The 121,741-nt window shown below is 35.7% G+C and overlaps 1 protein-coding gene across 1 annotated transcript; it reads right to left on the reverse strand.

Moving 5' to 3' along the window:
• Positions 1-281: 281 nt before the first annotated feature.
• On the reverse strand, positions 282-86,356 carry LOC6562634 (probable serine/threonine-protein kinase DDB_G0280133). Its single transcript, XM_032736577.2, has 5 exons — positions 85,076-86,356; positions 10,077-10,203; positions 9,808-10,019; positions 1,523-1,806; positions 282-1,077 (listed from the first exon to the last, which is right to left on the reverse strand). The coding sequence occupies exons 1-5, from the start codon at positions 86,297-86,299 to the stop codon at positions 945-947; spliced, it is 1,980 nt and encodes a 659-aa protein (XP_032592468.1). The 5' UTR covers positions 86,300-86,356; the 3' UTR covers positions 282-944.
• Positions 86,357-121,741: the final 35,385 nt, after the last annotated feature.

Genomic DNA, 121,741 nt, shown 5'->3' on the forward strand with positions numbered 1-121,741 from the left:
TAACTTTCTGCTTTCTGTCAGTATTTATTTGGCATTTCGTTAATACAAAATGCTTCTTTTCTGTTGAGTTCTGAGCAGTTTTGAGTTTTGGGTTTTTGAGTGATAATTTTTCCGTTTTTTTTTTATGTGTATATAGTATGTTTAAAATTGCTAATAATATAATGTTTGTTTTCTTTTGTGTTTTGTTTTTTTATAATTAAATAACATAACATTAGTAAGTTTAAACTAAAACGCAGTCAATTTATATTTTGGAATATTTTTGCTTACATACAATTTTATAGACTTATTGAGTTTGTTTGTTTGTTTTTTCTTTAGTATTATAATAATATGCATTCGTTTGGATACCCTTACAGTGGGTATTACAACTGTGTAACGCCTGGATGGAAATATATTCGATGCCATTAAGTATATATGTGTGTATATATATATATATCTGATCTATGAAACATTTCTGTTCGTTAAGCAATCTCTCAGCTGGATAAATATATATGTATGCGACTGGATCGGACTACTTTATATTCGATGAATAATACATTTAGTAAGGGTATTACATCTTCGGCTTGCCAAAGTGGAACTCTTTATTTGAACTGCAATGAACAATACTAATTTAAAAGTCGTTTTATTTATTTTTGTTGTGTATTTTTTACAGCTATTTAAGATGATCTGTTAAGGGCAAAAAATGTGTGTTAGCTAATTGATTAACTAATTTCGATCAGCGGATATATGTTTCTCGTATTCGGATAGGATATGCAACTAAATTCACCTCTCTCTTCCCCTTCCCCTTTCTCTATCTCTTTCTTTTTCTTTACTCAATCGCCAGGCAGCTGAAACGAATTCGAGCTTCGAACTCGTTTCTCTTGTCTGATTCCACTTCTTGTCAAACAGCTCTTAGACTAATACTTAAGTTCCGCTTCCCGTTCGGTTCTATCCGGCGTATACTTCATTTACGACAAAGTATTGTAGCTCAACTGCTGGTGTTGGGGCAGCTGCTCCTGCTGATTGGGGCAACGTCCATGCTTCTTCATATACTCCCCATACTGACAGGTGGGCGGCTTGCAGTGACCATGTTGTATGCATCTGTATTAGAAATTACAAATCAGATAATTAAGAATTAGTTTTTGAGTATATCTTTTGTGATATTGTTATGTCAATGATGATAATGTGGAAACAAGCCGATCTCAGAGACTATTAGAATTTGTAGACTTCGATTTTGGAATATAATCCAAATCGAATAACGTCAGCAATAAAAGACAACATTCTCGAGATAGACTTCCAATTGATATATAATTTTGCCTGCTATTGATCAACTATAAAAATATAAATTTAAAATGAATACGATTATTAAACGTTTTCTGATTTTTTATTTTGGAAAAGAACACTTTCTCAAATTCAGAAAGAAGTAATAAAATTAGTAAGATATTTCAAGTAAATTATATTTATGATAGCCAAATCTTAAAACATCAATCTTTAATTTGCCAGGCAATATTACAACTTATTGCCAATAGTTAAGTTCTGGACTTACTTGCGATTTTTCATGGAGAAGTGTTCGCGTCCGCTCTTGAGGAATTCGCAGCCATCGTTGCCCGAGGAGCAGTCGCAGCGACACTGGTCATTATCCTGGAGGATCTTCTCGAAGGGCGCCGGGCAATTGCAGTTCAAAATTGTGGCACGTTGCAGCAGGCCCGGATTATTGGATTGCAACACTCCCTCGGCATAGTAGTTGCTTCGCTCGATGCAGTGGCATTCAGTGTGATTGACAAGGATCAATGTCTCCACTGTGGAATGTCTGTCCTTGGGTCCCTTCACCTGTGGCGGGGAAACAGCGAGAAGAGGGGAAGTCAAGTGTTAAAGTCGATGTGGATTGGGCAGGTTTTGTGTTTGCTCAGCTTCCCCATTTAATTGGCTCTTAATATGCAAGTGCTTTGTAAAAGACTCACATAGATTCACACGCACATACACAAACACACACACACACACACACACAAACACACACACACACACAAACACACACACACACACACACAAACAAACACACACACGCTGTCTCGATGACAAGCTGACCGAGTTAATTATGCCAGCGCAATTTGCATATGGAAATTGTTATGCCAAAGTTCCATTGGGTTCAACATTGTGTGTGTGGTGTGTGTGTGGCGTGTGTGTTGACTGTGTGCTGACTTCTCCTTAAGCTGACTGCTCATCAAAGTTGTCGTCATTGTTATTCTGATTGCCATAGCTCTTGTAATGCTAAATGAGTTGTCAGCTGTCAGTTTTGCTATTTGTAACTGAAACGGGCGTTGTCAGCACAGACTTCAAGGGGATTTGCTTTGACTGGGGTTGGTTTAGCTGGGGCTTAGTCTATATAAAATCAAGGACTTGAACTTGGATAGATTTTGTTTGTATTTGCTTCAATGAAGGCAATTGGTTTTAAATCAAAAAGATAAACTGGAAAGTGAATCAGAATTTACCAATTGAAATTCAGAGCCGGAAACGTATTCAACATATTATTAAAAGCCAGTTATAGGAAACGATATTATATATATAATATTGTAGTATATAGTATTATATAGTGCCATTACGGAACCGAGTAGCAAATAAATATGACACTACCCTTGTATCAATCAATCGTGATGTGAAAAAAGATTATAAGAGATATGTTCAACTTAAGCTGACGATTATCGGGCTTGGGCAGAGTAAGATACAAAATAGAACACAGAAAGATTCTACATGCAATAGAAATCCAATATCAATCACAGATTTCAACCCCGCTTCAAATAATGAAATGAACTACGTTTTTAATATCTCTCTGAACAACGTTTTCTAGAACGTTTTCCCTTGAGCTAAGTATTCATAACTTATTTAAAAGAGTAAACTTAAATGAAATAAAAATCGAATATCAATTATAATTTTCGTATCCTCGTCAATTGGTTTTCACTAAGCCACTGGCATTAACCATTAGCGGACAACTTCAACTGCTTCTGTTTCGCTTATTGCGAAATGTTGTAGTCTAAGTTGAGTTTGAGTTGAGGCGAGTTTGTGTTGCATGACAAGTGCAAAATGATGAAATGCTATATGAATTGCATAAATTAAGCGGGATTCGTTTAATTAAAATTACAAGCCCGTCTATTAATCAAGCTAAGTAAATAGCTGTAACTGTAGCTGTAGCTGTAGCTGTAGCTGTAACTGTAGATGTTGCTTTAGCTGTTTCAGCTGGTCTCAAATCAAGCAGCCAAATTATATAAGGCAAAATGGGGGAAGATGTGTTCTCTGCTGAAGCATCGCATTTTGATTGGACGCAAAAACGCAGAAAACTGTCAAGCGATAAAAAAGGAAAACAATTGTTAAACTTTTAAGACATATGAAAACTGAAAATTCAGCTTAAGCATTATTTTCCTTTTCTTTTTTTGAGGTGTTGGCACGGGAAATGTTTATGCAAATTTTTCAAAATGCAACGAATTGAAAAAGTTGTTCAAGCTCAAACATGTCGCTCAACGCCCACTTTTGCGTGTGTACGTGTGTGTGTAAAAGTGTGTGTTACACATAAAATTCAAGAAAATTGCGCTGTGGCAAAAGGAAAGAAATGCTTGCTGAGCTTGCTGAGCTTGCTTGAAGACCTGCACTATAATTGCCGGAAACGGAAGTGCAAAGTGCTGCTTTCAACATTCTAGCTGTAGTTGTTGTTGCTTTCTAGTTGTTTGTTGTTGGAAAGTTTTTGTTGCTGTTGTTGCAACCGCATCGAAAATTGCCGTAAAATGCTCGAGCGTCATATTCTGAACATGATATATATGCCAAGCCATAAATACATCTAAATAGTTTGCTGTGTGTGTGCTGGCGTGTGTGTGGGGTGGGATGGGGTGGGGGTTGGTTTAGTTTAGTTTAGTTTTTCAAGATGGCGTTACTTTAGACCCTGCCCCTAATTGAGCATAGCTTGCTGCATTTATGCAAAAGTGTGTTGTGTTTGCGTGTGTGTGTTGCGTGTGTTTGTTGTGTGTGTGTGTTGTGTGTGCTTGTTGTGTGTGCAAGAAGTGTGCACTTAAGACTCAAGCAATTAGTCAGTTATTGCTTCTGCAGAGGGAGACGAACTGTATGGCACTCGAGAGACTACACAAGGACCCAAGGCAAGGACTCAAGCCAAGCATATAAAATGTTGTACAATTATATATAGAGTATTGTGAGCGAGGCATTTATGTCATTTATACCACTTGACAGTGCCAGATTCTGTGCTACAAAATAATAGAGATGTTGTCCTGAAGGGGCCAAAGGGCAAGCGGGGCATCAAGGAAAAATACCAGAGAAAAATGCTTTAGGAATTGCACAAGAATCCTTAGCTTATTTTTGTATAAATCACACATAGTTCATATGAAGGTGTTAAAAATGCAAACAGAATAAAAGGAAATTGTGGGTACACTCAGAAAAAATCCACTGATGACTTTTTTATATATTGCTTTCTCTTAATAAAAACACAAATACTTAAAATAGAAATAAAAATTTGTATTTAAAAGGGGAATGAGTATTAAAATTAGCACACTTTTTTCTTTTAAATTATATCATAAAATAACAATGCACAAATTCATTGCGGAATTTATACATATTTTTTCTAAATTTTTAGAAAATTCTACATTAGAATTATGAAAATTAAATCGTTGGGCTTTCAAAATAATTAGGTCAGTTGACCGATTTTCATCAGAGTGTAATAAATATATAAAATTAGAATTTTACTCAAATGTGGACAAAAAGGAGGAAAGGAATGATTAAATAAAGAGCTCAGATTGAAGCAAACAAAATATTATGCACATTTAAATAAACTTTGTATTTGCTTTGCAAATGAAAATCAGTTTTCATATTATTAGAATTTGTACAATTTTCATTTCTCACTCAAATGCATTTTTATAGAACTTCAACTGATGTGCTTTCATAACACAATTCCATTTTCAAAGAGATTTGCTTTGCTTATAATTACGAGTGCTTGCCACACTTTAATGGAGCCACAGATAAGCAGGCACAATTCCTTTGCCCGCCTTTCCATTCCTTCACCTACAAAAGTGCTTTCAATTTAAATATATTTATGGTGCGCTTTGCTGACAGCAAATAAAGTTTTTAACACACTCGCAGCAGAGTTGCTGATGGGCAACAAAAAAGGGAATAACCCACAAGAAACGGCACGCCCACTAAACGCCCACTCACACACTTGGCAGAGCAGCCCTTAATTATCCAATTAAAGTTAGGCAAAAACCACAGAAATTATGCCAAGGCGAAGGCTTCCACGAAAGTCTAGCGAATATTTTAACAATTTTAAGGCGGCAACTTGGCAGCAAAAAAGTTTCCAGTTTTGCCAAGTCGAATTTTGTATGCTGTAAATGGGATGAGAAATGGAAATTGAATTTTTCTAAACTTATGTAACAGTGAGAGGAAAGCATCTCATACGTATCCTTGATCTTTTCATTACGATTTTTGTTAATCACAATCATTTTATAAATGTTTGATGTACAAATTGCTTTAATTTTGCACATAATTATCATTTTTGCTAAGCAAAATATATTTTCGTATTAAACAAACTCCCTGTATTTAAGAGCTGCATGCAGGGTATCCCCTAGTTGAGCTATCCAGACTAAAGACTTCTAATTTATTAATATTAAATACAATTTTTTTTAGAGAATCATGAATCATATCATCTGGATATGTTTAATAGTCGAGCTTAGAATTGCGGCAGTTCAAATTTTAAAGAATTACAAAAACTACTAGAAACGTCCCAAGAAAATATAAAATTAATAATAGGATAACTCGCTGTCAGAAATTATATTCTATGTTGGGACCCAAAAAACGTTGAAAGTGTGCGAAAATGTTTGTTGTCAGTTTAAATAAACCAAAAAAATGTAGGAAAAAGAGAATAAAACACGAACTCCCTTATGCTGGATGTCTTCATAAAGCACTAAAAATATGTGTGGCCAGAAGCAGGTGTTGCAAGTAGGCGTGGGGCAAGGAGTTGTGTCTGCCAAAGTTTAAACATACAAGCCACAACACAACGCAGCACAGCGCAGCTCAGCGGCTGTCATTGGGAGAGGTGTCAAGTGCCAGAACAAACAGAGAGCTTGAGAACCCTTGCAGCCAGGAGCAAGCAGGAGTCAGAGAGCGAGTGGGGAGAGGGGAAGTGGACAAGAGCCTGACAGAGTTGCAACCCGGCAGCAGCAAGAACGAAAAAAAATTACATTCTTACAAAACATAATTTATGTTGCGCAAATTTTTCGTAGGTAGATGTGCGAGACTTACAAGGGGAACAGGCGGGGAAAGGGGCGGCATAGTGGGGGAGTGGGGGAGGAAGCGAGGGAGGTGAAGGGGTTATATGTATATATGCACTCTGCATTGTTAGCCGGTGCAGAAAGAGAGCTCAATGACCTCGGCGCTCTGGAGACTACACAAAACTGGCAGGCCGCAGCCGAAGCCGAAGCCGAGACCCAGGCACATGTTATAAGCGGAGCGAGATTTATGACGCCATTGCCTGAGTTCTGGGTTCAATGCACCCACAACACAGCGACAGACAGGGAGACACGGAGAGAGGTAGAGAGGGGGAGAGGAGGAGCAGGAGAAAGAGAGAGCGAGAGAGAGAGAGGGGGGTGTATAGTTGTGATTACTTTCACCCGAAGAAGTCGCGACTAGAAAAGCTGAACGTGAAAGCCAAACGCCAACACAAAAAAGAGCAGCTTCAATTGGGGTCCAGACAGAAAAAGAGAGAGAGAGAGAGAGAGAGAGAGGGGGGGGGGGGGGGGAAGAGAGATGGAAGACAGTTTCTCGCCCACCTGAACAAAACATGCAAAGTAAAAGTCAATTGGCTGACAGGCACAAGACTCGCCCGTTATCCGTTGTCCGTCCACTGTCCGTTGTTGTTGTCCTTTTCGTCGAACGTTTAATTAATTTGCCACAAAATGTGGCACGATTCACTGCACTGCTGGCAGGCATCGTCATGCATAATCAGCTTGCAGACCAGCAAGCATTAATATTGCTTATTAAACTATATGCGTGTATCTCTCTCTGTGTGTGTGTCTCTGTGTGTCTCTGTGTGTGTGTGTGGGTGTGTGTAAGGGGTGCTGGTATGGCAGCTGTTGCCAGTTCGTGACACATCCGCTCCGTAATGCAATTTCGCCAGTCGAAATTCCCAAGCAGCCAGCAAATTCCAAATTGCCGACACGTAAACAGGTAGCAGCAAATGGAGTGCCAGAAGTTACACTCGCAGAAAAATATGAGACTAGGATCTTAGATAACATCCGAATCTGAAGAAAAATGCTAGTAAATTTAGGAAAATATTTCTAATTTCTTACTTTTAGTATTTTTTATAAATAAATAAAGTATAAATAAAATTGTTTTTTTGGAATCAGACAATAAACTTCAGCTAATTTTTGGAAAAATCACAAATAATCAATATTAGCAATGTAAAAATAATAAAACGAATGCGTGCCATACGCTCAGAAGAAAATAGAATATGAATAAAGAAAATATAAATAGGAATATAAATAGGCAAGAATTGATATGAACTCAAAATGAAGAGATCGACTGAGTTGTTTGTACTGATCCAGAATATGTATACAGATTTTACAGATTGGAGAACTTTTCTCTTTCTCCAATTAAATTAGAGTATATTTTTCTCTCAGTGTATACAAGTAAATTTACAGTAGGGGTAGCTCTCCAAAGCCCAGTTGTTAACTTTGGCTTGCGTGTTATGAGCAATGGGAATGTTGCAGCGGATGCAACTGACACAGAACTTTCAGCGTCAACTTTCAGATGCCGACAACAACAAAAAAATAAAGAAGCGATGCCAGTTGCAGATTTTCAAAAATTGTTCAACACTCATTTGGGGCACATTCGACAGTTGTCATAGGATGGTGGGGTGCTGGGGAGGGAGGGGGTTGCAGAGGCAGAGGCAGTTAAGTGCACAGAACCTGGCCCAGTGCTCGACTAATTTGTTATATGAAACACTTGGGGGTTAACTTGGCTTACATGTAGTTCTGGCCAACTTGTGTCAAACTCAATTATTCAGTTTGTTGCAAACACTTTTTGCTAGATCTCTCATGTGAGTCGTGTACAAGGTGTTAATTGATGCACTTTGCCCCAAAGGAAATGAACTCAACTGGACTAAAGTTTTATTAGTATTTCAGTTGATAGAATCTTCAAACTATTAACAAACAGTTATTCTATAATTGAAAAACATTTTAATTGTGACAAAGTTATGGAGGGAACACATTTTTAAATTTATTCACATGAGCAAACTGAAATGCTGCATTATTTTAGAGATCAAGCAGTGACAATAGAGCTATTCTTTAATAGAAAATAGGGAAATAAGATTGTAAATTTAAATTCAAATCTTGACTATGAAAAGGAAAATTTAATCTGCGACTAAATAAAGCAAACTTTTAACTTGCACATCGAACGAAGAGTGAGACTAATTTTGACCTGTTCATTTAAATGCTCAGTCAATCAAGAAATCAAACCTTGACGTTAGAGGTTTTCCTAATGAAAAACTTTACCTTTTCAACAAAATGATTGCAAGCAAAAAAAAAACATTTTCTAATCTAATCTCTCTAATTCTCTTCTCTAATTAAATCGGTCGAGGAAACAGATCATGTTGACAATGTTATTCCAGTCGCCCAGCCAAAAAGTCTCGACTAGATTGCTTTTCATTAAAGTTTTAGTTGTGTGGCTAACCAATGTGATGAAAAGTTGGACAATGTGAATATCGAGGTGTGGGTGTGAATAGATGAGTGAATGGCAACTACCACTATTATAATTATTCAATACTCATTGCACACGTTGCCCTTTTCATTATTACTTGATTTTTAATTTCCTATCGTTGCGCTCGGCCAACAACAACAATACCAAAATTGAGGAACTCCTCCATGAGCACAAACATGTATATTTATTTATAGGCATGCATGCTCGTAATATATAATACTTGAAAAGTTGTTACCATTTGTCAAGAGTCGGTGCCACACGCTTGTCGCGTCGACTCTTTGTGGCAGCCACCCACGTTTTGTTGTTGCTGTTGCTGTAATTGCTCTGATTGTTGTCGTTTGGCAGGGGAAGGGGGTCACAGGTCATGCTTGAGGGCGCCATATTGCAACATAATTATATCGTTTCACCTTTTTCTCTTGTACAAACACATTTTTCTGTTTATTTTTTTGCGCTTGTGCGCTCCCCAAAATGAGTTTTTAATGACGCAATGATAATTCAATTTGTTGCTGATTTATGCCACATGATATTGTTGCCAGTTGTTGTCGTTGCTGCCTTTGTCTTTTGTGTAACGAGCATTCAATATGTTGAAATCGAGAATGTAATTATGCATTGTGTGTGTGTAACTTATCTATTACAATTTTCAAGGTGTGTAGCCCAAAACATTTTCATACCTCGCTCAATTTTCTTTTAATTAGCAATTTAACAAAAATTTTCGTGTAGGCAGTGACAGAAATGAGCGGATATGCATTGAATATTGCATGTGGAAGTTGTGTGTAATTATAAAGTGAACCCATTGAAACTGGGCAAAGGGGCATAATATATTTATATAAATAAATTATAAGCGAACACATAAGATATAAATACTTTTGATTAGCATCAACAGTCAAGACGATTTAGCCATTTTGGCCAGTCTAAGACTTCAGGACTTATGACTTAAAATTCTGAGTAAGTGTTCTCGTATACCTCAGGCAGTTTAAGCTTATTTCATTTTATCGATAACTACAAACCTATGTCTGCAAGGCAATTTTCTAAAGTTCAAGGCTAACTCGACTCTAGCAACTTTAAAACGTATTCAACTTTTGAACTCACATGAACGCGTCTCTCGAATTTGTGGCTTCGTTTTGGGGCACAGATCTCCGTGCGTCTGGCGCAGCAGCCTGAGTCCTCCGCGCAACGGTAAACACTGGTGCAGTGGGGGGTGTAGATCTTGGAGGGATCGCTGGCTACAGACACATAACGTTTCTGTGGCAGGAGGCATGATTTATCGCAACTGATTTCCTCCATATGCTTGTTGGCCAGCGCTGCAAGAGAACAGAATTACTTAAAGTCACACATTTTTCGCTGAGTGTATGCCATACCCCTGTCCTTCTCGAGCTGGCGACGCGCATCGATCACAGCTTCCGGTCTGCCCAACAATTTCTCCTTGCGTTCCGTCAACGTGCCAGTAATGTGATTATTCCTTGCGTAATTATTGTTGTCGATATCCTGTGTGAGCCAAAGAAAAAACAAAACAGAAGTTTGGTTAATGTCAAGTTTGGTTTGTTGTTAAATAATTGCATTAAAGTAAGGTAAGGCTGTAAAGTCGTGTGGCCAACTCTGGCATTGTTCAAAGGCAAACATATTCACATATTACGCATACGCCATGTGCAACACATAAAAGTCATCACAAAATAAAAGACCCATTTGCTTCGCCGTGTGATGGCTATTTGTCACAATATTTATTGTAGTCAACAGACCAGCACAGACCAGACCAGCACAGACCAGCACAGACCAGACCAGCACAGACGAGGCCAGACAAACGTAGGCAGCACATAAATGCCCAGATTCAGGTAACGTTTGCCAGACAAACAACATCAACTCTGTCTGTCTGTCTGTCTGTATCACAGCTGGATGGGTTGACTGTGGGGAGGTTGGCATATTCAGCAAAATGGGTAGCGGGTCAATTGCAGCAGAACTTCATAAACTAAGAATTCATGTGTTTTCACAGTCGGCACAACAATTGGAACAACCGCCAGCAGTTAGCAATAGCTTCGAGCAAAACAACGAATTTTCTATGCACTGTCTATAAATGAAGAACTTGTACAGAGAGTTGAGTGCTTATTTTAACTGGTATTTCACTTATTCTCAAATCCATTATAGTTGAGAGTATTGAGTCTTATTTAAATGGTATATTTTACAGCAGAAGCTAGTAGAAAAATCAGTTCGTTATAATCAGTTTACAGATGGAAGTTAAGATTCATTTAAGACATTTTAAATTTGACTAACATATATGCGAAGGATTAGACTTTCAAATCACACGAAACAAAATTCCACATTTAATTTAAAGTTCCTTTGGTCAGTGTTATATAAAAAGTGGTCAGTGTTGTATAAAAAATTAAATATAATAAAAGTCAATTCGCAAAAACAATGAGAAAATCATGAGGCCAACACCAAAATGTGTCTTTCTCTTGCGCCAGTGTTATTTATAACAATGGCAGCATACAAAACAAATTGGCAGGCCTGGCAATAAATACGGGCAACGGAACCATAGAGAACAATGCTGCACACAACTCAAACGTAGACCAACAAATCGACAAAAGCAACAAATACAAAAACAAAAGCAACATAAAAAAGAACAACACAAAAAATGTTGACCAATGCGCACAATTGGCAATTTGTGAAGTTAAGCGAAATTAATGAGCTGGCAGCCAGGCAGACAGACAGAAAGACAGACAGCCAGACGCAGAGGCAATGGCAGACCACAGTGCAGTGGAGCAGTGTTGGTAAGTGCTAAAAGAAATGAGCAAAAATAACAGTTCATTTAATAGAAGCGTTGGCGATAGGCGATGTGGGCGGGAATATGGCTAAATAAAAGCCGAAAGCGGGCGAGAAAATGTCCAAAAATGAGCAAAGAAACCGCAGCGGAGACTTGAAGGCGTACACTGAGAGAAGTGTCAGGTGCTACTAAATAAACTCACTAGGAAAATAGTTTGAATAGTATTGCCAACAGGCAAAAAATATAGATCATTTTGGATTTGTAAAAATTGTGAGAAATATGTAAATAAATATAATTATAAATACAAATAATAAATAATAATTTTCGAAAAAATAAACAAAAAAAAATCAGCTGTTCAGCTCCTTTATATTTTTTTGAGTGTACTTGAAGGCGAATTCCTACGACTTAAGACTGCGTCAGTTCATTAGTCAAACAGGAGTTGCAAGTGCTTCGGTGTGGCAGGAGAGGCGTTGTGAATGTGATGGTGGAGGGGATGTCGAAGGTGCGCCAAGGTGCCCAAGAGCAATTGGCATAAATCTTAACGTCTTGGCCTTTTTCCTTGTTGTTGTTGCTGTACTCTATTCATTTGACTTTACTTCATTTCATTTTGGCTTAGCATGCCTTGCAGTGTGTGTGTGATTGAGTGTGTGTGTGTGTGGTGTGTGTTGGCTTACAGCCAAAAAACAATGGCTCTTTTGATGTTGCTCAATGATTTTTAGCTGTTTAACCTTGGCGCCTTATGAATGGATCCATTGTTTGTGCGCCCCTGCCCCGCCCCCTGTTACACACCCCCAACCCCCGTACGCCTACTCCTCTCTCTTGAAGCCACAATGTGACGTTAATGCGCAAATACATGAAATGGTTGTATTTGGAGTGGCACACTTTGCTTTATGGCCAGTCGCATTGGCCACAGGCATTAAGACCAATTCAATTTGATTAAAACACTCCGTCCCCCAACCCCCAACCCACCGTCTTGCCCCCTACTTTGGACAAGTTGATGTTGCAGTAGCCATTGAGCTGACATAAATCGTTTCTTGGCCATCGATTCTGATTTGCGGATGACCATGAAAAAACGAAGGTAACTTTTGGAATTGGCAAAGAACTGTGTTAAGCGGGCGAAGGAGTTGTAAAAATATACATAAATATTTATGGTATATATACAATATATATAATATATATGTAGTAAATAAATATACATGCAGAAATATGCTGTTCAGTTTAGTTGAATATGACCAAAGCGAATATGAATTATGTCTTTAGCTAAAATATTTATGTAGAGAAATCAATTGCGTAAATTGACGCAATGAATGAGAAAACAAGTTAGAGTATTCTAGTCGAGAGAGCTTAACTAGAATATACCCTGTACACAGCTGTTGCTAAAAGTATAATGTACAATATGACAATTCCTTTTGATTAACAAAATCTGTTTTTCTTATTCGATCTTATTGAAAAGTCCACCATTGATCAAATATATACAATATAATTATAATTATAGTCTTTGAGATATGTTTGTTTTATACTGACAGACTGATGGGCATGGCTAAATCGACTATCCTCTTCATCTAGATCAAGAATATATATACTCTATGTGCTCGCAGATGATGTCTTCTGTCCGTTACATATTTGTGCAAAACAAAACAATTTCCTTCCTCCCATTTTTAGTGGATATAAGAGCCATTAAATCTGTCCATTAGCTAAATTCAATTAAATGTAATTGTCTATTATAATATAATTGAAATTATAATCCCATTTGAATGAATTCCCAATTCAATTACAAAGCGTACAAATGTTAAGCGTTGTGCAATTGAATTAAGTTTCACAACATTCATTGTAAATACTTAACACATTTTCTGGCAAGGATTCCAGTTAGTAACAATAAGTGACTCTGGCAACTTTTCCATTTTTTATATATAGTTCTGTATGCAAATATATAAATAGGTCACAATTTGGCGGTTATTTCAAATGTAATAAGTTAAAAGACTTTTCTTTGTTAATAATTATTTAGTTATTTTTCAGTCTTAACTTTTCTTCAGTATTTATATTTGTAACTATATTTGAACTATTTGTTTGTAGCATTTTGCCAAATTGTTATTATTTATTCACCGCATTTGTGTCTATGTATTTATTGATTGTCTGCAGTCAATTGATAGTTCGAAACAGATACCCTTATATTGCTAACATAAGTACTCTTGAGTACTCTCTGCATTGAGTTACAACCACATAAACCCCAAATAAACACTCCTCCCCACTCCTCCCTCTCTGTGGCTTTCTCTGCACAAAAGCTGATTAAATTGAGCGGCTCGTTAGTCGGATCGTCGAAGGGAACTTGGCAGGGAGAGCTGGCAATGACGGTGCTCCTGAATTAAGGCGAGAGATACACTCACAAGGGGCTTAACGGGGCTGAGCATTAGGAGGGGAACATTTCGGTGTACACTCGGAAAGAAACATAGTAGAGATTGTTTCTTAATTTTAAAAAGTAGTCTTTCCAAGAATAAAAGTTGAATATTAGAAGATATTTCTAAAATATGAAAAGCAATATATCTTTTCTAATTTTTTTCTTTTATTCCGAAATTATTTCGAAAAGCAAGCAAAACTTTATAGTTTCCCGAGCGATTTTCTGAAATGCAAGTCGGTTTTTTTTTTGAGTATATGAACTTAACAATGAACTGCAGGCAACGCTCTGTTTGACTAAAGCTTTGTAACTGACAGACAGGTGGGGAAAGCAGTGAGGCAAGTAGTCTTGCCTCAACAGCTGCTCTTGCAGACAGCTTCAACCGAGAAGGGTTAAGAGGGGGCAGGGGCTTAGGTTGGGGTTACCATTACAATTTTACAGTTGGCGACCTGCCGGCCTGGTCATCAGTGCTGCGAGCTAAGCTCGATTTGAATTACAGACGCATGTAAATGCATCCCTTGTGTGACGTCAGCAGCTAAAAAAAGAGGACTAACAGGATAACTGGAGGCTAAAGACGCAGACAGTAAGTACTCTCTCACATACACACATCAAATATGCATGTACTCGATGTTAAAGTTTAAAGGGCAGCAATTCTTTAAAGTCGAACAGACTCAAGAGTTGGCAATCAGGCACTTGGGAAATTTGCGCAAAAGCTCATAAATAATTGTAACAGCAGCAGCTACCTGTTCTGAGGGAATATACACATATATATATAAATATGATATATATACCTGGGCATACGTGTCGTATGCGCTATAATTAGATTTGTTATGCCAAAAGGCAAAAGTGATGCGTGGGTTTGGTGCAGATGGTGCTAAAGTTTCCCACTGGGCAACAGCAATATTACTTTAATATTAATACAACACCAACTAAATAAGCAGCTCGAAGAGTTTTGAGTTGAATTAAGCCTTAGACAAAATGCTGCAAAGTAAAACATTGCATTTAAAGATTGCAATTCTATGAAATATGCTCACTTATTTATTAATTCTTATGCTCTGTTGGGAAAGGTGGCAGGGCGTATTAGTCTGTAAAAACGAAATTAGAGACTTGAAACTTCGAATAAATATTCGTCTATGTCTGCGTCGGACATACTGTTAAAATTGCGGGGCTGAACAATCGATAACATCGATAAATGCAAATCGATAAAAGCTGATATCTCTCACTGCTTCAAAGATAGAGTCAACTGATTTGAAAACCTTCTCAATTTACACATGTACTTAAAATTATTACTCCATAAAGTTGCATTTCTAATTTTTTGCATAGTTGAGGAACCCAGGCAAATTTCACCACTTTCAGCTCAAAGGGAAAAATATTGCTAAATATTTTCTTTTAATGCCCCTAGCTAAAAATGATATATAAATGCAGTCGTTATTTTTTCTAAGAATTTCAATATGCATAACAAACTGTACAATCTGCAGACATTTTTATATAAATTTCTTTAAGCATTCTGTAGAGGGTATATGAGCAATAAAAACTGCTTTTAATAAACAGGGTGAATATGAGCAATAAAAGCTTCAATGAAAATATTCAGCTGTCAATAGATGCCAGAGGGCTAAGGAGGAAAAACCCAATCAAATGCGCCACAAAGCGCTTTCAAAGACAGCTTTAAAGTGCAATTGGGGAATTGAGCCGTTGGGAAATTGAAGGGGAGTTGAGACCACCCATATTGAATGCACAGCAACCATATGATGAAACCACAGAGGTGGTCTCCAGCTGGGTTAGTAGCGTTGTCCTCCTAACAAGCGGCAATAAATAACACAAATTTATGCGTTACCTCAAAGGAAAAACTTTTGCAGCGAACAATCAACTTTTGCACAACAAAACTTTTTTATATATGTATTTCTTTCGCGCTATCTCTCTCTCTCTCTCTAACCCCACTCTCTCTCTCTCTCTCCCTCTCTATCTGGCACATAAAAGAGAGTTTAGTGGTAACATCAACTTCATTGCCATTATAAAGTTGAACAAACGAAATTTATATGCATTGCAAAACGCATCAGGCAAACATGGTCAACAAGGGTTAAAGTTCAAGCGCGGTCTGTGTGTGTATGTGTGTGTGTGTGTGTGTGTGTGTGTGTGTGTGTGAGTGTGGTCGGTGTGTGTTTTGTTTCTGTTTTGCGTCTGTGTGTAAACAACAATTAAGGAAGCATTTTCTGACTTGCATTTGCTTCGGCATTTTCTGTGTGCAATTCTATTCTGTGCACTCTGTGAACTCTTTAGAAAAGCAGCTTATTTTCGTAACAAATTTCAAAGAGTGTTGCACACAAGCAAATACTTTCTATAAATTGCAACAACTGTTTTGGTAAATGGTCTGGAAAACCTTTACTGATTTTAGGACCTTAAGTATTAAATAGAAGACACACAAAAAGAGAGAGAGAGAGAGAGAGAGAGAGAGAGAGACCAGCAACCAGAATTTATCAAGGCATCAACAAATCTTGGACAAGTTCTGAAAGTTTGAGCTTATTTAATTCTTTATTTCGAATTAGATTATCAACGTAACGTTAGAAATGTTCAACATATTATTAATAATATTTATTAGAAATCAATATCTTAATTCAAATAATACCATAATGAAATCGATAATAGAATATATTCATAATTTATAATCTTTAACGGAAACGGAAGAGAAATTCCTTTCGATTTGAAGCCTTGCTTAAAATAGAAAAGTAAATTTTAAATATTTATGCATTCAGAAATATAATTCTCACTTGCATTTTCTAAATATTATTTTTTATTTTTTTAATACATCTTGTATATTAAGCAGGAACTGCTCAATATTTCTAATTAATTATTAATTATTTTTTATATATTTATATTTACTGCTTCTTTTAGAGCATTGACTCGTTGTTATTGGAACCACACTAGTCTCTCTCATTTCTATTTCCATTTATTTGCTTGCAAAAGTTTTGCAGCTAAACCACAAAATACAATACATTTTCAACAATTCTTTTGTGTCTTTTTTGCTTTCTTTTTTTTGTGTGGCAAGTTTGGTTCCAGTTCCTGATTAAGTTCCAGTTGAGCTTTGACATCGGTTTATTTTATTTTTTTCGACTTGCTTTTGCGATTATCTCGCACAAAGTTTCTAGCAGTTTTAGCTATATGTCAAAGTTGTGCGATGCAAATAAATATTAAAAATGAAAATGCAATTGTCATGCAGGGCGTATGCGCAATTTGCATTCAATTCAAAGCGAAGCAAAGCAAAAACCCACTAAAAAACCAGGCGCCACAAAACAAGCAAAAGCGAAAAGCGAACAATTTGCTAAACGTGTTGCAGACCACAGCTGAATGTGAAAGAGAATGCGAATATAAAGAAGAATGCGAAGGAGAATGTGAAGAAGATGCAAGCAAACCAGAAACTATTTTCATATTTTTTGCGATGAATATTTAAGACTGAAGAAAAGTGGAGAAAGAACAAATTGAAATGCTCCAGTCGAGAGTGCTCGCCTGGGTGATGCTCTAAAGTCGTTTACTTCTTAAATCCTGAAAATAATATCAACTCAAAAAAATGTAATATAATTTGTAACTATAGTGATATTGTTTCTTAATGAAAATTATAAGACTCTGGCTATTTATATACAGAAAATGTTATTCTGTTATTTATTAAATATAATAATACGATTTTATGCACTGTTTCTCAACCGATCTTCAAAAATTATAAAACTGCAAAAATAGTCCACAAAATAAGATAATAATATATATTACATAATATATTTCATATTTCAAATATGATGTTTCGAGCTCAGTCTTTTATTGTCTTAGACAGACGGATTTTGGTGCTGATCAAAAATATGTATATTTTTTAGGTTTGCTGATGCCTCCGTCTGAGTGTTGCCTACTTTTGCTTAAATATATAACATTTATCCCTCCGTTATTCATTTTAAATGAGTTTAGGGTATTAAAATGGCAAGTGCAAGTTTTTTGTTGTAAATTTCTTAGTAGTTGTTGCTGTTGCTGACTCATTTTCAGCCAATAAATAAAAGCGTTTTGCGACGATGAGCTATCAACTTGCAAGCGCCGTTTGCCACTTGACGCCGCGAAAATATGACAAACAGCCAGGCAGACGTGGAGCTGGAGGAGAAGGAGGAGCCAGAGGAGGAGTCGGAAGAGGAATGTCCCGTTTTGGCCATATTTTATCACTCAAGAGAAGCAACTCTTGGTATTTTTAATAAGCAAACGCCTGGCGCTTAACTTTGTTGACAGACAGACAGACAAGTAAATGGACAGAAAGAGACAGACAGGCAGGCAGACAGATTTAGCTACCGTTTCCAACCCACTCTGCCTCCTTGCTAGCTTTGTGTCGAGTGCAGCAATTGAAAGTGCTGCTAAGCGCTGAAGGTAATAAATATGCCACTCGTTGCAGTCGAGCGGAAGCTGAAGCGGAAACGGAAGTGTCATCAACAGTTGTGCAGACAGTAATTAGATTTAAATCATTCCTCAGCTAATGCTGCTCCTGCTGATGATGATGTGCAGCATCAGTTTGCCATTTATGATTTGACTAATGCTGAAAGCAGAAGTCCATGAATTGTTGCAATGCAATCCACACAAGTTTTAATATCTAATTGTGAAGCTGCCTGTCACAGGACTAAATAGTGAAATAAAACCTGAAAAGGCGATGGTAGGGAGGTGGATTTCTCAGTTTTTCTCAATGATATTTTCATAATTGCATAATAAATGAGCACAAAATAATTGTTGTGATCTGAGTCGGTTCAGAAAGTTAATTGTTATGGAGAGTAGTGCAATTGAAATGGAAAGATTTTAAATATATGTTCAATTTAGTATATACTAAAACTATTCCTTTGGAGCTTAGCCATAAAAATATATATAATATCTTAAAACTTTGGAAAAAGATTCTTGAATTCAAGCAAGAATTCGGAAAGTATTAAGAAGAACTATTAACTCAGAAGGGGCATAAGAAATCTAATAGGTTGCAGGGCATAAAACACCCGAATAATAATAATTCCTTTTGAAGAATTTATCTGCTATTAGAAGAAATTAATTTGGTATGTGCAGAATGATTAAATTTTGTATTTTAAATTTAAATATATATTTAGCTAGCTGCTTTTAATGAGTCTTTATCAATAAAAAAAAAGATTTTATATATTTTATGTTATTAATTTTATTCTCCAAACTGAAAACAATTTTATATTTGTATAATTTAAATGTGTAGCTGCATTTCAAGTGCCTAATAATTGTATTGTATATTTGAATTGATTTTAAAATTTAATTTTATGCAGAATATTTGTTTGCAAACGGACTTTTGTTGTACTCACCGTGTTGAAGCTACATACTTTAATAATATGCAGAAGCAATGATTTATTAAAGTCTTCAAAACTTTCACAGCAAAATAACTCATGTTTCGAAGTTGGCTGGCAGTCTGCAAATTAATTAGGTAATTTTCCAAAAGTGAAGTGAGCAACATTTCAAGTGCAAAAAAGAGCAGCTGTTAACTGAGACTAAGACTAATTTATAAACTCGCCGCAATTAATACTCTGCTGCAACAAGCAGCTCCTCAAGGAGTCTTCGTCTAAGTTTTTGCTTTCCATGACCAGCCATTTCTTGGCGCATAGTTCGCTCAACTGGTTTGCAAAAGTTCACTTTGCATAGATAAAACCGCAGAAATACTTGGCAACTTGTGCTGCCTGGCTGTCTGTATGTGTGTGTAGCATGTGGCATGTGGCATGTGGCATGTGGCAGCGCCATGTGGTGCAAAAGTGCAGCAGCTGGCAGCCAACTGGTCATGAAGCCAAAAAGTGTCAAATTTACGAAACGCCTCAAATTTAAAATTGCAACTTGCCACAATGACGGTCAAGGGGCAAGCAAGCATTGCGGCACAGACCCGCAGACTGAGCTTGATTCTCCACTCTGCTTGCTGCTTTCTGCTTTCTGCTTGATGCCCTCTGTTTTCTGCAGGTTATGCAAAGTTGAAAGCCTGCTTTCAGGCGAAAAACACAAACCGCAAAAACTTTTCGCTCAGCAAAGCACCCGAAAAAAAGAAAATGGAAACACAATAAAAACAAAACGAAACCAAACCCAGAAACCCAAAATGAATTTTCAGTGTTGCCAACTTTTTGCGGGCTTGTTGCTGCGGGCACAACCAACACACTCACACACACCACACACACACAGACAGTACGTGCAATAGTTACGCATATTTTGTAGTACAGGACTTACAGCCACGCCCCCCACAGTCCCGTGCCGACCACAACTCTTTTGCCTGCGCTAAGCGGTTGCCATAAATTCATTTAGTATGGCAACGCTGCTCATAAATTTGCTGCTATCGATTTGACCGGAAATCCGACAAAACACTAAAAGAAATACAGCAGAAAAAAAGAAATGAAGAATTCAAAGCTAAAAGCCAACGGCGATAAATAGTTGTTGCTCTGCGATACTCTAGCAGATAGAGAGTTAGAGAAACAGTGATAGATAACAAGAGAGCGAGAGCGAGAGAGAGGGAGGGAGAGAGAGAAATAAGAGTCTCAGAACTTTATCTTGAAACAAGTACTTCAGGTAGTTATTGAAAATATTTCCAGTCGAAAAACAGATATGTGAAGAAAACTCTAGGAATTTATTCCATTCTTTGATAATAACATTCTTGCCATGCTTTAAATTATATCCTAATCTGAATAATTCAGTAGTTGATGTTTATTTTTTACAAACAATAATAAGTGTCAAAATTTAAAGAACAATAAAAAGTTATACAAAATACAAATTAATTTTCATACAATTTCAAAGTGCAGAACTTTATTTTAAACATTAAAATAAGTAAAAAAAATATTTGAATGTCGAAAAAATGAATAACATATTTATTTTAATCGAAAATAATAATTTTATATATCAATTTCATATTCGAACTTAAGAGGGCATTACTAAATCGGTACTTGCAAAGTAGAATTGTATATTTTGTACTTTTTGCTAGCTGTCAGTCGCTGTAATTCCATATAATAACTCACAGCTCGCATTGCATGGACGAGGAGAGAGGTCAAAGTGTTGGGTTTCCAAAAAGCAGAAAATAAATGTAAAAAAAATGAGAAAACATTGCAACAATTTAGCACAAATGGAAACGCAGCGGAAACGGAAATCAAAATGCAATTCGAGCAGGAATCGAGTTGGTTTCAGTTTAATATTGAATGCTGGAGCTGAGGTTCGGCTTCATGTTTACAACATTTTATTTTTTTATGAATGTAATGAATGTTGCAACAATTAAAGCGAGTAAAAAAGGAGACTCGCTGCGATTCATCATTATGTGCAAGTCTGATGTCCTTTTTTGGAGCTTTCCTTTTTTTGTGCACTTAATATTAATGAGTTGCTGCGAAATTAATTTCTTGACTTTCACTTGCTCTCTCTCTCTCTTGTAGTTGGAGGCCATAGTAGTGGGAGCTGTCGCTCCCTCCTGCTTACCACTTGCTACTTGCTACTTGCCACTTGCCACTTGTCACTTGCCAAGTGGGCCAGCGTTGATTTTCGCCGTCGTTTGGCTGAGTTGACGGACACAGCTCATAAATATTCCAGAGGCACGCGCTTTGTGGCGCTCCCAATGCCAAACTGGGAGAATAACCAAGGCGACAAAGTTGTTGCAGAAGGCAAAGGTAAAGGGGCTGGAGGGGTGTGTGACAGACATTGATTGAAAATAAATTCGTGTGAGCTGCATTGAGATCAAGTTGCTGCCGCTGGCATTGCACAAGGGTTACACATGTGATTTACTCTTGAGTGAAATCATTAAGCAAAAAACTTATTTTTGCTTTGAAAATACATTTCAATATCTTTTAAAAATGAATCGTAAACTCAGCATAAATCTGAGTTGTTTACCCCAAGTTAATTTATGTGCCAGCAACAAAAAGTTAGCAATAAATATAAACATTCGCAGCTACAGCTGGATTTTTATAATAATTAATCTCATTTTATAACCTGAACTCACTAAATCATAATTTGAAATATAATTTATGTTTATTTATTACATGCGTAAGTTTCAAGAACTTGTAAATACTTTTTTTTGCAGTGAAAGACTCTTAAAAAAGGGGATAAAAGTGTATTTAGTATTTAGGAAATTGTATTTTAGTTAGTATACAATATAAAAAAATCAAAATTTGGAAAAATAGCAAAGTAATAGTTTGAGATGGTATCTTTTTCCCCAGCTGTACATATTATCTATCATGTTTAGGAATTTCATTTAGATCGTCTAAGACATGAGAGAAAATTGCTTAAGATAAAGTTTTGGGGTATCTCCAAGTCGAACACTCCCCACTTATTAACAGCTACGCCGTCTGCAAGAATGTTTAAGCGCACGAAAATATTTTTGAGGTGGAGCATAATTTATGCAATTTTTTGTATTTCATCGAATTTCACATTGGCTTTATTTCTTGTGTTGCATTTTGCCCGTTCGCTTATCTGCCAGATGCACCAAGCAGGTATATATATGCATATTAAATACATATATATACATATTGATGTGCATACTTAATGATGGTATATTTTGGGATTTTACAGCTTGCAGCAGATCGGGCTGTGGGCAACTTGAATCGCATCGCTTTGCTTCGAGACATTTGCAATTTATTGATTTCGAGTTTTTAAAGATGGCAAAGATGCTCTTAAATAAATGATGAGCTTGAAAAGCACATTTCTTGAGTTTCTGAGTGAATTTCTCAAGAACTTCCTTCTCCTGTCATCAAGGTTGAGCAGAGGCCATCAATTGTAGGTTCATTGGCTTCATTCGAGTTGAAATTTTCGCTTTAATTAAGCGCATCTGGCTTCGGTTTGCTGCCTATCTCAGTCTGCATAGTTGTGAAAACAACAAGTGGCCAAAAAGTTGTAGCTTGATTGTGGCTACTGCTTTGATTGCCATTTAATTAAAAAACTTTTGAAATCCATGTATTTTAGACTTGAGCTGCTCAGAATGGAGTTGAATAGAGTTGAGAGGAAGCTCAACTGGGAGATACCCTGAAATCAGTTGTTGAATTTATTAATTTACTTTAACAAAATTTGTATTTCTTAGCTGACTCAATTAGTTTCTTAAAACAAAGTATTAAGTAGCCTTAAATCTACATCTAATAAATTATCAGTTGTGTTTGGAACAATTATTTTCCACACAACTAAAATATCATATATAATATTTATGACAATAGTTACCTATATCAATAATTATATGTAATTAAATAATTTGAAGTATGTAGTTCTTAGATCAGTTTATTAATATTAATGCTGATCAAGAATATTTATAATTGATGTGTTCAAAATTGCATTCTTCTGCCAGTTACATATCTTGGCACACCATTATTATACCCCATTTCAATGGGCTAAGCTTAGAATTATCTAATATAAGTGGATAGGGAGTGAGAGGGAGAAGGGGAAGCTTGGCTTCTGTGGTCCCATGTCAACTGTTGAACTATTGTGGCAGCCGCAAAAGCAAGGAACAAGAAAAAGCCACACGCTTCATTAGCTCTGCTTCTTGAGTTGCTTTTGTGTATTTTCGGGCCTTATCGTATATTGCTATTTCAAGTGTGCTTCTTCTTTGTAATACCCGATTTGGCTTATCGTGCATTAAACCTACAAAAAAAAAGCCGACTTGCCTCCTTTGCCCCTCCTTCCCCATTTTCCACAACTGCACTTTGAACTTTGTGTTTGCACTATCCCAAAAAATGTATCTCGTTGTGGCTTCCCTTTTGCTACCCTTTCGTTCATTGTTTGCCCAATTCAACAGTTCAACAATTGCCCGTATCTGTGAGGTCTACTCCCCCTGCCCCTCTCCACTTCCCCAAAAACTTTCCCCACCTCCCCTTTCCAGCAGCTCCCCTTTGCATTTGTAGCTGCAGTAATTTCCATTGTTGTTGCCGCCTCTAATGGGCTCTAATGAAGCGAGAACACAAACCGAGACTCCGACGCCGACTGCAAAGATAGCCAAAACAGTCAGCAGGTAGATTGTGTGTGCAGCTCATTAAATTCTTGGATTTGAGTTTTGTTTTGGTTTTGGTTTTGGTATTTGGGTGCGTAGATCCTTTTGCGGCTGTCAAAGGAGTCGAGCAACTCTTCATGTGGCGTTAATTCATTAACCGCCTTGTGTGGATCAATTACAAGCTCAAGTGTTCTGAGCTCATCAGTTATCAGATCAATTTCATTCCAAGAATTTTGTTGTTGTGGCTATACAATTGTTAGCTAATAATTACATGCTCAGCATGCGTGCATTTAATTTTGTCTTTTTGTCTGTCTTTGAGGGAAAATTTGAAGTTTTCTACAGCTAGCGATCGGTTTAAAAAATATAGAAATTGTTAAAGAAATTGTAAATTATGATTATAAGTGTTGATATAATTAAAATCATAGTTAAATATCTGTTTATGGAGTAATTCTATATTGAGTTACGTAGACTAGAGCAAATATACTCTACTTACTTAAACTATATTAATAAAATGAAATAAATAAATAATAAGAACTATACGCTAAATTATTAAAAATATAATGAAGTTATGCAGAAGAATGTAACGGTGAAGAAGGAAACAAAAAGTTAATTTTAGTTCATCTTTTAGTTGAAATTGTGTTTCTATATGCATAAATTATATTTAATATTTATAACTTGCTTGGCATATTCAAAAATGAATTTAAATTCATTTGAGCTGCACTTCACGGTTGAGTTTAGTTGGGTTCAATCGGTTAATAGATGAAATGTGATGGTAATTTAATGCTTTCAATGCTCTATGAAATAATCATAGACATCGTTTTATGATTGTGACAAAAATCAGTAATTAAAACTCACCAGAGAGATTCAGTTAGCAGTTTCAAAATAAATATGTGCAAAACAAATTTATTAATTTATGCTGGCAAGCAAATATTTGTGTGCCATGTAAAATGAAAATTTCAGCTGAGCAGAGCTTCATTTAATATATCAATATTTGCCTCGTTTCGGTTTCAGCCAAGCTATGACGTGTTATGACCAAAAAGTGTTGGCCATTCAAACGGATAATGCCACTCGGGCAATCCAGGCAAAAAGCCTTTTGCAATCAAAACAATTCCGAGTTATAACGTGGCTACAAAATTGAAAATCTGTCCATTTCAGTTTAGTTGCTTCCCTTTCCCCCAATCACTTACGTCAGTTGTGCATATTTCATGTTTTTTGGCATGCTTCGCAAATATTGGCTTAAATATTTTCGCTGATGTTTAACATGTTTACAAACGGTTTTAATTTTGTTGTCTTGTTGTCATTGTTGCCGCTGCTGTCACTCTTGTCGACCTTTTGTTCAGCAGTGTTGTGTGTGTGGGTGTGTGTGTGTGTGTGAGGGTGTGTGTGCATTTTATGGTCATTTTAATGGGCACGCCTCCCTGCTGCTGTGAACATTGCGCTCGTTGACATATCGCATTGGTTTGCTGTCATTTGACTGCATTTGACAGTAGTCCAAATTGGTTACGCTCAAATAAATTTACGCTGCCAAATGCAAAATGACATTTTACGTAAAAATATACTTATTTTTTTAATACCATTTAAGCACAGACATTGTGACAGTTTTGTTGATTAAATATGTGTGCAACATAAAAACTTATTAGCCTAGACAGCGAGCGATATTTATTTGAGTGTGAAAAATGTATTATTATCCGCTTTTATTTTCAAATATGCTATTCATGCGAATCTGAATAAATACGCCACATAAATATTATTATAGTTAAATTAGTGGGGTATTTTAGTTTAAACTAATTTAATTAAATGCTATTTTAACTCCAAATAAAAGATATTATTATAATTATTGCTATTATGTTATTATTGCTAATAGGGCCAATTAGGTAATTAAAAGTTCATTAAAAAGTCAGTTAAATGCACAAACTTAAAAGTAAGTCTAAAAAATACAAATATTATTAATATATTAACTTTATGAGTACGATACTAAGTATAAAAAATACTATTACTATCTTTTATTGATCGTTAATTTTAGACATGACTACTCCAAAAAAAAACTACTTCGGTTAAATTTATGGAGTATAAAATATAAAAAACACTTGAATTGGAGTCAGCGAAAATATTGTAAAATAAATATGTTTTTCTCTAGCAAATCTAAATGTTACTAAATAAGAAACTTAAAACATTTAATACATGACTTGGGAAATGGGAGACTGAGAATTATTGGCATTCATTCTGATTTTATTGAAACTTATTTCAGGTATTTTCCCTTCTAACTCGAACTAAAGCTAATTTTAGTAGCTGAGATATAAATGTTTTATCTCCTATTTCTGTTGCCATCAATTCGAAATATTTTGCAATGTTTGTTAAGCAATTTGGGTAAGAGCACATTATTTAAGTGTAAAAGCATTGTAAAAGCATATCTAAACTTTGGTATGCCACAGATAATAAATTGTGTGTTTCAGGTTTTTGTTATTGTTATCGTTGCTGTTGTTGTTGTTGTTGTTGTTATTGTTGCCGGTTGGTTTTGGCGTATGTTGGCCAAAAGGGCAACCACAGAGCAACGTAAACATTGTGCCACATTGTTTCGTGGCAAGTCCACATACAGCTTTGTTAGCCATAAACTTGAAAGGACGCTTTTAGACATTGGCCCTAAGGGCCAGCTACTTTGTAAGTGGGTCAAAAGGGGTTTCGCTTTAGTTTCAGTTTCAGTTGTTGTTAGCAGTTTCCGTTCCTCTTTCTGTTTTAGTAATTTTATGTGCATAACTCGTCGTTAAATCAGCGCCCAAGATTTGCAGTTAACAATTCAATTAAGCCAACTACAACAACAATCGACGAACTAATTTGCAAATCAAATTTGTCTATAAACTATGAGCAATTTATTGCAATTTCTAGCTATACTAAAAAAGCACTCAGACATTGGATTCATAAATGAAATGGGTATTCGAAGCACGCGAGTTGATTGACAAGTCCGCAAAAGGCAGTGGCGTCATGGGGTTCTGGTCTGGAGAGGGGCTGGGAAGGGGTCAACAACGAACTGAGACCAAACCAAACACATACAGACGATCGTATTATGTAAATATTTGCTCATGTCGCTGTTGATTTGACCAACAAATTGGTCACGATCGTTAAACAGACGCCGCCGCCTTGTTGTTCTCTAAATACCCTGTATTTTAGATTGATCAAATGGCTAGTTTGATTTTGGTTTAATCCCTTCTTTAATACAACACACAAATTTAGAAGCACTTTTATCAGGCACAATTAAATTCGAGATTCTTTTTTAGTACAGGGCAACTACAAGTCGAGTTTGTTTGTGACTGAAAACTTGCTTATTGATTGCAGTTGTGGCTGCAGTTGTTGTTGCTGCTGCTGCTGCTGCTGCTGTTTAGAGTGGGATCATTGTGGGTTCAACTACCTCTCTCGATCGACAGACACAGACCAGAGTGTAGAAGTGTGTGTGTTTGTGTGTGTGTGTGTGTGTGTGTGTGTGTGTGTAGTCTGTTTTGTTGGGGGCGTTGAGACAAGTTCAATGCTTTGCACAATTGCCATTTGCCATTTACAATTTTTTTCCTGCCATTTGGCGGCGGAAGTGACGACAGTTGTCAGGAGTGGCTCACATAATGCCAATAGCAGACCACACAGATAGCACCCGTGGGGGGGACAGGGGCAACTGTTGCATGCAACACATGTAGGTGGTGTCTTCTAGCAGCACTCATGATTTACTGTTACTCACATGCCCATCATCGCTGTTGGTGTCTTCTGCACTTACCTGCAACAGAGTAAGTTGAAAAAATAAGCATTAGAATAATTATAGTTGTAGTTGCTGTGGGCTCAAACAAAGTTGCAACTGAAGACAGTTAGGAGAGTAGAGAGAGGGGGGGGGGGGGAAGCTTTTTAGCTGGAATTTAGAAGTCAGCCTATGGTCAACGAACCAATTTCAAGGGACAGCAAGTTTTTATGCCTCGAGACCCAACAATTATTTCAAGTTCCACGTAAAGCGCTTTATCTGCGAGCCACCCAGGCTGCAAAAATATGTGGCAAGTGCTCCACTTATTCGACTGTTGCACATGCAAACAGCATAATATATTATAGCCCTCAACATTCGACTTGAGAAAATTCAATGATGTTTTAATAAACACCTTTGCCTGTTGCGCATGATATGTTTATAGTTGGTTTGCCAGCTGGGATTGGCATAGAATTTGTGTGTCTTTAGATGAAAGACGGATTTTTTCTTAGTCTGAATAAAGAAAGTTGAGATAGATTCGAGTCGTAGACCTAGTTTAGTACTCGTCAATGAGACATTATGCTTTGTACTTGTTGCTATGCAAACAAATAATGTACACAATTCCGAGAAACAGACAAAGCTGCTGGGTTGCATTCAAAGTCAACTGGAGAGAAACTATGCAAGATTTCTTATTTATCTCTAACAATATGGGAATTTAACGAGGCTGATTAGAAGACAGTTGCTGGGTGAGAGAAAAAGATAGATTAGATTGAACTACAGATGCATAAATGAACACAAGAGATCTCCACTGAAATTAAATGAAATGAGTCTTAAGAACAGATGAAGACTGAGGGAGAACAAGAGAAATTTAAGATGTACCTAAAAATATGTATATGCAAAGACTACAGATACATTATTTTATGAGTGATCCTAAAAGACAGCGAGGTTGCTTCTAGGTATAGATAAATGACTTCAATTGAAATGGAGAGTGCAATTTATTTTAATGTCAAGGATAAACTATTGAAGATCTTTATTAATACTGAAATAGTTAAACCAAGAATTGAAAGCTAATATGGAACTGTAAATATATGTAAATGCTAATCGCAAAACCAAATATAGATAGAAGGATATATAAACATGATCCCATGATAGCAAAAATAATGATATTATGAATATATCCAGGAGATGATTTCAGATAGAAATATAGATGTATAGATTAGGAAATAATCTTTCTGTCCTTTTAGATAATCCATTTATATATAGTTCAATCTATATTTGCTATGCGTATTAAATATCTGCTTAAATTGACAGATTTAATTATATTATGCATATTGTGTCAAGTAGAAACTGTGCTAGATCATTAATAACATTCGTAACATTCAACATATTCATCACCTTCATCACATTCACATTCAGTAAAGTATTAAAGTGGGAATTTATTATACTTGACATGAATTGAGTATTGAGTAAAGTAAAATAGACTCGCAGATAAGCTCGCAAGCTGAAATGATTTGCATACAAATCATACTTAATCGACAGACTAACAACTATCTTTATGTTGCACAATATTAACTGATATGTGGCAACAACAACACTTATCATTTACCTGCCAATTGGCACTCAAAAATACATTTTGTTTAAGTCTTAAAACAGCACAAATAAAATGTGTGTGTGTGTGCTGTGTGGCTGTGTGTGTGCGGGTGTGTGTTGCAACTTGTTGAGTCATGCGGCAGTTATTTAGTATTCACAATGGCTGTTGCTGTTGCTGTTGCTTCTTCATGTGGCAAATGGGCCATCAATCAAGTGGCAAAAACGGATCCAATACACACCAAACTGATGCCTCGCTGTCCGCACTTGGGCGTTGTTGTCAAATGCAATATTGTTGCAACGTTGTTGCTGTTGTTGTTGTTGTTGTTGTTGCAAGTTGTTGGCAACATGTTGCACAGCTGCGCATGCTGCTGTCGTTTGTCAAATGTTTGTTTGGCAAGTGAAATGCGTGGCACGTTTACAACGTTTAATTGCGACTTAATGTAATGTATAACATTAAACTCAAGTTCAAGCTGTCTTCATCATCTATCTCTCTCTCTCTCTCTCTCTTTATCTCTATTTCTGTCTCTTTCTTTTTCTGTCTGTTGGTTTTTGTTTCCCAGGTTCCTATCAAAAATGTATTGGCAACTTTCACGCAAACAATGCCGCAAAACTTTTACAGGCTGCAGACAGGCAACAATTTGTTGCATTTATTTTGAGCCGCAACAGCAAAAATCACTTTTTAATATTTAGCTTTTGTTTGCAACGATTTTCTTTTATTTTTTTTCTATGTTTTTTTTTTTTGGCTTTTCTCGTTTGCCGCGTGGGCGTCAATCGACGGGGCTTTAATTTAATTATTGCTAAAGCGCAAAAAACGGCTAAATAACAAAATAAAATAAAGAGAGAACAGCACGCAGAAGATTAAATACCCTTTCAGATCGTAGTTTACCTTAAAAAATCAATGGGTTATTGTAATAAGAAATATATAATAAAGTAGTAGAAGCAGAATAATTGGGTTTGTATAACTTGCCAAAAAGTTGTTTTAACAAGCTTTGGATCATTGTACATCTATTCTGGTCACGAGTATATTCATAGGTAGATTTATTATCTCTTTCAAGTCACATACTTAACGCAAAAAAAACCAACGCCAACTTCGGCAAGCGTATAATAAATAAATCTCGCATAAAAATGCAGCAATTGCAATTGATTTTTAATCCAGACAAAAAGGCAATTAAAGTGCGCGATTAAATTATGCATGCCACATGTGTGCCTCGACCTGTTGTTGCTAGTTTATATAAATTTATCTTTTTTTTTGTGTTTTTCTTGCTTTCAACTATTTTTTTAATTGCCCCAACAAATGACAGCGGCAACTGCATCTGCAACTGCAGCAAAAACAAAAGCAACAACATTAAATATTGCAAACTGCCAAAAAACTGACAACGGAGCTAATTGCGCCGCTGATTTGTTATTTTTGTGTTTTTGATATCCTTTCGGGGAAAAACTGGATTTTCAATTATCTGTAAAAACATGAATATTGTTTATTCAATTATCCGCAGCAATATTTTTTATAAATTTGCTGATGCTAAAGGCGACAATGAAAATAATAAAAGCAGAAAGTTTCACACTAAATTAGGAAAATTCAGTTTCCATTTTTCAATGGGAAAAATTGGATAAAACATTCAGTGTATATAGCTATAATAGGGCAGAATAATTGCCTGTTTTAATAGACATATCTTTTCCGCTCTGATTTTCATTATTTCTCTGTTTTCTATGTATTTATGCGTTCATTTTTGATTGTTTTCTAACTTTTGGGTGCTTTAGTTAATAATCCATTTAACCCATTTACCAAGTCCAATCTTCAACTGCAACAAATGGGCCAAATTGAATTGGAAAGTGTGAAACGCCTTCGCCGTTGACAATTTAGCTTTTCTGTCTGGGCCAAGCCCAAAACTGGCAACAAATTTTCCGTTTCAGCTAACGGTAAACGCACAAAATAATATGCAAAATGTCGATGCCACAAAAGTGACAGGGAGTCGAATTTAGAGAGAGAGGGGGGTGTTGCAAGAACAAGCGGGGGCAAAAATGCCACACAATTCAGGCATCGAAACCGAGAAGCCTGTCAAAAGTGGGCACGCGACAATTAGCACATCATTGACACATGTGCAACATGCCCAGCAACACACACACACATACAGACAACACACACACTCGCACACATTTCGAGTGGGGAGAAAATTGGTCTGTGGTCTTTTTTTTGTTGTATTTTGTCGCCTTGCTCCGCCGAGAAATGGAGCATTTTATGCTCCAATAAAAATAATTAAGTGGCGTAATTGATAATGTCTCTTTTGTTGTTGTTGTTGCTCTTTTTGTTGTGTTTCCCTTTTTAAATTTCTTCTTATTTTTTTTGTTTGTTTTGTATTCTGTTTGTGCGCTTGGCTTATGTCATAATTTCGTCTATTTTCTGTGACTTTATTTACAGGGAGTTGATCTCTCTCTCTTTTTTTTTTGTTTTGGTTTTCTGTGTGAGAAGCGTGACAAATTTATGGAAAGCGATAAGCAAAACGCATCAACTTTCAATTGACAAGTTTCAACATTCAAGCAGCGAGTTGTTCATAGATTTTTGATAATTATACATTTTATTATTATTGTTCAGATTATTGGAGCAATTTAGAAAATATGCTGGAAATAAGTTGTGGCAAAGAGATCTGTAGTTGCATCTGTTGCATAGTTTTACTCTTGCCTGATAAAAACATTAAATACTAGCACATAAATATATATAGGGGCATAGCATATTAGTATATTCCTATGTCTAACACAAATCTTAAACACCCAATTAGATGGTCTTTAAATACTTTTACTTGAGCTTGTCTACATGATTAACACAGCTTTTGATTTATTTTGATAAATCGAACGGATCTAAGAGCTTATTTATTCTGTACTTTGCTGTTTTGATTAAGCATTCGAATACATCTAGAATAATATATGGGCTAATATATTGACTGACTAGCAACTGGCTCGATGCCAAACAAATTGCTGGCCCATCAAACTAATGATTATAATAACAACTGAGAACGACTAACTTAGCCAAGCCGAATATTATTTACTCTTGTAGACTACATTTTAGTGAGTAGCTTCAAAAATGTTTAGATGTGACTCATTTTAAGTCGTGTTCTGAACTTAAGAAAGCTTTGGAAAGAGTTCGCATAGAAACAGAGAGAGAAACAGATAAAAATCAAATTTAAAAATTTCATTTGTAAATATTAAGTAAAAGTAATAAGAATGGAAATTTGATTTTGTTATTTTCTCTAAAATATATTTCTTAATAATATAATCTATATCTAGAAGGTAGAAATGCAAACGCTGACTCTTAGAAAAAAACCATTCTGAAAGTGTTAAAAGTTTCTGTCTCGTCTGCTAAGAAATAGTTTATCTGCTAATATATATATATACGATTCGTATATATTATGGATTCTTCGCAACAAAATTTTAATACCCTGTACAAGGCAATAAAACCAAATCTGTTTCTATATATTTATATACACTGTCTGTGCAGTCAATTGACGGTCACATTTCGCTACTTTTACAAATATTGACTTATCAAGCAACTGATTGCGTTTTAGTTGCCTTTTGCTAAACTTTTGCTATGTTTTTGGCATTTTTTTCTGTTCTGCATTGCTCCATTCACAAATACGTCAAGCTTCTTTTTGCCCTCGAAGCGTTTGGATTGAACTCCAAACTGACGCTAAAGTCGAGTCTTGTTTGTTTGTGTAGGGCTTGTGTTTTTGGGGCATTTGACATGCTGTTGCCCAGCACTTAGCACAGCGTCTATGAAAGCTACACAAAAAACGAAGAAGCAAAAAAAAAATAAATAAAAAGTTTGATATGCTCTGGAATTGACAAGATAATGCAATGTGGCTGCTGCCCATGCGAAACACGACACAGCCGAAAAGCACAGCAAAAACTCAAATGCAACAAAATCAACTACAACAAAAAGCAATTTCAAGTGCAGAGTCGAAGCAATGAACTTTAGTTACGCACAGCATCCACCTACCCAATGAACAATCCACAATCGACATTCGACAGTTGTCGATTCCATTATGTGGCTGTTTATCTCTATCTGTGCACAGTCAGAGAAGAATCTCATTCAATTTTAGACATTGGCTATACTTTGGCGCCAAGGGTAAGTCAACTCAGTATTCAAAAAGTATATTTTAAATTTCCTGAATTTCGGGGTATTTATAATTTTCTAAAATGTAGAAAAAATATTTGTTCATGTTAATAAAGGAACTCTATTTCACATACACAACAACATTTGAGAAATGCATTTTTAAATAATAGAATATATTTCTAAAATTAAAAAAAAAACATATTTTTTTGAATTGTTGACTTAGTGCAATTATTTCTAATTTGCAGAAATTCGATGTTTTCTGAAAACAAGAAACATTTTCTAGTTTTCAAAGCGATTTTCTCAAATTCAGATCGATCTTTTTTCTGAGTGTATCTGTATGTGACTAGATACAGATACTCAGATATCTAATTGTCAGTCTAGTTGTCAGACTGCGACAAATTCAGTAGACCAAAAAGACTAATCCCAATGAAATATAGAACAACAACATATTTATGTTATATATACTTACAATCAACTGCATACAAAAGTATCTGGCCTGATACACAAGTATGTCTAGTTGCTAGACTGCCATAAATTCATCAGAGTAAAAAACTAAACAAACATCCAATTTTAAACTTTACTTATAATATGTATAGATGGTGTAAAATGTGTAGAATTGTAAGTATATTTTCATAATGAAAAACACTATCAGCCAAACCTTCTACATATTTAAAAGCTGGCTTCAGAGTATCTGCAGACAAGTCTGGTTAGTGCTGCTAGTCAAGCTCTGTCTTGACTAGTATATTTTAACTTGATTGACTTAATTTAAATTGAGCTTATTATTTGAATTGTTATTTGCCTCAATATTGAAATTAGAGTCATTTGTGTAGTTATTTGAAGCTCAAACTTTCACAGACAGACAAGACAGACACAGTTCAAATAAATGATGCCCAGTGCATATTCACAGCGGAGAACGATGGAAAACTGAGTCAACAATTTGGAAAACGATTTACGCGCTGTAAACAACAAATATTCTGGGCATTTTCATGGGGGCTGCAAGCAAATTGACTCAATTTAAATATCGATTAACAACTGCTGCTGCTGCCGTCAAAATAACTTCAGCTTCCGCAGAGTGCAGAGTTTCTTTTGTGGCATGACAAATGTTTGGCTATTGGATGACAAAAGGCCGGACAACAATGGGTTAACATGCGTTAAGTGTAGAAACTGCATTCGATTAGGTGTCAATAAATCTTCAACCAACAAAAGGTCGAACAACAGTTGACTAATTATGCTGCCACGCCCACCTCCTATTTTTTTTATTGTGTGTGAAACTTTCGGTTTTTGCTTTAGTATTCAATATAAATATTTGCTTAATATTTCAAGCACTTTTTCGACTTACATATTTTTTTATTGCTCTTTTTGAATTTTCGGATTATTTACGAGTGTGTTTACATTGAGCTTTGGGTGCGAGATACGTAAAAAAGCATTGAATGGTCGACTTAAAGTCATAAAACTCTTAAAGGCGTAACGTATGCAAATATTGATGAAGCCAACTGAACAACTGACTGAATGATAAATTGAACAATTGACTCCATCTTGAATAATGGCGCCTTGTTGTCGGTTGATTTTGGACAGTTTGTTGGCCATAAAACCATAAACAGAAATCAACTACTGTGGGTCACAAGAGTGAAAATTGTTTTTTATCATCGATAGTAAAAATCATATATATATACACCGCACCCCCCACTCCCCCCCTAGATATATAAAAACACATAAAAACTCTTTGGGCTTTCATTGTGTCAAATGTCGCATCAAATGAGCTGCATCAATTTTTATGGCTCAAGATTAGAGGTTGAGTTCTCTTTTTTTTTTGGATGGATGCGTGTGGCATGTGAAACGACAAATCAAATTGCTTAATTGGGTTTGTTGGGTAGCCATCATATACCAAACTCGCCCCCCCTTCCCGGGCTACTTTTTTTGAAGAATTGGTTGCGTGCCGCAAACATCAAATTGCTGACAGTTTTGAAGAGTGTGTCACATTTGGGCTTCTTTCCTTCAGACCCAATTTATGTGAAACTCTTCTTCTGCTCTGCGTGTGTTTAATGAATGGGCGTTACCAAACGGGGCATGCCATGATTGGTTGCATGTGGCTTGATTATGCTTTGGCATCCATTTGGACCACTGACCATGACAAGTGCCCGGCCAAGCCAAGGCCTGCTGATCTTCATCGTTTTGATCTTGGGTCAGAGTTCGTGGCCAGCCCTGATGCGCCTCCATTGTGTGGAGGCAGCTGCACAAGCTGTCAGTTGAGTTGACGTTGATGTTGCAAGCGCCGTGTCTAATTCCAAATGGCTTTTCAGTCTGTGTGCTTTGGTATGCGAAGTGAATGAGAAGTGTATGCGAAGTGTTTGCTCTTCACATTTAAGCACCTCTTCTTTATACTCAGAGGGTATTTTGAGTTTCTTGTGGAGTATGTAATTCATTGAAGCAGATATCTTTGAGCCCATAAGCTATATATAATCCTGATCAGCATTACTTGCCGAATTAATTAAGCCATGTTACTCTGAGTGTCAGTCTGTCTGTGAACTAGAACTCTCAAGTTTGGAGCTATCTGAATGAAACTTGGAATTTATGTAACGAAAAAAGTTGACTTATATTTGTTGTTATTTTTTCAAGTAACAATATATAACCATAATAATAAATATAATAAAAATAGAAAATAATATGGCTAAAGACAAAAGTTCTTTCCTGTTTTACTTTTAACTAGAAATATCTATTTTATTACGTCTTAAAGTATACAGCGATCAATCTTAATTGGGCCTAATACACAGGTATGAATAACACGTCTGTTGAATATAATTTGATTCAAAGAATCCACAGAAGCTTGTGGAACATAATGCAATCGAGTTGGCCAAGGCTGCGGCTCATTGTTAATAACCACAGTGACCACATATGAGAAGCCGATGGGGGAAAATTTCAAGATTTCTTAAAGGAAGTTGGAGTACAAAATATTGTTTTATTCTAATCCGCAAGAATTGCATGAGAATATGAATGGCAGATGAATTACTGATTTATTTATTTAATGAAAGAAATAAAAAAGATAAAAAATAGTTTAAAATGAATTAAAAAATAGAGTAAATTATAATTTGTGCAACTTAAACAAATAGAGATTGTTATCTTTGATTACAGTTTTATTCATCACCAGAACTTGGGGCACATTAATAAACTGAGCCCTTTTTTCAAGTTAATTGAAAATAACCAAGAAAAAGTGTTGCCATTTCAGACTTATTTTAATCTGGGCTAGTATTCAGTCACTGCCAAAGCGTGTAAAAATAATTGAAAACAATTATTTTACTTGAGCCTTTTTCATCATTCTTTGGTCACACTCGCCATTTGACAAAGAACAAAGATAGACAAGAAGGAAAATCTATTTTTCATCACTTTTCTTTTTTGCAATTAAGCTTTTTCTCGGTATTTTGTTTGCTTTTTTATCATCTTTCTATTTATGGCTCAAAGTAAACACTACAAAGTTTATTATTTCATGTCAATTGTCGGCTGCTTTTTCTCAGAGTAGGCAAAGTCTGGCCACACTGTTTACCATTTACATATATGGTTATTTATTGTTGGCTTTTTGGTTTTGGCTTCGAACTTTTGCTGTCTGCACGATTCGAGTTCTAATTTATGGCTGACTTTACTTAGCTCGAATCGAAGCAGCTGCCATAAATTTCAGGCCAAATTATGACCCAGAAATCTTACACAGCATTGCATGGGGGGGCTGAGATTTTTTTCTGTCAATGATTTAATTATGTTGCAAATTAAAAGCAAGACGGCAAAGCTGCAAATGCATTTAAGGCAAAACAAAAAGAAAAACAAAAGCAGCTGACGAATGACCAAGAAACGAGAAGAGAGTAGAAGCTAAACTTGCCACACAACATGTGTCGAGCCCCGGGATAGAAGAAGCAACAAAAACACAGAAAAAAGTTCATGCAACGTCAGTGGAGTCATCAACAAGAACATCATGATGATGATGATGGGGCAAGCTCCCAGTGGCATGTAAAGCGGACACAAAAACTGACATAAATTCAGTTAGCTGTGTTGCATACAAAGAGAAATAGAGATAGAGATAGATATAGAGAGGGAAAAAAATCATGTATCTAATAGATATCATCTTGATGCTCGTTGCCAGTTGTCAGTTGCCAGGCAACATTGTATAATTGACTGACTGACTGACTGGCTGAGAGACTGACTGAAAGACACTTACTGAATGATTCAATGCGTGCTGCACTTGGCAACTTGAGCTACGGCTACTGTATGCGGCATGCAACCAATAGATACTCAGATACATAGATACACAGATACTCAGATATACAGATAGCAGTTGCAGTTGGGGTCTGTTCGCCCGCATATTCAATCAGTTTGCATCATGGCGAGATTTTGACAGGGGTTTCATCGTTTTAGTGTGGCCCTTTTGCTTGTCAATTAAAATACACAGCATTTGAGTGCCACACCAATCGCTGTGTGGGTGGTTGCAACATACATATACACATATATATATATATATATATATATATATATATATGTTTGTTCAGGATGTTCAATAACAGAGTTTGATGATGAAATATTGCATTTGTTCCCTGTAGAAACTAATTAACATTAGCAATAAATTACTGGTTAAATATATAATATATAAATATACGGGCAGTCTAAATAAATTAAATCATGCCTTGATATTGATTTAAGAATAGTTGTTTTGCTGAAAAAGAGGGGTTTTCAGATTTTGGTTGTAATTTAATTTCAGCTTGTTAATATTTTGGGAGAAATTGAATTTATAACTGCGGGAAAAGTTATATTCTGATACCCTTAACCCATTCAAAATGTGCAATAAACTTGTGCGAAAGTATGTTAAGGGCAATGTGAACATGCAGTTGCATGATTGCTTTACTTTTAAGATAGTTGCCAATTTAATAAAACGAATTAATCGAACCGAACTTATTTGGTTACATTTCGACTTTAAGAACTTGGACAAATTCTAAAAAAATTGCAGGGAATAAGATCTACATATACTTTATTTATTCGACCAACAAAATAACTTCCATTAAAATCTAATTATAAACAAGTTATGGATACTTTATGAATGCAAGCAAAAATCCAATTTTCTTGTTATAAATATAACGATCAGCTTTTAATGTGCTTACTATTCACACTTAAATTACTGAAATGATGTTGAATTTAACATTCAACAACCAACATTTTTACTGTCTCATTATTTTCGACCCATTAAAAACACCTCGGTGAACTCCACTTGTATTTTAATGATGTCGACACGTTGTTAGTTTGTAACCTTTCTTTCTTTTTTTTTTTGACTGTGAACTCTGGTGAATTTGTCGCTTTTTGCATTTGCTGAATAAATATTCTGTGATGAAATTTTCATGAAATTTTGTCGATTGGCTTCATTTGCTGCTCGACATGCGCTTTGGGCTTCATTAACTTTTGTATTTTTCTGCTTTCTTTTTATACTTCCACTTTGACATTTGCTTAGATGGCAGTCCAACAGGGCGAGCATATTTAATGGATTGCCAAAAAGTTTGAACCTAGCCTAAAGTGGGCAGTCACTCCTTTCCTCCACGATTTTTTTCTCCTGAGTGTACCCAAAAAAGTGTGTCATCAGTTCCGGCAAGAAAAGCAGAACACAAATGTATAGTGAAAATCTTTAGACTTTCCCTGTGTGCTGTTCTCAACCCACTGTTCTCTCTCACTCTCTCTCACTCTCACTCTCACTCTCATTCTTATTCTCTCTCTCACGCTCTCTGCTATTCTCCCTCTCCCTCTGCCAGGTATTACTAAGTGCAGGCCTTTTGTTTATGCCAGGGGCAAGCTGCTTTGTTTATACTTTTGTGTACCTAGTTGATGTTATTGTTACATGTTTATTACAAGTAAAAAGTGCCACTTGCACTCACTGCAACAGCTGCCTCAAGGGAACGAAAGCAGAGGAAGATGGTAAGGGAGGGGGGGACGGCGCAACTGTGGCATTGGCCGGGCCATTGAACCTCAATCGGCTGTCGATGCAACTTTTCCGATTACAGAATATGCAATGAACAACTACTTTGAAGTAATACAGCTAAAGTTTATTGGCTGTGTGTGTGTGTGAACAAACTTTTTATCTTTTCAAGGTGTCATTAGATTTATGGATGCCTTTTAAGCTAATTGCAGTAGAACATTCAATCTCATAAAGTGCAAGTCATGTGTGGCATTTAGAAAGCAAAGTAATTGATTAGGAATGAATTTGACGATTAATTTAGAAAACCGCTGCAAGTTTTTACAAATAGAAACTCATCATCATTTATTGAATGTCAACTAATATTAGTAGACACAGCTAAATACAATAAGTAAAACAAATATTACATTTAATGTGTTTGACTTTTGTCTTTATCATTTTTCTATTTTATTGTAGAATTAAATTATTGTACATTTAAAAAAGCACAGCAAATGAAATAAGTTTTGGCGTTAATAAGCAAAAGGAGGCAAATGCGAGTCTTTTGTGATTTTGATAATTACTCAATATAAATAATAAATAAATTTGAATACAAAAGAGTGCTTTGATTACTCCACTCCACTAATTACTCCACGGCACATTATGAATATACATTTATCATTCATACCCAAATATCCTAATAACAAACTGTCGACCTAGAAATAATAATGCCTAAGTCTGACCTGACCTGTGATTTGAGTGAGGATTTGCCTTAATCACTCAATCAGTTGGACAACTCAACTGCGCTAAGAATATTCACAAGCAAAACACAATTAGTCGAGAGAACTCGACTTGGAGATGACCTGTTAAAAATATAGTCAACTTTCTTATAGTATTATGAGATTTGTACAGTTGATCAATAATATATCAGGGTATATTTGATATGAATTTTAAGACATTATCTTGACAGCTGTGTCTCTTATAGCTGATGATTTTTACTGCTGCCTGTCACATACTTTTGCAAAATTACATCATGCCCTCAATTCCCATTTTTAATGGGTTCAGGCATAAAAAGATTTTCTCTTTTTTTTGTTGCTGTAGCCAAAAGTGTATAAATAATTAATGAGAGGATATTATGAGGATGAAAATGAAAGCAATCTGAGTTGCTATATTAAATATTATTGCTTTTAATGGGTCTTATAGGCCTTTATGCAGTTATGCCTTTATCTGCCTTATTTTTTATGGTGCTTACATGCATTAAATGAAGTGTACATCAAAAAATGCCATTAAATGCAACCGATAGCACAATTATAATTTCGTCTTTATATTGATTTTGTTCGCATTTCGACACATTTTTACTTACTCCAAAAAGTAATATTATATAACGATAATCTGCATATGATGAAATTGTACGCAACTTTAACGAATGAAAACTCAATGGATTAAAAAACACTTACAACAATTGCTCAACACTCGAAGAAGTAAACAACTCAAACATGTCCACTTCGCATTTGGGCCATGTTTCGAGCGTGGCTTTTTTATTTGGCCCAAAATCGGATTTGAAGTAATTACAAATAAAAAAAACACTCACGAGCCAATTGAAATCGACGGACCAGCTAATTTGTATTGGCCAAGAGACCACACAAACAAAAATCAGAAAAAAACAGACAAAAATAGTGAAAAAATTGGAATCTGATTAATGAGCAAGAAAAGCCGTTTGCGGCGGAAAATTGAAAAGCCAAACGCATTTCGATTGTTTTTCTTGGTTTCTATTGATATTGGCCGAGTTTGTGTTTGTGTTGTGTGTGTGTTTTTTTTTTGGTAAGAACAAATGATGACGACCAATTGGACAGGCGGCAATCAAAATGAAGTTACGTCCACGTGGCCATTAATCAAGTCTTGGCCAAGGCTTCAATCCGTTAACAAACACATGAAGAAGAAGCAAAGGGAGAAGACGTAGAAGAAACAATTTAAAAACAAATTAATAGTGTGGCATCAACAACAAAACTGAGAACAACAATTGGGCACCTGGGCAAAGAGTAGAAAGAGGATAAGTTGGGTGTTTCCTCATTCAATGTTTAATTAGTTTGCAGAACAAAAGAAATGTTCTCATTGTTGTTGTCGTTATTGTTGTTTTTGTTTTATTTGTTGTTGTTGTGGCAACCGCGGGCGCATTGAAAGAGTGTCTGGCTTCGACTACAATTAAAGCCGCAAGCTGAGCAGGCAACCAACAAAATAAAAATAAAACTGAATCAAAAACGAAACTTGCACTTTGAACTTTGTCCAAAAAAAACAGTTTGGCCTTCAGCGGGTTAGAGAAAGAGAAAGAGAGAGAGAGAGAGAAGCAGAGAGGGAGATGGGGACAGACTGCCTGGAGTGCAGCCCCAAGCAGCAGATCCTTTTGTCAAAGGACCCCAGGCCCACAAGCAATGAGTAGCCTGAAAGTCCGCCCCGAAAGCCTTCCATTTGCAAATAATTAAAATTGTGTGGCCAGAAGAAAACTGCTGTGAAAATGCGCCGGGAAATTATGTGCACAAAAAAAAAATGGACAAAAAAAACCCATAAACAAAATTAAGCCACAAACATGAAAACGCCAAAATAAAATAGTAAAAATTGCTGTTAATGTAAATAAAATGCATAAATAATGTAAAAATGTACAAGAGAGAAAAACCAGTTGGAAAAAAAAACAGATTAGAATGCCCTTAAACCAATGCAAATTACATGGATCAGAGAGAATTTAAAGAATATTTAAGAGTTTGTGCTGGATACGATAAAGTGATCCGATTTGATAGATAGTTAAAGGCAAAAGTAATGCAAGGGAAAGCAAGGGAAAGAAATTAGAAGTAAGAGAATAAAATATATATAAAATATTAAATATTAAATATTATTCTATCAAAAAGCAACTTAAATTAAGAACTCATATTCTTGGCTTACGATTTTTTCCTTTTAGAAACCAAATTCCCAACAACTCTTGATTATCTATTAATCAATTTCTAATTCTTAACAATTTTCTATTCAATTTCAATTTCCTGGCTTGTTAAACCGTATCGTATTTCGTTTCCCGTTCCCGTTCCGGTTTGACGAAGTGATATTGATACGATATGTTTTTGATAGAAAATATTTTTTCTAACTCTGTGTAACAGAACCCTTTTCATTAAAATAATTAAAAAAGTTCCTTAACACATTTTAGGACAAAATTAGAAAAACCCTCACTAAAAAAGGGTAAAATTTCGTAAAGAAAAAGGCGAAGAAAAGCGACCCCCTTGGGAGAGGGGCAGAAGGGCCAGCGGGGGCAGCAACGGTTTTGTCGCACATTCACCAAATTTTTAGTTAATTAAAACTAAAAGTGAAAATGAGCAAATTGCGGTTAGGAAAAAGAACTTTGGGCTCAAAGGCCCCCCAAAGGCGCCAAAATGGCGATAAACGACAAGAACACAAACGGAATTTATAAAAAAAAGCAGCCAAAATGCTAAATGCTAAAGGAAAAGAGCAAAAATTGAAATTCGACACGGCTAAATCTAATGAAATAAATACCCAAATACGCAAGAAGAAGAAATGCCATTTAATATGCAAACAAGAAACTGAACAAAAATAAATATAAATAATATTTGCGAGTATTGTCGAAATATAAATGAGAATTCAAACGTGGCTGCATAAATGGAAAAGCGTAAAGAGAGAAATTTAAAATTGTCGTTAGCTGGCTGCAAAAATGGGCTGGGCGGGGTTTAGGTGGGATTTAGGGGCGTGTCAAAGCAGCAGATCCAATTGTGCTGGACAAAGCAAAAAAAAAAAAAAATAGAAAATTAAAAGAGCTTTTCGCTAAAAAAAAACTGCTGCTGCCTGGTCAAAGAACTTTATCCCATTTATGGTGACAAAGAATTAGCAGCGCTTGGAATGCCACGAATCTGGACTAGACTGAACAAGTCGGAATAAAAGTGGACAGGTCTGGGCATACTCCTCATGCCAAATGCACGAAAAACCCAGATAAGCCAGAAAGAACAATAGAGTCACATAGTTATAAAGGAATTCCAAAATCATAACCACCGAATCTCAAAGATCAGCTAGTTATTTAATTGTAGTAAGAGAAGAGAAATATGTAAGACAATAATAAAGTATATTTATATTATCATATTATATAGCTATATAGATTCAGTTCTTGATGCTGATCAATAATATGCATATGCCTTAGGGGTTTGGAGAGTTCTTTCTCAATGCATTAAACATTTCCCAATAAAATAAGAATACGCTTTTCACGAACTTTACAAAATAACTTAGTCACCTAAATTATTTTTCTTTTTTTTCTGATGCACTTAAGTGTTTTTCAAAGCTTGGTTGTAGAAATATATATAAATCATTATATATTTATATAAATTTGTTTCTTGAATGACATTATAATTTATTAGCATTCATTTAAAGTGTAAACATAAATCGCTTGTGTGGCGTGCTTCTTATGAGGCAGGGGCATATGCAGGTGGCAGCTACCTCCACCCCGAGCATTCCACTTTATATAGACCCACACTGGATTAGATTAAAATTTATGGAAAAATTATAATTCGGCGCCACCTTTACACAATTCGCCCAACCCTCTGTATGAAAAGATATATACACTTTTGATTGGAGCTGATTTCAAGTGAAATACTTTGAGTTATTGAAATTGCTGCTGCTTAAAGGAAAGGATTGGTTAGTGTTCGCTTTGTTAGACTTAAGGAGCTTATTTTAATTAATTTAATAAATATATGCTTATAATTTACTTTATAAATACTCTGGTGAAAATGCTGTGGGTAGATAAAGATCTTTTGTGAGAAGGGTGCGGTTATCTCAGAGAGGTAGTGAAGGAAGTTGGACTGAGTTGAAGTCTTCTTCTAGCAGGTGAATTGATATCAGTAATGTTTATATACGAATGCTTTATATTCGAATCAAGAGAATCAGTGATTAAACAAGTAAAAGTTTGGTTCAACTTTTATCTGTTCATCTGTGTGAGTATATTTGTACTTAGGGGAAGAACCAGAGATTTAACAAGTAGAAGTTTGGATGAGAGTTCTAATGAGGTTCTGTGTTTAATAGGCCAGTGTTATTTCCGTTTCCATATATATAAAGAATCAGGCACATAGTTTGCAAGTTGTTTGCATGTTTGCACAAAATTTTAGCTTTCTGCTTTTTGCATGTTTTTTATTTTATTCGTGGCTTAAAATAAAATTTAAGTACTGCAGCCGGAAACTATGCAAATTTCATTCTTGTTGACCAGGAAAGCAGCGACAAAAATGTGAACACATTCGCCAGCAAATAGCAAATAGCAGATAGCAAAAAGAGGCTACAAAAAATGCAGATTAAGTCAACAGCATTGCCACACATACAGTTAGCGAGAGACAGAGAAAGGGAGAGAGAGTGGGAGGGATGGGAGGAGAGAGAGAGAGAGCAGAAGATGTGGAGCAAATGATAAAATATGTGGCAGCCAGCTGGTGACGGACCCAACCTCTAGATATAGCCAGAACAGCACACGCAAATGCATATAAATATATATATATACAGATATATACAGATATATATATTATATACAGTAAACAAGTTAGAATGCTACAGTAGAGAGTGCTCGACTTTCCGATACTCTGTTAAATGTTTAGCATGCTTCATTGTGGCAGTTATCGATAAATGAAATCAGCTTGATCTGCTTTTTGTAGATGAAAACTTTTGTTCCAAATTGAATGTTTCTGGTTTGCAACAGCTTTTGAGATCTGACTTCCATATATATGTAGCCATATCCTTCTGTCCTTCAGTCCACCCGATTGTCTGTCTGTCTGTCTGTGTTTTACTTCTTGTTACTTTTGTCACTTAGCGCCCAAAAAGTTTTTCTCGTGTAGCACAAAATATGTTGAGATGATGGATATAGCTAGAGATATATGAAGATAGCAGAAACAGCTACTTGTATATATGTATATATCTGTGTATAAGGCTATATATTGTTACCCGATCTACTCCGCTCTTCCCCCGCAGGCCTTGCATGACAATTAGGTGCAAATGAGTTGAAATGTTTGAAATTCTGAATGTTGGCCATGGTTCCAGCTTCAACTACTCCGCCTCCTCCTTGGGCCATAGCACCCTTGAAAAAATATGACGAAGGCGTCACATGCCTCTGGGCCTGCTGCACAGCACCCACCCTCCTCCTCACCCCTATCCTTCTGAGAGCCCCCCCTAAAAATAGCAGACCAAACAACATTCGTTTTCCATGTTTATTTCAATTGCATTTGTCGGCGCAACGACGCCTTTAAGCAATAAGGCAGAGAGCTAAAAGGGGGATAAAGTGGTGTGGGATAATGGGTGGAGAATTCTCATAAATTGCGTAAAAAAAAACCAGAGAAATTAAGAAAAATGGAAATTATGAAAAATGCCAAGTGAAGTGGGATTTCAGCCGCAAAGGCGTTACTCAAAAAGAAAAACAAAAAAAAAAAAAATACAAAAAATCATCATTAAAAATTAGCTGCACTAATTTGTGTGAAAATTGGGTCACAATAGAAGTACTTAAAAGGGTTGGGGGAGGAGTGGGGGTGGGGTGTGGAGTGTGCCAAGTCAATAAAGGCACACAGCCGCTTAATTGTTATAATGCCTTGCATTAATTGAACAGCAGCAAAAGGCCCCCCTCGATGCCAGTCCCTCCACCCCCTCTAAAACTGAAAATGCAGCTGCGGATTTTGTGCGTTGTTTACTTGCGCCAAAATGTTTGAAGTGGAAATGGAGTCGCCACCGAGGCAGAAGCGAGGCAATAGACTGTATCCAAAAGTTGCAACAAACTATCACGAAGTGGCAGTGGCAGCGACAGGGGCAGGAGTAGAAATGTGTCGGGTTCGATTAAGGCAGCAAATAAAATTGAGTGTCGACATGGGAATCGAGTGTAGAAAGTGATAGGAAAATAATCCATAAGGCAACTAAATACAAACGTTGTGTTAATAATGCAAACAGTTTAGCCAGATGAAAGTGGAATATAAGCAATTATATATGCATATATATATATATATATATACATATATATATGCAGCTATGCAGCTATTCATTTGTTTCCACACAATTTTCAAGTGGTTTCTTAATGACTTCAAATGCAAAAAAAAGTAAATAAACAAACGTTAAGATAACTTAATTTTAATTGGGTTATTATACTTCCAATTGCAATTAAGCAGCAAGATGCGTTTCATTTGCTTTCGATGTGGAAAAAATGTTGATGAAATATTTAAAGAATTTATATTGCTAAATGATGTTTAGCCTACTTCTTATCGGACAAAGACTGAAACTATTTTGAGAACTAGGAATATTGACAAGACTAACATATTTTTACTATATTTGAGCTTAACTTGGAAATATTTAAATGAGATTTAAGTTAAGTCAATCTTTCATTCATATAAATGAGATTTATTGTACTTATATTATAATTGTTTCTGGTTTTGTGACTTCTTTTAATAATTAATATCCAGCACAAAACATGTTTTAGCTTTGCACTATTTAAATTATATTTCAAGTTTGTCTAACTTTGTATTATTTGTGTGAGATTTGAAGAATCTCATATGCACCCTTTTGGCTTCTATATTCTCAGTCTCCTGGATTATTTATATCAATTTACAATCTTATCAAAATTATTTTTTACGTTTTGCATTTCAGTGTACTTTTATTTTAACTTGGTAAGTAAAACTAAAACCATTATTAATATTATACTTTACTGTACTTTATTTTTTCATCTGAAGACTATAACATGTTCCCAGCAATAGTAATAAAATACTATAGATAGCTTATTTTCTTCCAACAGCTTATTTATGAAGACATTAAATCTCAGTTATGAGAATCGATTATTTATTCCATCTATTTGATTTCCCATTAAATATGACACTCAAATAGTGATTGCCTTATTTTATATAGCTTGTATGAGTCATATATTGTATAGTAAAAAGTATCTACTGAGAGCAGTTCATTGACTTTAAGCTCTATTATCAAGTTAGTATTTATTTCACAATGAATGAATGACGTCATTACAATGAATGAATGACGTCATTACAGGTGCTCTGATTGCGGCTCTGATTAATATGTATTGCAAGTGAGTTGGGTTTTTCTTTACAGATTTGCCTGAATTTCGAAAGATTCGAAATTAATTCAATTATAAATGGAACAAAACAAGTGATAAGCAAATTGTCTCGCCTTCGACGATGCTCGGGAGTTTTCACAGTCTCAGTTTCAGTTTCAGTTTCAATTTCAGTTTTAAGTCTGCCACTTGGCATACAAATGAATTATTCAAAGTTTATTCAGAGTTTTACTATTGGGATTGCAGTGCACGTTCCATTCAATTTCGTGGAGATCTTTAGCCATAGATTAGTTGGCTGTTGACTGTTGAATGTTGCATGTTGATTGTTTGTGTGGCACGCTTTTGTTATGAACTGCTGCCCGGCATAATTGTTCAGATTCAATTGAAATTTATGTGGCGCTTTTTCCAATTAAAAGTCCATTTGTGTTTTTGTGCTTTATAATTGCAATATTTCAATTTTCACACTTTGTTATCTGAATCACAATCGCCGCAATTATTGCATTTCTAAATAAAAGATACTTTTTTTTGCTGTTGAAAAAATGACAAATGCATTGCTTAGGATTTTTTTTTATTGTTGGGCATGGGAATGTATTTGGAATGGAAGATAAGTCAGAGAATGACATTTTTATGTTAAAAATAAATACATTTAATAAAGATTTGAGGTATGAATTATTTAATTACGTCTTCAAATGTGCTTTACTTTGAAGTCTTTTAATAAAAATGTTGGCTTCAATATTCTCTGTGATAAGTCTTTGAATATTATAAATAACCCGTTAGCAAATATCGATATAAATTGATGTGCAGGGTATCTCGAAGTCTAACTCATTCACCTAAAAAGCAATTTTTTGATTCGATTGAGTCATTTCTGATTTCTTCTAATTAAATATTATTTCCCTGAGCCAAGTTTTATCACACATATTCAAATAATTAGGAGAGCTTGATTGCAACATAAAATTGGCATATAAGATGTGGCAGCAATGTTATGCAACAGTCGGAGGCAAATCAAACACTTGCAGCGCTGATTTCGAGTTACTCACATCGTTAATCCCAAATGCGACGCTGCCATTCAATCTTGAGTTCCTTGGCCACTGCCACTTGATGATTCTCTCATGTTGCAACCTCTGGGATGCCTGCCACGCCTCCGCCTCCGTCTTCGTCTCCTTCTCCTGTTGGCCCATTTCATTGTTTGTGCCTGTTGAGCTTTGCTGTTCTGCTTGTGGCAGCTGCGATTTATGCTGATGATGATTTCTGTTGCGCTGTTGCAGCAACTGTTTTTGTGGATCCCACGCCAGCTGATATTTGTCCAAATGCCGCAAATGATGCTGATGATGATACTGATGATGATGCTGATGTTGATGTTGATGCCTCTCGCTGGTCATTGCCAGCAGCATTCTTAACTTAACATCCACATCGTCGCTTTTATCTTCATCTTGTTGCTGTTGTTGTTGTTGTTGGGGCAACACCTCCTCCATGGGTCGGTTGTCTTCTGGGTCATTAGCGTTGGCCAGCGGACAAAGACTCAAAGTCAAAGTCAAACTCAGAGTCAGAGTCAGAGTCAGAATCAGGCTCCAGCTTCGAGTCTGCAACAACTTTTCTCCTTGCTGCATTTCCTCTTTTTTTTTTCTCTATTCTGTTTTGACTTTCTAATTAAATACTGGCAATTTGCTTGTTTCAGTTTTTTTTTTTTTTTTTTGGTTTTTGCACAGGTTTTCCTTAATTAATTGCTGGTATTTTTCAATTACTGCACAGTCGACACTAAAATAGTTTTATGCATTTTTTCAGTTTTTCCTTATTTTTAATTGGCAAATTCTTGAAATTCTTTGAGCACACGTCGCATTCCTAATTAAGTCCAAATATATGCTGTTTTTTCATTAATGATAATGAATGAGTGAGAGAATGAATTTTAAGCATAGTTGCATTGGCAAAACAATCGGAAAAACTATTGCCAAATATTAAAATGTTGATTAGACTAGAGACTGACTCTATTGAATATTTTCAACACGTGTTGGATTATTTAGCAGTCAAAATTTATTCACTTTTTTTGTTCATCTAAAATGAAATAATTGTGAACAAATACTAAGGTAAAACTAAGAAGAAAAAAATTAAAAAACTAAAAAATATTTTCAACACGCATCGCATTTTTCAAGTTTAAATTTATGCAGTATTTTTTTCAATTAATGAATGGCAATTGAATGCACTTGTGAATTAATTTTAAACACGTTTTGCCAAAATTTATATAGAAAAAATTGACAACTATAAAAAAACAAACTATCCAATTATCTCTGTCAATTGAAATATTTTGAATATGCTTTGCATTATTCATCAAGTCAAAATTTATTCACTTGTTTTTTAATGCCAGATGCACTTGTGGATGAATTTCAAATGAATAAATTTTCGTTTTGGGAAAATTGAGAAATTTACATTGAAAAACTATTGCTAAATGCCTAAATTCGCTCTCTCTTTCTCTCTCCCTAAGCAACTTCCACTTTGTCTTCTTCTTTCAGCAAAGTTCCACTTTGTATACAAGTTGCAGAAATATTTTGTCGATTATTGCACAATGCAGCTAAAGCAAATATCAACATTAGCTGAGATACACGCACACCGACACTAACACCAACACACATGTGTATACGCACAGGCAAGCAAGATGTGCACGCGTTCGCTTTCGACTGACGTTTGAAGCGCTTATTCGCCCGCTGGGCGAACATACGGCGAAAGTTTGCAGTCGACTCAATTGCTTGGTTGCATCGAACCAAAAACTGGACAACCTACAAAACAGCTGATTTCGCAGCGAACATAAACAGTGAGTTGGAAGCGAGCGAGAGAGAGAGAGAGCAAATGCGAGAGAATGTGGTGCTTGTGAAGTTTAGGAAAGTGGAGTAAAGGGGAGGGAAGTGGAGTGCGTGAGAGTAGCCAACACAAAAGTTGCTAGACTCTAAGTGCGTAACGGCTGCTGCACAACATGCTGCGTGTGTGTAGCTGTCTGGGCAACATGTTGCTAAGTGCAGTTCTTTCTTTCTTGTAGAGTAGTTGTATATAATCCATTCAGAACCAGGGCATTTTGATGTTGACTTCGCCACTAGATAAATGCTGTATTTACATTTTATATCTTGACTGCTCAACTTTTAGGATCATCATTCAAAATTATATAAATTACAATGTTTCTCAGCATATCCATTTGTTGAGAGTATTTCTCAGCATAATAATTTTTTCTACAAATATGTATTTTTTATTCATTTTTCCTTTCCAAGACACATTTCGATATTTAGAAATAAAATTCTTTTTATCTGCTTTTATTAAGACGCTCTTTATCTAGAAATGTATTTCTAAACAATTGGCATTATTAAAACCAGCTAACTTTCCCCACAAATAAACTTCTCTGTATGTGTAATTAAAATTAGCCTCGCTTCATTTAAACTCGTTGGCAACATTTGCACAGCAACATGTTGCTATGTGCAATTGGATTAAGTTGTTATTGTTTCTCGCTGCGGTTGTCAACAAGTCACGCAGCAGTTTTTATGATTGATCGATTGACTGACTGACCGCAGAGCAACGTGCAGCGTGCTGCGTGCAGCGTGCAAAATGCTGTGAGAGTCGTCTTCAGGTGGCACCTGTTCCAACTTTGCCCCCCCGTTGTTGCTGCTGCTTCTGCTGCTGATGATGATGAGGTGTTGCCCACTTGCAGTTAATTGCGTGTTTGGGGCAAGGCAAATCAACGCCCCAAAACGCAGCCGGCACAGTTGAAGAGGAGGGGGAAAGTGGAGTGGGAAGGGAGGAAGTGGGAAAGGGGGAAGGGGGAGACGACCTGCCGCGTGTCGCTGCCCGTGGTCTATGTGGAAAATTTATGTGGTCAGTTTTGGCCGTTGCACGTTTGCCCGTTTGCCAGTTTGGTTGACTCTTGAGCTCGACTCGCTTGGGGCATCTTTGGGGCGTTGCAAGTAGCCAGCATTGCTGTTGTTGCTGTGCTGTTGCTCCCGCTGTTGCTGCATAATTGATAAATGTTTACAAATTATTATGTTGCACACATAGCAGCAGAAGCAGCGGCAGCTGCAGCTGGCCACCCAGGCGCCGATTGTGGCAACGAATACAATGTGGCAAGGGGAATCTGTGGCAGACAGAGCCAGTGTGTCGGAGTTTTTTCTGCAGAGATGTGCGCTTTTCCCGTCAACAAATATGGATATTTTCAATATCTGAATAGGCTAAAGGAAATCTGATTCAATCATTACTTCTTCACTTTTTATTTATTCTTTTTATTCTAGGAAAATAAATTATCTGACTTGGCGCTAATCAGCATTTTTGCTTATTTTTCGCTGTGATAGATAATATTTTTCTTAAAAAAGAATAATTTCCTTAGCAGAAGCAACAGCTAGATATATAATTACTTATTTGAATTAAAGCTTTATAGTAATTGAAATTAATATTTTTAATTTAATTATATTGCACCGATTGAGAAATTATTTTGTACCCTTTTGACAAAAAGTAAAATAAATGAAATTCATTTGACTTCATAAATTTTTTAAAGAAATGTTAAAAAATATTTAAGTTTTTGTTTATTATGCTTTAATAACCAACAACACTTTATTCCACTTCATAAAAGTTTTTTGAGAAAAGTGAAATAAAATATTTAAGATTCCATTTACAATACTTTAATAACCATCAAAATTTTACCATACTATTTAATGAGTGACTAAAATGGATAAACAAGTAATTTCAGACTTATATTTAAAAGACTTATAATTAAATGTAGCTTTTTTCTTTATAGTTTTTGGCTTTGTTTTTGTAGAGGCGGGCAACACTGTCTGCTGGTGACCAGTAAAAGATATAGAAGTTGTTTATAATTTTTTTACGCCTTCGACCTTTGACAGCGCTGCACGTTTGGGGCGGTGGGCGGAACGGATATATTTTTGCGATGTTGCCGGTTTTCAACGATGGCGCATTTTTCACTGCTAATTAAAATGAATTTCCCAATGATTTTTTTTTGTTTTTTTTTTTTTTAACTTGTGCAACTTGTGCAGCCCAACTAAATGGTTGATGAATATTTATGTAGAAATATATACACAAGGTCAGCAGCAGTCTCAGGCCTCAATTAGATCGGTGAAACAGTTGAGGAAGTTTTTCTCAATTGAAAATTGAAATGGAAATCAAATTTGCTGCTGCTTCTGATGAGGCTGATGAAAGATTGTATTGGGTTGGGAGTTGTATCATCATCAGCTGCTGCTGCTGCTGCTGTTGCTGGTGTTTCCCCAGTTGCTGCTCCCCTGAGTTTTTTCCCATTAGCCTTGCTTTGTTGGCATTGTTCTCGCATTTGCTACGCTTTCAATTTGCCTAAGTTGCCATTTGCAATGCCACAGAAAAAGATACGGCCAAAAGGGGGGCAGCTATAGGAAGCGGCAGCAGCAGCTGCCGCAAAGACCACAAAGACAAACCGCAGACAAATACATATACATATACATACATATATATATTTATATATATTACAGAAACCAATACGAATACGAAATACGAATTCAATACAAAATGCAAATGAAGCAGAACAAAAAATGCGCCGCAAAAAAAGTGGAAAAAAAAAATAAAAATCATAAAAATCAAATTGAAAGCGGCTCCAGAGGGATAGAAGGGGGTGGGAAGGGGGAGGGGGTAACTGGTATAGCCTGCTAAATAATTGAAATCCGAACCAAAGTCAATGCCTAGGAAAAGGTGCAATGAATGAATACAGACAAGCAGCAAAGAGGAAAACAAATCGAGAAAGAGTCTAATGAAATCACAGCCGAGCAGAGAAGAGGAGCAGAGATAATGGCAACAACCCCTAAGTATCTGCATGGAACACCCCTATATATATCTGCAGAGCAACCCTAGCACTGAGCATTCATTTCCGCTGTCAAAGGTTGCCCAGCTAATTGTTTAAGGGATTCACATTTAACAGCGGGCCAACTTGGCCATAAATATGTCAACGCTGAGTTCAGAGAAAGACAAAGATCCCTTGATCTATGACTCCTCTTTATTATATACCCTGGGAATGATCAAAATGGGTTAATGGGTTAATGGGTATCATGAGGTTGTGGAAAAGTATGTGACAGGCAGAAGGGTGCTTCAGCGACTTCAAATTATATAACTTTAAATTTATAATAAAAGTTCATTTATACCCCGCTCAGAGGGATAGCCGTTTTGCGCATATCGATATCGATAGATGTAGCTTTGTAATTGATATATTACATGCTCCGATATTTTATTGATAAACTTTAATATCTGCATTAAAGTCGGAAAAGAAATATAGATTTAAATTAATACAAAACGTGTATTCATTTTTAATATACTTAAGATGTCTTTGACGGGGTATCTGTTAATCGAGAGCTGTGGACTAGAGCATTTGAACTTGTTTAATTTGTGAATTAATGCTAAAAATGGAGACATCAGTCTAATAATACAACATAAAAATAGTACAGAAAAGTATTATAACACCAAGTGCAGAAAATGAATAAATCATTTGTTTTATTCTTGTCTTTTCTCTCTTTCTCTCTGTCTCCCTCTCTATTCATAAGTTCTCTCTGTTGCCTCTGCATATATAATATCTGATATACCCAATATACTAAATTGTTCCCTTGCAAACAGTGTATAAAAACCGTTTTAGATTTGGTTACTCCACAACAAAGTAACTGATGAAGTTGGTGATAAAAATAATAATAATAATGATGATGATGATGATGATGATCTTCCCCTTCAAGATGTTGATGAGGGGCAACAAATTGACTTAAGATAAAGTAAGTGAAGAAGAAGACGAAGAAGAGCTGACAGACTGCTCAACTGTTCGACTGTTTGTCTGACTGACTCTTTGACTAGCTTTGACTTAACTCAAATAACATGGCCCAAGGCCAACGGAAAAAAGGGTGAACAACGCAATTTCCGGCTTGAGTGTGTTGTCTGTGTGTGTGAGTGTGTGCGTTGTGTGTGTGTGTGTGTGGGATGAGTGGCCAAAGGGGGAGTTAAATATTAGCCATTTGCTTGTTTGTTTGTGTGTCTTCATGGGAGAAGTTGACATTGAAAGGGCAAGCGGAAGGCAGTCAAAGGTCAGCCAAATAAACGAGGGCATTTCTGATATGCAAATCAAGCATCAGATGAAGATCAGATTAAAACACTTCTTTGTCTGTGCGTGTGTTTAGCTGTTATAACAAATGAAAATGATAAATATTAATTTAGACTGAATGAAATGTGAACTTCAATGTGAGATGTGTATTCATATAATTAATAAATTGTGATATGAATAAGTTTGACATATTTATATATACTAAGTTTATTTTTATTTAATTACTACAATTACCGGTAGTAGAACAATAATTAACAACACAAAATAAAATGAAAAGAATGAAATATGAAAATGATAAACAAATTTCACTTGACTGAATGAATTTTACCTTTTTAAATTTTGTATACTAACTTTATTATATGTTTAATTACTTTAATTACTGATAGATAATTATTAATAAAAGAAAAATAATTAGTTACACAAAGTCACAAAGTTATCTAAATCTATATTCATAAATGAGCAAAAGTTTCACATTTTAAGATTTCCCATTCCAATTCTATTATGTATTTAATTACTTCAATTACCCGTAGTTAATAGTTGATAATTAAATGACTATATTTTGTATAAAAATAGAACTACACAAAATGAAGTGGAAAGAATGCCACAAGAAAACTCAGACACAGCAAAGCAGAAATCAGTTGCCACTGACTGGAAGAGGAGGATGAGGAGCAGGAGGGAGAGGAGCAGGAGGAGAAGGAGAAGGAGCCGGGGAATCATTTCAGATTTTTACGATGCATTTCAGAGAAGCAGCATCAGGCGCAAAGCAGTTCGACTGCATTTCAGCTAAAAAATGTAAATAGACGAGCAGTAAAAACAAATGCAGCCTTTGCAGTCAGATGCCGCTGATGCGGCAAATAGTCGACGCGAGACGTGTGGCAAGTTGGGCAGATGATGCCACTCAGATACCCAGAATCCACAACCCAATGACACAGTTTTCAACTGCAACAATAGCAGAACAACAATAACAAACGGCAACTGCCACTGCAACTGTTGGTGGCCAATTGGGAGTTGGAGTCTTTGCCACACCTGGAGACTAATTAAAGGAGCCCATAAAACCACATTTGCCAGTGTTGAAAAGCAATTAGTCAAAGCCGACGGGGTCTGAGCTGTTATTTGTGTGTGTGTCGATTAAAATGGAAATGCTTTTTGTGAGAAATTTAGAAGGGGGCATATTTTTTAGCTGCACTCACTGCCACATTCAATAATAAAAAAAAAGAGGATAATACCTCAGACTATGAAAATTAAACATGTTATTTTTATGGGAAAATATTCGAAGGTGTTGCAAAACAGTCGAAACTCGATTTGGAATGCGTTAAATTATATTTTGTGTATGTGAGAAACATTAAATTTCACTTGCATAGTTTGATGGCAGACATGAGGTTAGATAAGAGACAGTTTCAAATTTTATTCATCATTGTTGAAGTATTATTTATCCATCAACAATTGAAAATTGTTAAAGAGTAGGCATTAAATAAATATTGTACTTAAGAGGAATATTCAATTTCAGAAATAAGATTAGATGAGAGACAGCTTCAAATTTGCAACAATAATTTTATATGTTGAAGTATTTTTTTAGCCATCAACAATTGAAAATGGTTAAAGAGCAGGCAGTTAATAAACATTGAAAAATACACTTTACATTTATGAGGAATGTATAATTTCAGTTGCATAATTTGATTTGAAAGATGAGGTTAGATAAGAGACAGCTCAACAATTTAAACAATCATTTAAATGTTTAACTAAATGCTATCTGTTACTGCTTTTAGTTAGTAGTAAAAATGTTCATTTAGTAAATATTTTTAAGACCGTAGTATAAATTGGCAGACAGGAAACGCAATTTAGCTTGTCTTGTGTTATTCAATTATTTGAATATTGGATTATGTTGGCCATTAGCTTTAACAACGTCATTTGGCATTATCTAGAATGACTTCAACTTAACCCGTTATTGGCCCAGCTCAATGACTCAATTTGGCCGCAACATGGCTAAAAACATAAAGATATCTTCCCCTGCCACCCGTTGGCCGCACAACTGTAAACCAAATAATGTTCTATTGCTGTTGTCGTCTGCATGTGTTGGCCACATTGTAAGCCACATAAACAATTTGGCCAATTTCAGTTAACAGCCACGTAGAACGTAGAACAATAACCATAACCGATGCCATGAAAAGTGGCTGCCAAGTCGAGCCACAAACTGCGAGTTAGTTAAAGCCCAGGTAATACTTGAATGCACTCAGAAAACAAAATCATGCGAAAAGAATTTAAGTATAAAGAATTTATATTGCTGTTGATCGGGAATACATTTATTCGACAGCTAAACTATAATATAAACGTCGAGCCTGTAAATTTCAATATTTTTTTAGGAAAGCCCGTCTAATTTTAAGAAAAATATTGTCTTATGTTTGGAAATTATTTCTAAGTACAAGAAAAAGTCTAGTTTTTAGAACGATTTGCTAAAATTCAAAGCTATTTTTCTGACTGTATTTTTATTTATTGACAATTTTAAATGCCACTATATTTTTTTTACGTGTATATATCTATGCATAGATAGAAGCCATAATTATAAGCTGATACGTGCGTGGCTTGTGGGCCAAATTGAAATGGCTTTATTGCTGGTGTCGCCAACACCGCCAAATGCACTGGATGCCCTGATGGATGATGACCCAGCTGAGGATTACTACGTGCTCTCTAATTGTGTGTAGTAAATGGCAAACAATAGAGGGGATTTTAAAAGAGGGTCCGCCAAAACACAAACGGCTGCCAAACAATAGCCAGACAATAAGCCGCAAAAGAAGGCCAACAAAACTCAAAGTAAAGAAACTGACTGATCCGATGCGATCCGATTCGATTCGATGCGATGCGATGCGATTTGAAGCACGAGGCAACAACCCACTCAACTTGTTAGAGGCGTGGCACAAACAAAATATATATATATATACATACATATATGGACAGATATAGGAATGCAACTGGCCAAGCATTGTTTAACTAATTGGATTAGTTTGATGCCTAACCAAAAAAAAGAAATCCCTGACCAGGCTCAGTTTGAGCCCGCGTTCTGTCTGTCCGCTATCTGTCAGTCTGTCTGCCTGTCTGCTCAGGTAGGCGAACTGAACATTTTTGCTGACTGTCCGTTTTAGTTGTAAAAATAAACAGGATATTCTTGTTCAACTCAGCAGCTCTTTGTGTGTTTTTCTGTTGTTGTTTTCTTCTATCTGCCCAGCAATCAATGTAAACAAGCAGCCCACAACAACAACAACAACAACAACAACAATACTGACAACGATTCAAGCAAGTCATCCCATTTGTTGCACCTTTCCACTTCCATTTTCCATTTTCATTTTAGTTTTGGTCTTTGGTTTTATTACACGCGTCGATTTCGTTGGCGATAACAAAACGAAACAATTTGAGTGCATTTTAAGTGAAATTAAATGAAAATTACTTTGCTTACAAATCGATTCGAGAATAAAACAACCCAGACGTACCATTCAAGCAAATACAAACAAATTGGCGTGCTGTCGTAGGAGAGAATTCGACTAGCAGATACCCTGCACACAGCTAGCTGATAATACTTTCTTCAAATACGACTTGTCTTTCTTATGCGATATTTCTAATTTAACTTTTATTATAATATATAAGTAAAAATACTTAGTTCTATCTCTGGCTATATGAAGGTTAATATGTTAATAATTGTCTCTTTTATTGCTATGGATAATAGATTGTTCAATCAATATACCCCTATATATATAAAAATAGAGAAAAATACATAGATTTATCTGCAAAACATCATTAAAATTGTTGAGATTCGTATTTGTTGTGATTTACTTGTGTTAGTTTAAAGTCTAAGAGATCAATATTTAATAAAATTTTGAATGAATATTCAATGAATGTTGAATCAATGTTGAATGAATGCAGTAGGAAACCAGAAACCAAAAAGCAGCTAGCTTTTTGGATTACATTTACATAGATTTACCTAGAAAAGTTTTCTTAAAGTCAACTGCAGTGCTTTTCTTAAGACCATCTCTCTCTTTCTGTCTCTCTCTCTCTCTCTCTTCCTGTCTCTCTTTCTCTCTCTGCTCTATTTAAATTATTCTTGACTATATTGCCACATAAAAATCTTATAAAAGACATTCCAGCGCTAGCTGAGATTTAACTGCGCTCAACTTTGACTTCAAAAATTAAATAAAAGTTTATGTAAAAATATTTGCCAAAGAAATTAAATTTCCGTGTTTTTTTTTTTGGTTAACAAAGTTGGCGGCTAACAGGAGCCGTCAACAGCCGACGTCGCCGCAGCAGCCAAAACGACAGCCATGTCCTGAAGGAGAGGAAGAAGATGGTTGAGGCCACAATTTAAAGGCCGTGGCCCTCCCCTGCCACTGCTCCTGCTCCTGCTCCTCCCTCTATGGTAGCAACTTAATTGTGCGAAAAAGTTTTTTTTTAGCGCTAGAAAAATGCCGCAAAGTGTTGAAATTATTTGACAGGCCGTTAGAAGCAGCCAGCGAAAATTATAAAATACGTTTTCCGCCAGCAAAAAGCTCGCAAAGCACACAAATAAAGAAGCGCAAAAGAGATGAGGAAAAAAATATCAGAAAGTTAAACATGTTCCTAAAATATAAGTTTGTAAATATTTGCCAACCACAAATAGTAAAATGAAATGCTGCACTTTCAAAGTGTGTGTAAAAAAGTTGAGAACGAGGAAACGAGTTTCACATGTAGTAATATGCCGAATATGTTGGAAAATGCAAGGAAAATAAGCCAAAAGCAAATCAAATCAAGGCAAAATTTCATGAAATATTTTCCAGTGAAATTTTGCAAAAGCAGCGACATTTATAACGAGGATGATGATCATGACGATGATGATGATGATTATGATGGAGTGGGAAGACCTGCATTGCATTACATTGCAGTCACATTCAGAAGATACCAGCACTCAACTCAGCAAACCAAAATGCACTCAAACAATGTCAAACACACACACACACCTGCACACACACACACACACACTCGCACACACACAGATTTTAATACACACACACACACACAAATGCCTTGTGCCCATGTAAAAGAATTGTTCCTGCACAAAACTCAATGATGCAAGCCACGAACAACAATTCAAAAGAGTGTAGGAGTGTAAGAGTGTTGGAGAGGGGGGCATGGCAAAACTCTGAGATACCCTATGAACTGTAGACTCTAATCTGTAAATGCTAAATATAACTAGAATAATGCATACACCATTTTTTTGTAATTTCTATTTACAATTTGTCGGAGCACAATCAATAAAGTTTATAATCATAATTTATTTGCTACAAACTATCGGAGCACAATCAGCAAAGTTTATAAATAAATTAATCACTTTTTTATTCTCTTTAGAATAGAATTGATGTAGAAAGTGATGAATGAAAGTGATGAATAATTAATAATAATAATTATTATTTTTTGAAAGAGTGTAATTTATAATAGTTATGCCAAGTCGCATGTGCCAGCTGTTGCAGCAATTATAGGGTAGCTGCAAGTGTGCACAGAAGTCAGCAAAAATTGTGAGCTGCGTTTCAGACAAGTGCAATCGGGTGTTTGTTGTGGGTGTGTGTGCTGAGTGTGTCTGCAGAGTGTGTGTGTGTGTGTGCTGAGTGTGTGTGTGAGTGTGTGTGTGTGTGTGTATGTGTGTGTGCGTTGTGTGTTTATTGGAGGGTGCTCGAGTGCCTGTTTCCCTCTTGCTCTCTCTCCCTGTCTGTCTCTTTTGGCCTGTGAAAGAACTCATCACTGGAGTGGCAATAACGAGTGTTGACGGGCTATATTGAAACACAAACTGTTCAGTTACCAAGCACCACCTTCCCCCCTTACACCATTCAACTCTCAATATTGCATGGCTGCATCAAAGGCAGCCAATTGATGCCAATATTTGAGGCATGAGGCAAGCACACAAAATATGGCATCCAGTTTTTTGGTTATTCAATATTCGCGTGTGACTTATCGCTCAACTGGGCACATTTTAATTGGACAACGAAGGAGGAGTAGCTGCGGGGTAGAACTCCTTATCACTGACTAAATAATTAATCAAGCCAAGACAAAAGATGGGAGTGTGTGAGTGTGTGTGTGGAGAGTGTCACGCCCAGGAAGCGACAGTTTGAAGGCGAAACGTCAACACGATAAAGACCAAAACCAAGCAAAAGCCAAAGCATAAGACAAATACAAAGAAATCGCATCGTGTGAAGCGCCAGTTGATTAATGAGCTGCGATACTTAGACTGGGACAAGCTGGAGCGTGGAGCGGGAAGCGGGACAAGGAGACAACGCAACCGGTTAAAGTAAAAGTCAGTCAGCAGGAGTTGCAGCTACACTCAGCAAACAAATAAGAATCGCACTGAATTTTAGAAGTTCGTTCAGTTTATTATTCAGAAAGTATATTTTTAAAAACCAACGATTTTTGTATAATTTGATCAAATTTTGCAAATTGAATGTTACATTTTAGGTTTTCAACTCTAAAATTTCCTTTTCTGTTATATTTTTAATAAATATTAGGATTTCCCATATCATTTCATATATACATTTTAGACAGTTTAGAAATTTATATTATTTAATTTGAAAAACTTACGACAGCCATTAAATTTCATTACTTGTTTCTGAATTTCTGAATTATTTTGCGTTTCTACTGTTTTGAAATGCATTTCTCAATAATAAAAACTATTTCCAAAAATAAAAAAAAATCAACATATATTTATATTTAGAGCTTATTTATAAAAACCAGAAAAACTAATATTTTTCTGAGTGTACAGCCATCTGTACAGCAACCGCTGCTCCTGCTGCCCTAGCGGTAGCTGGGGAAATGAGCTGCTTGTTACGTGACCAAAGCTTAAAGAGATAAGCACAGAGACTGGAAGGGAGGGGAGGAAGAGTGGGTGGTGGAGCATTAGGTGTGACTGCGACTGGAAGGATTGTCCAAACAGCATTAGAGGCAACTCAGCTGATGAGCGCAGGGAATGGAGCTAAGAGCTTGTTTGGTGGATTATGTGTCAGATCAAAGCCAAAACAGAGATGGAAGTTAAACAAAGTTTAATATTACACTCAAATCGGTGATGGGCTTAAGGTATGCCAGAGAGCTATTTTTAAACGGAAATCGAGTAGAGCACTGAGATTGAGGCCAGCAAGGTGTATATTAAAATTGTTGAGTGTCAAAGATATCTTGCTGATAAGAACTTGATATAGCCTTTAACAAAGGATAGCATTATCTCTTGTATATATTTTATATAAAGCCAGCTTATATAGCAATATCTTATGTTTGCAATTTCAAAATTGATATTATATTTACTAAGTTAAGGCTAAAAGGGAAATCCTCAAGTAACTAGGAGACAAAGATATCATGCACTTACAAATTTGATTTAGCTTTGAGCATAGCCAGCATTATTTCCTTTATTCATTTTATATAAAGCTAACTTGTAGCATAAAACTTGAAGTTAACTTATATTGAAAAGCAATGTCAGCTAAGGCCTTCAGCTCGTTGAGTGTTCGCTTTGATTTCGAAGCTTACAAATTGATATTGTTAACGTATTTGCTACTTAATTTTTTGTATTTTTTATTTACCAAAGGGCGTCAAATATATCATGCATATAAGATTGATTTATTTAGCTATCAACAAAGCCAGCAAATTTGCGACTTTATCATGCGTCATAGTTAAGTTAAGTAAATTTTTGTTAATAAATATGTGGCAATAAATTATTATATATCTGCCAAGTCTGCTAATGACCTGTCAAACAAATAAAGACACTTATTGATTTTATTAAGATTAAATTGAATAGCAATTTTAGATGAGGTTGTCATGTCAACAACTTCTACTCTCTCCACTTTTTGAAATTTTGAAATGAATTGATGGCTTGTCTGTTGCAAGTAAACCCAATCCATCTATTAATAGAGAAGCCCTCCAAACATAGCATTGTCGACACGGCACACATCAATCACGTAGAGGATATCAATGGCAATCTAATCCACTCATCACATCAGAGAACATTCCACGTTTCCATTACATCCTTGCTTCCTCTTCAGTCAGTCACATATGTGAATAACTCTGCACAGCCACTCTTCCCTTGAACATCCCCATTTCTCACCGGTTTTCACTTAGTATCGTTGCACGTACCACACGGCGTATGAGCATTTTGTTTAACAGATGCGAGAAGTTGGCTACGCTGGCAAAACGAAATTAAGCTGATTATGTTGCTGCTTTTGTTGCACATTGAAATGCAGAACAGAAACGCAGCGTGGAAATTCTCTGACAACAACAACAACAAGAACAACAACGTCAATATCAACAAATCAGTGCCACAAATCAAATCACATTGCAAATTTGCAGAGAAACTGTCACATTTTTGACAGTTGCAGTGACAGTTACCATGCCATAATTTTTGATTACATTTTGATCCCAGCAAGAACTTAAAGGCAATATTTGCTAGATTGTGAGTTCATCTCTAGATTAAATTGTGACTCTTAAAATTTATGCAAGCCACCTAAAAAATTTGTGTATTTCACATTAAAGCAAACATCAAAATAATAAATTAATAATAAGCATCCAAACTTTGATTTTATAAAAAATCATAGTTTTTATTGAACATTGATTTTGTAGATGCTTTTTTTTCTATGAATAATTTGCTTCCTCTATCAAAAGTTATGTGAAAAGTGCCTAAATCCGTTCTCTCAAAATTGTAAACTGTCACAAATTTGTTTTTTTTATGGAATTTTGTTACTTTTATTATTTTTATCATTGTTTGTCAACTTTTGATATTTGAAACGTTCATCCAAATTTAGTTTGTTATTTGAATACTTTTGAAATAATTTTGCCGCTTTGAAATAAAAGCATAAAATGCTGGCAAAAAGAGAGATAAATAAATAAATGTTCTCCAGCATGCTCAATTAAATCATTTTCCGACCGGAAGAAGTTTTCCTATTCGATTCAAGGAAACGGTCCTGCATTCGTCGAGGATTATTCGCTGCTTTTTTTTCTTTTCTGATTTGCAATGGAATAAAAGCAGCTATTCAGTTTCGGTGCAATTGAAGTACAATTTTGATAGATATTTTTCAATATTTTTCTAGTTGCACTCTATCGTTCAATGTGATTATTCCGCTCCCTTTTCAATTACTTTGTTTTTTTCTGTCTTTCGGTTCGTGCCACGCCTACAGAGCGAGGTACTGCCTGTGAACCATTTTTGTTGCAAGTGTTGCAAGTGTTTGCGTTTGCATTTTTCAAACGCTCTCCGTTCGGCACGTGACCCATTTTGTGCCATATAGTCGACTATATCGTTTTCATACCCTAGATCCATTGACAATAGGAGAGAAGGGTATGATGATGATGATATATAATTTATTTATTATATGTAGAGAGCTTGAGAAAATTGGAATATAAGTTTTTAACAAATAATGCAGATAAAATTTAAGTAATTTTATTTATAACTGCCAGCGCTTTTGCGAATTGATAAATTATATACCCTGATTACTGCAATTAAAGCACAACTTTTATTAACTATAAAACGTACTTGCATATTTCATATTCTATCGGTTTACTTATAGGGTATCTGCTCGTCGAGCTCTCTCAACGTTCGCATTCGAAATTGTTTATTTTTATCAGACGAAATGAAGTCTTGGCGATTGAAATGTAATCAAAAATTGCACTGCAAATGCAGCTAACGCGTTTTCAAAAGCTCGCAGTGCTTTATCAAGTGCTTTAGAGCAATTGGATTTTGTGCCGGAATCCAGCGATAAAACACTCAATTCTAAATCAATATCTACATCTATATACATATATATATGTGTGTGTGTGTGGGTGTTTGTGTGTAGTGGTTAACTTGCTTTGCTTTTCAGACTTGCAATTCCAATTTGGAGAACAATTTCGCAACGAATTAGCGCGAAAAATTGCCAAGGCGATCAATCTCTCAATTGAGTTTGTCAAATGGCACAAAAAGCGAAACTGCAAAAATATGATAAACGATTTGAAACTACAAATATGTGCCTAGTTGAGAAGTTGATTTAAGAATGCCATTAAAATTGTATTCAATTGTATCCATTCAAATTTGTATTTGATAGGCTCTTAGCACGCACATGACAAGTGTTGAGCTTATTATTAGAATTCTAATGGCTTTCCACTTGATTAAAATGCATAAGGGCCTCATGTTATCTTATGTCATCCTTATACAAATCATTTTCACTTGACCATCTGGCAAATTGTGCTAGAAAAAGTATGCAATGTTTTTTGGTTCCTTTTTTTTTCTTTACTGTTTTTGTGTGAATTCTCAGATTACTTGGCTGACTGAAATTAATTAAGGCAAACTGAAACATGACACGCACCCAACTGCATGGCTAATAAGCAGGAGAACTTGCCAACCTACCAAGAGCCTCGTATTCCTACACTCAGAAAAAAAAAACCTGATTTTTAAAGAATCCCTGAAATCAACTTCGAAAACTAGAAAGTTGTTGTTGTTTTTATTAATTTTATTAAGAAATGCATTTCTAAAAGGCAGTAATTCAAACCTTGATTCTTTGAAAAATCATTCAGAAACAAGTAATGAAATTTACTGACTCGGATGTTATTTTCAATTTCAGCTGTCCTTTAAAAATATACTTTTCGAATAATAAGACGAGTTACTCTTGCCAACGAAAGTGTGGAAAACTTCTAAAATATTCCTTTAATAATTTTTTGAGTGTACTTACCCCCTATAGACCCCCCTCTCAAGTAGGCACGTGCCACAATCATCTCGGGGGAAATGGACATTGGCCATGATGATGACGATGACTCGAAGCTCTCTGGGCCTGTCACGAGCTGGAGCTCGAGTTGGAGCTGGAGCTGAAGCAGAAACTGATGTCGGTACACGCATTATGACGGCATTTACACTTCAGCTACAGCTACAGCTTCGACTTCAGTTTCGGCTTCCAGTTCAGTGGGGTCTGTTTGTAGCATGAGGATTAGTTGAGGTATTCCCAGGACTTTGCAGCTCATGAGCTGCCCAGCCCACAAAAGGCTTACGAGTACGACATCGCCTTAAGTCCACAACTCTCCAGATGGAGCTGAACAGACTGCACAGTGTAACAAATGCCACTTTCATATTATCATACGCCTTGTTGTATTTGCCCCCCATTTTGCAAATTAAATTCATAACACAAGGCTTTGATTTGATTCTGTGCAGATATTTTGTATTAGGCGTAATAATTAAATTGGAATGAATTTCGTTTCCAAGCAAAACAAGAAACCACTTAAATGTCTTCCGTCTTCAAATTAATATTTAAATGGGAATGAAAATCATCTCTCTCCCTCTCTCTCTCTCTCTCTCCCTCTGCCTTTCTCTATCTCTGTGTCTATCTCTACAAGGAAAGCTGAAGCTTAAAATGTTCTCCATCTCCTTTCTGTATTTATATACATATAAAATAATAACACATCTGTAAAGTAATAATATATATAAATGTAAAATTTCAAAAGTAAAATTTAAATGGAAATGAACAATTTTTCTCTATAACTTTTTCTGTCTCTCTCTGTGATTAAAATAAAAATAGTTTCAAGCTATAAACCATAAAATGCTCCGAATTTTAATTGTTTTCTCTCTCTTTCAAAATTAGCTGAAAATTGTTACCAGATGGCGAAACTATCTGAAATACATTATTTAGTAGAACATGGATGCGTTCTACAAAATTCATTCAATAAAAATTCTAAGAATATCAAAAACCAATCTACCCTCTTAACCTATCTCTCTCTCTTTCTCTCTGATTTTTAATTGTTTTCTCCCTCCCTTAAAAGCTACTTCAATAATGAATTAAAGTTGTTGAAAGTTTAGCTGGCCGCACCTGAAGTCGATGCCCCAATTTCATTCAACAACCATTCTAAAAGCAATATTAAAATTTTAATAGCCATAAAAAGTGTTTGAAATATTTAATAACGAATTAATAATATCTCACAGACTGTTCACAAAATCAAAAAACTTTTTCACTTAATTTCTTTTATGGCAATTTTAATTTTTCAATTTAAAGTTGTGTGTATTTTTTTTTTTTACTGCGTGTGTATCTCCACTGCCAGACCAGTGGCCATTTAATACTGATACACACACGCACACCCAACACACACACACACACACTTGGTTTGCATGTGTGTGCGACACACACAAAATATTAAAGTGCCTGGAAACGCTTTAAATTCACAGCTATGCAAATAAATCCAAGTCGTGGCCCAAAACTCAGTTTTGGGGCCATTCAGAGGCAGCTGCTGCTGCCTGCATGTTCATGTCCACCGTGTGGCATCGAGAATGTCTAACATGTGGCAAGTACGTTGGCAGTCCACCCAGTAAACTCAATTCCCACCAACGCGTCCCCCTCTGAAATTTCTTGCCGCAGTTTTATGTTTGTTTGCCTTGCAAGTGAAGGCCAAAAAAAAGATTCAGGACGAAGGACGAAGGAGTCTGCCAGTCAGCCAGTCAGAAGAAGAAGAACAGAATGCACTAGACCCATTTCACTGGTGCTTGCTGCTGCATATGTATTCTCCCCACCCAACCCCCACAAAAAAATAAAAAATGTAAAAAATATTCGCCCACAGAAAACCCGAAAGCAAAATGCTCTCAAGCTATAGCTAACATTTTGGCTGATAGTTGTTCATAATTTATAACTACGAATATTATATTTTAGCAGTTCCTCGCTAATGATAAAGACTCTAAATATGCCTTAAATTGGCATTCACAAATCCACTTAAAATGCTATTAGTACCCAGTGGGTAGAGTATAAATCAGCAGCTTGGCCCAAAACTGCACGCCTGACTTTTATTTGGGCGGATGTTTTTTTTTAAAAAAGACAGTTTGAGTTGCAGCTACAGTTAAAAAAAATATTGCCATGAACTAACCTTATTATTCGGAAAATATACTTCTAAAAACCAGGAACTATATATAACATTAACTTTATGTTGCATATACTATTTCTAACATTTTACACATAGAAATATTTTAGATAGTCTATAAACTCATAGAATTTAATTTATAAAAACTTATGTACTTAGTTGTTTCTAAACTTTAGAAAGGATTGTTTCTAAAACTTAAGTTTTGCATTTATATATTATAGAAATGTCTTTCTTAATAATCGAAAACATTGCTAGAAAATAAAAATCATCCAAAACTTTCCAATTATTTAAATAAGGAAAACTATCTAGTTCATAAGGTAATTCACTAAATTTTATAACGTTTTTTGCCTGAGTGTAGCTACTCTTCTTTTGCTGTTGTTGTTTGTGGCATATCTGCTCGAAAATTCATTTCGCAGCGTGCTGCACACATTTCAGAAACGGGCAGCAAAGGGCGAGGGTCAAGGTAGGAGAACAGTTCCACAGGAAGCGGCGCGTGCTTTAAACGGATTTGATTTGTTGCACAAATGTGTGTGTGTGCGTGTGTGTGTGTTCACTCACGTATACGGACATACACATACATACATATACATATACATACATACATATGTGTTATGGGACAAATATTTTTGCATGCTAGTCAGCATGTTAATATGCAAATTCAATTCGCAAATCAACAGCAACAAAAATATACACATCCACACACACATACACACACACACACACACACTCTCACACACACAAGGGGGAATCTAATCTAATGTTCAGCATTTTTTGAATAGGCTGTCGAATGTGAATGGTGATGATACTCATGATGAATTAGTGAGAGCAGGCAAAGTCATCTTTTATTACAATATTTAAAGTTGACTTCTGGGAAGCGTCGTGCAAATAAAGTCATAAGCTCGACTACAAAATACTCTATATCTATAGTCAAGCTGTGAAAGAGGGAATAATATTTATCGATAAGTAGAAGAGAGCAGAATGTTCATGGATAAGTACAAAGAAATAGCTAAGGAGAAGCAGAGTGAAGAGTGTTTTTACGTTTAAAGATAGTAGTAAAGACTTTTATCTTTATAGATAAGTATAAACATTCCTCTCGGCTCTACGCATAACCTGATATTCAAACCTTTATAGAAAAGTCCATCCGATTCTCAAACTGCTGATCGGGAAAGCTTCACGAGATACTGAGATACTGTACCCAACCCCATTTATCATTATAACAATTAATTCCGAGCTAATATACGATTTCATATCCCATTAGTTCGAACTACTATCATTCCTACCAATATTATAAATATTATATAAACTATTTTCAATTGATGGCGAACTAATACTTTTAAGAGCAAAAGCCTTTACTCACACAAAACTTGTTTATCCTCTCTCCAAACATTATTATTCGCCGCAAAAGTTAACAAAAGATACAAAAATGTTCAGCCATTTTATCGAGGCGTCAGTTGAGTGACATTTTGCGGTCAGTTGATGGACAGCCTGAGTATTTTTGCCAGCCCAGACCCAAAGTCCCAAAAGCACACACAGAAAAATGTCAGGCCAACTTGGGCGGGAGGTCAACTGGGATTAACTGGGCAAACGCAGGACAAAATGTAATAGAGTAGAAAGGAGAGTGGGGTGGAGAGTGGGAAATGGCCCACAAGTTTGTCAACGTTGGCCAAATATTTGCAAGCCATGTTGTTGTTGCTGGTTTGGTTTTGGTTGCTGAACAACAAAAACAACAGAAATGGCAACAATTGGACACGATCACTTTGACTTTATTGTTTTCAGTGTCTCTCTAGGTGTGTGTGTGTGTGTGTGTATATGTGTGTTGATTTGACGTGACTAATGGGCCGTTAGCCGTGTGCCGCCAAACAAAAGCAAAATACGTTAACAGGGAGTTGGCTTTGTGGGTTTCAGCTTTTGCAGCGACTTTGGGGAAATGTTGCTCGAGATGAGCTGAGCTGAGACGAGCTGAGCTAAGTTACAAATTGCGTGGGGAATAATGAAGACATTGGCTAATTAAGGCACCAAATTGTACAACACAAAAGTGAAAGCAGTAAGTGCAATTTTAGTTACATATTTGTATATAATCTATAATATTTATTAGACAGCTTAAATTTGAGACTTGCAAATGGGAATTCAAAATCCGACCAAGGCTCAACTGTTCTAAGGTGAGTAGAAAATTTTTTGCTTATTTTAGCTACAATTTTTGATTGGTCAAATTGTGCACTTTTTGAAAATATTACTTGCTTAAAATAAGTATGTAAACTTTTTCCCACAAGAGCTCAAATACTTAAGGAAGAGCTTAAGCACGTAAAGTTTTTTTACGTTAAAATCTTTTTGTTTTGTAATAAACAGCTTAAATATTTATATTCGTCAATTTTACGCTTCTTGTCCCGTGAATAAAATTTATTGTTAGGCATCTTAACAGATTCATACTGACCTTTTTTGGTCTGTTTAACTACGCATTTCTTCAGATTTTATTTTTGTTCTCTTAAGCGTTGTACCTCAGTGTCTTTTCATTTACAGCCGCATTTTTCTCAAAGTGTACTTGCCTTGCTTTGATTTTAACGAATATTTTTACCTCAATGTCTTTTAAGTTACAGCCGCATTTTTCAGTTGTCAAAGTGTGCCTTCGTTGAAATGTCAACTGGCATTTGGGAAATGTCGTTAAAAGACTCACCTGCAACGAAAGAATGCAAATAACAAATTACAATTTAGTTGGAAAAACATTTCGGCAAATCTGACAGTTGTTAGATGATTGTTAAATACTTGTAAAATTCATGCACCCGGCATTCAATTTAAATTCTTTGAGCTAACCGCAGCAAATTGGCATCACCTCTGTCATTTGGAGCCAGGGCATTGCACAGATTAGCAACCAGATAAGATATTTGGCTGTTGTGAGTGTTGCGCATTCGTTTCATTCGTCTCATTCATTCATTTAGTATTTGCATCTGCATATGACATCATCGCAACACAAGAAACAAAAAGGAAAACAGCAGCAACAAAAGTTTTGCGCAAAGCAAACAAATCTTTGGAATGCAAATAGCAACAAATAACAAGTCAACACAAAACCAACAACTGAAAAAAACCAACAGTTATAAAATGAAACATGAAAGAATAGCCGAACAATGCACAAACCGAAAATCGAATACCCTCACTATTAGCTTAGAAAAGTAGAGTTTTAACTAAAATTTTGTGGATTTAGATGGTTTTTTGACTCATCATTTTTGGTTCTCTGAATATAAATAAAAGAATAAAGTTACTAATAAAAAAAGAATGATCTTAATCTTTATCCAGACAGATTGGAAGTAAGATTTTATTAAAAAAATAATAATTCCAAGTCGTAACAGATTTTTAGATTCGTACAAAAAGAATGAAAATTGTATGCATTTTTTGACTGTTCAAAAATCGGAATAAAATTTTCTTACTATTTGTATTCAATTGCAGTAAAAATATAAAAAAAAGGGCACAGTTAATATCCCTTCAGAACATTATCAAGACACAGCTACAACGAAAATAATTCAAGCTATGATATGATTTATTGTTTCGCAAAGTTCTTTTCTCATTTCATCCAATTTCGTTGCACATTTCGTGACCAAATTAAAGTGCCCTCTTGGCAAGTGTATCAAAACGCCAAAGACCGAAGTTGTCAGTTGGTAGTCGCTGGCAACCAAATGATTTGCAACTCTATGCAAATTTATTTGCCAGTAACCCACCCCCCCCCCCCACTCTTCCCAACCCCGCCCCCTCTTACCATACCCCACATAACGTGTGTCGCCTGCAGTTTGCAATTATTAGTTGGCAGTCATCGCAGTTCAGCAGGCACGAGCACATCATAATTCCAAGAGTCTTGCCCCAAACCAAGAGCCAGACAAGCAGTTGCTGCTGCTTGCAATAAAGCGGGGCACACACGAAGGCCGCAAACATTTTGATGACGTCGAGTTTTTGTCTGTGTCTGGGTTTCATGTACATATACATATACATATAGCTGCCACAGATACACAGGTACAAAACAACAAGTTTAGCTTCGCCGCCGGCTGTGGCGACTCTGACTCTGACTCTGATTTGTTGCATTTTTGCTAGATTTGCTTGGGTTTTCGCATTTTGCATTTGGCGATTCTGACGTTGATGAAGTGATTAACAATAGTTTGCCCCCTCTGAGTGGCGTGACTTCATTTAGTTGATGAGGTTGCCCGTGGGTCAAATGCTGTTGACCCCCACCCCCCTCACCGACACAGCAGGTGCATGCCTCATTGAATACCGATTGAATGTTGTTGGAAATTGAATTTCAGCCAGCGAAGGGCAATGCTCCTAATGAACTAAACCTTGTAGCTGCCCGAAAGCTATCTGTTTATTAGCCCTAATCACTGATCTATCTCAACAGCAATCTGCTATTGAAAACATTAATATATGCATATAGATACATATATATGTATATAGATAAATACATATGCTTTCGTATTCGTTTACGATGAGCAATTAAGTAGCTAATTCGCTTTATTAGCATTAAACGATTTGTTGGCATATAATTAACACAATGTAGAGGCAGAAAATTAATGGAAAAAATGTACTCAATAAATATTTATTTCTTTTTTACTATCGATTTTTATAGATCGACAGTTTATATAGATTTTATAGCTGTCGTCTTGTCAACTAAGTGTTCAAGTTGAGGGCCTTGAACTCTTCACAGTAATAAATATATTTTATTTCACTTTTTTTTGTAATATTTTAAAAGAGTATATGCATTTATGGATTTTCAGCTGGTAAAGCTCGGTGTATTATCTTCCTTGTATGAGAGACCCATTAAAATGGGAGAAAGTGTATGATAATGTTGTGCAAAAGTATATAACAGGCAGAAGAAAGCCTTAAGATAAATATATTCTTGATTGCGATCAACAGTCGAATTCATTTTGTCATAAACCTATACTTAATAGAATAAGACGATCCCAAAGATTATAAGAGCTGAACTTAGAATACAAATTCTCGAATAAAATAAGCAGATCCCGAAATGCTTACCAATTTAGACACTGTCAATATATATAATTATAGCAAGTCGCACTTTCCTTCTCACATTTCAGAAGAGAACCCGAAAATATGCAATAATTAGCGGCATGTGCTGCCAAAATTTAATACACAATACCACAAAAAAAAAACATAGTGTTTTATATTTAATTATTTGTCAGACCCTACCCCAACTCATAATCATCCAAAGTGAGTTCGAATCTATTTTTACGTGTCAGATTTAGCCTTGGCTGCAAAACGCACACAATTAGCAATTGTGAATCATCGAATGAAACAACGAATCTAAGTGGTCTGCACAGACGAGACGAGTGTTTCCACGTTGGGGTATTTATAATTATAGACATGGCCTTGGCTCTGTTTTCTGTGCACCAGAGAAAACACACACACACAAATGTGTGTGAACACAGTTCCGGTTGAGGGAAATTTTCGTGAGGAAAGAAAAAAGTTCTTCATCTCAAAATGACGAAATTTGCTGTACGAAAAGCGAAAGTCTTCAACAGTAAAATAAAATATTGTCTAGCATTTCCAATGCCACACCCTAGAGAGCACCGTTAAAAGAAGAAAAGTTGGTGGGGTGTGGGTTAAATACCAATAATAAAACACCTCTTTCGGTGGCTCAGTGTCAAAGTGTTTTGTTTCAATCAATAAAATTGTTATTGAATTGTGTAAGAAATGTTTACGACGTGCGGCAAGCAGCAATCAAAATGTCCAAAAAAAAGTGAAATATTGATGAAATTTATTGATGCATTGTACGCAAGTCAAACGAACCGACGATGGCGACTCCTCATGCATAATGCAACAGGGACTGCAACTTGAGACGTTGAAAGTTTCTAATTCAATTTCGTGATTGTCTTCGCTGACACATTTGAGAAATGCGCAAACGCAAAGACTATGGACAAAAACCCAGCGCCGATATGTCAGATCAACTTTTGCTACTGGGCTTTATCTGTTTTTTCTTCTCTTTTGGTTTTGTGCCAATCGCATCGAATTGACTCAATTAGGAGATTTATTGATGGTTCGCTGGCATTGACATTCAATTTGATGTCAGTTTGCCTTTGACTTGTCACAAGTTGAAAAAGAAAATATTTTTAACGCAAACCGTGTTTTAATCGCAAAGCAAAGTTTGACATTTGCGATATAGGAAATTGAGTCATCAACTAATTGAAAAACTCATTCGAATGCAAATTGCACTCACAGTCAGTGTCTGCTACCCGATGAATGAACGCGAACCCAAAATCACAAAAACATTTCGGTTAAGTGCAGCGCTGATCTTGTCAGGGGCAAGAGTTATGCTTATTGATTTTTGTTAGTTTCTTTTTTTTTTACCTGTCAACTGCATTGCTGCCACACACTCTGTCTACCTGCCCCCCTTTCCCTCTACATTTGTTTATTTATTTTTTATTTTTTGCTTCAAAAGTGAGCGAACTGAGTGCAACTGAAACTCTGCATGTGAAATAATTGTGCGCACTGTGGACGCAATCTTAAAATGGTTGTGCCAAAAGTCAAATGGATAATCAGTAAAATTATAGTCCACTTTGGTAAATTAGATTTTAATGAAAGCAAATTGACAGCTATTGAGAGCTACATATTTAAGATATTAGTTTGTCCAACATGAAAATAGGTTTTTGTTAACACAATCAGTGTTTCTAATTAAGCTTGAATTAAACTTTTCCATATGCATGTTACATACTTTTGCACAACTTCAATACAATTTTTTGTATATTTTTCAATGCGTTCAGGGAAAATTGGGAAAAACTTAAGTTAGAAGTTAAGAAAAACTTGAGACTTTGATTGATATCGTATATAAATTCATGGACACAACATAATTTCCTTAAAGTGTGCTTGCTCTTAAGACATTGATTGAGTTTCTTGATAAATTCCTTCTCATACATACACATACAGACACACCTATTTCTCTTTAAGTCTCCATTTACTTTTATATTTGAACTCTTCTTTATATTTTAACTCTCTTTCATATTTAGCTCTTCAGACTTTGAATTATATCTTAGATACAATATCTTTCACTTAAATATAGATTTACCCTTACATTTTAACTCCATTAAAGCAAAAGATACTTTTGTATCTTTGATATTGTTTGCATGTATATTTTCACAGTTCTAACTGAGATTCGCAACCACTGTGCTGCATATATGTAACTAGGTGACACTTGTCATACAGCACACTCAGTCACACATACACACACACACACCCACACACACCCACACACACCCACAGTCGTTTGACAGTTGGGTGTGTTTTTTAGGTTCTCTGATTTTCGCCCCTTTTGGCGTGTCGTATTATTTTGTCAGCGTCTAAACGTGGCTTTTACTTTGTTTTAATAGCAACGCAATTTGTGTTGTGACGACTCTTTGACACACATACCAACACACACACACACATACATACACATGCCAAGATTTATGTTTAGTTTTTAATGAAGGGCACCTTTTCCTGCCATCAATAAAATCATTTGCAGTTCAGCCTTTGTCCTTTTTTCTGGAGATAATATCACAAGCACTCAATCTAAACAAACAGGTGCAACTCAGAGAAGAATAATAAAGTTGGCATTAAATGCAGGTAACTATTGTCAGGAACAGCAGGTGACATTGGCAATTGAATTTGGAGTTTGGTTTTTGGTTTTGGGTTTGACTCGATTTGATTTGATTTGATTGATTTCCCTATTTTGTTACAAACAAAAGAGTCCAACTGACGTTTTGGTTTGATTTATGTGCAACGCTTGATGAATTAGAATACAACACAAAAAAAGTCGCATCACATTTATTTACAGCTCACCTGAACAACAATCCACAATCAACAATAAACATTCAGCAATTTAGAGTTGAACTTTTTCATTGCTCGCTTTTTCTATTTGGGCTTCATTACATTTGTGGAATATTTGAACTGTGAACCCCAACCACCCAAAAAGCAACAACAAGCAATAATTTTTGTTGTTATTGTTGTTGTTGTTGTTGTGGTTACTACAGTTTTTAGCTGCGCCCTCTGAAGCATATTTGACTTTTTGGCGCTTACGGAAACGGGAATGGGAATAGGTTTTTGGGCATGGGCCTGGGCATGTTTGGCGATTGCCAAATGGACACCAAACACACGCACACACGCACACTCGCACACTCGCACATATTGCGTTTGCTGTCATGATTTATTGTTTTTGCGCTTTTGACAGGCATATTATTTTCCAGCCGCTTGTCGCCTGTCTCTTGTCGCTTGTCGTTTGTCGCTTTTGTTGTTCTTATTGCTGTTTGTCACTTGAAAGCGTTGCGTTCGAAATAACCAAAATTTTAACGACGCGGTGGAGGGGGCCACATATTTGGTGACTTTGAGGTGTGTGTGTGCAACGTGTGTATATGTGCGTGTGTGTGTGTGTTTGCCAGTTGATTAGATACACTGGAATGCCCTTGAGCCACTAGTGAAAATAACTCACGCTAAACCATGATGAACTTTCCATCTAGAATCTGACATGATTTTTAGTTGAACAATTGGATTTATATAACTATATCAAAAAGGAATCGTTTAATTAATATTTGAAATAAACAAATTACATGAAATATAGGCAAAGGGAAGTTAAAAACAAAAACCCAGCAAAAATACTGGCAATAAAGAATTGCATATATGGAATTCAAAAAAAGTGCAAGACTCTATGAAAAGATTGCCAATATATAACCATTATACACAAATTAGTAGCCGCTTAGCTGAATATGGCAGCAAGGAAAGGTGTTAATGTTATTGCAGCCAAAAGAGGCGAGAAATTCACGCATTTTCTATATAAATTCAGAGGCTCAACTTGCCAGTCACGTAATAGTTTTATTTATGCGACTTGATTGAGTCTTTTCTCTTGTTTCTTATGTCATTGCCACGTGATCGTTGAGCTGTGATCGTCAAACACACGCACACACAGAGGGTTCTAACTGTAATCAAGTGTAAAAGTATTTAATTAGTGGGCAATGCATCATATACCTTGACCCCAATTCGAGTGCAGACAGGCAGACAGACAAAGTTAGACCAAGTGGAATGCATTCCAATGAAACTCATCAAAATCATCATCATAATTTTGAACAAAACATCGTCGGCATCTACTGAGAAAGACTAAACATGAATGCCCATCTCCCGCTGACATGTGTTTTAGTTTTTGGACAAGCGTCAAGATTATACCATATACTATATATATATGTATGTATATATAAGCTGACACAAATGCTGTAACTGATTTCAAGGGAATGCGAATGCAGCCACAGCAAAAAAGATACATATCAATTTCTTGTTGTTGTCTGACAAACAGTTTTGCTGTCAGATTAGCTCGCAACCTGTCGTCGTTTTCTCTCAGTGTAAGTGTGTGTGTGTGCCTCCCACTCTTATAAATGTATATCTGTGTATATGTCTGCATAATAATTTATAAAGTGATGAAACCGCAGCAACCGCAAGAGATTTAGTGGCATTCCAAGAATACCTTGCAACATGTGTGGCTCCATAGAAACTTGAGTCGGCTTCTTTAGCAGAGATGTATATTTTATGCACATACGGTTATAGACAAATCGTAAAAGGATAATTTGCTTTCATGAACAATTAGACAGGATATGTAAGTCCTTCAGAAACCGACAAAGTACAACGCTCAAATTAAATGAATCAATGAATAAACAAAATTAATCAATAAGTTTACTATGTTTACGGTTCTATTTTATCACTTTCAAAAGCTGATTAAATTGGTTTATAAGAAATATTCATTTTGTATGCTTCTATTTTCTGATTAAATCAAAATCTGATTAAATTGGCTTATAAAATTACAGCAGCCTTGTATATAAACATATATATATAGATAACTACCTCCTCACAGCCACTAGTTTTGCTAATAAGGACATCGAGTTGCAAGCGTGAGAATTTATATTGCCATTTTGCGAGGAAATAATTTCTTAAAATTTATATTAAAAGCAGCTATAAATTCTGGCGACCCTACAAAAGACACTTTTGCAGCCAAATAAATGGCGAAAATTGGCAAAGAAAGATGAAAAACAATTTCGAAGCGACAATAAGCAAAAGTTGCGCAATTGAAAGTGCTGAAAATTATTCGCGACTTTAGCCACATAAAAGCAGCTTGGCTTGTGCTGTTGCCGTTGCTGTTGTTCTTGCAGCTGCAACTGTTGCTAATGAATGCCAGTGGGAAATGGAAAGCATAGGAAATATCAACAAAGTAAATGGAATGTTTAATAGAAGCAAAGAAAATACTTTGCAGCATGATATGCGGGTGAATATCAACAGGAGCAACAGCAGCAGCAGCAACTGTCATGCAACATGGGAGTACAGCAGCAACACGGCAGCAACACGCAAAGAAACAACAGCAGCAACATGCCACATGCAACAGCAGGTAAGAATAATCAATAGCGCGTCAGCAATGAAGCAGTTAAAAAAAAGCAGCAGCAGAAGCAGCAGCAACATGCAACACGCAACGGCAACAGCTGACAACAAGAAACAACTGAAAGTTCCTTGGTGATCGATGACTAACTAGCAAATACCCTGTGCATGGACATAAGAAATTATACAAAAAAATAGAGAACGATAAGTTTTTTAAAGTTGAACTTTAACAATAGTTTTGGATATAGCGTTAAAAACTTTAAATGTAGTTTTAATATTGAGGTCAAACCATGACAAAAATTGTATTGCTTTTGAAAATCGGTTTAGTTTTGACCAAGTTATGGTTATCCAAGATTTGAACTCCTAACACTTTTACAAGGAAATATATTTATTAAAATAAAAATCGGGCCAGAATTGTGTTTTGAACTTGAAATGCAGTATTAATCTAGACGTCAAACCATGAATAAAAAGCCCTGGTTTTTCAAAATTGGTTCAGTTTTTACAAACTTATTGGCTAAGGAATAATTTGAGACTCCCTTTAGAACAATTTTTGAAATGCAAATTAAGCTAGATATTCGTTTTTTTTAAATTGAATTGAAGAAGTGGTTTTACTACAGTTAAGGCTACTGAAAGTCTTAAGCTGCCAAGCTTTTACTTGACTTGTACATGCTTTTCTGACAGCTTAATTTAAAATGAAAATCAATTAAGATTGGCGGTTTCAAGTTTAAATGTATTATTGTAGAGGTAAAACCATTTTGACAGAGTTATGGCAATCAAACATTTTAACCCATCCTCGTCCTCCTTTCTTCCTTTTCTACAGTGATTTACACAACTTGATGATGACATTCTCAAACGATTACTGAGCTTAATAATGTGTCTTGCATAGAGCTGTTGAAGTCGTGTTAATGTTGCTGTTGTTGTCACTGTTGCCTACTGCTGTGCAACACAACTCAACGTCAAGGTCAAAGCAATTGTTGTTGCTGTTGCTGAAGTTGCTGCTGCTGCTGCTGCTGTTGTTGTTGCTGGTATTGCTTAGCGGCTTTGTTTGCCACTTTTGTGGTTAGTTTTCATTTCACTGTGAGCCGCTTTTGCCAATTGAAGTGCGGACTAAGCGCAATTTGGCCTTCAACTTCTGTCGCTGTTGCTGTTTCTGTTGATTCTGTTGCAAACACACACTTGCTAAAAGGCAAACAGAATACCAGAAAAGGAAATAAAATTGAGGGAAGGGAAGCCGCTCAGCAGGGAAGTTGCTATAGCAATTGAAAGAGAGAATAGAAAGAGAGAGAGAGAGAGAGAGAGAGAGAGAGCGAGAGGGGGGAGGGAGAATCGCACACAAAAGGCTGTTAAAAGCTTATGAACACAGCAAGATACGAGTTGCAGCTACAAATGCCAGAGACGATAAAGCGACAGCAGCAGTAACAACAGGAACAACAGCAGCAGCAATCAAATCTGTAGCTAAACTGACAGCACAACGTGGGCGTGCCACATGCTGTTAGGGAAAGGGGCGTGGCAGCTGCCTGCTGGTGTATGAAAGTATACGCGGAGTGTGTGTGAGTGTGTGCGAGTGTTTGCAAATGAAGCGCTTCATTGAAACAGCTCACAAAGGTCAAAGAAGAGCAACAGTAGCAATGACAGCAAAAAAAGAACAGAAATAGCAGCAGCAACAACAACAACAATAAGAGCATACACTCAGAAAAGTTTTTCTTGTGTTTAGAAATAATATCTATATACTTAAACAATTTCAAAAATTTAATGGCTTTCCCTAAATCAATAATCCCCAAAATATGTTTTATTCGAAATATGTTCTATTATTAAGAAAAGTATTTGAAAAACGTGGAAAACATTAATTTTTAGAAGAAACCATTTAAAAAATTCGGAAACAAGTAATTAAATTTACTGACTCGACTTTTATATTAGAGTTTAGCTGTCGTAAGTTATTTTCAAAATGTTATTTATTAAAAATATAAGCAATAAAAAATTTAATGTTAGAAATACACTTTCTGAATAATATGTTAAATTCCACTTGGCACTTTCCTTTCTGAGTGCAGCTTATAAGACAACCAGCAGCAGCAGCAGCAGCAGCAGCAGCAGCAGCAGCAGCAGCAGCAAAAACAATAGCTAACAACCAACAACTTACAGCAAACAACAAAATGTGAACAGCAATTGAAAGCATTGCAAATTGAAAATTTACCAAATAAAAAAAAGAAAACAAAAAATTGTTGGCAAATATTTTGGCCTGCGTGCGAGTTTTATGCAACACCCATTTTGCTCTAACGCAAAAACCCAACAAAAAATGTAAAACATGAAAATATCAATTCAACGCCAAACATTTTAGTTTTGACAAATATTTCCGTAGTTTTATTTGCAGTTTATTTTTGCTGTTGCTTTTGTTGTTGCTAGGTGAAATGTAGAGCTTTGGTCAAAAAGCAGTTTAAGGGCTTGGCAAACGATTAAAATGCAACAAGCATCATGCAACAAATGCAGCTTAGGCTGCTCGTTTTCATGCCCCTTAAAAAGACGGATGTAATCTAAATTGGCCATGCAAAATGTGCAGCTTATTGAAAAAGGAGCTTAAAGTGAACAGATATAGTTTCCGCTGATTCTCAGCGATAAATTTAAATTGACTTTATTTGGTATGAAGAGACTTTAGATTTTATTTCAAATATAACACATATAATATATAAATATAAAACATAGAATACATAAAAAGTTTTTAATAGCATTAACACTTCGCCCATCCGAATAGTTAAATTTTTTTTTCATATTTGTTGCACAATGCTGAGTGATAAATAACCATATTTAATATTCAATTTGTAACTTACTTTGCTGCAAATTTATTTATGTTTTTACAAAGAATTTATAATTATTCAAAATATTCGAAAATCTATTTGCTAGGCAATGAACAAAACATATTTAGGTTCCAAAGTGAAAAAATGTATTTTTTACGCTTTTTAGTTTTACGTTTGTGTGCCAACCATACAGTGTTGATTGGCTAAGAGCAATCAGCTTACAATCTACTTGTGTTTATTTTTGGTTATGCGAAAATATTTAATTTCCACTGGGACAATTAATTGCCGAACAAATTTAATTTCCTGTGCAATTGTAATTAAAAGATACAATTTTATTTTATTGCACATTTTTTAGTCTGATTAACACCCTATTTTAAATGACTGCTGCATATTGCGCATACGCCCGGGTTAACCACACTTGAAGCGTTAATGAACAGCCCAACAGAAATTGCCACAAATACAACAGCTAACAATGTTCTTGAGTGAGATAGAGGATGAGGGAGGTAGGTAGAGGGGGAGAGAGATCGAGATAGAGATTTGACTAACGAATTTCCTATAAATGAATTAAATATTCATGTCATAACTTCATATTGCCAGAAATAAATAAGTAAATAATAATTTAAAAAAGTAAATATGTTAGAATTATATCTTAATCAGTAAACATATAGAAATGTAGCTAAAATTAAGAAAATTTACTTGATTACACTTTTTTTATCTTGATAAAAAACTACAAAATCTTAAATCAATCTTGACAATCTTGAGTTAGAAATTTAAAACCCAAAGTAAGATTCGCAATTTCAAATCAAGATTCCCTACACTATAATTGTGTTCCTAACATACCCCTTTTTAAGCATTTCAAGGGTATTAATAAATGTTTAAAAAAATGCTTAACCAACTTTGCAATTAAGTGCAACAGCGACAGCAACCACAACAACAACAAGAGCAGCAGCAGCAGCAGCAGCAGCGGGGAGCAGCAATGAGTGCAACATGCAAATAATGCATTATGCAAACATTGAGATACATTTTACGAGTGACCGAGCAAAAAGAGGGTGCGGGGGGTGAAGCATGAGGAGTTGGGGGCAAAAAGGAAGGAAACAAAAGCGCCACGACGTCATCCGCAGACAACTGTAAATATGTATATTAATTTGATGGGCAGGAGTATAGCAGGGTTGGGGGTTGGAGGCGCCTCATCTGTCATCTCAGTGGCAGTATGCCAATTTCACCTGTCGCATTTTTTTTTGTTCGTATTTGTTAGCCCAGACAACAACCCCCAACCCACAACCCCAACCCGAACTGCTTCCCTCTGTTGTTGTTATTGTTGCAGCTGTTTTTCTTCATTCAAACAGCTGCTGTTTTTCTTGTTTTTGTTGTTATTTTCTCTCGGTTCTGTTTATTTTGATATTTACAATATTTTTGAGCGATATTTTTGCTCGTTGATTTCATTCAAGTTGATTTTTATGGCACGCTTCAGTTTTTTGTTTGTTTTTGTTTTTTTATTTTACTTGCGGCACTCGACAAAATGCAATAATAATTACGCGATAATTATGAAAGCAATTGTTCTTTGCTTTACCAATTAAATATATATGTACATACATATATATAAGGCAAGTGGCATGTGGCATTTGGCATGTGGCAAGTGGCAATTGGCAGTGAAGAGGAAGCCATTTGTCTAGCCAAGCAGCAACAAAAGTTGAGTTGTGCCAACAACATATGATAAATGATTTCCTTTTGATGTTCAATTTTAAATTTACAAGCTATTAATAACTTTTTAATTGCAGCAGACATTTGGTTGATGAAAATATTCTATAAATTGGTTTAATAAGCCTATTTAATTAAATAGCAATGCAAAAATTAACAAAACTTTACAGTAAACTGCATTTTCAACAGTTTTGCAAAGACAAAGTGTATATCTTGTATCTTGCTTATAAAATAAATGGCTTGTTTCAAGATTTTGTTGGGCAGAGATAAAATAATATTAAGTTTCAACTAAACTCAAATGTGTAATAAAGTTTTTTTTAAATCTTTTAATGTGAGTCTTTAAATCTTTATTCAAGTTTGTTTATTCACCCTGCGAATCTCTTTTTTAACACTTGAACCATTTTAATTGCTCAAAGAACTACAAAAATGGCTCAAGTCGTAAAAATGGCGGAGTTGATCAAAAAAAGTAAAGAAAATTTCTTTCTTTCTTTGGTTTGTCAGCCATTTATCCAGTTTGTTCGGGGCTTGTTCTACTTTGCTACTTGATGCGGGTACTCTGACACGCCCCCTTCCCAAACGCCCTCTCGCTGGTAGGACAATTGTTTGCATTTGGGCTAATTAAATTTGTCCTTTTCAATTAGGCTAAGGTGTGTGTGGGTGTTGAAGAAAACGGAGAAAAAAAGGCACAAATTGAAAATGGAAAACGAAAAACGAAAAGAGAAAATGAAATTTGAACGAAATGCGCCCTAAAATGCAATTAAAAGCTGACAACAACGAAAAGCGCGCTAATTAATTGCAACAATTTGTTGCAAGTGCGCTGCTGCCTCTGGTTGCTGCTGTTGGCTGCAATTAGCCAGCCGCAAAAGGGCACCAACAGCAACACCAACGACAACAAATAACTGAACAACTGGCCAAACAATTGGATGGCTGTTCACAAAATCAGCGTTTGCCTCTTTAACGAAATGCCTGTTAAATATTTAACAATCCAACAACACACTGAACAAAACATGAAGCAAGTTGTTGTTGTTGCTGTTGCTGAAAGCCAAAATGCAAACGGAATTAGCCCTGGTCAGTGCGTAAATTGTATACCAGTTGGTATTTATTTTGCATGTGTAACATGTAAGCAGTGTGCACTGTGAGAAATTAAGCAAACTTTTAAATAATATACTACAAATTTAGCATTTAATCATATAATGATCTTTGAAGGTTATTTTATGTGTCTCACAACTCTCAATAAAATATTAATCATCGTTTGTCTAAACAGTTTCAGATTGGAATGATTAAAAAGTCTTTGCAAAATGTCACAAAAAATAACAAAAAAGGGAAATAAATTATAATTTTGATATCGCATCCCTCCCAAATCTCATTAATTTATTAGCCATTATTTATCCAAGCAGTTTGTGTTTGGAATGATTAAAATATATTTTATCAAGCAAAATTAATGCTTTGAAGTGCTTTCTTAGTAATTTTTCCATCTAAGAATTTTATGCTTAAAATGATTACAAAATCGTTGCAAAAGTTTACTGTGAGAAATTAAGCGAATTTGCATAAAATAAAGAATTTATTGATTACATAATGCTATCTTAATGCCTTAGGGTGTTTTTACGTACTCAATAAAATATAAGTAATCTTTTATCTAAGCAGTTGCAAATGTAAAAAAAAAAGTTGTTATTTAAAGCATTTAAATTAAGGCTTGAAGGTGTATTTAGGTCTCTCACAACTCTCAATAAAATATTATTCATCTTTTATCTAAGAAGTTTGTGTTTGGAATGCTTAAGAAATCTTTGTGGTTTTCACATATTTAATATGCACAACTGTGTTTGAGCCAAACCCATTCAAAAATTTAAGCACACAATGTGAAAACGCAAAATGTGAACAAAGAAAATATGAATATTTCAAATTTAAATAATTTAAATTTATTTTCTTTCTTTCTCTTGCCTAGCACCCTAAGTAGACCGCTCACTAATAAAAATATGTCTCATAATTCAAAGTATTTTCCAACTTTTATTAGCACATCAAGCACATTTAATAAATTTAATTTCACGATATTTGATACATTTTTGCTCGTTATACATAAATAAACCAGAATGCAAATTCAAATTTGATTGAATTAAAAAACTTATCAATAAGAAAGTGAGCCAAAGCCAAATCCAATATTCGATTTCAAAAATGTGCATTAAAAATACAACAGCGATTGAAAAATCTGAACTCATTATTAATATTATTTTATAAAAAACAAAAAAGGAGTTCTTAAAAATGTTGGCCCTGGGTCAATACTTTTGCTGTATTCCACTTAATTCACTAAGAAAATTAGGTTTATTTATAAATTTTTATTAATTCATTTATTTATTGTACTTACTTTATTTATTTAAATAAATTCGTATTATTTCGTTTATTTATTATTTCCTTTTCCCATTTTAAATGGGTTCAGATTTCAAAAAATGTCCCAATTTGAATTAGCACATCAATTCCAAATACACATTTAATAAATTTAATTTCAAGACATTTGAGACGTCTTTTGCAAGTTTTAAATTAATACGCAAGAAGATAAAAATCAAACAAAGCCAACTTAAGAAATGGAAAGACTATTAATATTTATTTCTTATATTTGTTTATATATTTTTTTGTATTTTATTTATTTATTTTAATTATTTTTTATACTTATTTAATTTATTTGAATTATTTAAATTAGTTCACTGATTTTCTACGTCTTTACTTATTGTGTATTCTGGAACAGTCGCAACTCGCAACATTCGCTTTCGCACAGTGTAAATATTTAATGTGTGTTTGTCTGCCAGTCAGTGTGTCTTTCTGTGGGTTAGTTTGTTTATCTGTTTGAGTATCAATCTAACTGCTTGACCAGTCAGCCATAAACCCATCCAATTTGTGGCCTATTTTATGGCACACATTTTCTGTTACAGTTTCAGTTTGAGTTTCGATTGTGAATGCAAATGCTCAACTTTAATCAGCTGTGCGTATTTTTTCCAACAATAACCAATGACATCATCATCATCAGCATCATTATCATTATCAACATAATTATCATCATACAGCTACAGCTGTTGCTAATGGGCGCAATGCCAAACAGAGACAAACACTTACCTCATTATCAATGTTGCCGCGTGCCAATGCCACATTTCTTATCAGTGGCACATTTCGATTCCGACTGCTGTCTCGCAACGCTTGCAACTCCTTCTGATGCTGCTGCTTCATCAAATGATGCTCGTGCTCAATTTTATTCCACTGCTCATTGGAGTAACCATTGTTGGGTGACGCATCCAGTGGATCCTTCTGCTCCTGTCCCTCCTGAATTTTGGGTCTCTCGGTTGTGGTTTGTTTCACTTTCTCCTTTTTGCCTTTGAAGAACCAATCGAAGATGTTTCGCTTGGCGGCGGCTTTAGTGTGCCCCGCCGAGATGCTGGGATGCCGATTGGTTGCCCTCTTGTGGCTGCCCACCTGCTCCACATCGAACTCATCGTAATCCTCCTCATTGGAACTGATCTGTGGCAACTTTTGACTGAAGAACGAGTAACGTGGCATTTGTTTGGCCAACTCGGCAGCGGCACGCAAACTTTCCTCATTCTCAGCGGCATCATCGTAGGCCTCCTCGTCATCCTCATCCTCCGCATCCTCATCGTCATCGTCCTCCTCATCAATATCATCCTCATCGCTATCGATCAGCTGCTGTCGCCAGTTGGGTGCACGTGTGGCATGTTGTGGTTGCATCCAAGCAGCCGGATAAATGCCATCGCGATCAAAATAGCGTGTGGAAATATTGGGACTTTTATTATCATTATTAGTGAGCAGATTGGGTGCATCTGTGGTGATCGAATTGGGTTTTGCAGTTGTTGTTGTCTGCCCGGGAAAGACACGCTGCTCCCAGGCAACATGATGACGATTGTGATGCCGCAAATGATGTTGCTGCCCCGGCCCAGTGCTCAGCAGTTGCAACTGCTCCAATTCCATTTGGAATGGAGCTGGTTGCTGTTTGACAGTAGCCACCGGTGGCTGCCTGTTGCTAAGCTCCTCGCGCAAATGCTGCTCGTGCCTCAAATGATGCAGACGATGTTGATGATGATGTTGTTGGTGTTGCACCAACTCGAAGCCCAAAGCATCCAATTGCTGCAAACGTTGCTGCTGATTATGCCGGCTGCTGCGAATCGGAGTCGGAGCTGGAGTCGGACTCATTGTTGTGGCATTGTGCGAATGACGATGTGGATGCTCCTCAGCCGAGAAACTCAGATCGGCAAGCAGGAGCAGCAGCAGTAGCCTCAACGGAAATATGCCCCTGCTACGACTGCAGCTGCTCTGCGGGAAAGCAGCCATCTCTACAAGTATCTGCAACTCCACGCAGAAATGTATCTATGTATCTCTATTTGTATTTTTCCACTTTATACTTTGTTCTTTTATTTAATAATTATTTATTTATTATTACGTATTTCTCGAAGTATCTGTAACTCTTGCTCGAATTGTATCTATGTATCTTTATCTGTAGATTTACACTTTTTGCTTTGTTCTTCTGCTTTATTGTTACTCCAAGTAACAGCAATTCTGTATCTTTTCTCTAATTACTTCCAACGCTAACCCGAAATGTATCTCTATTTGTATCTTTAGCCTTGGCCTTTTTCTTAACTATTATTTATTATTTATTATGTTTTATTATTTATTTATTTTTTTATTATGTGTAATTATTGCTCTTATAATTACTTTTTTCTTTGTTGTTGCACCTTTTTTATTTCTCGTTTCTTTGTTGTTTCACGTTCTGCAGCCTGCCGCTTATTAATAGCATTTGCCTTTTGTTGAATGCACTTTTTTTGTGGTCATAAATCACACTGAGAACGCCTCAATTGCGTTTCAGCAACTTGGAAATATTAATTGCTTTAAGTGCGTTATTTCTTGTTGTCAAAATTTTTGGCACTCATTCAACACTTTTACTTTTTTCACAATGAATTTCACAATTTTGTTTAAATATTTTGTTAATGAATTTTTTATTTTATTGTTGTTTTTCTTCACTTTAACAACACATGAAAAATTGTTGTCAAATATTTATGACAAGCTGCGCGCGACTTTTTGGCGCGTGAATTTTTCAGACAAATTTGCCTGCCAAAAATAATCAACTTTAATGACAATTTGTCGCTTTGGCTGACAGAATTATTTCAGCAACACTTTTTATTTTTAGTGCATAAAATATTTTTTATGTATTTTTTTCACGACTTTTTGTTTGATGTTAATAGAAAATTGAACAATACACTTTGTGGAAAATTGGAAAATTACTGCAATATCCGTACATATGACGACACGGGGCGACTTACAGATAACAACTGAATCTGACGGCAAGCAAATGAATCTGAAACTGATGCGCCGCAATGTTGAGAGCACAAGCATACCTACACTGAGCGAATCAAATGGGGCTAAACTAGTACTACAAAAATGATACTTGGGTGCACCCAAAACAAAGACAAGTCAAGTTTAGCAAACTAATTAATTTAAGTATTAAATTTAAATAGATAATTTGTAGTTTTATTTTCAACTAGTTTAATTGCTGCATTGCAACATGAGAGCGCAACATGTCTACGCAACATGCTGCGCGAGAGAGCGACGCAAGCGGCAGAGAGCGACGCAGCAACATTTGTCGTGTTGCTAGCAGTTACAAGAAGCGAACATGTTGGCTAGCGAGCATGTTGCAAGGCACAGACAAGCCGGCTTTTCATCAGCTGCAACGCAATTTTTTTCAGCTGGTTCTAGTTCGAGCATGCGTGTGTCAGTGTGTGTGTGATTAATGTTGCTGCACGTCTGCAACTTCTCTAGCGCCCACGTGTTAAGCAACAACAGCAACAGAATCTTCAACAAACGCCAATGACAACAAAAAAAATACAGCCCGAAATCAACAGCAACAAAAATAACGCCTGTCAATAACTTCGTACACTGACAAAAAAATATCGAACTAAATTGGAGTAAGTCGCCAGTGGGTTTAGTAAAAGTAAAGTTATAAATAATACTAATAGAACATATATTCAAAAACAAAAATAGAAAAAATCACCATATTTTTAAGATTATCGAATTAATCGAATCGATTATCGAATCGGCCAGTTTTCTCAATTTTAAAAATGATATCCTTTAAAACAAGAAAATCTATAATTTCTAGTCGTTCTTCATTTTAGAGCGATTTACGACAATTTATGGCAATTTAAATATTTTATTGTCTGAGTGTATGTTGTATATGCGACTGCCACCACTTGATGATGTTGCCACCTCGGATGTGGGCAGCAACTTGAATTACATAATCAAATTGTGGCAGTTGCGCTCAACTCAAGCGCAAGAACTAACCACAGACAATAAATGATTCTATTTCTTTTTTGTTTTTGTTTTTTTCGGGGTGCGATTTCAGTGGAAATAACTTGAGAGTAAATTTATACACATATATATATATATACTATATAGTTTCGACTAGATCAAGCTACCAGCTCAAGAACATTTTCCAACTAATTGCCATTAAGCGGCGGCGGCGGTTTCTGCCGCAATGAGTCAGAGTATTTTTTTTTATAGAGGGGCAAGCGACCGGGGTGAGGCATGCCTCACAGGAAGCGCTGCATGCATCTTAGCAAGTCCATAAAAAAGAACCCAAGTAGTAAGTAGGCATGATCAATGATAAAAGGGTTGTTGGAACACAGCAGCAAGCATAATAATAATAAAAAAGAAAACCAAACCAAGAAAGGCCAATGAAGTTTTAAAAAAGATTTTATGACGCAACCAGAAGAATAAGATGATGCAGAAGAAGAACAATGCGAAGAAAATTGATTTTCCTGCGAAGCGTGCAAATAGGATTTGTCAGGCGATCAAATTTTTCTTACTAAACACGCCTATGTAGATATTATAATGAGACATGATGTGGGATATGGATATCCTCACAGTTTACATATGTATATATATGTATAATTCTATATACACTCGAGAAAAAATCAAACCGAATTCTATAAAAGTTTTGTTTGTTTTTTTAGAAATACTTTCTATATAATTGACAAAAAAATTTATTCAAATTACTCTTTTGTAACTTGAAGAGAATAATAATCATAATTTATAGAAATATATTTTCTGAATAAGAAGCTGTGTTTGCCTTGCACCAAAAAGTATGTCGAATTTCTAAAAATTCAAGGTTACTTTTTTTTCCGAGTGTATGTATATTTCTTAATAGTGCAACCTTTGTTCTTCGGTTCTTTAGTTGTGTAGTTTTCCCCTTCGCATGTGTGTTGAACACTGTTTGCCAGTTGTAAGCTCAAAGGCAAACAAGTTACATTTAAAACTGAGTCTCGCAGATAGGAGCTAAAAATGGGGGTAGGGGGCAGTTATGTGTGTGTGTTGTGTGTGTTTTGTGTGTGTGGAACAAGCTATAAAGCTATGCGCTTGGGCCATAAAACGTGTATTATGTGTTAAATTTAACGCTTAATTTGAGACGTTGCATGACTTAAATGAGACAACAAATGAAACCAAATGGAAGCCAACACAATTCAACATTGGCTGTGATGAATATGAATTGAAATATGGTTCGTTATAGTTGGAGTAAACTGTGTTTACATCTAACTGCCACTCTCTATGCGAGAGTCAATTAAATTAGGCATTCAAATAATAGAATAAAATTCAAGTTTCTTTGGTCTAAACTCTTCAATTTCTATAAATTGCCTAACCTATTTTATTTTAATGAGCACACAAAATTTCACTGGCAATTCCTTAGACGTATTTCTTAGAAGATACAAATCGAGATTAATTTAATCGGTTCATTTTATGCTTAGTTTGACATGGGTTTTTTAACAAAAAATAGATAAAAACAACTTTGACATTTTTATCTAAGAAAAATTTATCAGACACAAGTCTAGTTTAAATTGCATTAATTTAACATATTCGTCAATGACTGTCAAAATGAAAGCTTTGATTAATTTTATCAGTTTTAATAAAGTATAAAAATTTAATACAGGGCATAACTATTAACTATTTTTCTCTTCTATATTTTATGCATCTTTTGTACATTTCAAAAGCCACTTTTAACCCATAATTGAATTATATCTACCCAATTTAATGATGCACTTTAGTGTACCAAAATTAATTTTGTCAATATGCCACGGTGCATTGACCTCATTTTCCGCATTTTCTCATTTTCTGCGCCACAATTTGTGGATAGAAAATGCAAATTAACAGCTGCAAAGTGTCATCAAGTATTCAAATGGGTCAAAACGACAGACACTTTATATATACATATAAAAATTTATATATATATTTGCGGGCCACCTAATTGCCAACGTTTACCAGCACTCGAACGTCTCTCGACGAAATATTACACTTGGCATGCTGCAAGCCGCCCTCTCCCCGCCTTCCCACATCATAATATCTGCCTCTCGTCAAACAACTTGTGGCAAGTCTTTGCGGCAATTAAATAATCATAGCGCAATTTACGCTGCACTTGACAAACCAAAAATCTCATCAGCAATGTGGCAAAATTCTGAAGTGGTGAACAGGGGGTTTTGGGGAGTGAAGGGTAGCCATCCCCATCCTCACACACACATAAACACACACAACCCTCCTCACTCCGCCGCTTGACAAGCATCCAAGTAATGAAATCATTGCCAGTGCTCGATAGGGCGTTAAAAATAATCAACGTGCTAATTAAGTTGACCAAACTTCTGAAACAAGCTGCATAGCTGACTTTGCGAATGGGTGGCAACTCTTGCAGACAGAGACGGAGATAGCCAGAGGGAGAGAGAAAGAGAGTGGGGGGTAAGGGAGAGAGCGCTATGTAATAAAAAGAAAACGAAACTTTTCTACAACTTTTCATGTTTTTTAAACTATGCAAAAAGTTCCAAAACCCATTTCAGCACAAGCCACCTCCCAAAAAAACAATACATCCACACCTCCACACACACTTACACTCAAGCACACACACACAACGAACAAACAGCGACATTTTTTAATTACTTTAATGAGTTGACTTGAATATCAGCAGCTAGGTAAATGAATATTTGAGCTGACATTTAACACACAGCAATTTGCAAACGAAAAACAAAAAATACTTAAACCAAAATCAGAGCAATTATAAATAATCTAGGAGTTGCATGAATGACTGGTAGATGCCCTGTAATTTGTTAGTATACAAATAATTAAGAGAAAATATGTCAAGAAGTCAAGAGCAGATATGACATGATATGTAAGATAACAAACTAAAAACTTTTACTGAAACTTAAACTGAAAATTTAATTCTGCAGATCAACAAATGTTATACATATTTTTTTCAAAATTTTTCACAATATTTGTGTGTATAAATGTATATTATTTTAATTCTTGCAAATATCAAATATCAATTATCATCAGCGAATCAAACTGGAACCGGAATAAAATACGCTTACTGAAATTAAGCGATTAAAAGTCTGAAACAGAATCGAGATACGAATCGGTTTTATTACCCACTTGTAATACTTACTTTTATGCCTTACAGAGTATAATTTTGGAGTTTGGTAATCAAAGTGCATTTTAAATGCATACATCTGATTTTAACGACAAAATTAAATTTTAATTATTACTTGTGAGTTTGGCGGTTAATTAGACACATGTATAACGATTCTGGAACAGTCAACTCTGACAAATAGACAGACAGTTGGTCACAGATAGACAGATTGAGCCCAAAAAGCAGACATTAATTAGCATTTTTAATTGACTGTGCAAAACTTTGCCCACAGATACGAATCAATCAAAACAAATTGGCTGACAACCCACAACAAACTTGAACTGAAAACAATGCGTTGCCAAAAAGTCAAGGGAGGTGAACAAGTTAAGATAGGTCAGAGTTGAGGAATGCCATTATTGATCATTTTTTATGGTTTTATTTTAGCTTCGCCGTGGTTTCCTCTTTCCATTGTGTATCAATAGATAAACATTGATTAGCCAAAATAAGATGCCCAACAAATAAAATCGCTGCATTCCTTTAAAATAACTTCGTCATATTTAGAACTGCTATTTCTGTTACCAATATATAATTTATATATCAGGCACAAACTGTGTGACCTTTAACCTATTTAACGTTGATGTAATTTCAGAATGACATTAAATGTGACAGCAGAGTGTGAACAGAAGCTCAGAGCTGTTGTTCTTCACAGACAACCAACATGCGCTTAAAAGGAAGTCTGCAAAATTTATTTCTTTCTATTTTTGTTGTTTTTGTTTCGTTGTACCTGGCACACTTTGTAGCCACTTTTATGACAAATAGGAGCGACAGTTAACATCACACAGCAATGTTGCTGCACAATGTTGCCACACTCTGTGCCACTGACACGCCCTCAATTCTGACCAACTCTGTCGGCGAAGCAGCTGAAGCCAACAACAATCTAACAATGCCAAAAGGACTGGCCGGAGAAAAATGCTTCTGGCTTCTCTCTACTATTCCCACCCCACACACCACTAAAAGAAAATGCACTCTGAATTTTAGAAAATCGTCCTGATTTCTTTTTAGAAATTATATTTAAGTATAAGAAAATAAATTTATTAAAATAAAGGGCTTAGGACTGTAAACTATCTAAAATGAATTTATACGCTTAGCGAATTTCTAAAATTCAGTGCGATTTTCTTTCTCTAAGTGTATAACATAGATGGCTATCCTTAGTCGTAGTAGCAGTAGTCGTAGTCCTTTGCCACACAGCCTCGTTAAAATCTGAAAAATATGTCTGTGCTTCCATTATACGCGTCTCGCTATCAGTCGGGTTACAATTTCCTTGTTTAGGAGCCATCCTTGTTGCCTTTGCTTTTGCCTTGTTAACAGCACTGCTTCCGCAGCACCTTCTGACTGCCACCCCCCCCCCCCTCCCTCCTTCTTCTACCCTCCCCAGGAACACTAAAGTTTAACGCGTTTCTTCCCATATCTTGCCTCAGTCCTTGCCCCAACTTCTAGTTGTGTTTTATACTTTTGTGTTTTGTTTTTTTTCCCCCCTTTGTCTGGCTTGTAGTAGTAAAGAACGCATCGCTTTGTGTCGACTAAAATGCTTTTTTAAAGATACAATTTTACAGCTCCCTGTTTGCCTCATGTGGCAAACAGCAACAGCACTATACACTATACATTGACAATGCGACGCATTGATGCAAATGTGGCAAGACGGAAGTGTTGGGCGTGTTGGGCCAAACTAGCAAACAGGTTGCAACTGTGCAGAGTTTAGGGGCCAACACTCAACTTGTTACACACACTCACACACACATACGCCAAAGTCATGGGAAAGTTTTTGGCCAAAGTGTCGGCAAGTGCATTCAGTTGACTTGGCTCCAAGCTAAAATTCCATTTGCCTACTTAGAAACACGGTCCAATGAAGCAATAGTTTAGATTAACAACTAACAGCTCTAAGCAAATAAACTAAATATAAAATGTAAGTAATAAAGTAAGCTGCTAAGTGGGCAAAGTTATTAGGTTCAATTTTAAGAGGACGAAATAGTCTAGATTAAAGACTAACTTCAATTAAAAAAAATCTACTAAAAAATATCTGTATAATAATATAAAATACTATTTTTATGATATCTTATTTGTTTTTGTAATACTAACATAGCAAAATTCTTTTAAGAATTGAGTTGATGTAAAGAAATATATATTTAATTATAGACTTGACAATATAAAAATTGATCTAAACATATCTGCAAACCTAACTAAGTTTCAACTCACCAAAGCTGTGCCTTCTCACCGATGAATTATTTCCTGCATAAACTTCAAGTTAAGTAAGTCCAAAGGAATTTTATTTTAATATTGAGAAGTATTTCCTTTTATCTTATAGTCATAGAAAAGAGCTTTTCAAAATTGAGTTGATTTATTGAAATCTAAATTTAATTACAGAGTTGACTACAAACAAATTGATAAGAACATTTCTTCAAAGCTGTGCCTGCTCGTTAATGAAGTAACTTCAGGCTAAGTAAACCCAAGAAAAGAACTTCTTAGGTGCTGTCAAGTTGTGCCTTAAAGTAAGCGACTTACAATTTTAAATTGGATAAAATGATTTCGACATGGGCTGTTCTGATGTGATGTGCTCAGCGAAACACGTTTGACTATTAAAAGTCAACACGGACATTTAGAAAGTCGGCCCAGAAGGGACAACAAATCCCAAGAATCCGCCCACGAGTTGGCAGTCAGTCAGTCAGTCAGTCAGTCAGTCCAAAGTTTAGTTTTGCCTTTGTCAATTTTGATGGTATTAAGCCCAAAACTTGTAAACTCAAAATGTGTGGCCTTACAAGCGAATGCCAAGGCAACTGCTGCAGCTAAGCGAGGCGTGGCAGAGCCACACTTTGTTGCCATGCCGCAGAGTCCACATCAAAGTCAGTGGCAGGCAGCCAACAGTAAGCAATTGGCAGTCACGTAGGTGGCAGCAAATAACTGCCAGCAGTAAAACGCAAAAGCAGCCAAACTCTTAAGCAAACAGGGGCACATAAAAGACATAGAGTTCGAGTGCGGAACACAGACCTGACACAGACCTGGACAGATCAGAGATTGCTGCCACGGGCAACAACAATCCTCACACTCAGAAGAACAATAGCCCGGAAAATCGCCTTTAAATGAAAATCGCACTGAAAATTAGAAAGTTTTTTGTCTTTACAATTAATTTCTAAATATTTGTGTAATAATTTTGTATGCTTGTCCAAAATTGACAATACTAAGAATTTGGTGATATTGCCTTTTTATTTAATATATATTTTATATTATTAGAAATTCCATTTCTTAAAATTATGAATACAAACCCTCATTTATCGTATAATACTCATTTTTGTTAATTATTAATATAAGCAACGAAAATTCTAATTTTAGAAGAAATGAAATTCGAATCGCCATAAAATTATAAGTTTTTCAAATTAAATTATATGAGTTTATAAGCTATCTAAAATGTTTGTGCATATGTGAATGTTTGTTAATAATAAAAGCAATAAATACGAGCATAAAATTCTTCATTATAAACACATAAAACACATCTAAAACACTCTAAAATTAAACATATTTGTTTCTAAATTTTAGAAAAATTCCACCTTGACATTATAAATATAAGAAAACCAGCCTAAAATTCAGTGCGATTTTTTTCTGAGTGCAGAGTCAGAGCAGAGAGCCTTATGCTTTTAAAGGAATATTAAAACAGTCGCACAAAACTAAGCCCCTGCACCCCACCTGGACAGCAACTGCTGAATGGGCTCTCTCACGTAGCTCAAGGTCAGAAAATAACACACCCACACACACCTACACCTACACACACACACACACACACACACACACACACACACACACACACACACAGCCACACTCAACTAAGTGAACTACTCTGGCAGAAGCGAATCGGAATTCAAAATTGGAATCCCAAAACAACTCTCCATTTATATCTGAACTGTTTGTCTGCCTGACTTATTGTGTGTATATATTTGTGTGTGTGTGCGTGTGTGTGCATGCAAATAAATATACAATTTTTATGAATGAACACGTATGATGAAAGAGCAATGTGCCAGCAGAGACCGACCGACCACAATATTACAATGGGCATCAAATATTGAAAAGCAGCCATTAAACAAATAATATGCATGCATCAACAATTGGATTGACAAACAAAAGAAATTAAGCAAAGATAGAAGAATAGTTTGAAAAATGTGTGGAAATTATTTTAGCCTTGGGCTTGGGTTCAATGGAATATAAAAAAAAAGTTTAATTTATGTTTCTTAAATAATTTATTGAAATTTGGGGAAATGGTCAAATGGTCAACCCTCACTCATTCTCATCTCTCTCTCTCTCTGTATACATATATATATATATATAAATATATATGGATATCTCTTATATCTCTTTATATCTGCAACTCTCTTTAATTTTCTCTGATTCACAAGCGAAACAACTTTTCCTTTCATTCCATATATAAAAAATGTGTATAAGTACTTCCCTCAGTCTCCCTTTACCTCCTCTCAATCAATCCATTATAATGTTTCTCACATATGTATTTTAATTCTTAAGCCAAATGAATCATATTCTTACCACTGTAATCTGTAGCTGCTACCTGCTGCTGTTGCCAACATTGTTGTTGTTTGTTCTTGTTGTTGTTGTTGTTATCCATGGTCTGACATGGTTCCTTTTAAGCGTGGCCAAACACAAAAAATCAGTTAAAGGCATTTCGAATGGCTCCTGCGACATAGTTGCTCATGTTCTCTGTGGTTTCATCTTACTCCCTCTCTCTCCCTCTCTCTCTCTCTCTCTCTCTCGTTCTCTCCGTCTCTCTCTCTCGTGCTGATGTTGTTTTCATTTTTATCAACATTACGAAGTTGGAACTGCGTTGCATTTGCATGTGAAACAAGCAGATAAATTCAGACATGCAAATGCCATAAATTTCTACGAGTTGCTGCAGCCGAGGTAGCAACGGAACAGAGGCATCAGCTGAGCACTAAAACGTGGCAACGACAACTGCCACAACAACAGCCGAGGCAGACGCAGCAGCAGCAGCAGCAGCAGCAGCAGTGGCATCGTCTAGAATCGAAAATTGTACATATATTTGCATGAAATTTGCATGCGAATTGCGGCGCTCAGTTGCAGGGGCAACACGGGGTGTGAGGAGTGAAGAGAGTGGAGGAGAGGCAATCAGGAGTGGGTATGGAATAGCTACACTCAGAAAAAAAATTAAAAAGAAAATTTTATTTAAGAATTATTTGTTCAAACAAGAAAAACTTTCCTTTTTTTTCTAAGTGCAATTTTATGGGTTGCGTGGTGTGAGGAATGAGGGGAAGGGGCAGGGAAGGGGTATTCTAGTTTAGGTGTAGAGTGAAGGATGTTCTTGTTTTTTTTTTCTTATATTTAAAAATTATTTCTAAAAACAAGAAAAACTTTTTTTTCGAAGTGCAATTTGATGGATCGACGGGTGTTCTGAGTGAGAGGGAGGGGCAGTGGTAGTGGGAGTCAGGGGGGTAAGTGCAGAGAGAAGACCTTGTGTCATACATATCCGTGTCCATAATGCGCTACTGCTACAGCAACTGATACATTTCTATATATGTATCTATGCAATCCTTATATAGAGGACCCCCCACTAACTCCCCACCCACCCAACACACTACACACACACACACACAAACTAAAACACACACAATTTTGGAGTATGCATCGCCTTATGCATCTGCTGGCTGGCATTTCAGTTAAACTTTAAATCTCCATCAAACAGAAGTTGGCTAAGAAGCAACATTAAACAATGCTAATTGGATACCGTGTAAAAGTGAGCGTTACAATGGGGTATATAACGTGTGAATAAAAAAGGCTCTTATTTATTTTAAAAGTCTACAAAAAGAACTAAACATAAAAACGAATTTTTCAAAACTAAAAATGTTATACTGAAATTAATGTTACAAATTAAATGACATCAAATTAAAAAGCCAAATCTTAAAATGGTTTAAAAAACAAAGTTGCAAATGTCATGACATAAAGCCAAAACTTTAATGTATAATTAAATTTAAATTAAACATTTTACAATGTAAAAGAGTCCAAAATGTATAATTATTAATTAGAAGTAAAGGTAAAAGTTAAGAATTGAAAGAGAGTTAATCATATAATTAATAATATATATATATATATGAATGACTTACATATAAAGATTAACAGATCAGTTAGTTGCTACATTTATCCTTCTCTTTATATCTATCTATCTCTCTCCCTCACTCTCTCGTTCTGATTCTCTCAACTTTCCATGTTATTAACCAATATTAGATATTTGAATAAACGTGATCAGAAAAGATCTGGTTGATCGAGCTAGTTTAGATTCCCAAAATATAAATAGTAGAAATGATTTTATTGATGCACTTTAAGTATTTTAGCTGCGAGTATGACAAAATATTCATTATTGATTTTCTAGCATGGTCTTTAGCTACATGAAATACTCATAAATTCTACTGTCTGATAATATTAAACTATATCAATCTCTAGCTAAATTAATTACGCTTAAGATCTATTTCACAGTCGAGTAATTTTAATTTTGTTGAATGCCAAGTTGATTTTCACAGATAGAGCTACCTTTTTGACATTGCGGAAGGTTGTTGTTGTTGTGAGTGGCATCTGAATCATGTGGCATGTATGGCAACTGTGTGCTGCCGCCTGTGAGTGGCCGTTGATGCCAGTGATTAGACGCCAGACACGTTTTGAGTTTTGAGTTTAGCATTTTGCGTTTTGGGCCCGCCAACGTTGACAGGCAGTCGGCGACTGACAAGCGGAAAACAGGCAACTTGCAACTTGCAACAGGCAGTGCATGCAACGAGCGACTGGCAGCTGATTTATGACCACCTTCCTAGTCCAGTTATTAGAAATGGTGCATCGAATATTCAACTTACGGTTTGCAATTCGCTGTTTGCAATTTGCTGTTTGCAGTTTGCAGTTGCATAAATCAAAATCAAACAGATTTCTTGAGGCTGTGCTGCACCACCACCACAGGCAACACCACTGGCAACACCACTGGCAGCACCAGCAGCACTGGCACTTACAATGTCAACATCTGCTTGGCAAATGGAGCAGTCAAGTGATTAGCAGATGAAGACATCAGTTACCAAGCTGACAGCCAAACAACTCTCTGATTGAAATAACCAATTGGCCAAGCAGTTGCTGACTGCTTTTCCAGAGGACGCTTTCGTTTTGGGGCAATCATCACTCAGCATATGAGAATGCTCAGCATTAAATTGCAATTCGCTGTCGGACAGTGTTTGACAAATATCTCTTTGAATTGCCAACTAGTAAATAAATTTATATTTCTATATACCTCTTGAAAATGAGAGAGAGAATCGGCATATTTATTTATGCATTTGTTTATTAATGCATTATTAAGATATACATTTGTGCAGTCATTTATTGATAGGAGCATTTAAACATATCAATTCTAAAACTGTAGCAAGGAAGCAGATTATTTGAAAAGAAAATCATTTGCTGATGGAGATCTGATAACAGTTCAGCCTAGCTATGATGCACACATATACAGTGAAGTCACACAATAAAAATGAATAGAATTACAGTTAGGGAAATGTAGATGAAAGAAAATAACATTTGCATTTCTCTTTGCATTTAGAATGCCACCCAACAATAACAAATTGAGTGCTCGAGAGCAGGTCACTTTCGATTGGACATTTGACCCGTGAATACATTCATCGAGCGTTTCGAATGCCACCACGTAAAAGACTTGAATATCTGAATATCCATTAGACGCCATTTATGCCGAGTTTTATGTTACATGCCCAGAACAGAAAGCGGGCAAAAAGACAAGAAAGAAAAAGAAAAAACGCTAAGAGGCAAACTAGCGGGAATCACAGAAAAAGGAAAACAGATAAATGCAAATTGTGGCTAGAGAGGCACAGAGGGGTAGTCGATAGGGCGTAGCGGGGTGGAACGGAATAGGGGCAGCTCTGTGCTGTGTTTCATGTTGCTTGGATCTGTTGAATAATTGAAGCGTAGGCATATCATGCAAGATATCTCAACAGACCCCCGAAAAGCTGCACAACTGTGGGGCAACAAGTTTCCGGCAAATTGTTGGGGCGTCGATGACTTTGACATTGCGACGACTTTTCCCAGACAAGTGGGTGTGGGGCAGAAGCGTGACAAATGGCAACCGAATCGAATCGAATCGAATCAATTCGAATCGTAACGAATCGTCTTGAGTCGCAATAGGAGAGACAAAACGTTTGGACAGCTCATAAATTTGGCTGCCACAAATTTTGGTACCGGCTTAAGCCATTGCCAATTGAATTAGACCAAAATCCCCATTGGCCAAAAGAAAAGTAAAAACCAAAGTCAACCGATTGGAAATTGAATTTCACTTGCAACGCGGCAAAACTTACGTAACCGAAGAACCGTAAAAGTTTTACGGAGCGCACTTACCACTTACCACTTGCCACAGCGGATTCACTTTTTGGCCCTAATAAGCTAAACAAACAAGAAACTGGCTAGCAAGTGTTAAAGATGCAGCTGCACGTGCTGTATCTTGTATCTTTTATCTCGTATCTTGCAGTTACAATTCGACACTTTAACGTTCGCTTCCTCATTGCAGGCACTCCATTCATTCATTCCTTCATTTACTCATTTACGCATTTGTTTTGCTGTTAGCTGTTTGCTTTTGCCAGAGGTAACTTTAAAAATGAGGTGAGAATTTTGTGCAGCCACAGAATATTGTGTTTGAGTTGGTCGAAACTTTTGCTTTGTATCTGTCAGTTACACTTCAGAACTATTGTGCCACCACCTGTGTCGCACTTCACTTTTAAAGAATGCAGGCCGTGAACGAAACATATAAAAAGGAAAGTGATTCGGTTCGAATCGAAGTCTTGATACCCTACATAATGACACACACTGACTATAGAATGAAAAGCTGGCATAAAGATGTGTTGACTAAGGTAGATCAGAGAGCTTTACTGATAAAATATATTAATATATATTGCACTAAGCTAATAGGATATTTACTTACAATAATAAGAATATTTAATTCCGATAATGTATAAATATATATATTGAAAGTAATAAATATATATATTTTAAATCGGTGAACTTTACAGATGTATTGGATTGAAGTAATAAGCATTTTTTAAGTCAGGCAACTTTACAAGATATAACTGTATTTAAATCAAGAAATTTCACAGATTAGATAAGGGAACTTTACAGATTATATAAATAATAAACAAATAAATATTGATTTAAAGTAATAAATATATTTAAATTAAGGAGCTTTCCATATCTGTTTACTCTGTACGAATATATATAGGATTAAAATAATTAGTATTATTTTTGAGTCAAGAAAGTTTACTAATTATATATAAATGTATATTGGACTAAATCAGTTATATTTAAAAATATTTAGTTATATTTAAATTATGAAAATTTACCCATCGATTTTTTTTTTAAGAACCAGTGACACGAGCCAATATAATAATTCTATAGAGTTCCACGACTGAACCCAGTCCCCAAACAAATCAATTCAAACGAATTATCGCAAACTTTGCAGTTTACATACCGGGAAACGGAACTACATTTCAGCATGACAGCTTGAAAAAATGTAATCTATTTAATAGTATCATAAAATTTCAAATTTATTGAATGCCTGTATTATTAACGAATACAAACAATCTCAATTATTATATTAAACAGATTTATTACAGCATCTATATTATTTTTTTCATTTTAAATTGAAGTTAGTTATTCACTTTTCATTTTTTTGTTCACTTTAAGCCAATAAACACATTATGCTCTTTCATAAAATGAGTGTATCTGTTAGATGCACAGATAAGCCATACCCAACATGCTCAATTAAGATTCCCAGCACACACATACCTGAATGCATTGCAAACGCCTAAAAGTAGTCCAACTACCCAAATATTCACATATCAACAACTTGTTTCATGGCACATAAAAAGAAAAATAAACTAAATAAAAATAAAAATAAAAAAACGGCAGCTAATAAATCAAACAAATATTTGGGTCACGTTTCCGTGGCCGCCTTTTGTTGTTGTTGTTGTTGTTGTAGTTGGGTGGATTGGTTAGAGAGGGAGGCAGGGATGAGAATGGCCAACGACAATGGCTAGTAAAAAAAATATTTGCTCGAAAATTGCCTGTTGTTGCAAGCACATTGGAGACTCGAGATTCGAGTTGATTTATGCGACCAGAGCGGTCAGCAACACTTGAACCCAAAAGCCCCCCAAAAAGAAAACCTGAAACCTGAAGCCCCGAAATATGTGTGTTATATGTTAGACAACGCGCTTAGAGTGTGTGTCAAGGCATATATTTCATATCAAAACATTATTCAATGAAAGTGTCAATAAAAACAAAACCAGAAAAAAATCGAACTAACTCAATCAATTTTGGGCAGCTTGAATGCGTCTCGATAGATAAACATAATAAACAATTTCCCAAAGCAAAACAAAAACAATTTCTCTCAACTTAACTCAATGCACATAGATATACATAGATATCTATATATATATTTATTTTTCTGGAGAGGCACGTCTGCTAAATAGATATATGGCCAAGTTGTGGCTTTGAGTTTGTGGGGCTTTAATTCGACAAATGGCGTTAGAGTTTTTCAAGTTGCAAGTTACGCAAGTTGTGCAAGTTGCAAGTTGGCATTGTTACCACAGGCAATGGAAACGTCAGCTGGAAAAGTGCACTTCCTGTCAACCATTTGTCGAAATGAGCTGCCAGGATTGCGGCAATGTAACGACAAACAACAACAACAGCAAACAGGACGAGAAACAGCTTTAAAACATGTCCGACAACCCAAACCAAATCTCCGCATGCCATAAAAGTAAATGGTCCTGGAATGTGCACATATGTGCAACCCTCTCTTTCTACCCCACTATCCCTCTCTCTTTCACCCACTCAACAGAACTTGTAACTTTAAAAAGCAAAATGTTTATAGAAAACTCGTTACACAAATCGAATAGAAATTTGCCAAACGCTCGACATTTTCCCCTCTGGGCTAAAAATTGCTTCAACTGCAGGCGTGGCAATGTTCAGCACAATATCTTGTTAACTTGGCAACCCTGGTAACATTTTTTTTGCACACACGTCTGTATTTACAGCTGCAATCTGATGCATTTGCAAAATCTACTTTGGAAAATCTCTTGATTTTTAATTGATTTTTAATGAAGTAGCTCAGAGCATGTCCACAGCTTGCTGCCATAAATGAAGAATAATATTTGCTTTAGCTTGCCAAGTGGGGCAAAAGAAAAAGAGAAATAAATTGTTTTAGCAAGAAAGGCAAGCTTATGAGCCAAAATGAAGCTTATAAGTTAGCAATAAGGGTTTTGTCGTGTTTCCATTATTATTGTGTTGGTTCCTATAGTTTGTAACGCTTACTTTGAAATGGGGGGGGGCAAAATTAAAGTGGTCTCTAGTAAAGTGGAAAAAAATGGGTGATTTGTCACAACTAAAGATAGTAAGCATAATTAAAGATAGTTGACAGAGTGGCAAGGGAATGGAATAAAATACAATCAGATGGTATAGCGAATTGAGGATTGCTATGTCGTCAGAGTTAATCAAAATGACTATCTTATTTTACCTAGTTTTATATGTAACAAGAAAAAAGTTGCTTGCAGTTATTCGAAATGATTTAAACCGATTTCAATTTTAATTTTAAATTGAATTTATTTAAATAACACAAGCCAAAGTTTTTTATTTATTTTCTTTAATTAGTTTTTAATTACAATTTTACATTTCTACAAACAAAATAGAAAAGGCTTCACACACTACACAAAAATTCAAAATATTAAATAATTCAATGGTTAAATTTGCACAAAAATTTCAACAAGCCTACAAATCCAACAAAAATGCAGCCAGGCTTGCTGAATGATCAATGTGTGTAAATGGAAACTGCCAATTAATTATTATTTTATTTTTTTCCTGTCTTTCTTGAAATTTCCATTTTTCCGCATCATTAAAATATTATATCGCATTCAGTATAGTTCACATGGTTTGCGCAATTTAATTTAAATATTAATTCAGAGGCGGCAACAACAACAACTTGCAACAACATCAAAATGCGTATAAAAACAATGATTTCCTCTCGAAATTATTTCAAAGCGCAACTTTGCTCATAACTACAAATGATTAGGTTTTGGCTTTGCTCGGAAATGTAAAATGGGCTAAAAATAACAATGTGAGAGGAAAACAAAAATCAACTAAATGAGTGAAACTAGAAATCTATTATAACTTTTTTGGCTACCACCCCACGCCAACCATCGAAGTTGGCTGGCACAAGTTGGTGGCACGTGAAAGTTGTTGCCAACTAAGTTGAGCGAGGGCCAAAACACAACGCGGCGTATACGGAATATGCTGCTGCCAATTAGAAGTTTATGTCGAAAAGGAGCACAGACGAAAATTAATTTCAAACCCCCAACCCCACTCAAAAAAGTTAAGCTAAATTTGTGTGCGAATGTTAATCAAATAGACAGAAGCAAGTAGCAAGGGGGTGCAAGTGGAAGTGGCAAGGACATTGTAATAGAGTTTATTTTTGGGTAACTGCTTAGGCTCAGAAATGTTTGGTTTGGTTTGGTTTGCGTTTGCCTTTTGGCTGGCTGGTGATAAGCGCTGGCAAAGATTTGTCAGCTTATAATAATTAGCTGAGTGGGTTGGCTACTGTCTGACTGTCTACTCATAAAGCGGCAAGGGTTAACAGCCGTTGCTTAACTTTTGCCAGCCACTGTTGCCAAGCTGTTGAGCACCAACAATAAGCTGCACATCGAGAGCGACCCAATTACTAACAGATTAATGTTTAGATATGTACATAAATATACATAACAGAAAAAAACAACTTAGAATATTAGAGTCAAGAGAGCTCGACTGGGATATATCCTGCAGACAGCTGTTGAATAGATAGTAGATTTGCTGATAATTGGTTTCTCTGTAGTTGAGTGAGCTTGAGCTGAAAAATATTAAAAATTATATCTTAGTTTTATTGTTAATATCATTAATATCATTAATAGATCGTCTATGTATATGATATATATTAATTAGAAGCCTTTAAAATTGTATATTTTTTGTACAATCGTTTATCGATTTAGATCGATATTCGCGTAGCTGCTGAGGTTATTCATATAATGAAATAAGCTTGATCTACCAAAGGTATACAAGTACTTAGCTCTTATAGTCACTGAGTTCGACTTCTAAATCGACGATGCTGCTGCTGCCAATCAAGAATATATATATATATTATATGAAGTAGTAGCTGGTGTCTACTACTTTATTATACATATTAAACCTCTTACCTTTTTAATGGCTTTAGGGTATTAAAAGGGTACCTGGCTTATTATTTCTAAATTACTATCTAAAAAAAACACCAAACAAAAAGGTTGCTGCTCATTTTGTGTTGGGTCTAGTTTAGTTCAAGGACTTTAAGAATTTGAGAACAGTCTCAGAGCTTCTACCGTACATTGTTGTGTGTATATTTGAGCAATTCCTGTTGCACTTCTGCAATTGCAACCTGCAATTGCAACCTGCACTTGCCACTGAAATATGCACACTGTTGGGCAAATGCAAAGCAAACAACTCACGAAGTCTATCGTGCAACCCCATTAAATGCCACTTACAAGCTCTAATAGTTTGCCGTCGCAACAATATGTTGACTACATCCTACCCCCACCCACACCCCTTGCAACCCGTTAACACACCCCTCAACCCCCCTTTTAGCTACAAGTCTCGACAGCATTTACCACATTAACCTCGTGTTTTACGAGTTGCCAGGCCGCATAAGAAATTTATATACATTTCATGACCCGGGCAACATGTTGCACTGACGATGCCACAACCAACAATATATAGATATGTATATATATATATATGTATGTGTGTATGTGTTGGTGTGTGTGTATGTGTTTGTCTTTTGACACAAGTCCAAGTGGAAAAGCCGCCATAAGGCAGCGATTACTCAAAGTGCAGGCTAACAGCTGCCAGTTCAAGGCAAAAGCCAAAATTCACCAGCCAACGGATAGATGGGCGGAGGGGCGAACTGAGGGGGGGATGATGGGCGGGATGGCAGTCAGCGGGAGACACAGCCGTGCAGTAACTGATAATGGTAAGACTCGCTTAAGGGCGAAGGTTTTTTCTACAGTTTTCAATTGAAATAACAACTATTGAAATGAATGGAAATTTGATCAAGTAAAGAATTTTATAAATATTTTATTTAAAATCCTTTCTTACATATTATAAACTACTTTTAATAAAATAGATCAGCTTAAAAAGTCTATAAGACTTTTGAGATATGATAGGAATATATAAATATATATATTAAGTATATTCTTTTTAGATTCAAGATAAACTGCACTGTGCACTAATTGATTTTTCTGATTATTAATATTATATTATTTTTAAAATATTTTTTAGTTGTTTCAACAATATGTTAGCAACTGCTGTGGCTACCCTCCCGCCAGCCCCATAATCCTAGCACTAAAAAAACATGCACTTTAACGAGTGCTTTTTTTGGGGCGGGCTCACATATATACATATATTGCAACGCAAAGAGATTGCAAGTCTCTTGTTGCCTCACCGCGCTAGCCTCACACGACATTTGTCGAGTTTTTGTGGCGTTTGTCGCGTTTGAGGCGCCACCAGGCGGCAGCTACATTTAAATTTTCATACGCGCCGCTTGGCAATAAATGCGCTGCCATAAATTTTGCATCGATGCGAGCGCGACTCCTATGTGTGGATGCTGCCATGCCCACAAACTAGGAGGCCAGCCCAACCGCCCCACGCCCCTTCCACCATTTTCCCTTGGCTTGTGCAAATTTTTAATTGCGCCATAAATCAAATCTAGGATAAATGGCCGGCAGTTAAAGGGCTGCTAACGAAATGGCAGCCATAAGCTGATAACAAAACTCAAGGGGGCAGTCAGAGGGGGCTGGGGGGTTCAGCAGAGAGACGTGCAGGCGATAAGACTCAACGGTGACTCGGCTTTAAAATGTCAAAGTCCAGACCGTGTCCTGTTGGTCCAGGTTCTGTTGCCTGTTGCCTGCCTCCTGTCTTCATTCTGACCGCAATCTGGGCTGCTCCGCATTTAATTTTAATGGCTGCCATTCGCAATTTTTGAGATGAGCACCAGCGCCAACGTAATCAAGCCTCTAATTAAGTTGATAAACTTTGCCGTGGCACGCCCACACGACCAGTTTCATGGCTGTCTCCTTCTACTGCCAAAAACGACAAAAAAAAAACAAAATGAAAAACTGAAAAAAGAGATTTCGTTCGGCAGACAAAGTCGTCGGCTATTTTACGCCACAGTAAACACTCTAAGCACAATGATGAACACACCAGCAGATCCTCCATCTATTCCACCCCCACCCCCCCCCCCCATCATTCCCCTCTTAGTACGCCTCTTAGCTTTCACGACCACCGAGCAGCTGTCATGGCTCCTCCTCCTCCTCCACCTGCTCCTCCTTCCCCACACCACAACTCAAAGTAAAGCAAAACTAATGCTGATTTCCGGCGATGGCGACTTCGACGTCTACTTTTCAATATACCCTTTTCAAGTCGACACAAACAATTAGCTATGAAGTTGGCAAAAGCTCAAGACTAAATCTAGGCACGTAAGACTATATATGATATCTGTATATTTCAAATATTTGGAAATCGATGGTATCGATTTTAGAACTAGTTTAAACGACCTTCCCACCATTCTGATTTATAAGATTGTTTTACATTAACTATAAATAAAATTCATGGTAATATTTCTTTTGTGTATTTAATCTATTTAAGGCAAAGTTATCAAGACAATATTAATGTAAATAGCTACTTATTATTATAAAATAATATATACATTAAGTTTATAGATCTGACGAATGCGTATACCTTAAATATTTTCCATAATATCTATTATTATTATTATTTAACAAATATTTGTTCTCTTTAGCTCTTCAAGTTTATCAGTGTATTCCACAGTCTACTTTGAGCCTATCTCAAGTATCAAGAATAGCTTGGTATTGGCTGGCATCGCTTTTTGGCTAGTTTCGCGTTGGTTCCACTGTGCGCACTGTGGGCACTTTCTAATTTAATTAAGTGCGGCGACGCGACGCCTGCTTGTTTGTTTGTTTGTGCAAAAACTTTGCACAAGCGGCAGCTAACAACCAAAAAAAATTTACGAAAAACTTTCTCAACAGTTGGCGCGTTTAATTTGCTGGTTTTAGACTTTTTAATTACTAGACAAATAGACAAATAGACGAAAACTCTACTCAATGGGGCTCTATTTGTTTAGGGTGGTTTTGCGGGGGGGGGAGGGAGTTAGGTTTAGGCATTAAGTATTGCGCTTAGCTTACAAATTGTATTAATTTGTTTGTTGATGATGCCAAATATTGGCATGGACTTCTTAAGCTGTCAAGGGCTTACAAATATACCGAGAAGAAAGTTGAGGCAATAAAAAAGTTTTCATTACTTAACTCAAATGAAAACAATTGATGGGGTGCCAGAAATTAAACGTTTGAGTTGCAGAATACCGATTAACTTACTAAATTAAATACAATAAACCGAATCCGATGTCGGTTCCGGTTTCTGCTCGTTAATTGTAAGGGTTTCTGCTATTTAAAATGAAACAGTTTCGATAAAGAAATCTGAATTGGTTTCAAATTATTTTGGTATCCGCTATAGACTTGTGAGATATTTATAAAAACTTCTATATATCGGTTCTGGTTCGAAATTTCAATCGACAAAGTTGTTTGACAACTTGGGTTAAGCTGATCAGTTTTTAATTGACGAAAGTACCAACTTATTATGTAAAAGTTGAATTTAAACTGGGGAATAACATGATAAGAAAAAGCTGAAAACATCATATTTACATATATATTGTTTGACACTCTGATTTAAACTGAACATAATTTAGTTGATGAAGTGTGAAGTGAAGAAATATCTAAACAGTTTTATATAAAAACTGAACTTAAACTGATGAATACAATTTACAAATAAAATGGTTTCAATAAATAGAAGAAAAAAACTAAAATGTAAGCACGGATTTATAACTTATCTATCAAAGCCATTAGTCACTTTGATGATATAAATAATTAAACTATATATTCTATTTATTTACTAGTCACTCTTAGCTTAGCCGGGTCTTAACAGTTTCTACAGTGCCATTTACTTGAAGTATGATTAATGTTGGAATTATTATATTCATATTCTAGTCTAAGTCCTATTCCTTGCCATTATTTCACAATACGCGCTGTGATATTTTATGCACTCACTTAGCGTAATCCTGCGGTGAAATGTGTTCCACTTCCGTGCAAATTTATTTAAGTACGCACGGAAAGTCATATTTATGTCCAAGTCAACTTATCGGGCAGCGCATCGCATGGCAAGTTAGTTGCTTAAAAGCTCTCTCTCCCTCTCTCCCTCTCTCTCTCTCTGTCTCTCTATGTCTCTCTCTCTCTCTCTCTCTGTGTGTTTATATGCTCATACACTCAGAAAAAAAATAGCCAAGAAAATTAGAAATTAGCTTTACTTTTAGCGCTAAAAATCAGTATTTGCATTTCTACTTTTTAAAAACGCATTCCTTATTAATAGAATATTATTTGTAGAATATTAAAAAACACCATATTTTAGGGATTGGGATCTGTTTCCTTGGGATTTGTTTTCTTATACTTAGAAATCATTTCTAAAAACCGGAAAAGCTTTCTAGTTTTCACAGCGATTTTTTCTGAGTGTTTGAGCACATCCTGCAGGATGAAAACTTTCTTTTCTATGCCAAAGTTTTCTTTGGCTGGCGTCATGCTGTCTCTGCCTCAGCAGCCTCGGCTGCCCCTACCTTAGCTGTCTCTGCCTCAGCTGCTGCTGCCGTTTTGTGGCGAGTTTATGGTCAGCGTTTTGGCTCATATATCTTTAATTTTTATGCACCCCGCTTGTGTCAGCATATCCCGCTCATAGCATACTTTTCAGCAGCCATACCCCCTGCGTAGCTGTTGAGCAGCTGTCATTAGCGAGACATTCCAAGCATATTTCGAGTATTTTTGGAGCATTTTCCCAGGCGCTCTTTATTTGTTTCGAGGACTGTCTTGTGGCTCATAACTGGGTCAACAATGCGAGCTCGCATTCTGTGCCAGTTTCTAATACGACTTCTACTTCTACTTTTCCTTTTGTTTTTGTTTTTGTTGTATTTTTGGTTTTGTTTTTACGATTGTTTCGCTGTCTGTTTTGGCTGTGTGTGTGTGTGAAACCATTTGCCCATTTACAAGTCAAGTGGCGCGCATAACACCAAAAAATTGTGTAGCGAAAACAATTTATTTAGCTCTGTGAAACTTGTTACAATCCCCACTCAACGCGCCCCCTTTTCTCCACATTACCTCTCCACCCCCTTTCCCTAATCCCTTTCCACTTCCACCCCCCCTTCGGCTGTCATTGTCAGCACGCCAGATTTGACAGCGTCTGCCAATGCTTTTTGGCTTGGGTTTGGACTGGGATTTGGCTTGTTTTTGTCCTGTCAACTTTGACTGGTTCTCTTGTCGTTGTTTTGTCGTTGTTTTTGTTGTTGTTATGCTAGTTTTATTTACGCATTTAAACATATTTTTCCTTTCTCTCTCTCTCTCTTTCTCTGTCTCTTTCCCTCTCTGTCTATTGTGTATTTTTTGATTGTTCAATTTTTGTATGCTTGTTTATTTTGTACATTTCTGTTTAATACAATCATGCAATTTGTACCCTTTAACAATAGTTAAGTGAAGGGTACAATAAATAGTGAAAAATGTATGCGACAGTCCAGAGTTGACAAATATAAATAATATATACGAAAAGCATATAAATCGATGGGCTGTTAAACAGAAAAAAAAATAAACAAATAATATTTGAAGTCAAGACCTTTCACAGGATATCCGCTCGGCGAGCACTTCCCACTTTTGTATTCCCAGTTGCTAGCTGTCAGTTGTGTTGTGCAGCACTTTTAGCCAGGACAGTTCAATGAACAAAGTACAATTGACATTTATTTTAATTCGGTTTATTTGGCCTTTAAATGTGATGTGTGAAATTGCATTTATATTTTTCACGTCTTCGAATTTTCATTCATTTTCCAGTCTTGATTAAAAATGTTATACAAATTTATTTTGGTTGCATAATATTTTCTATGTCCTGTCCAAAATATTTTTCAATGGAATTTGAAATTTAAATTTATGCATGACACTTTGCTTGATTTTTGGACCAATACAATTTTAATGCATTTATTGTGTATTTATTATGTTAAATTATGAATTATAGTTTAATTTATTTATGCACATCGCATGTGCATTGCTAATTTTGCATAAAACAAGTCCTATCATAATAAATATTAATATGATAATAATTGTACAATAGCATAAATCATAATAAACTAAAAGATGAATGAGGGAGACAGGAAAATAAATAATGAAAAATTAAAGGATGAGAACGAGTTTATAATTTAAATTTTGCATAATTTATTTTGATACGCTGACCACTTTAAAATGCGTAAAATGAGTATAGTCAAGTTGAGTAAAAGTAAAACAAGCGGAAAGAATCATATTCTACCCCATAATATATACATATATATATCATATAGCACTGCACTGAACAGCACTGTATATGCTTGCTCCAATTGGTAAGTCATTTTCTGGCTATATATATATATATTTATTTGGAAAATTAGCATATCTTGCACCTTGGGCAACTGAGCCAAAATTGACAAAAAGACAGCAGCTTTGCTGACCAAATCATTTCAATTTGGCCAAAAACAAACGCAAAGGCAGCCAAAACAAACATTCGATTCGCATTCGAGCACTTTGCACATGTTAAGCAGCTGCTCAGTATTAAAATTGTTTTTGCCACGGCTTAACTTGGTTTACTTCAAGTCTTCTGCTGCTGCTGTTGCTTCAAGTGGCGGACGACAAGCATGTGGCAAATATGCAAAGTAAATAGGAAAACTAGCTGCCACAAAATCGAAAGACAAACAAAGACAAACAAAAAACTGCAACTGACTAACGATGACATCAGCTTCAAGCCGCAACCAGCAACTTGATAAAGTGATGACTCCAAGAGAAAGAGAGAAGAGGGTGTAGTGTGTGTATGTGTGTGTGTGTGTGTTTATGTGGGAGTGGCATGGGGGAGAGGGAGGGGTAAGTTGTGAATGGGGCGAGTGGCAGCTGTGAGTGTCAAGTGGAGCCCACTCCAGTGTCTACAATGTTTCAATTGTCACATTACATAATGCTCAACAATTGCCAATTGCAATTAAAAACAAATTAACAGCAAGCTGAAGCTGGCTGACAGACTAGCAGATACCCTGGATGAAGAAGTAACTAATTATCCATTATTGTGGAGCATTTCAAGTGTTAGATGTGATTGCTAAATATGATTGAATTGTCTTATTTAAGGAAGAGAATGATTAACCTTTGAATTCATGTGTAAAAAGTTTCATAAGTTTTAATCAGGATGTCAAACTTAATTAAACTTTGGTTCCGTTTCCGATACTTATATGAACAAGTTCCGATAAAGTTTATAAATTTGTTTCACTACTTACTAGGTTCCGGTTCTGAATTTCAGTCGCTTAAAGACCTAAATTTCTAGTGAATTCTCACAACGTGTGTGATTACTTTGAACTGGTATACCCCAACATATTGATTGATTTCAGGGGTATGCAAATCACACAGCGGAAATGACCGAAGTATGTTAAGGCCTGGTCAGATCTTGGCCCGTGGTCTTACCAATGCGGACTATGCAAACGACAATCGCTTTTGATTTCAGTCCGGCAGGTCGCGGTCTATTTGAAAGGCTGCCATTTGGCAAAATGCAAAGAGCAAAATGCAAAAAGCAAAAGGCAAAAAGCCAAATGAAAATGCAAAAGATAAACATATAATGAAGATTGCCAGCGGTGGTTGGTTGGATTGCTGTGATTAGAGCCAGAAAAGACCAGCAATTAAAGCTGAAATTTTGCCAAGCACATGCGATAAGCGCTTTTGATAAAACTTCGTTTGAAGTCGTTGACCAAATCCAAGTGAAACGGTATAATTGCATACATGGCCCAAAGAAATGAAGCCATCGAGTGCCTAACGATCCACTTATAAATAGGCCAAATCACGCAAATTGTGTAGATCAGCTCGGCTAATTTAGTCTGCAAATGTTTTTCATTCATCAGAAATAGGTGCAACTTTAATGCTGATGGTACTTAAGCGATATCGAATGTGATTGAAGATTCTTTAATGGATCTGAAGAATTTTATGACATGGAAATACATAAAAAATAAAAACAGCATTTCTTAGTCAGGATTTCATCAATACTACACACATTGTTGATAATGGTTTGACCTCTACACTGATACTAAATTCAAAGTAGGAAGAGCAATACTGAATCTATTTTACACACCCATAACATTGTAAATAAATGATGTGATTTTCAAAAACCATAGCTTCATAGTCACTCTTCAACTTTTAGAATAATTCTACATTCAAAATTGAAAAAGTAATTTTCATATTAATATGAAAACCTCAAATATTACTGTTAGTAGTGGATCAAAACTGTTCAAAGCCATAACTCTGCCTAAAGTGATTAGACCACGTCTTGTTAAACGTGATTTGAACTGATTTGAATAACAAAAATCTAAAGTGGAAATCTTGAAACTTACCACTGCCATAATTTTGTCAACTGTGATCTGATTTTTAAAATAAAGGGCTTTATTATGATGGCTTGACCCCTAAATAAAGACTCCATTTAAAGTTGCAAACATGATTCTGGCTTGATTTTCATATTGAAAAATCTTTTACAAATCTTCCATGTATGGTCGGATCATAACTTAGCACAGCTCCTACTTATCATAATGGTTATTTGACCTCAAGATACACTCAATTCTCGCTCAAAATTCATACACAAATAATACCCTCAAAAAGTGTTTCCAAATTCAGAACGATGACTCGATTTCTATTAAAATTCTACTCCCGGAAAGAAACTTAGATACAAATTTTCCACACTCATAACTCTGTCAAAACTGAACCGACTTTCAAAAGCTAAACCTCATTTTTAAAACTTCATGTCTGCTAATTTAAATGAATATGGGAAACAATAACAAAAAAAAAAAAGCTCGCTTGGTGACATTATTTTGACAGCAGCTGCCAAAACACCGCAGCTTGAAACAAAGAAATAAAAAAGAGACACCAACAACGAACAAGAAAGAGAAAAAAGAGACTCCAGAAATGACATGCATAAACATGTATGGACATGCGTATTGCCCGCATCTTGATAAATTGATAAGTCTTACAAATTACTACTACAACGCAGCTACCCAATTAAAATGATCGGCATCTCAAAGAAAACTCGTTGATACTTTTTATGTTGTTGTTTTTGCTGTGCATCTCATGAATGGGACTCGACATGGGGCCATGGAGCAAAACAACAAAAATTTCAATGTCAACCGCAGAGCAACTGTAGAAAAATATGAAAAAAAGAAGCGTTTCCAAACTGGTTTCGGCTGGAACAATATACATATACCATCTGATGGAGGGGGAGTAGGTGTCAATAGGGCCGATGAGTCAGGCCGAGTCTGCGACCAACCTGAAGGTCAATTTGCATTCGTGCCAGCTGACAAATTGAGTTAATTTAAATATCTAGAGCATTCTTCAAAACGCACTTTTTTCTTCTTTTTTCTTATTCAGCGTGGGCCACGTTTGTTTGTCTCATTTGCATGGAAATCACTTAATTGGTGGTTAACATTTATGCTTGAGTGACCCTTGAAAAGTCTTCAATCTTGAATAGAGCACCCTATAAGGCACTCAATAAACGCTAAAAGCAATCACTAAAATCATTTTCTAATATTGTGCTTATACATGTGGAACTTGGTTTTAAAAACCATAAACAACCAATCGAAACAAATCTCAAAAATAATCACAATGCCTTTATACAATTTATATATCTTTATTATATATAACTCAGTTGAGTTCAGACAAGCGAAACTTGATGCATGTATGCTGTAGTACCAAAAACTAGATATAACATTTAAAATATGTATCGATTCCACACACAGCACAACATGATCATATAATAATATAATTTTTAAATCTTCATTATATATATATCTCAGGATCTATTGAGCTTAGTCATTCAAAACTAAAACCTAGAAATAACAGCACAAAATAATCATCAGTAAATATAATTTACAACATCTTCCTTGTACACGTATATACCTTAGTATCTATATAGTCCACACAAGTGTAACTTGCTATAAGTGAAACTTGTTCTATATACTTCAGTACAAGAAACTACAAGTAACGTTTAAAACAACTCTCGTCTCCATACACTGCATAAAATAATTATAATGCGATTTAGTATCTTCTTTGTTTGTCACTTCTCAAGACTCTTTCAGCACTTATTACAGTCTATTATAGTCAATGTTAAATGACATGCAACGAGGCAATCAATGTGATTTGTTGAGGCAATTTTTTTGATTCATTGGCAGTTTAACCATTTTACCCATTACTCAACAATTAAATGAAAAACCTCAACAATTTGCAAGTCAATGCAGATTGTGCGCTTCAACAAAAAAAATAAAAATAAAAAATATGCATTATTTCAGCCGACCGTAAATTGACATAACTTGCATTTGGTTTCCAGCGAAAGGAGCCATAGAAAATAACGGTTTTTATATATGCAGACATAGTCCAGCGACTTTCTAAAACGAAACTGAAAGCTGTCTTGAGACTGGAGATACGAATAAATAGAGATACGAGTATATAAGGAGACTCAACTTAAGCCGTGTTGCATAACAATCTAATAAATGGTTTTATTAGGAAAACTCTCATTTATTTGAATTTCTTTAACAAGAGTTGAGTTTTTATATTCTTTGAGTGATCGGAAATAAGACTATCATAGTTAATCGATTAAAGTTTACTTTTTGCCAATTCGTTTTTATCTTTTTACTCTACTATGAATATATCTTATTTATAGGTTGATTCTTATCCGATATTTTGAACATTATTTGTCTTAAGAGAAATTAATTGAAATTTATACTTAAACAGTTAAAATTATGCAAATTTAAGATCAAAATATATTCTTAGGGGTTGGTAACGATAAAGAAAGTAGAGATTCTTAGGGGTTGGTAACGATAAAGAAAGTAGAGAGATAGACTCACAATTGTAGTTTAAAGGTTTGTGACTAGTAAAAAGTGCTTGGTTACCCATTCAATTTAAACTTTAAGCACTACGCTAAAAAGGACAACCATTATGAAATTGGCCAAATCGAATGAGGCTTGAGGCAAGGCCGAAATTCATTACAGCCAAGTGGTTCCATATCCAGTGAAGCGGGGCTCCATCGGAAGGCCTTTGAGTTTTTTTCAGCTTATCGCTCCATCAATATAAATCACAACAAAAGGCTTTTGACCAACACGGCTTCTCACAACGTTGGCCAAGTGACTGCTGCAGCGCTACGCATCCTTTGTGCTCATTGTTCCCAGTTTGTCCCAGTTTGGCTTTTGATGGATGCGTTCCAACAGCAACAGCAGCTGTTTGAGTTTACTCCAAATAGGACAATGGAGCCTGAAGTCTGCTCATGATGCATCCATCACTCCACTGGCCATTTTTGTTCAACACATGAACAAATCTTGGGAACAGCTTCTGTCATCTTCTCCTTAAAGCTTAAAATGTTTGTACACAAGTGATAATTGTGTGTAAATTTAAAACAACTTCTGCAAATTTATAAACGTCTCAGCATCTGTTTCCTGTAGTTTTTTGTAATTTTGTAATTTAAATTGTGCTCAAAAGTTTTTTGACTTTGCAAGTGAGACTTATCAGAACACAACTGGGAGAAGAAATTAAAAATAACAGCTTGAGTTTTTGTAGTTTAAAATAACTTCCAATACAATAACAAAAGATATGTCTCAGCATCTGCTTGAGCGAAGTTTAACAAAGTTAATTTCGCAAATGAAGAATCCCAGAACTCAGCAGAGATGTCCTTGATAAAAATGAAAAGTTACAGCTTGTTATTTTGTCTTAGCAAACATCTGATAAACTACTTCTAACATTTTTTGAGACTTGGACTGAAGTAACAAGGTGCTAATTGTGTTATTTTGAGCCATGTGGCAAAATATATTTATGTATCTTTCCACTCATGCAAAATAAAATCTTAAGAATTGTTATAATTCTGTAATTTAAAACAACTTCAAGCTTGCAGTTGCAGTACAATAACAAAAGACATATCTCAGCATTTGCTTTCCAGAGTCTAACGAATTAAATTTCACAATTTAGGAAATATTTTAAATTTGTTTGCCTTTACAATGCAAATATCTCCGGAATCCACAGATATCTCCTTTAATACAAAATAAAAGCTGTGTGTTGAACAAAAGCAAGCAAAAAGGTCCCTTTTATGCCTTTTTAAGGCTTTGACTCAAATAAAGAGGTGCTAGATATATTATTTTGAACAGCAATAAGTTATCAGTGAATTCTACTTAAAGTCTCAAACGATATATTTATATATCTTAGGACAATCTCTTAACAAGTGTGATAATTTTAATAACTTTCAGTTTTATGTATCTTTTTACAAAAGTAAAACAAAGTTAAATCTACATTTAAGATATTTTTAAAAATCATTATGTATTACAATTTAGATTTGTCAGAGAAATATTCTTGAATAATAAATTTTAAAATATTGCTTGGGGTTTTGTCTGTTAATCAAAAAAGACAAACTAATATCTAAGAACCAATTATTGCATCGTTTTGACACTTAGACTCAAATAGAGAGGTGCTAATTGAGTTATTATTTTGTTATTTATGAATTAGCAGTTAATTTTATAGTATATCTGTATAAATAACCACTTGAAGATGATTGAAAACTACACAGAAACAAGTGTTAAATGGTTGACATTAAATAACAAAAACCTTCGGCAACTTTTACGTTGTCAAATATTTGAGCCAAACAGATGTTCTTAGTTGAATTGACGTTAGTTGTTTGCTTTTATGTTGGCATTAAGCTTATCGCGTGTGTCAAATGTGGAATTTAATCTTGGCCTGTATGTATCACGTTTTGAATCGCGATAAGCACGATTTCATTCTCTGGCTACTAATTTGCATTGCTAAATTCCCCCATTTGGGGCTTATCGGACTGTGAATATCTGCATACAGTTAACATAAAGCCCCAGTCCATAAAGACCGGTAGCCAATGCCACTTTTGTGCTTGTGTTGCAATCTATTCTCATGCCACTATATAGCCGGCGGCAGAGTGCAACATATTTGCTCACTTTACAAAGCTCAAAGTGTTTGTGAATTACGTCTAGACATGAAAATGACTTAATAATAAATTCTGTTAATTGCCTAAAATGCCACAACACATTATTTTAGCTTGAGTTTGTAAAATAATGCAATTAAGTTGTGAGAAACATGACATAATTCTGCTAAATATAAGCTAAAAGTGCTACTTTAAATATTTAAAATTTCGCCTGTCAATTACACTTTGAGATGTGGGCTTCTAAATAGTTTTCCAACTAAAACCAAAATACCAGCCACTTAAAATTCAGCATATTTCAAATTATTAAATTAATTTGGCAAGCGCCCTCAAGAACCGTACAAAAACTCAACACACGCAACTGAAACAAAAAGTCGTTTAAAAAGTTTGCCAAAAACTTGCTGACATTTCCCTCAAAATACCCACATCTTTCGTTCACGACAAACAACAGCAAAAATACAAGATAGAATGCCCTAGTCGAGAGTGCTCGACTGAGAGATACCCTACAATTCAATCTGAACTTGCTAAGAATAGAGTTTTCAATATGAAAATACTCGTATATGCTATGCCATATCTTTAAAATTGTGTTTTTTATTGCTATCGCCAATCGATTTGTATCGATATTCGCTTAACGGCTGCAGTTATCGATACAACAGACCTTTTAAATACTTTTACACAACTTTACCATACGCTCGACCAGATTTTTAATGGATTCAGGCTATAAATAAAAAAGCGTTTGCTTTAATTTTTATTTACATGACACAGGAAGAGAAAAATCGCTAATGCCAAAAGGGAAAATTTAGAGGGAAAGGGTCACATGCGGCATGTGTAAACATGTTTGAGTTAATTAGTTTAAGTGTTCAAGCGAGTCGGGCTCAAAGCAGGGAAAGGACTCAAAATGTGCTTAAAAACGCGTAAAAAGTGCGAAGCTCATTTTGTTAAATAAACAAATTTATTTCATTACATTTAGGCGAGTTGAGCAGAGGAGAAAAAGGAACACAAGCGAAAAAGTTAAGCACAAAAGACTTGGGACTGTCACAATAACTGACACGAAGAGCTGTGATTCTAAGATACCCTGTGATATGCTTAAAGCAGCCTAAAATGAAGGTAAATTAATGAAAGTCCTCCCATAATTTAGCAGTGAGTTATGCCTTTAATTGTTGAGCTTCTCTTGGATAATTAAATAAAATAAAGATGTATTTTAACTGCACTTTTTACACCCACTTAAACTTTCCACTCTTTTTAAGGCATACAAATAACTTGCACATATTTAAAACGCAAACTTTAAGGTATTTTATTTTATTGAGATCAGTGATTATTAAATGCATAGTTTAATTTCCTTTGAAGTTCCCATTAAAGAAACTTGAATTTAAATCAATGTTTAATTTATTTAAACTGAATATGCATTTAACTGGAATCAATCAGGATTATTGTCGACCGAGCGACCATTTTGAATGGCCAAGCACAAAAGAGGCAAGAAATCAAAACAGCGAAATGCAATCATGTTGAAAATATTTGCATATGCTGCGCCTGCCTCTCTTCGCACCAACCGGAAACGGAAGTAAACAGAGGCCAGCAACAAGGGCAACAAAAACAAAGGCAAAAGTAACTCAGTTTCACAAAAGCCAAAAAATTCGAATGAAAGGCACCAAAAAGCGTTCCAATGAACTGCGCATTCAGCGCATCCGACAGAAGGCAACCAACAAAAAAAGGAAATTCAATAATGATGATGATGAAATATTGAAAACTGCTTCGTTGCAAGCCCATTTCAGAGACTCCATTTGGCTTCAGTTGCAGAGAAAGAGGATCCTTGCAGCTGACGACTGCCCGCCTTAATGCTCGAAGGAAATCGAGCTGAAAGACTTTTAATATGATAAATGCTGGGAATATATGATGAAATCTGTATTTGTCTATATGTCTGAAAGAAACAGAGAAAATAAGAAGAAAGTGCGTTTATCTTACATAGTACATAAATAGCCTTTTTCATTCGGTAACTGTTTCTAGTTAGTTAGTTAGTTATCCTTGTATCTCAGCTGCTCAAAATATATATATATATATACCGTGTGGGTTCTCAGATATTTCCTTCATATTTAAAACATAATTAATATAGCCTCTACACGAGTCAAAAAAAAAGTAAATATGACTACGTCAAGAACCTTGTCATTCTAGTCTAACAAATCCAAATAACATATTTAAATTCCTGCTCAATTTTTAATTACTTTTTAAGTTTAAAACCAATTACATTAATAATGAACCCAAAGAAAATGTCGTTGACAGCTTTGAAACACATGTAGCTTAATCGATAAAGACAGCTTTGAACATATAAAATTCTAAAAAAAAATGCATGCAACCCAAGTAACACACACAACATACACACACTTCACACACATACACACTACACACACTCGCCTGTGGGAGCCTCAACAGCTTGTGGGGAGCCAAAGACAAAGATGTCAAATGGAACTAAAATGAAAATGAAAAAACGTGGAAAGTAGCAAAACAGAAAATAAGTAAGCAAAAAAAGAACTGCAAATGGGTTTTGAGTAAAAAATAGGGTGTAACGCTACGAGGTAAGTGGTTGTAGAGGAAATTGTAGAGAGAAGGGGGTGTGTATAGTTAACTAGTTAACTACTTCTTCCTGGCAACATTTATTGGCATTTTGAGTGGAGTTTTCCGACTTCAAAAAATCGATGGCAAGCTGATTAATTAAAAACTGTTTGAAATGCTGATGTTGAAGAGACCTTTGTAAATGTGTGTGTGTGTGTTGGGTGTGTGTGTGTGAAAGTAGTTCAAAGATAAAGCATGCAAGTTGGCCAATTGCACTCAATAAGCAGACCAAGAAACATGCGTGTGTGTTGTGTGTGTGTGTCAATTTGTGTGTACTCTTGATCCTGGCTTGATGGCAGTACAACTACCTCAGCCATTACACTCAGAAATCAAATCATCCACAATTTTATAAATCAGCTTATTATTCAGAAAGTATCTTTCTAAGAACAAGGATTTTTCTTTTCCTTAATTTCAGGTTATACTTTTCTAAAATGTGAAAAAAATGCTAAAAATATTCAATTTGATATTTCAAATGTAAAATAAAAACTTTTTAGATAGTTTATAAATTCATATAATTGACTAAAAAAAAATTGAATTACTTATTTCTGAATTTTTGAAAGTACTTTTGCCTCTTTATATTATAGAAATGCATTTATAAATAATATAACATTTTTCGAAATAATTAAAAGAGAACACTTTCTTTGTTAGATGTACGATTTATGGCAAGCCTTGCAAATATTTAGACATTTTTTTCCTATATTTAGAAAAAATTTCTCAGGTGATTTCTTTTTAGGTTTTCTTTTTTTTTTGAGTGTAGCTGTAGCTATCTGCTGCAGATGCAGCTCGGTTTTTGTCTGCTAGAAGGCAAAATGAGTTTGCTTGACAAGGCGGAAATGGAATGCTTGCCTGGTCACAGGGCCAGCAGGGGGCCGGGTTCAAGAACCCACAAAGGACTATAAAGTGCTACTATCAGGTAATGCCGAAATGGGCGGGGGCGTTACGCCCATTTGCCAATTATATTGTTTGCCATTGAAAGAGAAACCTTTTGGCCATTTTCGTGTGAACAACTTGTTCAGCTGTTGAATCCGCTGAGGCTGCTGCCAAATCTGTTCAGGCTGTAAAATTTAAGCAGTGAAGCAGTGTTGCCTGAGCAACACCATTTCAACAGACGCCACAACAGACGACGACCATCCAATAAATGGCCAATTAAAACACAAATGACCCAAGCAACAAGCACAACAACACCAATAATAACCAGAAGAGCCCTATATATATATATATATATATATATATATATATATATATATATATATATATATATATATAAGCTGATAGCAGATGGCAGCTGGATGAATGCGAAATGAAAATAAACATGAATTGGTTTATATAAAAATGCATACCCATTAAATGTGATATTACTTAACGATCTGCTGCAGAGTCGAAGAAAAAGTGTTGGGCAATAAAAACACAGCCAATTTCAGTGGGAGAAAAGAAAAGAAAGAAGACAACTTTTTTATAAGTGCACTTCTCATTAATTTCAAAATTTTATTGATGTGTTAGGCGCAACTTGCTTA

Source organism: Drosophila grimshawi, unplaced genomic scaffold (genome assembly GCF_018153295.1).
Source record: "Drosophila grimshawi isolate 15287-2541.00 unplaced genomic scaffold, ASM1815329v1 contig_1377, whole genome shotgun sequence".
Lineage (NCBI taxonomy): Eukaryota > Metazoa > Arthropoda > Insecta > Diptera > Drosophilidae > Drosophila > Drosophila grimshawi.

What these genes read in the sequence shown, in the direction of transcription:
- LOC6562634 (XM_032736577.2), bottom strand. Translation starts at nt 86,299, where the DNA reads ATGGCTGCTTTCCCGCAGAGCAGCTGCAGTCGTAGCAGGGGCATATTT. An exon ending in CCAGCTCGAGAAGGACAGGG is followed by an intron (nt 10,020 to 10,076) that starts GTATGGCATACA and finishes GTTCTCTTGCAG; the next exon opens with CGCTGGCCAACAAGCATATG. An exon ending in AATTCGAGAGACGCGTTCAT is followed by an intron (nt 1,807 to 9,807) that starts GTGAGTTCAAAA and finishes TCCCCGCCACAG; the next exon opens with GTGAAGGGACCCAAGGACAG.